At 38.1% G+C, this 144,179-nt stretch overlaps 1 long non-coding RNA gene and 1 other non-coding gene across 2 annotated transcripts; both read left to right on the forward strand.

Annotated features, from left to right (window-relative positions):
- The first annotated feature begins 6,249 nt into the window (after positions 1 to 6,249).
- Positions 6,250 to 107,666, forward strand: LOC120889863 (uncharacterized). The gene is made up of 3 exons (XR_013437262.1): positions 6,250 to 6,369; positions 8,588 to 8,660; positions 106,340 to 107,666. It is a non-coding gene; the product is annotated as an uncharacterized LOC120889863 (long non-coding RNA).
- Positions 107,667 to 142,422: 34,756 nt separating this feature from the next.
- On the forward strand, positions 142,423 to 142,526 carry LOC120890117 (U6 spliceosomal RNA). Its single transcript, XR_005734368.1, has one exon. It is a non-coding gene; the product is annotated as a U6 spliceosomal RNA (small nuclear RNA).
- Positions 142,527 to 144,179: the final 1,653 nt, after the last annotated feature.

Below are 144,179 nucleotides of genomic sequence, written 5' to 3' on the forward strand. Positions count from 1 at the left end.
GGGAAAAGAGTTATGTGATTTTGTCATATGCTAACATTATAGTGTGTACTTACACAGACATAGATGGGACCACTATCATATACGTACTCTATAATTGACCGACATTTCATCATGTATCACAGGATTGTGTGTGTGTGTGTGTGTGTGTGTGTGTGTGTGTGTATTTTCTTATTATCTTCATAAGTAATAGTGGCCTGTGATTTTCTGGTAGTGTCAGTCTGGCTTTGGTATGAAGGTAATGCTGGCCTTGTGAAATGAATTTTGAAGCATTCCTACATCTTCAACTTTTTGGAAGAGTTTTAAGACTAATCAATAATAGTTCTTTTGGGGCTGGGGATGTGGCTAAAGTGGTAGCGCGCTCACCTAGCATGCATAAGGCACTGGGTTAGATTCTCAGCACCACATAAAAATAAAAAATAAACATATTGTGTTCACCTAAAACTAAAATATAAATGTTAAAAAAATAATAATAGTTCTTTAAATGTTGAGCAGAATTCAGTCTTGAAATCATCTGGTCCTAGGAACCAGATCATCTTTTCCTTGATGGGGAACTTTAATTATGGTTCAACCCCCTTGCAAATTATTGGCTTATTCAAATTTTTTATTTTTGTCATGGTCCAGTCTTGGTAGGTATGTTTCAAAAATTTTATCCATTTGTTCTAGGCTGCACAACTTATTTGCATACAGTTGTTCATAATATGTTAATTTGATCCTTTGTATTTCTGTGGTCTCAGTTTTAATTTCTTCTCTTTCATTTCTGTTTTTGTTTGAGTCTTTCTTTTTTACTTAGGTAGTCTACTAAGAATTTCTCAGTTTTATTTATGTTAAAAAAAACGACTCTAAATTCCAATTTTCTTATCATTTCTATAGTCTCTATATCATTTAATTCTGCTCTGATTTTTGATATTCAGTTTTTATTTCTAAATTGTAAATTGGCAAACTATATTTGGATATATTTATGGGGTACAAAGTGATGGTATGATCATACTTATATTTTTCCCAGATATTTTGATTAGAAACTTGAGGGCAAATATTGACTCTTCCTTTATCAAGATTTATTATGTAAAATCAAGAACCAAGGCCAGTCCAGTCCTCTTTTGAAATGTTTTAACAACTTCTTTTGTTTTTCCTCTCAATGGAAAGATTTTAGGTGTTGAAAGTAGAACTTCAAACCTCAGTTCTAACCCTTTCTACCTGGATGGACTTACATGTTATTTAATCTCTATGACTTTCTGGACTTACTCATAAGTCATTGCAAGAATTAAACAAAAGAGTTATGTAATGCATCTCACATAGGGTTAATGTATAATATTTTCTCAATAAATCTTAGTTGGCTTTCTTCTTTTTTTTATCTGAGAGTTTCTTTCATTACATTAGTTCAGAAGGATAACATCCTTTATTAGGCAATCAATTACAGATTGTCCAAAAATATATCATGGGAGAAATTTTATTTTAGCTTGTAATGACTTTATATCTTTTCTTCCAACTAAACTGTAAGCTCTATTTATTCATTTACTTATTATCCACTGATTTAAGATACTACATTTAAATCACTGATTGTCACTTTAAGTGGATATATGAATTTCTTTCTTAAAGGATGTGTATCCTGATACCAGGTCATGTGCTCATGACATGTCAAATGAAACGCTGAATAAATGAAGACCTCAAGCTTTACAAATTAATTTGTCAAAAGAGAATTTTGGAAAGAAAGAAAGAATATCAATTAGATGAATGTCATAATAAGCCACATGGGACAAAACAGATTTCTGAAGTAGAGAAGTGACAATGGAGCAAGAAATCTGGGAGACGATTAAGTGTGAAGATTTTGAACAGGGGAGAATACTTCTGGACATTAACTCATCAGGAATCATTCAGGGCTGGCTCTTGAGGACTTAAAAGGGAAGGAATAGTCAAACAAAAAAAAAATCAATATTTTGAAAGTTATTGGACTTGTTCTTCAGGTGCCATTAAGAGATGTGGTGGATCACAAACTGGAGGAAGTTTGGGAGGGAAGATGAATTAAATTCTAAATGTTTTTGGTTTGAAGTTCTGGTGGGACCTTCAAGAGCAGATACAGAAGTATTATTGAGTTATTGGGGACAAGATCTCAGGACAGAAGTGAACAATGTACCCAAAATGAATCCTAGAGAGATCATGTAGAGAATGAAATTTCAGTCAGAGGGAACAAATATGTAAAAGCCTAAAGATTGAAAGGCTGTAGGCATACTTCTGTAAGCAGCATGGTACAAGTAGTGTAGGGCACATGGAGGGAATGAGAGGGTCTGAGACTGAAACCATAAGCAAAGACTAGGATTTAAAGTGCCCTGTATACAATGTGAAGGACTCCAGAATGGGTCTTGTGGATGATGGAAAGCCACTCAGTGTGTATGTGGGCTGATCCTCAGATTAGGTGATAGAGCATAGAAGAAACTTACAAGTTGAACTCGGAAGCAGATCACGAAAGCGTCAAGATTTGATTTGAAACCTTCATCATCCAGTGTGTTTTTCTGGATTTTGATGTTTGCAATTCCACATCCAGGCAAGTTCTTCCCAATCATTAGGCTCCATGAAATTTTCTGCTCTGGATTAAAAACACTTTTACTTATTCTTCCTTTCCCCTTCTTCTTCACCTTCTTCTCCTAAGAAAGAAAAAGAAGATAACTTTTCTTATGCTTAACATCTCGGCAAACATTCACCCTGGATTCTGAGGGAGGAGCAGTGGTTTTCAAATGTGATGTTGCCAACTTCCTGTTTCTGAGTATCTGAGGCTGGGCAGGTGGGAGTGGAAGATTGCTACAAGAAGAAACAGTTATGGATGTCTCTTCAGATAAGAAGTCTCTGGCACAAATCCTGGAGTTCCTGTTTCTAAGGACACCGCCTCATGGATTGTGGTCACACCTGATCTCATGATTCTATAATGAGAAGCAGCATGACATTGCCATCTTATATCTCTGACCCGAATGCGAATGTGTTACCAACAGCAAGGAAACTGGGGAAAGGAAAATAGGAAGGATTCTATTATCAGGCCAACATGCCCTCTATTGCAGCACGCCGAATGCCTTATTGACATTCCTATTCACGTCCAACCCCAGCGTAATTAATCACTGGTGCATTTGCTATCCCAGGCTACAAAGATATGTCTTGAAGCCTTTTCAAGTTTCTTCCAAGCTTCTTGCCTTGGCATTTTCCCAAGCTGCTTCTTGAAGAACAGCAAGCTGGTATTTGGAGCATATGGCGATGGTCTGTTTGTGTGTTCATTAAATCAAGATACCAATGAAAAGAAAGCAGAAAGCTTTCTGTCCTTTAAATGAAATTGTCAACCCAGATATCTGCTGCCTTTCCCAAGTCCTGGTCTGAAATGCCTGGCAAGTGGGGCTGTGTTATAATGACAAATTAATTCATATCAGACTTTGATCACAGCCTGAAAAGTTTTCTGACATCAATTTTCAGTGGTTGCATTTAGAAAATCAGAATTCACTCTGATGCCTCCAATTCCTAACAACAAAAGCAGAGACCTCTTGCTCTATCTGGAGCGTCAACGTCTAACATGAGGCTGGGAGGGGAAATTTTAGGACAGGTCCAGGTAGGAGTAAAAGGAAGGCCATACTGGTGCATGGCCAAAACCCAACAGAAGGGGGCTCTCTTGCAGACGTGAGGCCCGTGCAGGAATAGTGCTGTGGCTGCCTCTCTCTCCCTCATTTTCCCTTGCTCTTTCCTCCTGCCATGTAACGTGTCAAAAGCAAATGAAAATTGAGAGGATTCGGCTGAAAATAGAATTGAATTCTATTAGTCAGCCTAATAGTGAAGGTGCATTTGGAAATACAGTGCAGTATAGCTAATGTTTACCACTTGACTACTCATGCCCCAGGCTCAAAATGCATAATGATGCAAATTAAAACCCAGCAAATGGAGGAGCTGGAATCTCAAAGATAACCATACCTAACGCAGGGTATGACAGAACATCTGCTCTTTAATTAATCTTACGTAAAGACTGAAGCACTGCATTGAGATGCACAGTGTTTATGACAACTGTTTTTTTTTGTGTGTGTGGTTAACATGCTCCTGGACTCCCTCATGTAATTGTTGCTGCTTTGTAGCTCACACAAAGCCCAGCTGAGCAACCCCCCTCAGCCAGAAAGGAAAATATGGGCAGGAAGGGTACTGAGATGAGAATATGATGATTTTGGAATATAAATCAGGCCAATCCCCAGTTGTAGCCTTCATTCCTTCCTTGTGGGGTTGGATTGGGAGGTAGAAACTTAATCAGAAGATTTTATTTTTTAATATGGAAAATCTACTATGTGCGTGTTTGCATACACACATGTACATTATATATTCATGTATGTCATATTTTATACTTTATACAGAGCTTAAAGAGCTGTAGACATACTATGATGGTTGAAGTTATAGGCTTTGGGGCCAGATTATCTGTTGAATCTTGTCTCCTCTATTTCCTTTATGAGTAATATGTGCCTCAGTTTCCTCATCTGTTTAATAAACCCAATGGCAATTCCAGTCGGAGAAGGTAATTGTGAGGATATTATTAGAATTACCATGAATAATACATCGATCATGCGCTAGGCCTCAGTGCATCACTTCATTTACATGAACTAATTCAATTGTCCCAATAGCCATACCTAATAGGTAATAGACTAAAATACACCAAACTCTTATAACTGTAGCCAATGAATTTTTAAGTATGCAATCATGTTAGCTATAAGGATTACCATTACTTTATAAGTCACCTATAATATGTATTATTATTTAACCCTTACCACTACTCTGTGGGAATGGAATTGTTGGTTCCTTTACCTCCTTTTTTTTTTTTTTTTTTGCTCTCAACTAAGGCTCAGAAAGATTAATTCAGATGCCCCAAACTGTAAGATTGGAAAGTGATAAAACCAGGATTTTCATTCCATATCATCTGATTTAAAATTTGGTGCTGTAAGCCCTTTCTTATCCTGAGACTGGAGTGTTGGGTAATTGTAAAAATGGAAGGGGTAAAAAAGAGGAGAGCAGTTGGAGATTCGTTGTAATAATGTGTTTGTTCAAATCAATCCAACCAAATCAAGCATGCTCGGCTCTGAAGAAAATGGAGGTTATCTCAGATGTCAAAACACTTCCCTGTGAATATTACTATTTTGGACAGTGGCCATTTTATAAATTTCAATATTCATTTTTTTCTCCCCTCAACCACCATTTGGTATTCCTGAGGTATTTATTCACCAAACACGATGGCGAGATCCTGGAAACCACGAGACGTCAAGGTCTTAATTTTCATTCTGACATGGAATCCATTCCTAAGGCATATTCAAGTTGGCTGTTATTTTCCAGCAGCTGCTTTAAGGTTGATACATACGGAATTCACACACTGTTTAGAATTAAGTAGAGGGGAAAAGGAGAATAGGAAAAAAAAAAAAAAAGATGAAGAGAGAAGTGAGATGCTAATGTTTTCTTGACACCCAAATTGAATTCTTCAGCAATAAGGATTTTGAAGCACGACAACCATTTTCCTGTTTGCTAGGTGAGCTTCGTTTAGTGGTATATTTCCCATGGATATTAAGAGTCTTCCTGAGATGAGCACCAGAAGCTAATCACAAACAAACAAAGAGGAGACTGGCGAAGCTAATTCTCAGCCACCTTGTTCCTTCCACTGGAGGGGGCTCTCTCAACCCCTTCTCTTAGGATGTGAAATCAAACCAGATGGGTGTGCTATCTCCATCTTTTGGCCTTTAGCAGAGTCTCTGGAACAAAGCAGGGCGGCTGGGCTTCTTGAAGACTTGCATGGAAAGAGAGAGAGAGAGAGAAATAGAGAGAGAGACAGAGAGAGAGGGGCTGGATGGAATCTTGAATAAAAATGATAGGTTATGCTTTAAGCTGAATAAAAATAAGCCATCTGAAGAATATAGAGAAGTGGCATACATGCTGCCTCTGGAAAGATTCGTTTTTATTTGTCTATCTATGTATAAAGGAGGAAGATGGATAAATTGAAAGGGAAAGTGCCATTTCTGAAATGTTCACTCTGGCGAAGGGTTTGCAAACAATATAAAAATAGCGGCTCTTCCAAAATGACGGCTTTACTACAAGTTTATCCACCTCTCTATCCCCATTTCTAGCACCCCACCTCCCCCCCACCCCCCACCCCCCCCCCCAAAAAAAAATTCAAAGCCAGTATAGTCACTGTGGGGGAAAGACAGCGATCTTTTGTATGTTGTTATAATTAACCGGGCCCGTTTCATCATCAGATGATAGAATGGGATGCAGTGTTAAAAAAAGAACTAAAGGAAGAAACCAGGAGAAATGGCCATTTTAATTGCATGTTTATTCTCTCTTCGCTTTCCCAAATTGGTTTCGTTTCCTCTGAGTGGGGTAAGTGCCAGGGTATTCACAGGAGCAGGGGGCCAGGGTGGATTCCAACATTTACCAGCATTTGAATTACCTCCGGACGGTTTTGGCGGCCTCTAAATTTATACCCTTGAAGGCACAGCAACAAGCCTTCATCTCCTATGGAAGAAACTTGAAAGCATGCCAGAACAGGACCTCCGTCCTCCCTTCTTAGAGTCCTGGCACGTAGAATCACACAGGAAAACAAAAGGCATTTGTGAGGAGCCGTCCAGGAAGAAAGATTAACAATATAAACCGAAGGGGGAAAGAGAAAGAAAAGAAAAAAAAAGCCCTTTAAAATGGTTTTGTGCTTATTTTAATAGAACTTGCACAGTCCCTGAATATCCTCTAATCAAAACCAAATGCTTGTTGCTGTACAGCGCTCTGCCTTTGTTCCCCGGTAATGCCCACTCGGCTTGGATGGGGGGGTGGGGCCCGGCTGGCGGGCTTATCTCTCCACCACGAATAAACAATGTTGTCCTCAAGGTTAGGCCATGCCACTGCCTTGAAAACCCCAGGGAAAACCCTCCTTGGCATCAGGGACCTTGTTCTTCAATAGCCCCCAAATGCCAGATGAAAAACTCCAAGATTTTTTTCTTCTTCTTCTTCTTTTCTTTCTTGCTTTTGATCCTGAAATTTGTCAGGGAATCCGAATGGGAGAAAGGAGCTCCTTCTTCTCCCTCTCCATCTCTGGCTCTCATTCTCTCCATCTGTTCATCCCTACCTGGTGGTGGCTTTGCTTCTCCTTTCTCCAGCTCTTTCCCCCTCGCATCCTTTCTCTTGTCTACCTCGGGTCCCTCTCTTGGTTTCTGATTCAATTCAGAAAATCTCCGTCAGCTTCCAACTTGATTGGCAAATGATGTCTGACCTTGACTTGGTGTGGGCTGGAAGGATTTCAGCCTTGAATTTTATCAGGATTAGCTTTTTTTTTTTTTTTTTTTTTTTTTTTTTTTTTATCTGCACAGAAATACCCAAGCAAGTAACTCATCTCCTCATCTTTCACCTTAGACTTGCTGCTTTCTCCTCTAATTTCTCAAAACAACAGGGAGAAAATAAACAGAATGATAGTGATGGTTCTGGCCGATATGACTTTTACTACAGGGCAGAAGGGATGAAGCCATAATCTAGTCCCCGGCTCAGGATCAATGTCTTTGGGTTGCACTGGGCGATGTTATTAAAGGGAATCTCTCGGCAGCTTGTTCTGTTTTAAAAGCCAGACAATTCTTTTCAAATGCTTATGGGGTGTCCAAGGCATCCTGCATGGGGGAGTGGGAAGGAAGAAATCCCGATCCACAAGATCTGCACCTTTCCATGTCGCCCCAGCTCCTTGCAGCACAAATTGACTTTGTAAGATTGGCTCTGAAAATGAATACCCAGGACATCACTCTGTGTTACTTTCCTGTGAAATTACTTTTCTGAATGAAAATATTGAATTCCTTTGAAAGCAAGTAGTATAATATCTCTGGAAATGAAAATCCTGTGGAAATCACAAAGGAAAGAAGACTGAAGGATATGAAAGCTTTATATCTCTAAATGTTAGTCAGGCCTTGGACTTTTTTTTTTTTTCTTCTTTTTTCTTTTTTCCTTGAGAACAATCATAACTGCTCTTTCTGATGTAGATACTCATACGAGTGCTGGAATCTCCTAGATGCTTCTATTATAGATTTACGTTTTATCTACAATAAACAGCCAGTATCATTATCTTAATTTACTACAGCATTTGTATGAACTTGGTGCTTTTTGAGTCCACTTGTTTAGCAAGTCTGACCTGTGGAATTTTCCTTGTCTCAAGGGGAACGTATTGACTTACCGCCAGGCGTCTGGGTGTCACAGACAGAGCCTCTGCTGAACTGACAGATGAACAGGGCAGAGCCTTCGGGGGAGCAGTGGTGTGGAAGACTGTCTTCCACGATGCATCAGTTGCCTGGTTGCTCACCATTATCCCTCAGATCATCTAGAGAGGGATGGCTTCCACCCTTCTTGTAACATTGACAGACTCACCAACTGGGGAGGGGAATTTCCTGCAAATAAAAGTATTCTCTGTAAAACTTCTTACTCACGTAAGTTCCTCGAGGCTTCCTTAGTTGAAGCACCTTTCATTGCATTTGGTGTCATTTATTCTTCTTGTTCCTTTTTTCTTTTTTAAAAAAAAGACCAGGTGTCAACTGTCAACTGAATAAATTATAAAATGCCTCTCTTTCAGCTTCTCCCCAGATCAGTACAAGAACAGGAAAGAGAGGAACTCAAAGGAGAGAGGATAAGGAAGTCCAATCAAGGTAAAGTGATATTGCCTTTCTGTAAAGGAGATGGAGCCCTCTGCCCAGATGGAATGTCAGGCTAGCCTGACGGCTGAGAGAGATTGCAGATTAGATGGCTGAGTTGCTGTCAGCCATGTTTGAAGAATGTGCAGAGCAAAGAGGTGCTAGGTGGCCGAGCCAAGAGCTTGATTTCCAAAAGCTTTAGAAAGATTGAAGATGTCTCTGATGTTTAAATAGATTAAAATAAAAAGAAAAAATTTAACAATTGAAAAATGTACACTAATCCCTGGAAGTTAGCACATCATCCTTAAAAACAAATTATGCCATAGGCATTTCAATTCATTTTGTGGATAAAATCTTGGGCATTTATGAAATGCTATAATCACAATAAGTGTGCTTTGTAAAATCTTCAAGATGAAAGCATGGCTTGATGTTTTTCAGTTTGGAGGATATGTAGCTGTTGGTGCCAATGGAATATTTCAATGGCAATGGTGCATGGGCGTGTTCTAAAGACATAAAACCAAGATCAAGCTTGGTCCTTCCCAGGGCAACACTTTCTTCAAGACCCAGGTGAAGACTTATTGTTAAAGGTGCAGATGACATGAAGTTGAAGGAATCATAAAGATTGTCTTTTTACTGAACAAATGACATGTTTATGTAAATAGAAATATGCCATAATAAAACCCACCATTCAGTATGATAGACAACAATGAAATGTATTTTATGTCAAAATCAGGTATCAATTCTTAGGTCAGTGAAAATACACTGCATGATGCCAAATGTTGAACATTTGTCCAAAATGTTCCAAAGAGTTAACCCAAGGGCAAACTGTGAATTTTAGGTGAGAGTAATTGTCCATATAGGCTCATCAATTGTAGCAAATGTCCCACTCGGGTGGGATAATAATGCAGGATGCTGTTCATGTGTGGAGGCAGAGGGTATGTGGAAAATTCTGAAACTTCCTCCTAGTTTTCCTGTAAAAATAAAACTTCTTTAAACAAAATTATTAAAAATTAAAAAAAAGAGGGAAAAATACTAAGATGGTTGCCTGGTACCAGAGACAGGGAGGACTAGGGAGTACAGAATTTTAGTTTGGGGAATATGCAAAAGTTCTGGAGATGCATGTTGGTGATCATGGCCAAACAATGTGAATGTGCTTAGTGCCACTGAACTGTATATTTTAAAATCTTGTTATGTATATTTTAACATAACAAAAAATAAGAAGCAAGGTTTGGATAACAATAACAACAACAACAATAAAAAACTCAAGTATACAAAAAATCTTTAAAAAACAAGACAGTTAAAATTTAACATGAATAATAGGAAACGTAATACCTGAATATCAGTGTGGTTTAATGTGAAATTTGAAACTTGGAATGTGAAAACTATAGAAGACTTGGGTAAATGCAGTCAATGTGAAAAGTTTCTGATTATTCTGCTCCCATGTAAAAGTTTTAGAAGATGCTGGTCAGCCTACTCCATCTCTACAAAGATGTTGTGTTCCTTTTCTTTAGATCTCCCATACCTATTTTGAGATTCCTTTTAAAGAGCTCATGATTTTATCCTAATTTATATATATGAATATATATTACCATATGATTGTATATACACGTAGGTTCCAGAAGATAAAACATTAGTGGGATTAATATCCTAAGTTAAATTTCTGATATGGATTTTTTAAAAAATATTTTTAGTTTTTAGATAACCTTTAATTAATTAATTATTATTTATAATATTTATTTATTGTTTATTATTATTATTTATAGTATTTATTTATTGTTATGTGGTCCTGAGATTCAAACCCAGTGCCTCACATGTGTTAGGCAAGTGCTCTACTACTGAGCCACAACCCCAGTCCCCTGATAATTGATTTTTTTAATAACAAGTATCCTTAAAGCTATTTGGCCAAGTGAAGCTTGTCAGTGATTAATCTTTTTAAATGTACAAATACCATTCTGATGACTGATGTGTGAAAATTTATCAACTCAGGTATGTATACATTCCTTCACATACAGTGACTGAATTCTTTAGAAAGGATGTCAGATGAAATAAATAATAATAAATAAATATGCCCTAAGCAATTTTGTAATTAGGAATCCCTTAGAAGGGAGTTAGGGTACTTTAGGGGATAGCATCTCTATTTAATCTGTAGTTATGCAAAGCTAGATTCATTTAATAAGGATGTAGGGTGAGAAATGGAGTGAACAGATAGTTGGAAATGAAAATATCAGCTTCCACATTCCTGCAATAAGGTTGATGGCTGAGTCATGTCCACTCTTAGGATGTTCTTTGTATGTTTAAATAAATTGAAAATTGTTAACAGTAAAGTATGTACCACCATTCCTCTGTATAGTTGTATAACCACAAGCAGTTAATTAATATAAGGAAAGGAAATTTTAATTTAGAAAGACACAAGTACAACATGGAAGCTACTTGTTTGACAGGCAGTGGAAAAATTATGGGGGTGAAAGATACATACTGGCACATTGTCGCTCATTGTCAGAGCCCCCACATATGGTGATACCTACATACCATGGGACTTGCCCAAAGATACATTATAATTAATGCATTATTTTGCCAAAAGTTCTAAATTGAATGGTGTGATATTTCAAATAAATAAAACACAATGTATAAAGTCAAGAATAACCTGTATAAATGCATATAAAAGTAATTATAGATCCATGGAATGCTTATTTTCATTTTTCCAGGTTTGAGATGAAATGTGATATCATAAATGGGCTTCTTTGATTTTAGAACCTATTTTTTTCATGTTCTTATAAAAACAAAACTGTATATGAAATCCTAATATTGACACCCAAGCTATTTCTCTTCAAATTACTCTTAATCAATTAGTAGCAAAGAAATTATTTACTACAGCATGTGCCTTGAGTTAGTTTGGGCAACATGCACCAAACATTTATGCCCTCCTTACTCTGAAAGATATTGAGAACCACATGAAAAAGAAGAGACACATAAAGTAATTATCACAACACACTGTGGGCACTGGTATCTTAAACTACGCATGGAATTTCAATGGGACCTTGACTTGAGGGGTGGGTGACCGTAGTTACAGAGGATTTCCTGAAAGAGGTAACAACAAGGTTAAGGTTGAGTCTTAAGAGTTAGTGTGTTATTTTTCACCATTTGAATGAACTGTCAAACAACAAAAGGATTTTTCTAAACTTTTTAGTCTTGCTTTAAAGTAGAGAAGTAAAGACCTAAAACTTACCTTAAATGGCAAAGTTAGATGCTCATACCTTGCTCTTTGTCAATTTTGCTTTTCATTAGAAATAGTTTTGAAAGAGCCAAAGGTGCATTGAGCTGGTTACAATGTTCAATTAGTAAAAGAAAAAAACCAGGATTTTCTCATTGTGAACTATTGAGCAAAATAAATGAAGGGAACAATTCTTTCTAACAGTGTAGTGGGGGTAAAATATCTCTTGGTAAAGGGAACTACGTGTGTGTGTGTGTGTGTGTGTGTGTGTGTGTATTGTTGTTGTTGTTCTGTGGAGAAGTAGGTGTGGGGTGAAGGACTTCATGTAGAATTTCAGGTACTTGGAAGATGTTGCCTATAATCATATAGCTAAGCCCCATTCAGTTTGAGAAGGATTCTGGATAAGTAGATTACTTTCCATACACAGGAGGAGTATCAGTTGAATAAGTCATGTTATCTGTACATTGCAATTGAGATAGCCAAAGATCTGAATTTGAAGAACTAATTGTAGGTCATCTCCACTTTACTTTGGTAGAGTATTGGGAAGATGTGGTTGAGGTGAGAAGAAGGATGTGGTAGAAAGAAGATGGGACGTAGCCTGATTCACCATATATTAAGAGCATGATGTTGCTGTCAATATTAAACCCCTAGGACTAACTTTCCTTATCATACAATTTTGCAGGAAAAGGGGACAAGCTTTTGATTAGAAATAGTTTTTATCTATTAATCTATAGATTATCTATTTAATCTATACATTATCTCAAAGAGTCTATCCAGTTAAAAAATGTTAACTGAGTAGCCAAAAGACAATTCAATTTTGTTCCTACTTACCTATGGCATACTTTTCTTTAATGAAACATTTCACGAATATTCAACAAACGTACATATCTACAAATAATGTAGATGGCATATTATATCTTATAGCTAATAAAGGTTCCCCAATTCAAAGTCTTGCATCCAAAGACCTTAACCATCTCATTTCAATCTCTTTGTCTAAAAGTATCTTCAATTACTTCAAGCATCTTCCAACTCAAGTCAATTCCCACAGTTCTCTCAAATGTTAAGCAACTCCCATCCCATCCCTTGACTTGTGCTCTTATTAGAGAGTTTGATAGCCTGGAAATCCCATTTTCAGATCCGGCCCCTCCTTCTAGGGCTGTCAGTGGAGAAAGTGTCGTCATGCGTCATGCTGGATTGCCTCCTCCTGCAAGCTGAGAGGAATCTCAGCTCCCCAGGAGTGTAACTTGGTGATACTTGCTCACTTGTACCTTGCTGTAGGTTCATTTGTGTAAATATCTGTTTCCTTTTTGAAGAAGGCCTGTCTCTTATTAATATCTGTGTTCCTGGAGCTCACCAGAAACCTTCAAACATGGAGACCATCGGTTTGGTTTATGCTGGTGGAAGAGAATCAGGAAAAAATTGATATTTGCAAATGGACACTCATTCAGAGTGAAAGTTGAAGCCCTTTCCTTCGCACTGGTCTTCTGATCTTCCGCATCCTCTATTCCAACCATGCCATCCCATTTCTGTCTCTGTAACTGTTTCAGCCTTTTCCCTGACTGAAGGCCTCTGTACCAGTTGCTTTGCTGCCTAGACTGTACTCCCTCTGACACCAGCATGCCCCAGTCTTTTATTTCTACCATTTCTCTGCTCAGCCAGGCTTTCCCTGACTGCCCTGTTTAAAATGACAATTTATAGCACTCCTTTGCTCCCTTTGTTTTTCTCCACAGCACACATGACATTCTGACATAACATGTACTTATGCACTTATTTGTTTGCTAACCACTTTTTGCCCCCACCAGAATGGGGCCAGAGAAGGGCATGGCCCTTGTTCGCAGCTTTCTCAGAAGTGCTTAAGTCTATGCCTGTTGCTTAGTAAACGATGTGTCTTCCTTCCGTCTCTGCTTATTCTTGCTAGTGTATGGAGGTGCCCGCAGGAGACAAGTGCTGCCTTGCTTCTGGGCCTGACCCCAACCTGTGGACAGTCCACAGTCTCCTTTCTATTGTAGATCTTCAAAACTCTCATCTAGTGCAAGTGGAAGGGCTGCACTACAATGGGAGACAAAGAATGAGTGATATGTGAAAGAGAAAGGGGAGCGATAAATAAATGAATAAGAAGATAAAGTATGTGTATTTTTACAGGGGACTTCAAAACCAGAAAAAGATTTGAATGAAATACTGTTAATCTGTTAATGATAACATATGGAAGAGAAGGCCAATGGTTGAAGTTTGGCTTGAACGCTGACTCAAGTGAGATCCGAGTACCTATGGAGGCTTCAGTAAGTGGCTTCCATGTGTTAAAGATTTGAAAGGAACTTTAAGGACCCACTCTCGAAATAGTCATGTGAATGACACCGTTCATAGTCATTCATTGATAAGAAACTTTTTTCTATGGCCCATCAAATTTTATCTTGACAGTGTAAAAGAATTTAATATGTACAGATTAATATTTTATCTAGAGTCAATGATAATCAGACCTGGTCTATTAGTGTTAAAATGGTCCTCCTCATCTTCACTTGGACACACCATGACTGGAAACCTCTCGCTTCCTAGTTTGAGGCTCTATCCTGATTCTGTGTGGGTACTTTTCTATTCATTTTGTTTTCTGATGAAAATCTTAAACAGGCTGGACCCTGATCCAATGGGTCATATTTGTTATTAGGGTTGGTCTTTTGCAAAATAAAAATGGACAAGACTTTGAAGAGATACAACACAGGAGTAAAAGCGCAGGAAGAGGAGGGGATGGCTTTTAAATCTATTCACTGAACAAATGCTTATTGAGCATTTCTGACATGCCAGCACTGCCTAGGCATGAAGGATATAATGATGATTATGGAGAGCTCCCTGGCCCTCAGGGAGTCCATGTCTAGGTTTTCAGACAATGTGACTCGTGCTGTTGGTGGAAAAAGAAGAAAGGACGCCGGGTGGAGAAAAAAATGTTCGAGTTTGAGACTTGGGCTTGTTGAATTCTAGAGGAGAGCAATACATTTAAATGGTCTCACTGTGCTTTTGAAAAAAAAAAAAGAAAAAAAAACCTACATTCTGTGGGGGGAAAAGCAGTGAATAATAATGGTAGTCCAAGATAAGTTGGATATGAAGTCTGTTTTCTATTGGGGAGTATACATTTGATACTTCAGGATGGGAGACTTTTTTTTTTTTTTTTTTAAGTTGGAACTTCTTGCCAAGTTTCTGCTTAGGAATTCTGAACTGAACTTCAAATGTTTAGGGGCTTCTGTTTTAAACACATTTGGAATTGTGGCTTCTTATTCAAGGAAGAAAACCCCTTCAAGTACATCAAAGAGCTGTGAGAAAAGATACAGTGTGTTGACAATTTGTTTGGGGGCATTGAAACCAGAAACATTGTCTCTGTAGTACACATATTTCAAAGTTGGGGGGGGGCGGGGGGCTTCTGGCCAGAGACTTCTGGTGCTGTACAAAACTCCAAATACTTGGGAAGTAATTTAACAGATTCACTGTGCCTAAAACATAACCTGACTCACCCAGCGATTTCAAACTAAGGTCTAGAAGATGTTTTCTCTGGGGGAATGACCTTTAAATAAATTGTGAGGCTTCTCATTGCTGTACCCAGGTGAGAAGAGTCAGGGATAGAAGCAGAGGGAGGAATCTTCCCAGAACATCAGAAGCCATTTGACCCAGGACCTTCGTGAAAACTGCTTAAAAATTCAGTTTGAATTGCAATAGTCTGGGTCTTGAGAGGGAATTATGGAAGAAGATTGACTGTGTTGATTCGAGACCGGGTCACTCCTTAATCCTACCGAGGACCTGGTTAAAGAGGGGACTGTGTACAATCCATTCCTTCAAAGGGTGAACTTACTATTAAATGTTTGATTGAGGAGCATGGGAGTTATATGCACACAGCCCCTGTCTCCAGTCCCCGCTGTATCGCTCAGGACCTGTAACCTTCAGGTAACCGAAGGCAGGTTGATCTCACCTCCTGAAGCCTCTGTTTTCTCATTTTGGAATTGGAAGTGATTACACCAACCTCACCAGGTTATTGCTTGAGTAAAGGAATGTTCACTATAAATTGCCTAGCAGATTATCTGATGCTCATGAAAAGCTCCATAGATATTTTTTTGCTCCCCTCTTAATACCTTTTCTTTCCCCTCTGGGAGGATAAAGTAAGCTTAGGCATCATTTAAGTTAAAGTGAATATCTTGAGTTCAGAAATCAAGGAGGTATTATGTGCATGTACAAATATGTCACAATGAATCCCACTATTATATGTAATTATAATGTACCCAGAAATTATTTTTAAAGAAATTTCAAGGAGGCAATGATTCGTGTGCCACTTTGTCACCACTTGCTATGTCACTTAAACTCTCTCACCTCTGTTTTCTCACTTACAAATTGAAAGTGAGATTGAAGTTTACAAATACTTGTAAATTAGAATGAAAGGGCAATTTTAACTCCTAGGCAGGAAGAAGCAAGTAATCAGAATGATCAAGAGGGTCGACTTTGATGTTTGACTTTCCAAGTTCCAGTGTGGACACTAAAACTGACTTGATGTGTGATTTTGGTCTAGTCATCAAAGATCACTGTCTCTCAGTTTTCCCATCTGCTATGTAGGAATAATAATAATGGTTTGTGCCTTTCAGATGTGAAAAATAAGGGGGAATTCATGTGAAACACATAGTACATACTGACACATAGTAGATGCTCAATATACAATATATCCTTCTTATCTCAGAGAACTCTGTTGGAAACCTCACAACTTGTGATCACAGAAGATAAAAAAGGGCATATCGATAATGTAGAAGAAGAAGATTGAGAGGCAGAGTGGGGGGATGGGTGAGGGGAGGCAGTGCAGAATGAATTCTTAAAAAAAATAATGTCACGTGCATATATAAATATGTCACGGCAACTTCACCTGTAGGCATAAGTTAAAAGAGCCTATCAAATATGAATAAACGGATGAGTGATAAAAAAAAATCTAGTAGAGTAAAAGGAAAATGGGGGAGGGGAGGGATGTAGGGAGGTGAAAGTGGGAGGGAAAAGGGCGGAATCATAAACCGAAATTGAATTCTATGTATGTATGAGTTTCTCAGGAGGATGAACCCAACTAGTATGTATAACTATAAAGCCCTAATTAAAAAAAGCAAAATAAAGATTGATTTGGAAGAGGAATCTCAGGGCTTTTGGCATAGAGACCCTGAACAGATCTCTCAGATTTCTATAATGTGATGTCAACGACTGCATTGTTCCAGTGATCATTTGGGGGAATAGCGATGACTTATCTTCTTACCAGAATTGCTCACTCCTCTGAGCCTTTCTTTGTGGAGGTGACCTTCCTGGCATAGAGGGACTGCCAATCAGGAGATCCTGGAAGAGAGCCGGGATTGCTCTAGAATGGGGCAGTTTCTCTACAGCCTGAGGAGCCTCCTTTCATTAATTGTCCAAACATTCACAGGCTGAAGGCATAGGGGATCCTAATTTAATACTGCTGCTGGGTATCTAGGGCACAATACACAGTGGCTGCCGTCCTGTTGCTCAAACAGCCTTACACTTGGTTCAAACCCCAACTTGGCCTGTAAGTTGCTAAGCGTATCCCTTGGCCACAGCCTACTACTAAGGATGAAGGTGAAGTCCGGGGCATTGCCATGAATGATATATTCAGCTCACTGCACTTCTGCTGCTCCCTGGTGTCTACAAACTCCAAAAAGGGTTTCCAAGGAAGGAATGACTGTGGGAATCAGCCAGAGGAGAGAAGACATGGATAGGGCCACTTAAAGAATTAGGAGATGAAAGTACTCAGAAGATCACAGTGCCCCGTTCTCACCCGTCTTCCCTACATGAGATGCAGTGACATGAAAGTAAATTATAAATGTAGCCAAGCTCAACCAAGTTCTGATTTTTGCATGATGATTTACAAATGTGTCTACACCTACCTTTTTTTTGTTTTTGTTTTTAAATCTCTGCTTTTCTGGTTCTCATAGAATACGTCAGTCTTCCATGGGTAATCTAACCCTGTCAGAGGGAGGACTCACCGTCCAGAGATTGTCTGAGAAACCTGGGAAGTGACTCTTTCGCTAATACAATAATGTAATTAACTACAACAGATGAATCATTTCTTAAGGGTTTGCTTTTCCCAAAGGAAGGGCAGAGATGGTATGACACAGACACAATGTCCTCAGCCGAAGCGGTGTGCACATGACTCTGGAGTGAGCTCACATGACCTGAGAACTCTGGACTTTGGAATAACCCTTCACTAGTGTGCTTTACTCTAGTCTTGACTTACTTTCAATGGGTGCTTTATATTGTTGCCAGAGTGATTTCTTCCTTTCTTTCTTTTTTTAAAAGTGACCATAAGTCTCCTGTGTTTATAATACTTGATGTGAGATTCAAGTTCCTGACAGAGTAAAACCAAACTCCGTTGCCCCTGAAGATTCTTTGGAACCCGTTTTCTTTCTGTCTATTGAATTTGATCTCCTCTGGTTGCCCCATCGGACACAGGGCTCTAGCTGTACACAGATGCTCTTCCCAGCCTCAACCTTGTTTTCATGAGTCCCTTCTACCCCACTTTCTTCCACCTGATAAATCCCAGGCATCTCTTGGAACACTGCTCAAATGCCCCTTCCTGGGGACAGACTTCTGATTCTCTAGACAGCCTCCATGTCTTTCTTCTGTGTCTCCACGATTTTTTTTATTGGTTGTTAAAAACATTACAAAGCTCATGACATATCATCTTTCAAACATTTGATTCAAGTGGGTGCCTCCACAATTTTCAAACCTCTATGGTGGCAGTTCTGCTATGACCTTTGAGACAGGGTGGTTTCTATGTCTTTATCCTCTGGTAGTGGTGTGCTCCCTGAGGGATGAGAACAGGCTTTATTTGTTTTTTTTTTTTTTTTTTTTTTTTTTAATCTTCATTGACTTACCGTGTCCAGCATGAAATGGAAACAGAGTAATATTTGCAGAGTAAATGCAATCCCTGGTGAATAAATTGTCAGTCGTACACTAATACCCACCTTTACGAAGGCAGAGCCTCTGAAGCTGACACTCTGTTGGTTGAATAAGTGGGTGAATGAATGGCAACCTCGTATTGTAAAAATCAAAATGAACACCACGGAGGCTTTGTGCACGGTGAGTGGCTGGGCCCAGGTGAGGTTGTATTGCTGTGACTGCAATGAGCACAATGTCCTGACTCTCATGGTGGCATGGCTGTGGGCAAAGGGCCACAGGAGCCAGCTTTTAGCTGCTTGACTGTCACCCCAGGTAAGGAAAAAGCAGCGTTCCATTGACTGGGCGTGTAATGGGGTGATAGTGAACCTGCTGCTATTTCTTTCACAGCTTGTGAAGGCTGTAATAAAAAGGTCTGAGAGACTTTTTTTCCTCCCTGGTCCTAGAAGAGAGTGTCATAAATGTCCAATTTACCACTGATTGCCACCTAGGCCCGGGTGCTCCACAGCAACAAGCAATGGAAACATAGTTAACCAGAAATACACACGTTGAGAGAGCAACTCCCTCTCTTTTACCAGCCTCACCATTCTATTTGAGTAGCCAATTAGAAATCATACTAATAACCATTCATTGAACGACTTCTGTCTTGCATGGTGTGAAAAATCTCATTTGATCTCTACAAAATCATACAAGTGGGTATAGAGTCTCCAGTGAAGAAGACCAAGAGTCTGAGTCAGTTTGAGTGATTTCCAAGGTCACTCTCTGGGTGTCAGGCAGCTACCACTATATTGCACAGAGGTAACAACTCTGATGTATTAGTGTCTCGGAACAAGATTTTAATTCTTGTTCATATTATATGTCTACCACTGCATCTGAGGTATCTGTGACTCTGCTCCACATGTCTTTGTTTTAGATTCAGGCTGGTTTAGAATGCATCGCTCTCCTGATAGAAAGGGAAAGCAAATTTTTTGAGTTCTTTGTATACTCTGGATATTAGGACTCTGTCTGAAGTGTGAGGGTAAAAATTTGTTCCCATGATGTAGGCAAAAAATTAGACAATAAGATAACAAATCACCCAATCAACAAATGGGCCAAGGACCTGAACAGACACTTCTCAGAGGAGGATATACAATCAATCAACAAGAACATGAAAAAATGCTCACCATCTCTAGCAGTCAGAGAAATGCAAATCAAAACCACCCTAAGATACCATCTCACTCCAGTAAGATTGGCAGCCACTATGAAGTCAAACAACAACAAGTGCTGGCGAGGATGTGGAGAAAAGGGTACACTTGTACATTGCTGGTGGGACTGCAAATTGTTGCGGCCAATCTGGAAAGCAGTATGGAGATTCCTGAGAAAGCTGGGAATGGAACCACCATTTGACCTGGCTATTGCCCTTCTTGGACTATTCCCTGAAGACCTTAAAAGAGCATACTACAGGGATACTGCCACATCGATGTTCATAGCAGCACAATTCATAATAGCTAGACTGTGGAACCAACCCAGATGCCCTTCAATAGATGAATGGATAAAAAAATGTGGCATTTATACACCCTGGAGTATTACGCAGCATTAAAAAATGACAAAATCATGGAATTTGCAGGAGTTTGCAGGATGGCACTAGAGCAGATTATGCTTAGTGAAGCTAGCCAATCCCTAAAAAACAAATACCAAATGTCTTCTTTGATATAATGAGAGCAACTATGAACAGAGCAGGGAAGAAGAGCAGGAAGAAAAGATTAACATTAAACAGAGACATGAGGTGCGAGGGAAAGGGAGAGAAAAGGGAAATTGCATGGAAATGAAGGGAGACCCTCATTGTTATACAAAATTACACATAAGAGGTTGTGAGGGGAATGGGAAAATAAACAAGGAGAGAAATGAATTACAGTAGATGGGGTAGAGAGAGAATATGTGAGGGAAGGGGAGGGGGGATAGTAGGGGATAGGAAAGGTAGCAGAATACAACAGTTACTAATAGGGCAGTATGTAAAATGTGGATGTGTAACCGACGTGATTCTGCAATCTGCATTTGGGGTAAAAATTGGGAGTTCATAACCCACTTCAGTCTAATGTATGAAATATGATATGTCAAGAGCTTTGTAATGTTGTGAACAACCAATAAAAAAAAGAGAAAAAAATAATAAAATAAACCCAACAAATCAAAAAAAAAAAAAAAAAAAAAAAAAGAAAAAAGAAAGGGAAAGCAAAGCAATGAACGATTTCCCCAGGGCTCCCAAGTGCTTCTGGACTGCACCACGCATCGCCTCAACCCACACTCCATTGGCCAAAGCAATTCCTGTGGCCACATGTGGAGTCGAGCAGTTAGCCGTGTGGCCACAGTGAGGCACCGTAGGTCTCGTGGCAATAGACAGGGATTGGGGCCTTAGTAAATTCTCCTAGAAAGAGACAGAGCTGAGTTCTTTGTAACCCCAATCCCATGGTCCTTTCACCATGCCAGGTGGTCTCCTACGGGAACCTGACTGGAGCTTTATTAACTTTGGTGACTGAAGACCTGAGTCCAACTCCAGTGCTTTTTGATTCCTCAAGTGCTGGAGAAGGAAGAACTAAGGATCTCACCTTGTCACTTAACAGAACAGGATTGCAGGTGTGTGTCAGTAAAGTCTTGCTCTGTAGTCTGTCAGTGTAATTGGCATGAAAAACCTACTCTCTTTCTGCAGCCCTTATTGCTCCAGTAAATCTCCCACTGTACCTCCCATTACCCCTCGCTTAAAGCACCGATTATTCCTTTATTAGAGCTCAGCCACAAGTAGGCCATGAATTTTTATGGCTTTTCCGGATCTCATAAGGCAATGGGAAGCATCCATTTAAACACAGTCACTAAACTGTACCACAGGTTTATGGCCTGATGCAGCATTTCCCTGTTTCAGAGAAGCCTCACCACTCACCCCTCCTTGAATATTTAGTCTACTCCTTGAAAAAAAAAAAAAAAGAGAATTTCAAGTTTTCACTTTTAACCTCCCTGGTGGTTACCTTGAGATGTGACCGAGTTGACATGCCACCATTGACAAAAATCTGATTGTTCCATCTTTGGAAATCATTTGTACATTGAAAAAATATTCTTGTGGTCTCCTGCAGCCTTCTTGGGATGTAGAGTCTATTTAATTTGTGTGTGTCTTCCCTGAGCAGTTTATTCACCAAATATTAATTGCATAGTTATTATATGTCAGACAATGTGCTAGTTATGGTTATTGGCCCCTAAACTTCTGATTCTATTTCTGTGGTTCCCTTCTATAAGGAGAGAAAGAAAGAGAGAAGAAACTGATGTTCCTACCAGAAGAGTAGAGGAAAGAGACCGGAGAAGGGAGGAAGGAAGGGAAAGGGGAAATACTAGGGAGAAATATTGACCACATTATATTATTATGTTATTTGCATGGATAAATATGTTACAATGAATCCTCACTATTATGTATAATTACTTTATGCATAATAAAAATTTTAAAAAAGAAAAGCAATGCTCCTTAGTAGCTTCAAAGCAATTTCAAGACATTGTTTTATTTGACCAATGCCATGTATTTCACCGTGGTGTAGACTCATCTCATTTGGACCTCACATAGTGGAAATGCTCCTGAGCACAACTGGGTATATGGCCCTAAACACAGTTTGCTTAATGAGGAAAGAAACATGGTCGTAAAAGCAGTTCAGTTTCAGAAAATAACCACTGTATTTGCTGTTAAGACACTTCTTCCAAGGACATTCTGACATCAAGTAGCTACCCTTAGATGCTTTTCCCCCCTGAGTTTTTACCCTATAAAGTAGGGACATATATCTGTAGTTACTGAAATGTTTCATCTGCATTTTACAGGTTTTTTTATTTTTAATTGACATATACCAATTGCACAGATTTATGAAATACAAGATGATCATCTGATACATATATACCATGTGGACTGATGACAGTGAGCTAGTATTTCCACCTTCTTAAACATTTATCATGTCTTTGTACTGGAAATTTTCAAATTCCTTTCTTCTAGTTCTTTATAAAATGTCAATTCTTGTAAACTGTAGTCACCCTGTGCTATAGAAGAACATCTGAACGTATTCCTCCTATTTAACTTTATTAACATGAGTGCTGTCATATTCATTCAAACCAAATTCACTATTTCCCATGTCTACCCACCCTCACCCTTGCTCATCTTCTTCTCTCTTTCTTGGTCAGTGTGGAGCTCACCCTTTCACTGGCATTTGTAATCTGGGAGACAGTCTTACTCTTCATTTTCGTTACCACTCAATCAGTCACGAAATCCTGCCTTTTTTGTCAGTGTTCCCTCCACCCCTATCCTCTCGGTCTTTCCTTACCAGAATCTCCACAACATCTTCTCCCTGCCCCCAGTTGTGGTCTTCTTGCCTCCAGTCTCACCCTGCTTCAGCCCAACTTAATATCTCCAGAGGGAACTTCTACATCTAGAGATGATCATGACACTCTCCTTTATAAACAGGCCTCCGCTGTTCCTTCCGTGTGTTTATTTAGATAGATCTTTCCTTTTAGTGCAGAATTACAAAAAAATCCCATATAGTAGGATTTTTCATCTTGATATTTTATTCCTCTTCCAATTTTTATAATTATATATCTCAGCCCTCAAAAATTCACTTATGAACCAATCATGTCAATGGATAGACCAGTGTCCTAAAACCAATGTCTTTTTTAAAAAAAAAATTATATCTGCTATACTATTGTCTCCTTTTGACCTCTTAGAAAATTTCTATCCAGTCCTAAAGACTCATTTCAAATCTACTTTCCTAAGGAAAGTGTCTTGAAATATCTCTAGGTAGAATTAAGCTCTGCGACCTTTGTGCTTCACGTTATTTCCTACTTTTTCTTCTGCTCTACTGGACTCTCAGTTCAGTAGAACAAAGCATTACATCTTATGATCCATACTTGTTTTTCCTCTTTTGGGTCCTTGGTCTCATAGATCCTCTAACTTATCAGATATGTTACCATTACTCCATTTCACAGATGATAATTGTATTTATTTAATGTTCCAAGACTGTGCTGTTAATAACTGGAAGGATTAGAGGTGTCCCCTCTGTCACACACTATACTACACTATCCTACAAACTGGGTTTTTTTTTTTCCCAAAAAGACTTTTTATTAATGCTTTTTAGATATACATAAAGGTGAAATTCACTGTGGTGTATTCATAAACATACACAGACTAATTTGGTCAATGTCATTCCACTGTTCCTCCCTTTTCCCATCCCTCCTCTCCTCCTTCATCCCTCCTCCCTTAACTTCAATCACCTTCTTCCAATCCACTGATGTCCCTTCTGTGTTCATAGGATCTCTCCGCCCCCACCACCATCTTTTCCCCTTATTTTGCTCTAGCTTCCATATAGGAGAGAAAACATTTGGCCCTTGACTTTTTGAGCTGGCTTATTTCACTTAGCATCATGTTCTTCCTTTTCACCCATTTACCAGCAAATGGCACAATTTCATTCTTCTCTATGGCTGAATAAAACCCCATTGTGTATATATACCACAGTAGCATCTGCCAGGAAGACAGGGGAGGCTTATCAGAGAACATCTGGTTGGGAAAAGTCTAGCAAGAGTGCATTAAAGTTGCACTTTAAAAATAAGAACAGAGGTTGTGTTCAGATTGTGCTATATCATTAAAAATTATGAAGTTTTATTGATATGTGTAATGACATCATTAATACTTATTACTTTTGATGAACAAATCCTTGTCATAAACATTTATGGGGTACAATGTGATGTTTTCATGTAGATGTACAATGTAATGATTAAATCAAGCTAATTAACATTATCACTTCATTGTCATTATCTATAGTGAGACATTGGAAATTTATTGTCTTGGTTGTTTTGAAATATATGATACATTATTATTGATGAGTCACACTGCACTTCACACTTCCACCTAGTCTCTGGTAACCATGGTTTTATTCTCTACTCTTATGAATTCAACTTTATTTGATTCTATTCATGATTGAGATCATACGGTGTTTGTCTTTCTGTTCCTGGCTCATTTCACTTGGCATGCGGTCCTCAGGTTCATGTTTTTGCAAATAACAGGATTTCTGCTTTTTTTTTATGGCTGAATAGTATTTTGTTGTGTATATATACCACATTTTCTGTATGCAATCATCTGTTGTTGCACACTTAAGATTATTTTCTTATCTTGGATATTGTGAATGATGTTGCAGTGAACACGAGAGTGCAGCTATCTCTTTGATATATTGATTTTAGTTCCTTTGGATGTGTACCCCAAAGTGGTATTATTGGGTCCTATAGTAGTTTTAGTCTCACTTTTGTGAGGAACCTCTACACCAATTTCCATAGTGGCTATACTAATTTATGTCAGCAACAATATATGAGATCCCTTTTTTCTGCTTTCTCTTCAACATTTATGTTTCATCTTTTTAGTAAAAGCCATTCTAGCAGGTGTGAGGTGCTATCTCATGATGATTTTCATTTAGGTTTCCCTGATAATTAGTGAAGTTGAACATTTTTTTTCATGTATGTATTATCCATTTTTATGTCTTATTTGAGAAATCTCTATACAGGTTGTTTTCCTGTTTTTAAAGGGAACTATTTATATTCCTGTTGCCTGAGTTTCTTATATATTTTTGGATATTAACCCTTCATCACATGGCAATATTTTCTCCCACTCTGTATGTTGTCTCTTTACCTTGTTAAGGGGTTTCGGTTTGATGCAATGCTACTTGTCTCTTTTTGTTTTTGTTGCTTGTGCTTTCAAAAAAAAATATCATTAGCCAAACCAATGTCATGGAGCTTTTCCTTTGTTTTCTTCTAGTAGTTACTATAATTTCAGGTCTTGTATTTAAGTTTTAAATCCATTTTGAGTTGATTATTGTATATGATATAAAATAAGGGTCTAATTTTATTCTTATGCATATGGCTATCCATTTTCCCCCAGTAACATTTATTAAAGAAACTATCCTTTTCCCATTGTGTGTTCTTGGCAACTTTGTCTAAAACCAGTTGACAGTAGATTGGAAGAGGGGTTATTTCTGGATTTCCTATCCTGTTCCATTGGTGGATGTGTCTGTTTTTATGACAGTACCATGCTATTTTGATTATAGTTAGTTTATTAATATGTCTTGAAATAGGGAATGTGATGTCTCTAACTTGGTTCTTTTTGCTCAAAATTGTTTTGGCTATTTGGGGTCTTTTGTGGTTCTATAAAAGTTATAGGACTGTTTTTCCAATTTCTGTAAAAAATGACATTAAATTTTTGATAGGGATTGCGTTGAATCAATAGATCACTTCAGGTAGTATGGATTTTTCCACAATTTTAATTCTTCCCATCTGTGAACATGGGATATCTCTATTTATTACTCTTTTTTTTTCATTTCATCAGTGGTTTATAGTTTTAAGTATTAAGAAACTTTACCTCCTTGGTTAAATTTACACATATTTAATTTTTTGTTGCTATTTTCAATGGAATTGTTCACTTTAATTTTCTTTTCAGATAGTTTGTTATTAGTATATAGCAACTTTTGTATATCAGTTTTGTGCCTTACAACTTTATTGAATTTATCAGTTCTAAGAGTTTTTTGGTGGAATCTTTTGGATTCCACCAAATAGAGAAAATTTCATTTTTTCATCTTTCCTATTATGATGTCTTTCAATTTTTCTTTTTGCCTAATTGCTCTGTCTGTGGTTTCCAGTACTAATTGGGGGGGGGAGAAGTGGGTAGAATGAGTATCTTTGTTTTATTCCTGATTTTAGAGGAAAATCTTCTAATTTTTTAACATTTAGAATGGTATTAATTGTGGGCTTGTTACATATGGCCTCTTTGTGTTGAGGTAAAATCCTTCTATATCCAATTTGTTGAGAATTTTATCATGAAAGGGTCATTTGAAGCTTTTTCAAATGCTTTTCTTTCATCCATTGAGATGATCCTAGGATTTTTATCCTCAATTTTGTTAATTTGATATATCCCATTTATGTATTTCTATTTGTTGAACCATCCTTCCATCCCAAGTGTAAAGACCTCTTCAATGTAACTACTTACAGGGGGCCACCCTTGAGATATTTGGAAAGTCTCTACTTGGCCTTGGAGCCAAGGAGATTTTAGTCTGTCATTGCAAGTCATTTTGCAATGGCAAGTCACATTCCACTTAATGGATGGCGAAAACCATGTGACCTCAGTTTTTGCTGGGCTAGAGAGGCGCTCTGTAGCTCTGGACTTGGGAGTTACCCATTGGGTTTGGACAGCCCCCCTCCTACCTTACTTGGCAAAAGAACATTCCATGAAAATCCTTTGCAGCCCCTTGTATAAATAAAGCAAATGTGGGCTCTCTTGCACTTGGTCTCTCCTTCCAATGTGAAAGCAGGACCCCTAAGGTCATAGAACCATCCAGCCCCCACTTTTCAAAAATTACTTTCTGTATTGTGTGATTTTTTGCCATATTTCTCAGCCAGTACACTTCACTCAAGGGAAACCCAAAATTCATAGGGCGTGAGTGAGAGCTGGTGATTCTTTTACTGTATTCTTGAATATGGTTTGCTAATATTTTCTGAAGCTTTATACTCATGCATCATATAGGATTGAGAAAATCTGAGTTGTCTGTATGAAAACATACATTATCATTAGAGTACTATCTCTCTCTCTCTCTCTCTCTCTCTCTCTCTCTCTCTCTCTCTCTCTCAGGGAGTTTAAGTTTGGTAATTGTGGGGAAGGGCTTTAGTTTTCCTTTAGTGGGGCTGCTACCTGCCTTAGTGCATTTCCAGACATAGATTAGAAGTTCAGCCTGGATCACATAAGTTTAACCTCAACAGAAATGCATTCTCCAGGTTAATGCTGAGGGTTCTGGTCTCAGGTTGATTGCTGTGTGTCCACACGAACACTTTCGCACTTAAGGACTAAAATCACTTCTTGCTTTGTGTATTCTGCTCTTGAGTGACCTCTGAATAAAGGCACCCCATGACAAATTCCTCTGCAACTTAGAACTGAAGAATTTTTTCTACTAAGGATGTGTTAACCTTCCTTTTATGATAATGAGAGTTATGGAAAGCAGTAGTTCCTAAATGTGGGCCAGGAATCAGCATATCTCTGGGGAATGTAGTAAAAGTACTGATTCCTGGACCCTATTCCCAGATATTTTGATTGAGATATCTGGAGAAGGGATGAGAACCTGTTCATTGCTGGCTGGCTCCATACCTGGGCTCTTTGTGGTGTGCTAATTAATTAAGCCACAGTTCTCACCATTAGCCTCTAACGATTTTAACTTGAGATGCAGCTGCTCCCAGGACTCTCAATGTTGGACCGAGGAGGCTCCCTCCTGGTCTCTTGCTGTGAAAGATCTGAGTGTGGTGCAGAAGACAAAATCTGCCTCTGATCCTTTGCACATTTTCACCTCTGGCCAGAGGGTACTTGATCCTGGTAAAAGGTGAGGCTGGGGCTGAAGGAGCTCAGGTGCCCTAAACATCTGTCTTTAGTGTGTGGAGTACTGCATTAGTGTCTAGGGACATGGAAATGGGGATCTCAGATCCTCAGAGAAGAACATCATCTCAGGTGTTTATGGGTCAGTAGTGTACTGACAGGGAAACTCGAGTTCTGAGTGGATTTGCCCAGGGTCACTGAAAGTGACAGAACCTGACAATGAGTCCAAGCCACTTGACTCCGACCAGTGCTGACTCCACCACGGCCTGCCGCTGAGGACTAGGAATGCTGTCCCTGCCTCTGTTCCTGGAGGAAAGGATGCAAAACATGGGATTAGATGACTGCTGCATATTAAAAATCAGCCCTTTGTCTGTCTTTGAACAGATCCACTGCTTGTGCTCCCATTATGAGAACAGAAACTTCCCAGGAGAGGGACAGGAGGAAAATGAGAAGGATTCAAGGAAGCTCTATATTGGGGACATTTTTTTTTCTTTTTAAATTTCAGGTTAATATGAACCTGCTTATTTCCTCTGCATCCTTAGTGAATACTAAACGCAACTGATTTATGTCACTTCTCCTAACTGGTGTTCTAATGGGTCCACAAGAGGAAAATAAAATATTTAATAAAATAAAATGTGACAAATGAACTCTTGGAGTGAAACAAGCCACATTGGTGAGAGCCGCAGAATGTGGCAGAAGGAGGGAGGGGGTTCTGAGAGCTGGAAAGAGGCCGAGGTGAAAATTGTGATGGGTTCTGGAGATTTTTTTGAAAAAATTTTAAATTGGAGGGATTTGACCATATTATACATGATCTGATGTATCCATGTACACATTTCATCTCCACTCGCCTTTCTTTTGTCGCTCCTCATTTGCTGCAGTCAGAGCAGGGTTCCCTATTATGTAAATAAGGGAATGAGACAGATGGTGCCACAAAGCAATGAATTCATTTGGGGGGAGGGCTTTAATTATGGATGGGTGGGCCCGGCTGTGTTGTGGGTTCAGCAAACGTCCCAAACGTTATGGGATTGGCAAGACCCCAGATGCAGTTTTCCAGGCACATTTAAAAATCCTATCATATTTGCAGGGGAATTGAAGTTGGGAATTGAACTTGTTCTTTATTAAATTCCTCAAGTTGCTGGCCCTGATTTTTAGCCTTTGAAATTGTGGAGGAATTTAAACAGTGTTTCAAGGAGCTGGTTTATAATTCTTTCAAGGCTAAGGTACTCCGTAGGTGCTACTGATGTTTTGAGTCATCCTTCTTATGGATTATTTAAAAATTGGAGGTCAAAAATTCCTATGAAAGGAAAATGAAAATTATTTGTAATCCCAGAAGATAATTGCTATTAATTGGTTGGATATTTAATCTTGGGACTTTTAGAGTATTCTTTTTGTACAATTGACATCATGCTATGTTTGCAATTTTATATCTTGAATTTGGTCATTTAATACCATATCACAGGCATCTCCTTATATCACTTGATTCATAATATTCATGAACATATAATGGTTCATTGAATTTATGAGTATTCACTTGAAAACATTTAAAAATATATATATATATATATACTTTAGTGGGCATTTGTTTTGCCCACAGTCGTGTAAATTAGATCTTTAGATAGTATGAATTTGTTTTTATACTTGGTTGATAAAATTTGCTTTGCAGAAACAAATGAACAGAATAATTAGAAATGGCTATAAGGATTTGGGGGGTGTTTAAGGTCAGTGTGGATGATAAATTGGATAACGTCATGTGGCAAGTTCACAGCCAAAGGCAGAAACTCCAAGAGAAACCTGACAAGCTGAGCTGAGGACACAGTGTATACAAAAGACTTAGAGCTGTGGATATTGCATAGAAAGCCAAATGCAAGTTAGGTGAAAACTTAAGGGAAAACAGTCCACCATTAGCATTTGTGAATTTAGTATCCATGAATGCAACTACTCACAAGAGACCTTGCGAGGCCAGGATATGGGATGATTTATCATTTTGCTGCAACAACACTACGAATCACATGGGTTTGTAAAGCTTGCATTTTGACCAAAGCCACTTGGTCTGTGAACCTAGCCAACCACACAAGCTTTTGCATTTCAGTCAGCATTTGGATTCTGCATTCCTTGATGAAAACCTAGCAGTTCTCATAATTGTGATAAATTGTGTTCTTTATTAAGCAAACAAACAACAACAACAACAAAAACTTAGCCAAGAGAAGAACATCAACTGTAAGCGCTGATACTGAAAAGGAATCAGAAATAAGAAGCCCAAGATTGTCCCTTGCCAGAAAGCCGAACCCTTGGATTCATTAAGGAGTGGAATGTCACACTTGGCAGTCCTCTGGTCCTATGACATAAATGAGTACACCAGACGCTTTCTCTACAGCATTAAGAAAAAAGATATTTGCGATTCTACTTCAGGCAGCCCTCTCCTCTGTGCAAATACTGCTCATTAAGTAAATTATTAAAGTGCAATTAAATCTTGCAGGTTTTCATTATTTCTTTTTCGGGGAGAAATTAGAGTAATGTTTGTGAATGTGCTGATTCACTTAGACCTTGGATGTGTCAAGGATTTATCTAAAGTACATTTCTTTTAGTGAGAATTTGCAGTGAGTTGATTTCAACTTTGACAAAGTCTGTGTTCCTTATACCTTGTGAGGTAGAAAGAGAATAACCTGTTGAGGAGAGAGTAATGAACTTGCTATCTGTTCTGGTTTATGTGAGGTGTCCCCCAAAAGCTCACATGTGAGACAATGCAAGAAGGTTCAGAGGAGAAAGGATTGGGTTGTAAGAGTCTTAACCCAATCAGTGATTTAATCTCCTGATAGAGATTAACTAAGTGGTAATTAAAGTGGTAGGGTGTGGCTGGAGGAGGTGGGAATTGGGGCCTGACTTTGGGTATATATTTGTATCTGGAGAGTGAAGTCTCTCTCTCTTTGTTTCCTGGTCACCATGATGTGAGCTGCTTCCCTCTGCCACCCTATCCCACCATGTTGTTCAGCCTCACCCTGAGCCCTGAGGAATGGAGCTGGCCTTCTGTGGACTAAGACCTCTGAAACCATGAGCCCGGCGCGAATAAGCTTTTCCTCCTCTCCAGTTGTTCTGGTTGGGTCTTTTAGTCACAGCGGTGAAAAAGCAGACTAAAACGCTATCCAGAATGTGATTGGCCTGGACTAATGATTCAGATGGGCAAAAGGAAAGCTGTGTTCATTGGAGTACCAGATGTACCTGTGACTCTTGGTGTGGTAAAAAGAGACCCTTGTAAAGCCAACCATGAAAATTTGCTTTGGCCTAGGACTGGAGATCCACAAAGAGACTGGGACTAAATGAAATCATGCTGAGGTCAATTTTAAAAAGCAATAAAAATGGAAAGTGTTGCCCACAAAATCTATACGTTGCCCTCACTGGTAACAGGCAAAATTATGGAGGAGACCAGGTTGGGCTCTAATGACCCTCCACTGAGATGAGTCCAACAGACCAAAATGAAATCCAGTTCAGCTTGTTGCAACTCTCTATAAGTTCACTGCCACCCTCCTGAGCCTCAATTTCTTATCTTCAAATAAAGGGTAGTGTGATTGACCCTGCAACACGTACAATAAACTAATGTTTCACATTTTCTATTCACATACCCACTTTTCGGAGGAGAAGGTAGGTAGCTGTTCCTCTGGAAGGACTGGAAAGTTCATAGCAAAGGGACTTGCAACCAGTTCTGACTTTTGTTTGCTTCAAAGCCTAATATGTTCATAAAACTGTGCACGTGGACAGCCCAGCAGTCTCTCCAGCCTGGCCTATCCCCTGTTTTCTTACCCTCTCTGGCCTTCTTTCCATTTCTTGAATGTGTCCTAATCTGCAAGGCCTTGATCTTCCTGGTGTTCTACCTGCAAGGCCTTGTGTATAAATATAAGACAATTTAAACCCCTAGAAAATTAAACATATAATTATGACCAGGTGAACTTTCTTATTCCACCTATTCTGTGCCCTCCATCTAATCTTGAAAAAAAAAATGTGACATATTTTCAGTATAGTAGAAGGTGATGTTTGGCTCTCACCAAATTTCTTAAGACGGATTCTTCAGAGACCAGGGCTCAGATGGAAAGTGAACAAAATAATAGACATGTGTTGGCTGATGCTCTTCTACCTTTTAAATTGCTTTTCAAGCCCATTTTATAAGAGTCTTTCTTTCAGGGATGCAACTGTTCAAGCTATTAAAAATACTTTGTTGTAAGAGACATTATAGTGTGAGGATTGTGAATCAGACTGCTGGGGTTCCAATATGATATACTAGCTAGTTTTATTTAGCTTTTTTAATGCCCTCATTTCATCATGGATTATGGTAGCACCCACAGTATAGAATTGTATCAAGTCAGATTTGAACTAAAGCGATGGTGCTCTGCCTGGAGACCATTGTCTCTTAAAGAGTCTTCAGATGTGGCATGCTTGGGGCTCAAGTCCAGATCTAACTTTACTAGGATTTACAATGATAGTAGAGTTTTGTGTTGAAAGTTTTGGAACTTCTCCTTGGGAGGAAAAAAAATCAAAACCCTTTCTTTTCTACTCATCTAACTTAATTTAATCATTCATGCCTTACTTAGTTCAATCTCTTCCTAAGAGCCACTTCTGATAAAGGAAGGAATTCATTTTGTTTTTATATACTACTGTGAGAGATATCTATGTGTTTGACATTTTTCTTTCTTTGAATCTTTGTTTAAATAATTTATTAAAGGAAAACAGTACCTTGTCTTAATTTTTTAAAGTTGAGTATCTTCTTGACTGAATAATCCGCAGTTACTAAAATGATTGTTAACAAAGACATAGCAAAGTGAAATTTATATTATAATGGTTCATTAAAAAATAATTTGTTGGGAATCCCATGAAATGAGGACTCCTAACAGAAGCAGTTTACATAAAATGGAGGAGACAGTTAAATAAATAGGCAAATAATTATAACATGATATATGCCTTCATATTCGTGAAGACAGTGATGGTTGAATACTTTCTAAGAGCAGACTGCAGTTTGCCAGCTAATAGGTAGAGAAGGTTGGTTTTCCATCAGGCAGGAAGCATGAAAGATCAGTGCTGTGCTAGGAAACTGTAAATGGTTGGACCACAAATAGAAAGATACAGATGGGGAAGTCAGTGCAAACCAAGTCACAAAGATGAGCAGTTTTACATTGAACATCATGAGAGACTATTGAAAGGTTTTGATTAAGGAAACAGCTTGCAGTTTCTATAGACCAGTGTGACAATAATTTGGAGGAAGACAACGAAAGGAGAGATAGTGGGATTACAGCATCCATAAGGTAATGCAACCCTGGCAAGGAAGAGCACAGGTGTCAGGTGTCATATACTGCAAATGAACCTGTTTCCCACTCTTATACAATGGAAAAGTAGTAGCCCATGTTTGATAGGCTCATTGTTTAGCTATGCTATTACTCTTAAATCTACTTAAGTCTACCCCGCAAAGAAAAGAGGGGGACAAAGAGCATTCCTTAGAAGTTAAGCTCTGTGTCAATCACTTTCACATATTAATAAAATCGAGAGATTGATGTTCTTTCTAACTATTTTCAGCTGTAAAATCCTTGAACCACACTTGGTGTGAATATATTCCCTTCTGTGTGAAGATGCTGTGAAAATGGAAACTACATTGAGTTCAGAACTTTGGCATGATATTAGAACATCAATAATTCTTCCTGGTATTATTCTTCTTCTCCACCTCCACACCTTGAACTATTCATTTGACTTGTGCATCATACATGCAACTCTCCCCGGTTTGGGGTACATGGTAGAATTCACTCCCTAGATCCTTTTTGCTTAGATGGAGTCATGACTCCTTGTAGCCAGTGGATTTGAGTCACGTCAGACCTGGATCATTTAGTTGCATTGGGAGATATTCCAAATCTCTCTCTTTCCTCAGCCATTTTACTTTAGCCTGAATCCTGAGGAAGATGATGATACCAGAGCAGAGCTTAAGGCTGATCTACAATAGCCTTGTTTATGAGTGAGTAATAATCCTTTGTTATTTCAGGGCTGGATAATTCTTTCTTGGGGTTAGGGTAGGGGGCTCTCCTGTGTACCACAGGATGTTGAACAGTAACCATAGCATCTATTCACTTACTGCCAGGAGCAGTCCCTTCCCTAGTTGTGACAACCCAAATCACCTTCCAGACATTGTCAGATTTTCTCAACGGAGAAAATTCCCCCTGGTTGAGAACCATCGTTTTAAGCCACTGAGATTTGTGTTCATTATTACAGCATAAACTGTGTGGAGCAGTTATGTTCCCCAATCCATTGCTTTTATCTTTCACTCCTTCCTTGTAAGGTTTATTCACTGTATACACTTTTGATCTGTGAAATATTATTTACATTGAGCATCAAGAGAAACCATTTAAAAGGCCTAACATTTTTGGCCCTTTTTATGTGTTTAATGGTATCTTTCAGTTCAAATGCTGTTAAAACTTATTGTTTCATGCTCCACACTTAATCTAACCAAAATGGTTTGTGATAATAAAAGTGTCCTTGATAACAGTTGTCATTAAAACAAGTAGAACTTTTTAATCATATCCCAGTGTAGTTTAATAACATTTCTCAGTTTGCCACCGTACACTGGTTCATTTTAGTTTAATTGAGGATATATACAAAGGCAGCAAACACTGAGGAGGAAGAGACTCTTATTCTCAGTGGGTTTACAGGCAGCTAGTGTGCATTCCTAAGATAGACATCACGTACCTGTACTGTTATCATGTGGGTAGAGTACTGACAGGGAGCCTGGGACATGGTGGGGACTCAACAAGTCATCCATGGTTATTATTGGCACTACTGTTTTTGTAACAAATATATTTTACAAATCATGTTGATATTCACAATTTATTTCCCTGTTTCTTATGCCACAAAAGCTAGGACCATATCTTACTGAACTTCGAATTTCCAATGCTTAGCACTTTGGTGCAAGAAAGACACAGAAATATTGAATAAATGAACGTGAGTTGAAGTCAAAGGGGGAGCATACAACACATTTTACCAGGATTTAGAAGAAGAGGGAGAACTTTGGGCTAAATATGACCCAGGGATAGTCCATAATGTTGCTTTTTTCTAAATCCAAAGGTGAAGAATTTAGGAGAAGATTCTATAGTAGAGAGCCCTAATTTATGCAACTGGTTACTTTGCTTTCTTTTAGGAATGAGGTAACATGGTATGAGGTGAATAAAGAGACTTGGGGTCTGAAGATTGCATTGGAGGGGCTGGGGGCGTGGCTCAGTGGTACAGTGCTTGCCTAGCACGTGTAAGGCACTGGGTTTGATCCTTAGCACCACATTAAAAAATAGATAAATAAAATAAAGGTATTGTGTCACTCTAAACATTAAAAAAATAAAAGACTGCATTGGAGTTTCAGCTCCACCACTTTTAATCTGTAGGAAAACATAATCTTTCAGACCCTTCACTATCTCATCTGCAAAGTGATCATCATTAATAGTGCTCTGCATACATCATGGAAGTGTTATGAGGATTTCCTTGATAAATGTAAAAAAATGGAATAAAACATGAAGTGTGATGGTTACTAGCTTACAGATACTGATGAGGAATTCCAGGAGGCTAGACAAGTATCTCGCTGAGCATCTGGAAATAGGTCTACAGAGACCTATAGAAATGCCTGTTTCATACTAAGAGTGAGATGAAAAATAAGGGACTCGATGCACTGAGAGGAAGTGCAAGAAGGAGTAGCCTAGGGTTAGACAGCTGGACTTGGTTTACTGCAGGATCTAACCCCGGTCTTCTAGTCATCAAGAGGCATGGAAATTGAGAAGCTCTACTGTCCTGTTAAGGTCTTTCTTCTACCTGAGGCCATCCTGACTAGGTTCTTCTACACCAGTGTTGATTCAAAGTTAAGATGACTTGGGGGGGGGCGGACTTTTACAAAAGTGTTACTTAATATTGTTTAGAAAATGCGAAAGATTCACAAGTATGAGTGAGATAGAGAGAATTTCAAGAGATGGGGCAGATTTGTGTGGTCTGGTAACAGCTTGTGGCTTCCTTTAGACTTGATGTGGTCAGTCGAGATAGACTGTGGTTAAAAGTGTTTGCCAAACTGCCTGAGATGTATCTGTAAGCCTACTGACCACCTCCTAGGATGTCAAGTGGTTGTCCTGCATGATGAAGAGCTTGGTCTCTATCTTGAGATAGTTGACAGCCTCACATTGAAGATGCCAGAGCCTGATTTTGATGGCTCCAGGGAGGAGTATGTGGGCCAAAGAGTGATAGGTTTTAGCTCAATATAGACAAGATCTTTCTAAAAATGACGGTGCTCTAAAAACTGAGTGAGCTGCTCCATGCAATGGTGTTTCTTCTGTTACTGTGTATTTGAGCAGAAGGTAGATAAATATTCTCCCATGTGGATTGCTGTGGATGGGAACTGGACTACATATCCTTTCCAGTTCAACATTCCTATTGCTTTATTCCTATCTTCCTCCCACATAGGAATTTTCTCCATAGTTTCCCTGGAAAATGGAGTCCTTTCACCAATTTTTTTTTTGAGTTTGTTAAGTATGAATATTACTAGCTGCAGTTTGATCTTTCAGAGGTTTTAACTCGTTGATTTATAAAACACCTTTCCTGGAAATGGTAGTGGGGATGATTTCCAGAGTGCAAGTGGAAGAGATTCCTTTAACCAAAACATTAATAGAAAAGAATATGCTTCAGTTTGAGAATTTCTTGGGGAAGCTGCAAATTCTTGTACTTAATGTTTTGTTTTGCCATTTATCAAAGACATATGACTTATTGGCTACCAACAGGGTTACTCACTATTGAGTACTTTAAAAATTGCAAAGACCTTTTGACATAGGAAAAGTTTTATTTAGACTTCAGAAAAACGATAGCATTTCCCCATTTCTAAGAAGATGACGCTTAGAAAATAATAGATACTGTAAACTTAAATTTCCTTTTATGTGCCAGGACTGCTACACACTTTACATGCTCTACCTTAAGATCTGTACAAAGTGATCATGATTCTCATTATTCCCAGAAGGCCGACAGAGAGACCATTAATGTGGACCAAGGAATGAAGTAGCAGGCCTTAAACAGAGCCACCATCTACAGAACAAAAGGGCACGTCACCAGATCAAAGAGTGTGAGAAACAGGGTTCATTCCACATTCAACGGACCTGAATTTGACTCTATTTCTGGCCTCAAAGAGCTCATAGTATAAGGAGGATCCAGGGCCCATGTTTTCTTTCTGGCCTGGAGACCTCAGCACCTAGCGTGAAACATCATCAAACACGTCTCGTGTCATTCCCCACAGTAACTTTGCAAGAAAAGTATGTAGAGTTTGAAGACAGACCACACAGTTACTGTACAGCAAAGCTGAATTTGTGTAGTTCCCCTGGAATTGAAAGTTTCATGTTTTTCCCAAATCTATGAATTTAGCTGGAACTTTAGTTAAATAAGTATTATTATTCTCATACTTCCTTGACTTTCTTCTACAAAGACTGCTTTCAACTTTCTCATGCCCCTCAAAACCCCACATGTTCAACAGATAAGCTAACTCCCAGTAAGCTAAGCCCCACTTAAAACAAAACAAAATCCCCCAAGATTTCTGGCCATTGCCTTCATTTCATCTCAGATTTCTATTCTTTTTTGGGGGTAGGGGGTGGGTACCAGGGATTGAACTCAAGGCACTTGACCACTGAGCCATAGCCCCAGCCCTATTTTATATTTTATTTAGAGAGAAGGTCTCACTGAGTTGCTTGGTGCCTCCTGGTTGATGAGGTTGGCTTTGATCTTGCGATCCTCCTGCCTCAGCCTCCCAAGCCACTGGGATTAGAGGTGTGCACCACCACTCCCGGCCAGATTTTTATTCTTTTACTCACTCCTGCCTCCTGTCCTGCCCCCTCATTGTGGAGAAAAAAAGCCATGTGATGTGTTTTCGTTATAAGGTGAACTTCCCTTCTGAGTTTGGCACAAACTCGTATAAGACCTAGAACACCAGAATCAGGACCATGGATTTGGGGCCCACGCTCTGCTCTTGACTTCTGGCTGCTCCTGGTCACTTTCCTCAGCAGAGTGTTTCCATTGTGTTGTTCTTTTTCTTTTAAAAGCAAATTCATCATCTCTAAATTCACTACCACCACAACGCTTGAGTTAGGTGCTATTGTTATTTTCATCATACAAATGACAAAACTTTGAGAGATGAAGGCATTTTCTTAGTGGCACACAGAAAATAAGTGATGGAGTCCAGAGTTGTCACAAACTGTCAGAACCTAATGAATGCCGTAAACAGTGGCACCTATTGCCTCCCAGCATGGAATTCCTTCTCTGTAGAAGGAAGGTGTTGTATCAATCACCTTCAGTTCATTTCTATGGAAGTATATGAAGAACCCAAACATATAAGTCAAAAAAGCAATGTTTAGTATATTTTTAATTTTTTTTTTAAAAAATAGTTATACATGACAGTAGAATGCATTTATGCACTTTGATATATATAGATGGGATATAATTTCTCATCTTTCTGAATATACATGTTGTAGAATCACATTGTTCATACACTCACATATATGCATAAAGCAATAATGTCTGTTTTGTTCTACTGTTCTTCCTATCCCCATATCCCCTCCCCTCCCCTCTCTTAACTTCCCTCCACTTAATCTAAGGTAAATCTATTCTTCTCTAGTGTCCCCTCCTTATTGTGAATTAGCATCTGCATATTAGAGAAGTTTAAATGTGTATTTATGTATGTATATTTATATATATATGTGTATAATAGTCTTATTTTCTATTACAAAGTCAACTAATAAGTTTCAAAATTAGTGTTTATAAACATTATTTTGAAATCAGAGGTTACAGATAATAACTGGTGTCTGAATCCAATTATTCTAACTAATGTTTTGGTTTCATGGCAAAAAAAAAAATCTGGATTCCCATAGAGAAGTTTTTATTTGTTTGTTTTGTTTTACTAAATGTAACAGTTTTTCAATAGTTATAAGCTTACTCTTCTCCTAATTTAGAAAAGATAAATAAATAATGGAATGTTTTTATTTCAGGAAGGATGTAGCATCATCTAATAGCTCCTCATTTGCATTACTTGGTAAGTGTTTCATTTGGGCAGTGTTCATAAACTGGCTTCTGTTTAGCCCGCTGAAATGTCTTTAGCAGGAAATACTTCTCAAATATGTCTGATAACAATATAAGATTTCTCAGTGATTTCATTTAAAAAAATTCTCAGCTGCCTTTGCACCTCTGTCTGTCATTTTTCAAGGCTGTAAAAATCTACTTTGTTTTCCATTCAGTAGGAACTTCAAGTTTCGCTTCCCTTGCTGACACCTTATTTGCAATTATAAGCATGAAAATACCAGAATTCTGAAAAGCTGTTGTATTTTCTTTTAGCTACTTAATAAATGGAGTTCCTTCACTGACACACACAATTTTTTTTCTTCCTTAAAATGTTTGAAATATTTGTACTAGCACCTTGCCTTCAGTTCATCATAAAACCGTCTTATAAAAAAAGACTCTTCTGGAACCTATTGCCAGTGTAATTACCAACAACTCTGAATGATTGCAATTTTAAGGCTGCATCTTAATACAACTGATTATTTATATGCCTTGATCCAGTGTTTACAAAGATGTTTGTATGTTTGTAACAAGTTAACATCTAGTATTGGACTATGCAATACCATTAAATAGTCATCAGACTACTTGAACAACACACGGTGATGATTTTTTAAATTAGCCAATACTTCTGTGATTTTCCCAGACATTACTTTCACATGGTCTGATAGATGTTATTACGTTATTTTAAGGTAAACTATCTTCTTTGTTTTTATCTGCATGAACCTAATATAGAAAAAAATTACATGTTGGGAGCTAAAATATTACTAGTATAGTCCAATAGAGTCCACAAATGACTGCTTTTAGTAATCCATCATGTATTTTTGATGATAGAAATTTTACTCCTGTATAGATATATCATCAGAAAATGGTACTGTGTGTATGTGTTTGTGTGTGTGTCTGTGTGTGTGTGTGTGAGTGTGTGTGTTACATATAAAATTATCCTCTCACATATGGGTTGGGTTTTTAAAATACCATGTTTTAAATATTTTCCTCCATAGAATCTGATTCCCACTGTCATGGGAAGAACTGATTGTCCATAATCTTTCTAACATGAAATTTTCACTAAGCACACCTCTAATCCCAGAGGCTTGGGAGGCTGAGGTAGGAGGATTGCCAGTTCAAAGCCAGCTCCAGCAACTTAATGAGGCCCTAAGCAACTCAGCAAGACCCTGTCTCTAAATAAAATACAAAAAGGACTGGGGATGTGTCTCAGTGGTTAAGTGCCCCTGGGTTCAATCCTTGGTTTAAAAGAATGAATGAAAGAAAGAAAGAAAGGAAGAAAGAAAGAAAGAAAGAGAGAGAGAAAGAAAGAAATTTGCACTGTTTGTTTACACTAATACTGTACAATTAATACTGAAAAAGGCAAGCAGAAAGACTCATTTGATTTCTTACTATCTTTTGTTTAGTTGTGACTAACCTTTCAGGGACCATCATACGATTTTGAGTAGTTGGATGCATAAAACACACCACAGATTTGGATAATTTTAGGATCATAAACATGGATTCCTTGTTTTTTGATCCATCACTGTGGTTTTATAAAATTTTGAGTGTGTATGAGAGTTGCCAGCAATTGCTCCTTTTATTATTCTCCGTGGTTGATGTTGGTTGATATATCAAAGGATGATAATGTGCCATATCTAATTTACCTTTTTAATTTGCTCTCTCTCTCCCTCCTTCTGTTCCTGTCTCCTCCTCTCTTTCTCTTTTAAACAGAAACCTCTTTCTAGTTTAAAGGTATTTTTATATCTCCTGACAAAAAAAACCAGAGTAGTTATAAATACAAAGATGAGAGAAGAATAAGTCAACATATGCACAAATGTTTAATTATTAATAAATTATCAATAGAAAGTCAAAACAGAAACCTACTAGGATTAAAATCAACACTCTAATATGATATTATTTGACTACATATTTTTCATTCAGTTCCTTCTGCATTGTTCATTCCTAATCAAGGATGAGAGCATGCACCAAGCCATGTGGCAGAGACCGGTGTGAGTCTTGTGCTTGCGAGCTGAGGTCCTGTGCTTGCTTGTTCAAATTTATCAGTGTTGACATACTTAGTTATAAATTTAAAAAAAATTCAAAGCAGAGCTATAATCTTCCTAACCAGTAACAATGTATCACTGAATACAATTTAATCATTTGAATGCATTCAAATGTATGTATATAAATATATGCTATAAATATATAATATATAATACACATATATGTATATCAGAAAATTTTATTTTCATGTTTTTCCAAAACAAATTAAAATGGTGAAACAAATTGAAATTTTGATAACCCACAAGACATTGAAATTCAGATCTTTCTATTTTTGCTTATAGCATTCAAAATACCTTTAAAATATACTTATTATATACTGAAATATTTGAGCATCTGTATTGAATTCCAGAACATCACAAAATAGAATTTGAAAACCATGGGATCAGATCATTTCCACATTTCTGTCCTTTTTTGTTTGTGGCAATTTTACTGTATTCATATCACTTTTTCCTTTGTCTCTCTGATTTCTCATTGTCTCTTTATTCTCTTTCATCTTTTCTCTCTTGTCTGTTGCCTCTTTTCTAACAGAGGACATCTACCATCAAACTGTGGTGCGACTGAGGAAGTTAATATTTAACTTCAATTTTAATTAGTGAAGATTTAAGTAGCCATATGTGGATGGTATAGACCATATTAATGCAAATATGGAATACATTTGCCTTTATAAACTAATTATATAAAATGGTCCATAGAAGAAATTTGAAAAGCCAGCAAATATATGAAAGGGTTCTGGAGCTCACTGGCAACCACAGCTCAGATTTCCTTTTTCACTTTTCAGGTTAACAGGAAACACAAACTGGCAATATCCATTTTAGTGAGGGTGGAAGAAAGTGTGTTTTCTCATACACTTCTGGTGAGAGAACAATGATTGGGTCTTCTTGGAATCGCTCTGTAGGTGTCACCGTTTAAATCATTCATATCCTTTTCTCTGTAATTCCAGTTTGGGGTTCCCAGCTTAGAGAAATACTGGCATTGAGAAGAACAAGAAAGTCCACTGTAGTAGCATTTGTATTACTGAAAGAAAATGAAAACTACTTAAATACAAGGCCACACCTCTGCAGCATTCACCTTACTGTCTACATGAATGGTGCCTTCTAGGTGGTACCCTCTGGAACCTTGATATGTCTAACAATGCCAAAGTGGTTAAATTAGTTGTGGTACATGTCATCTGCACTACAAAAGATCAGGCAGCCACCAACAAAACAAAACAACAACAACAATAACAAAAAAATTAAATAAGTACCCCCCCCCAAAACCAAACAAAACAATGGAGCTATATATGTGCTGGCATGGACACCTGTAAGCTAGACTATCAGCAAAAATATCATTTGTAGAACTATATGTGCAATGAAATCCCTTTTATGTTTTGTAAAACAAAATATTAAAAGCAACAAACCAAACCAAAAATATATGTGAGGGATTTTATTATGAATTTTAGAAGTATGGGCTCCGGAACTAGACTAAGATTGAACTGTACCTGTAACACTTGCCAGCTCTCTGTCCTTGGAAAAGTAACTCAGCCAATATATACATCTTTCTTTTCCTCTGTACAATGGGCATAACAATAACGCCCCTTTTATAGGGTTGTTATGAGAAGTAAGTAGGTTATATGAGAAGCCATTAAAGTGGAGCATGGCACATAGTGAGATATGGAGTCAGTTATCAACATTACTGGTATTATTATTACTACATGTTTGTATATACCTGAATATACAAATAAATGCAAAGAGAAGTAACCAGATTGGTAGTATTTCCCTCACCACAGAAAGTTCTAGCAGATAGCCGTGTTTCAATATTAGTCTTGGATTTACCTTTTACATTATCTCAAAGACAGTTGCCTGCACTTTAGGACTTTTGGTATCTTTTGCAATGCACATATTTTTAATTTTACATGTTCCAGCATGTTAATCTTTTTTTTCAGGCAACTTTCCTTTTATTTTTAATTTGAAAAATATTGTGTATATTTATAGGATAAAATATGATGTATACATTATAGAAAGATTCAGTCAAGTTCATTAATGGATCTACCACCTCACCAGCTTATCATTTTTGTGGTGAGACTCTTAAAAATACATTCTCTTGGCAATTTTGAAATATAAAGTACATTATTATTAACTATAGTCACCATGCAGTACAATACATAACAAAAACTTATTCCTCCCACCTGAGACTTTGAATACTTTCATCATCTTTCCTTTCTCCATTCTTCTCCAACCTCCACACCCCCTGTGGGTGTGGTAACCACAGTTGTACTCAGTGTCTATTGGCTTCCTCATTGCCTTGATTGCTTGTCTTAGCAAAGCTGTGGAAGCAAAATGTTGAAAGAATGAGACGATCGGGTTACACTGGGAGTTTAATTTTCTGAGTTAGCATTTGGCTGCAACTCAGAGGCCAAGTGCCCCATTCAGTTGGGGCCTATGTCCTTTCATTACCATAGTCCCTTCTGCTCCTTATCCATACCACCAGTGTGCTGTTGATGATTTAACTACGACTACCCATTCATTTATATTCTAGGAGAGAGCTACTTCTCCATTTCTTAACACCAATTCTCCCTGTGTGTGTGTGTCAGCTTTTCATCACTGTGATTGAAATACCTGAAAAGAACAATTTAAAGAAAGAGAAGTTTACTTGGGCCCATGTTTCTGCAGTTCAGTTCATGTTTGGCTAACTCTGTTGCTGTGGTCCAGAGGTGAGGCAGAACATCATGGCGGAAGGGCATGGCAGGAGAAAGCTGCCATGGTTCTTGGCATGCCAGCAAGCGAGGCAGGCATAAGTGAGCACAAGGAGCCAGGAGCAAAATAAAATCCCCAGCCAGGCGGGGTAGTGCACGCCTATAATCCCAGTTGCTCAGAAGACTGAGGCAGGAGGGTCATAAGTTCAATATCAGCCTCAGCACCTTAGAGAGGCTCTGAGCAACTCAGTGAGACTGTATCTCTAAATAAAATATATATATTAAAAAAGGGTTAGGGATATGACTCAGTAGTTAAGTGCCTCTGGGCTCAATCCCTGGTACCAACCAACCAACAAATAAATAAATAAAATCCCCAAGGGCACACCTCTGAGGACCTACTTCTTCTAGCCACACACCCCTTGCTTACAGTTACCACCTAGTCAGTGCATTCAAACCAGGAAGAGTTAATCAGATCATAGCTCTCATAATCCATTCATTTCACCTCTGAACATTGCTACATCAGAAGACCCCTGAGCTTCTGGGGGATACTTGATATCCAAAACAATACTCCTTGGAAAAATGAGAAATGATACCCATTTGATTCAAATGTATAATATGTCAAGATCATTGTATTTTCATGAGCAATTAATAAAAAAGAAAAAACAAACAAAAAACCCCATAATACTCCTTCTTTATAGTAGCACCTGGCTCTATAGATATCTGGGTGTGTGATCTGTGAATCTCTGTTTCTTCTTCCTTAGGTACTATGTTATTACAGAACACATTATGTGCCTGGGAATAACATAATAATCCATATGTGCATGAATTATTTACTTTAGTATTTTTCAACTCACTTAAAGAGGATGGCTTGAACTCCTATTTAAAGAGTATTAGCAATTATCATTGATAGTTTAAAATTTGCTAGATTCTCACAATAATCTTATGAATAGCTATAGACTAGAAACTTCAATCACAGAGAAATTAAAGTTTGGCCAAAGAAGCCCAGCTATTAGTGGTAAAGTCGGAATTTGAGCTCTGACTCTGATACTGCAGAGCTCAGTCCATACTCTGGGGAACGTATTCAATTTTTAAGGAGGAAAAGTAATAAAAAGAAAAAAAATTTCAGTAAGGAAGAGAAGCTTCCTTAGGTTTAGTAAATGCTGTTTTCCAAAATCTTGTTTTCTAGATTTTCTAGATTTATTGATTGAAATTATTGAGCTCTTAGCTCCTCCACATCTGTTTCCCTGCCTCTCACATTGTAAGAACTGTTCCTAGGAATCTAGTTTTTCTTCTTTGTTGTGATCCTACTGGCCAAAAATCTGCCTATATTATTAGTTTTTACAAAGAATGCACTTTAAGTTCTTATTAATATGGTCTGCTTTTTCAAATATATTTTATTTAAACATTTAAAAAATCTTCAATAATTCCTAGATCACATTTCCTTTGCATTATTTTGTGTCTCTCTTAATTTTCTTGAATGAGGTCTGGCTCACTTGTGTTCAGTAACCCTTTCCTCTTATAAAGAGTTTTATGGCTTTGCATTTCCTCTGGGTACCACTTTGGTCTCTGCCCACGTGCTCTATAATGAAAGGCCCTCCTATAGATCATTTCTGAATCATTTACACATCTCATTTTGATTATTTCTTTAGCCTATCATTCTGTCCGGTGGTATTCGTCAACCTCTAAATAGATTATTATTATTATTATTTTTTTTTTTTTGCTTTTAGAGTATGTGACAGAGGATATGGCATGGAATTCCTCAAAATTATTTCAGATCTCCCCTCTTCTAAGCAGATGGAAAATTGTAACTCTCTAAATCTCACAGTTAGGCAAGTCCATACAACCAGATCTCACCCATAAAATGTGAGCAGAGATGGCATATGACACATCCAGACAGAGGTGGTAACAGGCCCTGTCTTAACTTTTCTACTGCTGTGACCAAAAGACCCGACAGGAACGATTAGAGGAGGAAAAGGTTATGTGGGAGCTCATGCTTTCAGAGGTGCCAGTCCATAGATGGCTGACTCCATTTTCAGGGTCCAAGGTGAGGCAGAACATCATGGCAGAAGAGAGTGACAGAGGAAAGCAGCCCAGGACACTCCACCATGAGGGAGGGATGGGGGGGGATAGGGGGAGGGAGAGGGAGGGAGAGAGAGACTGACACTCACCTCACTGTGGACAAACTCTAAACTCCAAAACACCCTCCATGACCCAGGCCTATCAGCCACACTTTACCTGCCTACAGTTACCACCTGGTTAATACCTGTCAGAGGATTCATGCACCCATTAGGTTAAGGCTCTCCTAACCCAATCACTTGACCTCTAAACTGTCTCTCATTGTCTCACACACGAGATTTGGGGGACACCTAACATTTAAACCATAACAGGCCCTATTTCATTTTACAATTCTTTAGTCTTCCTGTCCTCTTGAGTGGTGAAGGATGAGGCCTTTGAAAAGAGAGTGGAATCACAGAGTTGATGTGTCGTCTTTATTGGAGAGAAGGAGCAATAGCCTGAGGTGGCCTACTTGAATGGATTTTTGCAAGAAAAAGAATTGTTGTTTTGGGTCACTGAGATGATGGGATTTGTATCTTACCACAGTCCGCCCTGATGAATAAATATGTTATTACACCAGGAAGGAGGGGTGGGGAGGGAGAGGGAGGGAAAGAGAGATTGATACTCACCTCACTGTGAACAAAATATAAACTCCAAAACACCCTGAATGTCCTGATAATCATTGCTATTTCCTCTTACCACCAAATTAGAAAAATGTTTCCTAAATTACCTACTATGGTAGCAAAATAGTCAAGCTAAAAATGTCTGGTATTGGGAAAACCCAACAGAATCTTGCCAGTACTGTCAATTTAATGAAGTGGAAGTACCTGTGTTCTTAGTCTGCTATAATAAATGTCATCCACTCATTAATTAATTTACATTTCCCAAGTCCCTATTATATGCTGAGCTCTTTGGATACTATGTATGAATAGAACCTCCCATAGGAAATGGTGACAAGTTTTCCTGAAAGTTTTAAATAAGAACGAATAAAGATGACTCAAAGCGAATGTTCTTTCCAGCGTCCTTGGCCTTTGAGTTCTATGACAGTACCCATCTCTCTCATTTCCCCCGGGGTTGTAGCTTATTATTGAATTTTCCTGATTTTGGTTATTGTCCCAATTATCTCATGTTTTGTGGAATTTTCATCTTTCAATGGTAGCTTGACGATTGCTTCTGGTTTGTGAATTTTTCACACATCCTATTGTTTGCAGACACATTTTGGCTGAGGCCTCATCTGACGAGCCATTTGTTAGTTCTGATTGAGTAGGTCACTTGTGGGCTCAATTAACCACTTGCCCTTCATCTGACGGTGCAAGTGGCCAATTGCACCTGCAATTAGCTAATTAAGGGTTCGGTCATTTCCATGGGCAATTTTGCCTTTATCTAATTGTGGGCTGCACAAAGTTCCTTTCATCATTTGAGCATATACCACCTCGAGTAGGCTGAGGATGATGACTCCTAATGAAGGTAAAGTAGAAAAAAAAAAAGAAAAATTTAAATTTTATTCTCCAATACAGTTTTCCAAGGTAGGCATAAATCGCACATTAGTTGGCATAGAATTTTTTTTCTGTTTAGATTGAAAAGATTCTATGTAGATGTTTTGAGCATGTTTTGCTGACTGGCTATCTACCTAGCATCAAGACTTAGAAAAATTTCTGGATTGATTGATTTTGCATGTGTCTGTGTGTGCGCGCGCGCGGGTGCACGTGCTGGGGGTTTATGTAGATGAACTCATTCTATGAACCTGCAACCCTGGTCTGAAAGTGGTAAAGGTGCATTAGAACAGTCTCTCTATAGAGGAATCATAGGGCGAAAGAGAGCTCTGCGCTTGGGAGGGGAAGAGGAATTCATCACTCCTATCCTTTGGTAAACACTTTACAAATAGCTTGTAGGGGGCTGAATACTTCTTACAAGAACCAGGGAGCAGAACTGGAAAATACTTTTTTTTTCTCCCCTTTAATTTGAGGACAAAAGAACTGCAAACATCTCAGGACCCCTCTTCTGCCTGTTATACAAACTGAAACCCTCCAGTTCTTCCCTTCTAGAAAGTAACCAGCACATAGACAACAATCAGAGAAAGCACTTATTGTCCAGATTTTTCATTGTATGTAATCTTTTGGAATCACAGCCACACAGCCAATTTCTATGGCCCATCTGTCAGGACATTGAAATTGCTTTATTACACAGAGCCCGCTCACAGATTCCGTGGATTCAGTAAGGAATATTTACCGATGTCATCTGAGATCTCAGGGGTTCCATAAAACACTTAATTAACATACAAAATCCACTTCAGCTAAGCCTATCCCTACTTTCTGAATATCAGTTACTGATTTGATTACTCCTGAGGCTCGGGTCAGCATGGGGAAAAATTGCAGAAGCTGCTGGAGAACAAGCTAGAGGCGAAGCAAGGTGGGCAGCCTCTGACAGCTGCCATTCTCTCCCCCGGGGGCAAGAGCTGGTGACATGGCTCCACGAAGCAAGCACAGAAAAAGCAGGGCTGCTTTTGTTTGCTTCTTCATCTTTTTGCTTTTGTGTGTATAAGCCAGAGTGCTGTCTTGCATTGATAATTAATTGCTCATGTCACCCGAGTTGCCTTCCTTGACGCCATCCTTTTTATAAGCCGTGTTACTTTAAGTGAGGTACTTTGCCTCTCTGAGACTCAAGTTCCCATCCGACTATGGTCGGCTGGAAACTAGATCTTTAACATCAAAGAATATTGCTCACAAATATTGCTCAGCATGTAAGAGAACTTTGCATAGACCCGGTGGCAAATGCTGTCGTTGCTCATATAGATATTAATGAGGTCACATCAGCAATAGCAATGGTAATTCCATAGCTTTGGGCTTCTTGTGTGTACATGACCTTATTTCCATGTAACTACCTTTCAAGTGACTACCTTTAGGGATACCTCCTACCTAGCACCATGGCCAGCCAGCAAGGTTATTTGGTACATGCCAGTAACAATAGACAAGCAACTCTTGAAACTAAATAGGGCCTGGGGCCTTTAGGACATAAGGCGATGGGCAGGACAGAGAGAATCCCCCCCTGCTTTGTGTCAGATTCCTTTTCAAGGGTTCCATTGCAGAGCTGAGCTTGGTGATTCATTGGGTGCTCAGATACAGCAAACCTCTTGGGACCTATGTAGGGTGACAGATCCAACAGTCACCATGCCAGTCTCAGAAGGAGATTGCCCTAACTGGGCTGGCTCCTTCCCTGAGCTATGTCCCAGAAATGCCTCATGTCTTGTGCAAAAATGTATCTGGCAGACCAGCCCCAGACTTGTCAGATACATCTGGACATGTCTGGATCCCATCTAGGCTCATGCAAAGACCCCTGTTATGTACAAAGATCTTACAGTGTTGAAGGCGCAGTAGAAACTTGTGAATGTTAGATTCTTCCCTCATCCTGGAAGCCACATCTGAGAGTGGGATCTTCGATTGCTTTCCATTATCATTTTATATTTCGCTTTACATATAAAGCTATCCTCAAACTAATGTGTTTTGAATCATAAGAAAAGAGTCATGATTCTCACCAACTCTGGTTATTAGTTCTGTCGAGACATGGGACTGGCTTGAATTTGGAGGTATACTATTTACAATTTACTATTTACAATATTTACTATTACTTCCTCTGAAGACAAGACCGATCCTCCGTTGTTCCCCTATTGTCATGTTACATTTCAAACCGACTTCAGAGAAACCTCTCCATTTCAATCAGCTTAGGCTAAGTTTGGCTGAGGTAACAAATGATCCCCAATCTCAATGGTTTGTAACATAATAAAGATATGTTGTTTCTGCTGGCTTTCCATGTCCATCATGGGTGAATCTTGTTCCATTTCCTCTTCATACTGGGACTCAGGATGATAGAACTACCCTTTTCTGGATCCTTCCAAGGAATTAGTCTCATCCTAGGGTTGATGGACAGTCACTATGTGATTTTAGAGAGGAAAATAAAATGATTAAATCTGGGCTTGAAATGGTCCCTTAGTCCTAGAGTGGAAGAAAGGTAAGTTGAAAAGAAAAAAAAAAAACTATTAGCAGGGGAACCAATAACAAGGCCTGCGCCAGGTGTTATGAGCAGGATAAGTAATAATCGTAGCTACTGAGGGCTGTTTTCAGCATGATGGAGTCACCAGGCAGTGAGCAGGAAGAGGATACAGCTGGCATCCTTACATGCAGACCGTCTTTTAAAGAGAAATAAGGCAGGCCAGATTAGTGACCAGTTGCCGTAGAGACAAACTAACTCCTGGAATGCACAGTGAAGCAGGCCACATCACAAAAAGCCCAACAAAGACCTCTGACTTGTGTAAAATGACCCGCCGCTCCAGAAATACCTTCGGGTTCTTGGAGAGAGAGAATTGTTGCCAGCCTGGGGCCTGCAGCAGGAGCCCAGCATCTTAGCAAATGAATTTTTGTCCCCTCGCACCTGTCAGTGCCCCAGCGATGTCTTGCTAATCTCTCCGTCTCATTTGTCCCAGGGCTTGCTTTCCATCGGACCGAACAACTGGCAGCCCCCCCCCCCCGGGCAATTATGGTGCAGAGGCACCCCCTTCAGAATACACGCAGGGTTTTATTTTCAGGGAGCTGCCTGGGTCCCCTCCCGAGATGGTATTTTTGGCTTTGCTAGCCATCTCCCTGGGCTCACCATTTGCAGATACACCCGTGGAAATTTTGAGAGCAAGTCTATGACTTAGGAGGAGGGAGTTGAGGGGACGTAGGTATTTAAATGGGTTCTTTGTCATCTCTCGCTCTCTCTCTCTCTCTCTGGTTCACTGAGCAAGCCAGCCTTACAGCAATGCATTGATCATTCTCCTCGCAGCCTCCTAGAAGAATGAGCAAGCTGTGAGAGATTTATCTCCAGGCTGGACTTTCCTCCAGCTGTGAGTGACCCAATCAGAAGGAGGCGGTCAGTGATGTCCCCATGATGTGTCCTCCATCAGAACATGCTAGAGGTGAGAACCCTGTTGGTTGACAAACCTTCTTCTTAAAGAGGTCAAAGCAAGGAGCCTTGGGCAGACGGAGGCCCCAGAGAGGGCAGAGGAAAGAGGGATCCTGGAGGAAACGAGTCGGTCTTGGGGCTGGAGTCAGACTCCTGCCACATCTGTGAGCCTTCAGCTCAGCTCAGTGTGTCTCTCTCTGAGTGAGGAGACTTCTCAGATTTCAGGAGCCCTGCCAGGCTTCGGAATGCTTACCAGTGAGGAATTTGACATCAAAAGGTTCAAAGGTAGTTAGAAAAATCCGATCCTCAAATTGTCGGAAGCAAAACGACGACGCGTCTTGTCTGTCCTATTTTTATGACTTTCACAGTGAAGACTGGTGGTACCCAGGAACCGGGGGAATCTCAAGCTTTACCTAGCAAGCCCTTTCTTCTAAGGCAGCCTGCACTCTGCAGCACGATCTGAAGGTTTACAAGCTGGGGAAGGAGGAAAATGGTTATTTTATTTGCAGTCACAGAGACGTTTTAGTGATAGCCGTAATGGAACACTGTGAATCTGGGGAGTCAAAGTTCAAATATGGGTCTCTTAGCATTTTGACATATTTTTTATTTGGGGTCCAAATGAAGTACATTTTTAATAGGCAGGACAACCCTTGCTGCCTTCCATCAGAGATAATACCAGACTGAAATTATATTCTGAGACAGCAAGTTGCATTTCGACTTAAGATAAATATGCCCCCCCGTAAAATTTCACCCACACTGGCTTTAAAAGATGTCAATCGTCCAAGGTCAATTAATAGTACTTGCAACTGAAAGCCAATCAGGAGGACGAGTTAGCATCAAGACTGGTTTTTTTTTGTTTTTTCAAAATGAAAATTTATCTTCAATCAGTGTTTCCCCCCCACCACCCTGCATTGCTTTTCACTTGGAAAAAAAATGTATGCATTATTCAAAAATTAGAAAGAAAAGAATGGATTAACAGTGGGAGGTGACAGTGTACCAAGACACTTAAAATAAGTCATGCTTCCATGGAGTCATACCAGGTTAAGAAACTTTCAGTAGCATCTGAGACCTTGAATTTTAGTCAGAGATTGTCCTTCAGAAGAAATGATGACGCCTTCAGATGGAGCAGGACTGAGACTTGTGGTGCTTCGCTTGATGGACATTTTTCTGAGGACCTTGGGGGAAGGTACAGAAAAAGAATAAGGTGTCCATCAGGGCCTCCAAGAGATGCAGGACCAGGATGATCATGTGTGAATTTCTCGGCTTTCTCACAACTGCAGCTGGGTAATTTCTGAAATTGTGGAATGAAAATATTTCTCCTATCATTCTCACGGGCTCCTTTGAAAATTAGGAAGAGGAAGAAGAAGAAATGGAAAGAGAGAGAGGAAGGGACCCCGAGGATGGCAGGGCGGATTTGCAGGACGACGGGTTATTCAAAGGCCCTCTGTGTACATTGATAATTGTCTCCTACTTTCAAAACCTGACAGAGCCTTTCCGTGAAGTAGCCAGTGTAGCATCCTTATGAGAAATGCTCCTTATATTAATCCTGTTCTATGGTTGCCTAGAAACGATAATCTTATTTTCCTGGCCCTCACTCTTTTTCTCCCCCGTCGGTCGTGGGTCTGATTGGGAGCTGCTTCTGTGGAAGGTACGCCTGTGATCTGCCCACGTGGCCCTGTGGGCTGCGTGCGTCTCTAGACTTTGAGCTGGCCACTTTCATATTCATTATCTCATTAAGTCTTTGCGGAAACCCTGGGAGGTTTCCTGCTCTGATTGTAAGTACAAGGAAACCGCATCTCAGGGAAGTTCAGGAATCGTCCCAAGGTCACACACCTAGTAAGGAACAGACAGGTCTCCATGGTCGGCTTTAGTTTTCACTTTCTTGGGATGCAGTAGAGAGGAGAGTGAGGTCCCCCGTCTTGGATTCCTTCTTTGACTCTCTGGGCCCTTCACCTCTCCTTCCTGGACCCCTTCTGTGGGGGCAGGTCTGGCTTGGGAGCCTGAGCAGGCTCTGCACACACCTCTAGGATGCTGAGAGATGCTGGGGGTGTCCTGTGGCAGCATGAAATCCCACTTCCCTGAGTTTCTTCCATAAACAAGCCCTCTAGAAGAGGATGCTGCTTCAAATGCAATAATTCACTGAAAGACATAAAGTTCATCTAATTCAGTGATTTTCCAAAATGCTTTTTTTTTTTCAAAAAAAAATTTATGGTTGCCTATTTTTAAAACGAATCTGATAAAGAACCACATTATCCAAAACTAACCAAGGAGCCAAGGAAAGGCTCTGGCTGGAGAGCCTCTGGGAGCCCAGAGTCTGCCAACATAAACCCTTACCACAAAACTTTCCCTTCCCAAACCCTGAGGTAATTCATCTTCAAGAAAAAATGGCCACTTAATGTTTATCAAGAAACGAAAAGATTTTCATGCCCTTTGACCCCAGTATTTCCTTTTCTAGAAATTTATGGAAAGAAACTGATTTTCAATGCAAAAAGTGATTTATGCACAGATGTTTCTTGCCACATTAATCACATTAGAATAAAAACTGTCAACTATCTATAAAGAATGGGTAGAATGCTTGAATAACAACAGGGCTTTACCTCAGGGAATATTATACAGCAATTAAAACTGATTTTATGCAGGATCTACTTAGGGATAAAATTAGCAAAATATGTTCAAGAATTATACACTGAGACCTATAAAATATTTCTGGGATCAATTAAATAAGATCCAAATAAAATAAGAAATATATATCTTAGTATTGGGAGACTCAATGCTATTATGTTGAGTCCTTCAAGTTGATCAGTAGATTCAGTCAAATGCATTTGAAATCCTTGCAGACATTAAAAAAGAGATTAGTAAGACAATTCTAAAATTCACATGAACAGAAAACAGAATAGCAAAAGTAATCTGGAAAAATACATTGAAAGGCTCACACTACCTGACTTCCAGACACAGTATAAAGCTATAATAACCAAACCAGTGTGTTATTAACATGAGAGTGGACATACAGATCAACAGAATAGAACAAAATTTCTAGAATATGCCAAGGCAATTCAATGGGAAAAGAATAATCTTTTCAACATGCTAGACAGAAACAATTGGTTATAGATACAAAAGAAAACTAATCCTTCCCTTTATGTTAGCTCATATATAAAATAACTCAAAATGAATCCAAAACCTATATATAAAAATGAAAACTATACAATTTTCAGAAAACATCTTTATAATTTTGAAGCAAGCAAAGATTTCTTATGACATAAAATATACCATCTAAAAAGAAAAAAATTTGATAAATTGAACATTATAAAATGAAACTGATCTGCCCCCTTGAAAATCATTGCAAAATTAAAGGAGAGAAGGAATAGGTTTTTATTCATTAAAACTGGAGCTTGAAAAGAAGTAACCTTTTTAAAAAAATAAAAAATAAAAAGCATTAAGGAGAACAATGTCTCGGAGTCCTAAACACAAATCAGATTCCAAACAATGATCATTACAGGCTTGTGCTTGCACCTATTTGCCATCTTATGGTTTCCAGTTTTATCTTTATAAATATTTATTATAGTCATAGTTCATTAAAATTATAATATAAAGGCAGATCATGGTTCAGTAAAAATATAATACCTATACCACATATTATTTAAAAACTTGGGTCCAAAATATGTAAAGAACTCTTATAAACCAATAATAATAAGATAAATAACCCAATAAAAAAGTGAAAAATGTTTAAGTAGACACAAAAAAAGATATAAAAATGTCCGCTTGGCATGTAAAAATATGTTCAATATTACTAGACATTAAAGAATCTAAATAAAAGCACAATGACAGATCACTGCACAAACCTCAGAATGACTAAAATCCAGAGGACTGTCAGCACCAGATGTTGACCAGAATATGGAGTGACTAAACTCTCCTACATTGCTGAAGGGGATGCAAAATAGTACAGCCACTTTAGAAAACAATTTGACAGTTTCTTAAACAGTTAAACGTTCATTTACTTTACCACCCAGCAATTCCACTCCTAGGTATTTACCCAAGAAAAATGGAAACATATGTCCACAGAAGACTGGTTCAAGAATGTTCATAGCAACTTTATTAATGATAACTACAGGCAATAAACATCCCAAATGTATATCAAAAGGGGAATAAATAAACAAATGGGTGTATAATCATATGATAGAGTACTATGTGTAAATAAAATGTAGCAAACTTGATACACATAACAATAAGGATAAATGCTAAAACTGATAGGCTGAGCGAAGTAACCAGACATGAATATTGTATGAATCCATTCATATAAAATGGTAGAAAAGGGAAATATTAACAGGGACTTTTAGTAAGCATACCAGTGGTTAATTGGGGCTGGTAACAACAATGACCGACTGCAAAGAGAATAAGGTAATTTGGGGGTTTGATAGGAATGTTCTACATCTTGGTTCAGGTGCTGTTGACATGAGTGTATATATTTATCAAATATTAAACCATACACTTCAAGTATATGAATCTTGTGTATATATTCCACCTCAATGAAGATTTAGAAAAAAAATATTTCATTATGGTTATAATGTAAAAAAATGTTTAATCACTTTAAGCAATAAATGCAGGACACAAAGATTGTGGGCACAGCCTGATTCTTTTTAAAGTGGGCATTAATAATCAATGAAAATTCAACAAAAATCTTTTAAAGGTACTGATTCATTATAACCTTTTTCATACCCATTTGTGTGTGTGTGTGTGTGTGTGTGTGTGTGTGTGTGTGTGTGTGTTGCTGGGGATTGAACCCAGGGCCTTGTGCATGTGAGACAAGCACTCTGCCAACTGAGCTAGATCCCCAACCTCATTCCCAAATATTTTCTCTGAGCTTTCATTTGAAGTTTCAACCACTTCACTGATGTCCCCATAAGGGAAGAAGTGTCTGCCAATATACAAAGACATGAATCTGCAAATATTCAGAATCATCCCTTTGGTGATTAGTAGTTGCAAAACTAAAGGAGAGAAGGAATAGATTTTTAATCATCAAAACTGGAGCTTGTAAAGTAACCTTTTTTTTTTTTTTTTTGAGTATTAAGGAGGACAACGTCTCAGAGTCCTAAACACAAATCAGATTCCAAACAATGATCGTTACAGACTTGTGCTTGTGCCTCAGTTTGCCATCTTATGGATTCCAGTTTTATCTTTGGGAACCCAATTAGGCAGAGAAAATCCAAAAGTTAAGAAACAAGGTCTGTCTGTGTTGCAAAGATAGGATCAGACTTGTAAGTTGATTTTGCATAAACTTCACACTACATCTCATCTCAGGGTGATTTAGTCAAATCCTCCCAATCCAGGGACTCTTTCTTGTTTCCTGCCTTCTCCTAGGAACAAATACTTCAGTTTTACAAAAGAGAAATACAAAAACTTTATTATTAAGGAGGATATATATATATATATCCAGTAATTTTAAGTAGTCCATTTAAAGTTTTAAAGTTTTGGGTATGTAAAATCTCAGCAGCATAGCAAAGTGTAATCTTTGGGCTCTGTAACTTCATTCAATTCACTCTATTTATGTAACTACCCAGGGTTCACATCAAGCATATTTTTCAAAAACGTCTTCTAATTCCAGGTTTGCAATTCAACTGGAAAAAAAAAAAATCAAAGACACCTAAGAACATTTTATGACTTAAAAAGTTTTCTTTTCTTGAAATAAAAAAAAACGGCTGCTGGAAATCTCTCCTCCCCTATCTTATCAGCTCAACTACCTAGTGTGATTTGAATCACCCAAACCTCAGTTTAAGAAAAAAGAGAGGGAGAGAGAGAGAGAAAAGAAAAAAACCTTTGGTAAAGTAGGTTCCTTTGATCCTTTTCTGCTACTTATGAAAACTCACACTGTATGTTTAACACATTCCCAACAAGGCAGGATAATGAAGCACATGGGACACCGAGACTTAATTCCATGTCTGTTTCTTTATTTAAAAAAAAAAAAAAAAAAGCATAGACTCTATGGGCCAAGCGAAGAATAGACCAGACTAGCTAGGAGCGAACAGTAAGAAACAGTTGTGATTGCCGAGTTGGGAGATATCATTAAAAAGCAAACCGGGGAGCTCCAGTTTCGGATCTGAGGAGATTATTGATTCAAATCCTTTAAGGCATTCTTCAAAGGGCTTCTTAAAAAGTTGTATTGTCTGAGGAGTTTGGGGCAAGTGTGGAGAGAGAGAGAGAGAGTATGTGTGTGTGTGTGTGTGTGTGTGTGTGTGTGTGTGTTACCCAAGGAGGGAGATTAGTAGTTGGGAGGGCTGTATCTATGTGAAGCACAGGAGGATGAGTTGCGGGCAAGCACTGTGAATAACTTCACAGTCGGTCCCCATAAATACAGGTAATTACATGACAGGTTTTCTGGTGGCTGGCTTAGGTTTTTTGGTTCTCTGGTGATTGAGCCTCGGTAGCCACCTTCTGTGCCTTCTCCTACCACTCACTCTCCAGAGTGCTAGAGCTGGGAACAGGTGCTAGGAGGCCAGGTGACCTGAATTCAGACTCACATTCCTCTACCAGCTGTGGAACACTGGATTATTAATTAATCTCGCCAAGCCTCAGTTTCCTCCTAGGTAAATAGGAATAGCAGTACCTGCATCACAGGACTGCTGGGTTAAATTAGACAGCTGTATGAGACATGTCGTTATTAATGGCCCCGCATGGGACATCTGAGCAATTCACAGATTTTCATTAAGTATTTTTTGAAAACTTTCCTTGCACTGAGTGTAGATACTGTCTCCTTCCAATCTGAATGGGAACTGTGTAAGTTTTCTAAGACAACTGTCACAAAATACCACAGAGCAGGTGAACTTGGCATTATGATTTTCTACCAGTTCTGGGGGCTGGAAGTCCAAGATGGAGGTGCTGGCAGAGTGGGTCTCTAATCTAGGTCCTTGGCTTGCAGATGGCTACCTCTGCTCTGAGCATTCACAGGGCCTTCTCTCTGGGCCAGAGTATGCCTGTTGTCTCTTCCTCTTACAAGGACATCAACAATGTTGCAGTAGAAGCCCATCCTGAAAACACCTTTGAAATTAACCACCTCTTTAAAGATCTTATTTCAAATTACGGTAATGTTTTGAGGTACCAAGGGTTTTGAGGAGATGGAGGAAAGTGACAGAATTGGGTCAATCACAGTTACTAAGTCATAATACCTGCTTTTTCAAACAAAGATCGGGAGGGCTTGGGATGCCTTCCTTTTACTTTTCAATGTGGCGATCTCCCTCCTGTGTTTAGTACAGTTTAGATACCTGATCCGTGGTTGGGAGACTCATGGTTAAATACCCATCTCTATAGAGAGTCTATCGAACTCACATACACGGCTAGACACAAGTTCTCAGATGATGTAATCTGTTATAACATTTAGAATTCTACGTTCACCTCAATTTACACATGCTTATATAGAAATTATGAATGTACATGTGCACATATACACACATGCATATGTGTATTTACATGTGTACATACATGCATACATAAGGTTACATAGAGAGATGTGTATACAGTAGTCTTCTCCTATCCCGGTTCCTCTTTCTGTAGTTTCAGATACCCACGCTCGATCATGGTCTGAAAAATCATAGGTAAAAAGCTCCAGAGATGAACAATTCATAAGTGCTCATTGTGCACCATTGTGATGATGAAATCTGTCCTGCTCCATCCTGCCTGGAATGTGAGTCATTCCTTTGTCCATCATATCCACGCTCCATTTGCGACCCACCCATCAGTCACTGAGTCGCCCTTGAGGTGGTCAGACTGACTGCTGCAGTGCCACAGTGCCTGTGTGTAAGGACCTTTGTGTAGTGGCCTTAAATCATGGTGCCTACATTCATTCACTTCACGTCGACCCTTCAGTATTTCAATCAGCAGTGCATTCCCCAGTCAGTGCCTAGAACAGTGCTTTGGATGGTAAGGGCTGACTCTCATTCTTCTCAGCTAAAAGATCTAAAGCCTCTTCCTAGTATTCATTATCTCATAAGACAAAGGATTTCAAAATATGAATTTGGGGGGCGGGTTGGAGTGAGGTGACAAAATTCAGCTCCGAAATTCACTCTATCAATCTTTGTTTAACAAAATAAGGAAGATTTTTATAGGCTGGCATGCAGTCCTCTGAAACTACGTGTGTGGACCATGGTTGAAGACGTTAGCAGGCTTATTTTGATCCAGTCGGGGAACCAGAAACATATATCCTTTTGATTATGAAGCCATAGTTGATAGGAAGAAAGTCTTCTGAGTAAAAACACTGAGCAGAATTTGAGACCAATTGTTAGCAGTGTATTTCTCTCTTTGAGATTTCCTTTTCTGAACACAAACTTGGTTTGATAGGTTTGACTGATTTGACCATGCCTTGAGGCAAAGAAATATGATAACTATGTACCTAGGGGTGGATTAAGACAAAATAAGGGGCCATCGCTGGGCTCTATCCAGTTCTGTCTCTCCACAAGTCCCTCTGGGTAAATCCTATAGCTTACACCTGTCCAAGGCAGCAGAAACCTAGACCATCACATCTGTCAATGGCTGCCCAAATAATTAAAGCCATCTGTGCCCAGCGTCCCAATACTTCTCAGAATCAGTGCACAGATCCGCAATTTTTTCCAATAAGAAAAAGCTCTGGAACCATTATGGTTAAATAATTGTTTGTTTGTTTGTTTTTTAATGAAAGAAAAAGAACCTAGAAAGACAAGTTCTCTGTGATTCCTCTTGACCTCATCCACAAAAGTTCCCATTTAAATACAGCAGCTGAGATGTTAGGAAACTCTTCAAGAAGGGCTTGCTAAATCTCCAAATCAAGTTAGAGGTCAGTGCATGTATTTGCCTGCATTGTTTTGTTCAGCGCAAGGAATCCAACCTACCTGCTCTCTTTGTGCGTCTAGTGATGAATGTGTTGACTGATTGGAATGCAGCCAAATGCTATTTCATGTCGAGCCTTCTCCTCAGGGTATTATGAGGCCATGCAGGGCAGGATGAGAAAGAACAATGCATGGGTAAGAGCTCCGGCTCTGGAGTCAGACACAGTGGAATGGAAGCCCAAGCCTTGCCATTTGTCTGACCTTGGAAAATTACGTGGCCTCGCTACATCTGTTTCTTCATCTGTAAAATGGAAATGATAATAATACCTACTTCATTACTGATGGGAAAGATTGCATGAGAAAATGCACATTAAGTACTTACCCAACGACTTGGCCCACGGTTGGCATGCAATAAATGTTAAATTATTGAGGTTTTCGTTATCGTTGTAACTCCCAGACCGCACAGACTCTACTGAAAGTCCTGCTTTTCAGTAGACTGAAAGAGAACAGGATCACAATTATTTTCCACATTCAACAGGATTGCTATTTTGTTTAGCTGGACTTCCTGTTTGGTAAGTCTTTGGGAGGAGGTGCCATAGGTAGTCTGTACCACCCTACCTTTTATTGCTCAATTAGGAATCAAACTGTATAAGACACTTTCTATCTTACAGATGTCATGCTAGGCACAATTTCCCTGCAACTGTTGTTTAACACTCAGGAAAACGTTGTGAGGTAGCTGTTATGAATGTCTTTGCCCTTCCACAGTTTCGTCTACTGGCTTTCCGGTGGTTACACACCTAATACTGTCAAAGTTGTGATTCTGTTATGGACGTGTGATATTTTCTTCACAGAATCTCTTGGGTAAGGCTGTCCTCATCCATCTTCTAATAGTCCAGTTCAATCCCTTTGGTTTGCCTGAGATTGAATCCATCCCTGCCCTGGGTGGCAGGGGGGGGGGGAGCTAAAAGGACGGTAATACAGACCCAGGACTGCATGATCCCACTAGTGACAGAGATAGCTGTGACACAGCCAATATATTCCTGAAGAGCCCACACTGAAGGAAAGATATCTCTCTCTCTCTCTCTCTCTCTCTCTCTCTCTCTTTTTGTCCTTAAAATTGCAAAAAAAAAAAAAGTGCATCCATAAGAACGAGGAGAACATGAAAGTTATATAAACTGTCACTTACTTGCCTCTAGTACTTAAAAATAAAAAGCATTGAGGTGGAAGGGAGGAGATAGAGAAAGAAGAGGGAGAGAGATCTGAACAATCTGATAACATCTTTTGAACCCCTGGATGCAGATGTGCCTGAAACTAGTTAGGTAAGGTCATAAATTATAGTCTTAGGCTACTTCGAGTTGAGTATCCTGCTAATACAGTTCTAGTTAACACAATTGGATCTGTGAAGCTCCATGCTATTTCTTTACATTATTTAAGAATGTAGTGTTTGGACAAAAGATTTTTTTGTGTGTGCAAAAAAAAATTTTTTTCACACACTAGCCTTATTTGGACCATTAATATTCATCTCCACCTCAGGTTGATTTAATGACTGTATTTTGTTATTTCTGTGTCCATAGAATGTCTATATACCTTTTAAAACTTATTTAATTAAGCTTATCCTTACATTTTAAATTCGATCAGCAGTGAAGCAGCTTTACAGCTTGTTTTTGGAAAAAAAAAAAAAGCAGTCATACTTGTATTGAGATAGATCTAGTGAGGGACACATTAACTCTGATGCCCACAGACATGTGTTGGGCTGTCAGCTCTGTGACTTTGCAGCTGTGTGAACTTGGACAAATTGCCTATCTTTTTGGAAACCCAGTCTTCTTATCTATACACAGAGCTAATAATACTTATTTCACACTGTTAATTCAGGAGTTCAATGAGACTGTGCTTGCAAGAAAGCACCATCTTGTGAAGTGCAGTGTGCTGACCTTGAATATGACATACAATACAAAATAGGCATTCACAAAAACAGTTTTTAAAGATTAAGGTAAGTATATTTTTGAGAACCAGTTTAACTTGGTGTCTAGTGGCATAACCTTGGATTTTTATGAGTATCATTCGACGAATAATGGTGAATATTTTTCTCCTTGGGACAGCAATTTAAAATTATAGGCATGTAACAAAAGAGAAATAATCATCACCCACATCCTTCAAAAATCAATCACTGTCTACATTTTGACGTATTTTTCTTATCTTTTTTCAATATTTACCCATATTTATTTTCAAATTCATGCCAACAATACATGAACCAGTTACAACTAAAAATAATGAGACTATTATCAATTAAATCATGGTTTACTGAATGAACACTTTATTCTTTACATCGAGATTCTCCCACCAATAAAATAATCTATTTGATGAGTTTGATGAAGGAGTTCTCAAATTATGTATTTTATATATATATATATATGAAAAATACAAAATATGGTTGTGGGTGTTTATTTGTGATCAATTCATATTAATATGTGTAAATCTACTTTATTCCTTTGAATATAGTAACTCTTTGTGTTTATGGAATTGTATTCACCCATTCCTCCATGAGTAGATGTTTAAATCATTTCTAGTGGTTTATGTGACAAATGCAAAATATTTTGTGTCTATATGCATCAATGGTTTTGTGAATGTATGCAAGTCCTCCTTCATGACAGAGAGGCAGAGAGAAATTTCTAGGGTGTAGGATAAATAATTGGATACTAGTATCTTGTCTGCCAGGTAGGCTGTGCCATGGACAGCTGTGTTTAATTTACTTTTCCCGATTCCTCTGCTTGTTTAGACTTGATATCATCAAACTGTATCATCTTTGCTGAACAGGTAGTAGAATGGTAGATCATTGTTATTTTAATTTACATTTTCTGATTCCTAATGAGGCAGATCCATTTTCATAGAGCAAATCTGATTTCATCTCTGAAATATGGATATGATTACCTTTTCATATCCATATTCCCATTGGCTTTTGAGCTCATTCTTATAGCTACATAAGAAACAATCAAGTGTTGTATGCTTATCTTTTGTACCTTGTAATTTTGCAGCCGTAAGATTTTCCTCCCACATAATTTCTTATATTTCACCTTTGTTTATGATATGTTTGCTATAAAGAAGTTTTAAATATGTAATGTTTAAATTTCTATTATTTTCTTTGTTCCTTTGTTACATAACTGGATTTTCTTTTCTTTTCTTTCTTTCTTTTTTTTTTTTTTTTACAAAAACATTTCCAACTCCAGGATCACATTATTGTCTTTCAGAATCTTGGCATAAAAGTGGTTTTATTTTTCCAAATATGGGTTTATTTCTGCCTACGAATAAGACAATGTTTTAGATTCTCAATCTAATCCATCAATCTATTGGCCTGTTCTGAAGACAACACCATGCTGTTTTAAGAACTGTGGTTTTATCATATGCCTTGATTTCTGGAATGAGACATTGGTAAAAGTAACTGTTATTGTATTTGTAATGTTTATATACAAGGCAAAAAGTAAAGGACACAGCTCTGTGCTGAGTGTGGAGGGTAAAGAGCTTTTTCACGTTTTATTTTACATCAGCTGCAAAGGTGGAGGTATTGGCTACATCTGACACTTGAAGAGACAGATACTTAGCTGGAGATACCTGACGTTCCCAGGGCTGCACAGCTTGTAAAAAGTGCAGTGAATATTTGGATGTCGTGTCTGACTCCAAAAGTCAATGATTTTCTCCACATCTCCCACATCTCAGCTCCAGACTCTCCTTGAGGAAAACACAGCCGTGGTCTGATTCCTTTTATTTTTTGAAGCTGTGTGATTCTTCAGATATGATCCTTAATGTTGTTAGAAGCTCCAAGTTGAGGCTGCACTTGGATCAGCCATGTACAAGTTTTGTGGAGGATAAGAAAGTCAAGGAGAAACGGAATCTTTGGTAAAGCTAAACAATTAGTATTTATTTTAAGGAATAGTATAGCCTTCATCCCCCACCCCACCACTTAGCCTCAAGTTTCTTTTTTCCCCATAATTATTTCCAAATGTTCTTCAGTTTTCTGCTGTCTTCTCTCGAGACAGAAACCTAATCCCAGCAATGGGCACCAAGCCTTCCCTTTGGCCTTTGCTCTTTATGACCGGGTCGCTGCCTTCAGCAATTAGTAAATCATGGACAATTTCAGCTGTCACATACTCTTGGATTTGACTCTGACCTTTCTCTGGAATCTGAAGTCTCTTGAACAATCTGCCATTTTCCCACATGGACTTCCTTCCTGGTTTTGCAGTAAAGAGAAATGTCCAAAAAAAGACTTTGGTCGGGTGCTGCAAAGGTTCCTGGCTACAGATTGTCCACCGAAGCTTTGAAATAGTTCCAGTTTTTTTACCTAAGAGCATGATAGTTAAATTTATCAGGTTGTTAACTTTGCCATAAAATAGGAGAAGTCTAGACTTCCCCCTCCCTTCTCTTTCAAAGAAGAATGAAGACCTGTCTCTGTTGATTTATGATCTTGGAAAGAAGAGAAGGACACAAGATAAAAGGAGAGACCTGGAATGCTATGATAAACTGGGTAACACCTGAGAATCTTTCCTGCCTGGAGACAAGAGGTCGTAGCTATTGAAGACGGGCAGACTTAAGTTTTTATTTTTTTTTTTTCAACTCTTATAATGTGAAACTACATTTACCCTGACATGTCCATGCTAGGATTCTGAAGTTCTACCAGATCTTCCTGGGATAGTAGTCAGGTCTTAAGAAGAGATTTCTGACACAGAAAACTTTCTCTTCAAACTGAATGGATCAGTTCTGATTCCTCCAGTACAATGAAGAAAGGCTGATGAGTAAGAGCCTGCTCTTAGGTTTTTAGACAACCGTCGAATGGCTGAAATTGTTGCATAGGAAAAAACCCAACACTTCTTAGGGGCGAGTTTACAAGTGAGACTTTCTGTAACTTTGGCCAGTTCTTGTTTGCTGTTCGGCTCACATGGAGACTAGCCTTTGTGAATCTGAGCCCGAGGTACGCATGTGGAGTGAGAGTGCAGAGCCACAGAAATGGTAACAGGAGGGGCTGGGGAGCGAGGAGAGCAGAGTTCACATGTCCTTACTTGCCAGCTGAATTTTGGAGAACAGCCATCCATTAAATGCAATGATCACACTGTCTGTCATATTACTGAATTCAGGAGGCTGTGATCACATCACTGAGCAGACTGTTTTCTTCCACTCAGAACACTTTAGAGTCTAACCTTGAGAAAGGCTGAGGACGCTCTATATAGCACAGCAGATTGCAAGAATGAGAGTCAGCTGAACTGTATGCGAATGGCAGCTCAGTCCCTTCCTGTGTTCTCCTAGGAGTTCTTGATTTTGGAATTCGGGCTACAGATAATAAAATGATGGATTAAGTGAGATGAGTTCTAACTTCGTTTCAAAGTCAAAAACGAATATGGCGATCGTAACAAAAGAATACAGTGATCTTAGCTCCAAAGATCACGTTTCCTTGTGCCAAGGGCTGGGTAGATGAGGACTCATTCATGAGCTAAGCATTGAAGACGTGCAAACAGAAGAGCCTTACAGGTCTCCTAGTAGATGAGTCCTCCCAGCCATGGATCCTTATTTACACTTAAGAAGTGTGAGCCCAGCATCAAACTCACTGTGGTCTGTGCCTCTGTCAACGTCTCCAGCAGTCAGTTGGAGAAAATCCCGCCCTCCCCTCAGACTTAATTGGTTTCTGGGCAGTGTAGTCCCCTAGTGCCACAGTTATCTTATTCAGTGTGAGCTCAGGTGCAGTTTTCTGTTTTGCCTGAGGCTAACCAGACAGCTCTAGTTACCAGGAATACCTTTTGTAGGAAACATTCCCCAAGTATATTCAAAGAGATGGATTGGAATTCTGAGAAATGTGGCTTCCTTCAGATGTGCCTGAGAAGCATCATGTCGGAAGAAAAAAAAAAAAAAAGAAAAGAAAAGAAAGCTTTTGATGAGTGAAAATTAATTATCTATAGCCCTGGGGTTTTGCTGGCATCTGATAATGACCAATTCAGCTCATATCAACCTAACTCTTCGGCAGATAACAATAATCAACTCCAAAATAAAAGTTAAAGAATAACAACTTGAAGGCTGAAGAGTTAACAAAACACAGGTACATTTTTGTAAGAAAGTGTATACTTGGGAAAAGTGAATAACATTTGGTGTTTTTCTCCCGTGTGAGTGGGGGGTGGGGGTGGGGGTGTTTTGTCAGAAAGCAAGGCCTAGTCTGTACTACTCAGGATGGTTGAAGCTCAAATGTGAAACTGCAATTTACCTTCCCTGAGGACCAGTAGAACAAGTTCACGGTAGCCATAGGTATTGGAAATTGAGGGATAGGAAGGACACTAGGAAGGAGAAGAAAAGAGAGGGGAGTCATATGCATAACTTTTATTAAATTATGTGGTTGACTCTAGAAACATACATGGGGAATCCAGAATCTCTACACTATAACAATCAGCCTAATGAAGGCTAACTAACTAAACTGAGACTTGAGTTATTGCCCAAGAGACAGAGTTTACTGTTTGGTGCCAAGTTAATTGCCTGATCAATACTCTTCAGAGGAATATAGAAGAATCCAGAATCTCTACAATATAACATTGACAAAGTCCAGGGTATAATCCCGAATTCCTCATCATATGAAGAAAGAGGAAAATGTAACCCGTTATTAAAAACAATCAACAAAAACTGACCAGATGACTCAAAAATTGGAATTAACAAGCAATGATCATAAAGTACTCATTAAAACTCTGCTCATTAATATGAACATAATAGGTACTATAGGCACTATTAGAAGACAGGAAATCTCAGAAGACAAGCTAGAAATAGACAAATGGAAACTTTAGGACTGAACAAATAATATCTGAATTTATCTAAAGCCCCCTTCTTGCTTTGATAAATCCTCATAGTTAAAGGGTTTTGAATGGCCTAAAATGGAAGAGAATAAAGATCTATCTTATGTTAGGAGGATCAAAAATGTTCCAAGAACATCCATTATGTTCTAATTTAATCTTTCAAAATAATTTTTAAATTGGGCATTATTATCTCTTATAACAACAAGAAGACTAACATTCAGAGTTACTTTTGTGCACAAGGACATACAGATGAAGAATATGAAAACAAAATTTGAACCCATAGTGTAGTTTGATATAAGAACTCAACATTTTTTTTCTATAAAATTGCTTCTCAATAAAGTCCATAGCCCCCAAAATAGTCTTTTTAATTTAAGGGTCAATTCTTATTTTGTTTGACCCTTACCATATATAAATTTTCATTTCAAATTTTTATTTTATATCAGAATATGGAAAATTTATTCATTCTAGTCTTCATTCAATATTGACAGAAGATTATCTCCAGGTCCATTATTTGCCGGAAATGAATCAGAAAATAATTAACAAAGTGATTGACTGAGTCCTAAACTATCAATAGGTACCTTAGATTTAATTGATCTAATACATAAATTAAAAGAGATTGCTGGAGTAGACTAAAACTTATTATCTAACTGCATGTTAACAAAAATCAACTCACTTCAAATGCAATGACATGTAAGTCATGTAAACATGACTTGTTTTAAAAAGCAGGAATTGCTATTATTGACTTCAGAGCAAAGAAAATTATTGGATTCATTACAGAATGCTAGTTGTAGATGGCATGTTCGGAGGCACAACAATGCTAGATCGATATGTACATACCAAATAACAGAGCCTCAAAATACATAAAGCAATGGCTGACAGAGCTAAAATAGGCAAACCCATAATTATATTTGGGGATTGAGTATCCCACTCTCAGTGACTAACAGGACTAACAGACATAAATTCAGCATGATATAGTGAAAACTGACACACTCAACCATCCAGATCTATTTGGGATGTGTATAAGACACCACATGAGAAGAGCATGTATTTTACTCAAGCACTCATGAAATGTCCAACAAGATGGACCATATCCTAGGCCATAAAACAAACCTTTGAGAAATGTAAAAGGAGTAAAATCAAATCAATACAGAAAGGGAAAGAAAATTCTTAAAACACTTAGAAATTATTCCAAATGTTTCTAGATAACCTGGGAGTAGAAGAGGAAGTCTCAAAGGAAGTTAAAAAAAATACATAAAATGAATGAAACTGAAAACCCAATCTTTCAAAATATGTAGAATGCAGCTACAACAATACTATAAGGAAAATTTATAGCACCAATGGATTACATTTAATCAAAGAAAAAAAGTCTCAAATGAATAATGTGAATTCCTCCCAAACATAAAAACACGGAAAATAAAGAACAAAACAGAGCAAACTAAGTAGAGGAAAAGGAATACTAACAAGAAATTAACAAAATTAAAAACAAGAAGGAAAGAGAGAAAAAATCAATCCATAAAAAGCTGATTCTTAAAAATTACTAAAGTTTAAAAACATAGTAGAACTCATGAAGATTAAAAAAGATACAAATTATCAATATCAGGAATAAGACAAAGGATATTACTATAGATCCTTCAGCCATTAACAAAAATAAAGGGATAATACAAACAATGTTATATTGATATATTTTAATTTGGAAGACATGAATCAATTCCTTAAAAACCTCAACTGCCAAAAAATCATTCAAGATGAATACCCAATGTTTCTATAATCACCCCAAAATTAAAAAGCACCCAAAACAGAAGTCTCTAAGCCCAAATGATTGAACTAGATAATCCCACCAATTTTAAAAAAATTAATAACCAATCTTATACAGTCTCATTCATAAAATAGAAGAAGGGAACGTTTCCAAAGATATTTTATAAGGCTAGATCGGTATGTACCTGATACCCAAATCAGATAAAGACAGTACAACTAAAAAGAAAATCTACAATCTTTCTCATGACCTCAGATGCAAAATTGTCAACATAAAACTAGAGAATCAATCTCAAGAATGCATAAAATTATTATACACCACAGCCAAGTAAGATTCATTTCAGGCATGTGAAGCTACTTGAAAAGCAGCTGTATATTTTTGGAATGCACCCTATCAATTGGCTTAAGAAGAAAAAGCATGTGACCATATCATTTGATGTAGAGAAAGTATTTGGTAAAATCTAACATTCATTCATGATTAAAAAGTCTCTAAAAACTAATAATTGAGGGAAATCACTTGATCTTGATAAAAGGCATTGATTTTAAAAATGCAGCTAATATTAAACTTCATGGTGAAAGACTGAATGTCTTTCCTCTATGTTCTGTTTGAAAATAAAATAAGAACTTTCAGTCTCTCTAATCCTATTAAATAGAGCCCTGGATGTTCTAGCCATTGCAATAACACAAGAAAATAAATACAAACCATTCAAATTAGAAAGGAAGAAATAAAATCAACCCTATATGTAGTGCCTTAATTGTCTACCAAGAAGATTCAAAGAAGCTACCAAAAAATCATAGAATTAATAACTAAGTTCCACAGGGTTGCAGAATACAGCGTCAGTGCACAGTTATCAATCTTACTTGATTACACTAATAATAAATACAAGGAAACTGAAATTAAAAGCACAATACCACTTATAAGTTCTTCTCTCTGTTGGTATATATGTTTCTGAATATATATACATGTGTGTATATATTTCATGAGAAATATACACGTGCATATACATATATTACTCATGAAAATATATCATAAAATATATCATAAAATTAGATTGTTAGATCAAAAAGTCATGCTTTAAAGCTTAATATAAATTGCCTGTTTTCCCTTCCAAAGAAGTGAGCTAATTAATATACTTCTACCAGCATTTTGTAAAAGTGCTCTTTTTCTATATGTTCACTAATCCTCAATATTATATTATTATAAATTTTATAAATTATTGCTAGTATAATAAGTGAAAAAATTTCTTGTTTAAATTTCAATGCTTGATTATTTATTGAAGTTTTTCATCTTTTAAAGTGCTTATTAATACTTTAAATTTCTTTCCACTTTTTAGCTCATGTCTTTTGACTAAGATTTTTAGCAAGGTAATACATATGCATTTGCATGGCTTAAAGGTTCCACTAACACAAGTATTATTAGCACATAATAGCATTTCTTTGCTCATTTTTCTTTCCCTCTCAATCCTGCTTCCATAAGATAATCAAGTTCAATTTTTTAGAGTTTATTTTAGAGTGTTTAATCAATTTAACTTCATATCTCTAAATAATATATGAGCAACTTTATGTATTCTGTTTTACTACTTGATTTGAAGTAATATGCTATTTTACTACTTGATTTTTCAATTTCAGATATTAACTATCCATTTCCTACTAGTTCAGAGGAAAATCTGACTTTCTTTCAACATTCTCCTCATCCCACCTTGTCCCATGGACACATTCAATTCTCATCAACAATCGTTCCAATGTAGATTTATCTTAATTTGGGGCCAACTTCATATTCACTGATTACATCATTATTACATAAATATTATTTGCAGCTCAGTGAATATTGTATATGGTATAGGTTTTCTTTCTGGTTCAACTTTCTGTTTTCCCTGGAGTTAATAATGACCTCACTTTGGAATTTGCTTAATTTTTTTTATACATAAATCTCTTTTATTGCCAAATTCTTGGCTTATGTTACAACTCTCTTGTTAGGTTGTATATACTATGTGATCTATATTTTCCTTTAAAATTATACCTCCATCATATTGCTCCAATCTCAAGAAGATACACAAATTTAAACAAAAAAGAATGTTCTACAGAATGAATGGAATAAAAATGATGAGTGAAAGTTGAAAATAAATAATCATCTGTCAAATAAGAGTTGAACCTTGCACAATCTGATCTTTTTAGGTTAATTGCATTAGCAAAGCATAGGAGTCACTTACCTTTCTTCTCTTTTTAAAAATTTATTTATTTATTTACTTATGCATTTCAATTCTGAATACAATCATATCTCTGATTGTATATAAGGTATGTTGACACCAAATTCACATCTTCATACATGTATTTTGTATAATGATGAGGGTCTCCTTTCACCATCCATGCTATTCCCCTTCTCCCTCTCTTTCCCTCCTACCCCTATTCCCTATCTAGAGGTAATCTTCCTGCCTTGCTCTCCCTCTCAACCTCATTTTGAGTTACTCCCTTTATATCAGAGAAGACATTTGGCATTTGTTTTGGGGGGATTGGCTAACTTCACTTAGCATAATCTTCTCTAATACCATCCATTTCCCTGCAAATGCCATGATCTTATTTTTTTTATTGCTGAGTAACATTCCATTGTGTATAAATGCCACATTTTTTTTATCCATTCATCCTTAAGTGGATGGCTCATCTAGGTTGGCTCCACAGTTTAGCTATTGTGAATTGTGCTGCTATAAACATTGATGTGGCTGTGTCCCTATAGTATGCTGTTTTTAGGTCTTTTGGGTATAGTCTGTGAAGAGGAATAGCTGGGTCAAATGGTAGTTCCATTCACAGTTTTCCAAGGAATTTCCATCCTGCTTTCCATATTGGCTATACCACTTTGCAGTCCCATCAGCAGTGTATGAGTGAACCTTTTTCCCCCGCTTCCTCGCCAATACTTGTTTGACTTCATAATGGCTGCCACTCTTACTGTAGTGAGCTGGTATCTTAGAGTAGTTTTAATTTGCATTTCTCTGATTGCTAGAGATGATGAGCATCTTTTCACATATTTGTTGATTGATTGTATATCCTCTCCTGAGAAGTGTCTGTTTAGATCTTGCTCTTAACACTAAAATTTTCAAAAAGTTATTAGAATCTCCCATTTGTGTGCCTCATTTTCTTTATTCTTTTTGTTATTGGTCGGCACTTTTTCATTCCTCTACTGTCATTCTTCTGTAATCCCTGGAGGGAACAAGATAAATGCATATGTTCAAGTTACAATGCCTTACTAGAAGTGGTATCAATTTTTTTTCCATTGAGGTATTGAACTATGATCTATTATTTTAATAATTCTATTATTGCTAATAACATTTATTTAAATATGCTTTATCTGGTTTTGGAATCAGGGTGATATTGACCTCAGAGAATGTGTTTGGAACTGTTCCCTCTTTTTCTATTTTATGAAATAATTTGAGAAGTATTGGTGTTAGTACTTCTTTAAAGGTCTTATAGAACTCAGCCTGTGAATCCATCTGGTCCTGGGCTTTCCTTGGTTGGTAGGCTTCTGATGTCATCCTCTATTTTCTTGCTTGAAATTGATCTGTTTAAATTGTGTATATCATCTTGATTTAGTTTAGGTATATCATATGCACCTAGAAATTTGTTGATGCTTTTGATATTTTCTATTTTATTTGAGTATAAATTTTCAAAATAATTTCTAATTATCTTCTGTATTTCTGTAGCATCTGTCATAATATTTCCTTTTTCATCATGTTAGTAATTTGAGTTTTCTCTCTCCTTCTCTTCATTAGCATGGCTAATAGTTTACCAATTTTATTTATTTTTTCAAAGAACCAACTTTTTGTATTATCAATTTTTTTCAATTGTTTCTTTTGTTTCAATTTCATTGATTTCAGCTCTGATTTTAATTATTTCTTGTCTTCTACTGCTTTGGGGTTTGATTTGTTCTTCTTTTTCTAGGCCTTTGAGATGTAATGTTAAGTCATTTATTTGTTGACTTTTTCTTCTTTGAAGGAATGAACTTCATGCAATGAACTTTCCTCTTAGAATTGCCTTCATAGTGTCCCAGAGATTTTGATATGTTGTATCAGTGTTCTCATTTGCATCCAAGAATTTTTTAATCTCTTCCTTGATGTCTTTTGCAACCCATTTGTTCATTCAATAGCATGCTATTTAATCTCTGGGTGTTGGGGTGGCTTTTTTTTTTTATTTTATCATTGATTTCCAATTTCATTCCTTTGTGGTCTGATAGAATGCAAGTTAGTATCTCTACTTTTTTGTATTTACTAATATTTGCTTAAAAATTGAAAGTATTCCCTCTAAAAACTGGAACAAGACAGGGATGCCCTCTTTTATCACTTATATTTAACATAGTTCTTGAAACTCTAGCCACAGCAATCAGACAGATGAAATAAATTAAAGGGATGTGGATAGGAAAAGAAGAACTTAAATTATCATTATTTGCAGATGATATGATTCTATATATACCTAAAAGACCCAAAACATTCCACCAGAAATTTCCTAGAACTAATAAATGATTTCAGCAAAGTAGCTGGATATAAAACCAATACCCATAAATTAAAGACATTTCTGTATATCAGTGACAAATTCCCTGAAAGAGAAACTAGGAAAACCACCCCATTTACAATAGCCTAAAAACAAAACAAAACAAACAAAAAAACTTGGAAATGAACTTAACGAAAGAGGTGAAAGACCTCTACAATGAAAACTACAGAATGCTAAAGAAAGAAATTAAAGAAGACCTTAGAAGATGGAAAGATCTATCTTGTTTTTGGATAGGCAGAATTAATATTGTCAAAATGCCCACACTACCAAAAGCATTATACAGATTCAATGCAATCTCAATCAAAATCCCAATGACATTCCTTACAGAAATAGAAATAGCCCAGAATAGCCAAAGCAATCCTTAGTAAGAAGAATGAAGCTAGTGGCATTGCTATTCCAGACTTTAAACTACACTACAGAGCAATAGTAACAAAAACAGCAATGAATTGGCACCAAAATAGACTTGTAGACCAATGGTACAGAATAGATGACACAGAGACTAACCCACATAACTACAGTTTTCATATATTAGACAAAGGTGCCAAAAACATATATTGGAGAAAAGATAGCCTGTTCAACAAATGGTGCTGGGAAAACTGGAAATCCACATGGAACAAAATAAATTTAAACCTCTATCTCTCATCATGCACAAAACTCAAAGTGGATCAAGGACCTCAGAATTAAACTAGAGACCTTGCGCCTAATGGAAGAAAAAGTAGGCACAAATCTCCATCATGTTGGATTAGGCCCTGATTTCCTTAATAGGACTCCTATAATGCAAGAATTAAAACCAAGAATCAATAAATAGGATGTATTCAAACTAAAAAGCTTCTTCTCAGCAAAAGAAACAATCAGTGAGGTGAATAGAGAGCCTACAGAATGGGAGCAAATCTTTGCTTTAAGCACATCAGATAGAGCACTAATCTATAGAATATATAAAGCACTCAAAAACCAAAAAAATTCCCAAATAACCCAATCAATAGATGGGCCAAGGAACTGAACAGACACTTCTCAGAAGAGGATATACAATAATCAACATATGAAAAAAATGTTCAACATCTCTAGCAATTAGAGAAATGCAAATCAAAACTACTTTAAGATTTCATCGCATTTCAGTCAGAATGGCAGCTATCAAGAACACAAACAACAATAAATGTTGACAAGGATGTAGGGAAAAAGACACACTCATACATTGGTGGTGGGACTGAAAATTGGCGCAACCAATCTGGAAAGCAGTATGGAGATTTCTTAGAAAACTTGGAGTGGAACCACCATTTGACCCAGCTTTCCCACTCCTTAGCTTATATCCAAAGGACTTAAAAACAGCATACTTAAAAACAGCCACATCAATGTTTATAGAAGCACAACTCACAACCAACCAACCCAGATGCCTTTCAGTAGATGAATGGTAGGGAAACTTATGGTATAAATACACAATGGAACATTACTCAGCATTAAAAGAGAATAAAATCATGGTATTTGCAGGTAAATGGACGGAGTTAGAGAATAAGTGAAGTAAGCCAATCCCCAAAAAACAAAGATCAAACGTTTTCTTTGATATGAGAATGCTGACTCATAATGGTGATGCAGGGGAGAGTATGGGAGGAATGGAGGAACTTTAGATAGGGCAAAGGGGTAGGAATGAGTTAGACATCATTACCCTAAGTACATGTATGAAGACACAAATAGTGTGAAAATACTTTGCGAACAATCAGTAACTTGAAAAATTGTGATCTATGTGTGTAATATGAAATGAATTGCATTCTGTCATCGTGTATAACAAATTAGAATAAATAAATAATTTAATAAAAAATATGCTTCATCGTTTTTCTTTTTTATTTGCCCTCAATTATTTAAGTTTCTGTTCTATTTTAATCTTCATATAGTCAAATTTCTCAAGTATATTATATTTTCAAAAGATTTCTTTATTTCAAAATATTTCAGAAAGTTTTTCAATGTTTATCATTTTTTTCTGATATTTAAATTTAAGTGGGAATTTTTTTTCAGTAACTTTTTTAGTTGTAGATGGACACAATACCTTTATTTTTTTCACTTTTATTCGATGATGAGGATTGAACCCAGGGCCTCACATGTGCTAGGCAAACGCTATACCACTGAACTACAATCCCAGCCCTGGGGAGAACTTTTTAAAATATAATTTAAAACTATTTTATACCAGTACAATATGTTAATTTTACAAATATAAAATTTTATCAACTATTAAGGCATTTGCAAAATCTACACATTCTACTTCAGTTTTATTGCATAATATCTACAAGAAAATATTAATTTTTATGTTAGAAAACATAAAAATGCTTTCAATATAGAATACAATCAGATTTTAATGATATAATTTTGAAAGCCTTTGTGAATCCATTGTGATATAGCTATCAATTTATGTTTTTTCAAGTGTAAAGTATTTAAAGCATCATCCAAGAATTAGTCTCACCAATATTATTTTGCATTTTTATGATACTTAACCCTCTAATGTCTGTAAATGTATTTCTAGGTTCTCTATTTTATTACATCATTAATTATTTTCTTCATTAGACTTTTACCATAGAGATTACATTTGTATGTATCTGTGGTAGACTTTTCAATGAAAAATGTCCCCATTCTTTGTTCTCTATGATATGTTCTTTTTATAGCTCCCAATTTTATCTTATTTTATGAAATGAAATACATATCAATTTTTGACTTTGAAAAAATTAGATTAAAATTTTTATAGCCTATATAAAATTTTAGATTAATTTGGGGCAAAAGTTACATTCTTCTTTGAGTTCTCTTGTTTAGCAACATAAATGTCTCAGGGAATTCAATAGTTTTTCTTTGTCAAGATCTTCCATATTTCTTAATTAATTTATTCTTGGTATTATTGCTGATTGTGAATTTGATAGATTTTCATGTGTTTATCTGAAATGTGATTACCTTGAATTCTATCCTCTATTATCTTTGAAAACATTTAATTAATTCTTTTGCATGTTCATTGAACAGCTATTTATTGTTTTATTTTTATGATGTACAAAAAATGTTTCGAAATACATAAACATTGTGAAATGTTGACGCAATCAAACTAATTAATGTTTCCATCACTTCACATAGTCACCTTTGTTTCCTTGATGACAAGAGCATTTGAGATCTATTTTCAAGTTTATAATACAGGTTTATATACTGTAGTCACCATACTATACTTGGATCTTCAAAAACTAAATTATCCTGTATAATGGAAACTTTGTACACTTTGATCAACATCTCCTCATCTTGCCTACTCACCAGTCTGTGGTAACTACTATTCTGCTCTTTTCCTCTATTGATGCAGCTGTTTTAAACTCCACTTATAACTGAGATCATGCAGTTTTGTTTTTCTGTACCTGGCTTATTTTTCTTAGCATAACATCCTCCGGGTTTATCCCTGTTGTTACCAATAAAAGGATTTCTTTCTTCTTTAAGGCTGAATAATATTCCATGCATTATATATATATATATATATATATATATATATATATATATATATATATATATATGTATATATATATATGTACATGCATTCCATGTATATATATATATATATATATATATCACATTTTTCTTATTTATTACCTGTTGATGAGCACTTAGGTTCATTGTATATCTTGACTGTGGTGAATAATGCTGCAATGAATATTGGCATGCAGAGCATGCCTTTGAGGTAATGATTTCATTTCCTTTGGATATATACTCAAAAGTGGGACTGTCATGTTAATTCTATTCTTAATTTTTTGAGGAATTTCTATACCATTTTCCATAATGGCTGTGCCAGTTGGCATGCCCACAAATAGCATACCAAGTTCTTCTTTTCTTCACACTACTGTCAAGACTCATTTCTAGACTCTTAAATATTGGCCTAACATTTGGATCTATCATTGTGGTGTTGATTTGCATTTCTCTGATGATTAGTGATGTTGAGCATTTTTTCCCATAAATATATTGGCTATTTGTATTCTTTTTTTGGGGGAAATCTCTATTTGGGTCCTCTGTTTTCTTAATCAAGTTATTTATTTTCTTGCTATTGCATTCTTAATATTGACCTGCTTAATATTTTAGATATGAACATCTTGAAAATATTTTCTTGCATTTCCTAAATTGTCTCTTTAATCTTGTTTTGCATTTTAGTTTGCTATAGTTACATTTGCATGTTTTTGCTCTGGTAGCAAATTCCCTCAAATCATTGCCCACACTTTGTCAAAATATGTTTTTTTCCCCCTTTCTTTTCATGCTTTCAGGTGCTATATCTACATATTTAGTCCATTTTCTGTTGATTTTTTTTTTTCTGCATGTGGACTTCTGATTTTTCCAATGCCGTTGATTGAGAAGACCATCCTTTCCCCACTGTATAATCTTGGCAGTCTTTTAAGAGATCAATGGATGTGTATGTGTAGATTTATTCCCAGACTCTTTATTCTCTTCTGTTGATTTATTTGTCTACTTTACGCTAGTACCATACTGTTTTGGTTAACATACCTTTTTAATATATTTTTAAATACAGTAGTTTGATCCCTATAGTTTTGCTTTTATTGCTTAAAATTACTTTGGCTATTCATTTGTGGTTCTACATGAATCTTAAGGTTATTTTAGTAATTCTGTTTAAAAATCCATTGGAAAAAAAATCTACAGAATGATTTAGGTAACAAGGACATTTTAACAAGATTCATTCTTTTAGTCTGTAAACATAAAGAATCTGTATCCATTTGTATCCTCTTGCATATATTTCAGCAATTCCTTTAGTTTCCAGTGTTCAGCTCTTTCACCTCGTTTATTTCTTAGTATTTTTTGATGCTATTATAAATTGCATTGTTTTCTTAAATTATTAAAGGGGAGCCTTTTCAGGATTTTCTACATACAAGATCTTGTAATCTACAGAGACAATTTTAATTCCCTACTGACCTGGATGTCCTTTATATATTTTTCTTGACTGCTTACTCAGGCCAGCACAATCGCTGCAATGTTGAGTAAAAGTGGTCAGAATGAGCATCCTGGTCTTATTCCTAATCACAGAAGAAAAGCTTTTGGTTTTTCACCATTGATTGTGATATTCATTGTGGGTTTGTCATACTTGGTCTTTATTGTGTTGAGATACATTCCTTCCACACTTAATTAGCTGAGAGTTCTCATCATGAAATGATGTTGAGTTTTGCTGAATGCCTTTTCAGCAAGGGTAGAGATGCCCATATGTCTTCCATTCTATTCATACAGGGGATCACGTGTATTAATAATTTGCTTATGTTGAACCATCCTTGCATCCTGGGGTAATTCCTACTTAATTCTGATCAATGATCTTTTCAATATGTTGTTGAATTCAGTTTACTTGTATTTTATTAATGACTTTTAAATCTATTTTTTTTTTCACGACACTGGCCTACATTTTTTTTTTTCTTTCAGTGCCTTTGGCTTTGGTATCAGGTAATGCTGGCCTCGTCAAATGAGTTTGAAAGTATTCCTTCCTCCTCAATTTTTTTGGAAGAGTTTGATAAGGATTAGTCTTTAAAGACTTGGTACAATTTAATAGTTAAGCTAAGGGTCCTGGACTTTCTTTCCTTGGGAAGTTTTTGATTACTCTTTCAGTTTTCTTACTATTAGCCTATTAGGATTTTCTATTTCTTCATGATTCATCCGCAGTAAGCTGCATGTTTCTAGGAATTTATCGGTTTCTTCTAGACTACCCAATTTTTTGGTATGTAATGGTTCCTGGCAGTCTCTTACAATTTTTTCTATTTCTGTGATATCAGTTATAATGTCTCCTTTTCCATTTCTGATTTTATTGATTGGAGTCTTTTTTTTTTCTTGGTCAGGAAAAAAGTTTGTCAATTTTGTTTATCTTTAAAAAAAGAACTAACACTCCTTTATCTTTATTATTGTTTTTCTCATCTCTAATTCATTAATTTTATCCCTAATCTTTGTTATTTGTTTTTGTCTATTGACCTCTGGCTTGGCTTGTTGTTCTTTTTCCTGGCTTCTTGAGGTGTAGAGTTATATTGTGTACCAGAGATAGCTCTCTTTTTTAAATGTACACATTTATAATTTTCCTTCTTAGAAATAATTTGGTAGCATTCCATTTTAGTATGTTGTGTTTCCATTTTTGTTTGTTTCCAGATTTTTAAAATTTCTCTTTTGATTTTCTTCTTTGACCCAGGCACCAGGAGCAGGGTATCCGAGAACTTCTTTTGGTTTTGATGTAAAGGTCCAGAGGTTAGTTGATAGAAAGGAATGCAAGGAGTCATTTCCATGAAAGCTTTATTGTTTTGAGATGATCCTACGTACTACCTTCATTTCCTGGGTGAGGAAACAGACACCAGGGACTGAAGGAGAGAAAGTTAGGGTCCAAATTAAAAATAAAATCTCATTCAACTGATTGCCTCACCTGTCAGTAACACAGTAAACAACATTACAGATTTCAGAAAGAAAAAAAAAATCAATGAATGGAAATGCCATGAGAAAACAAATCAGGAGAAATCTTTATTCTTACAGGTCTACATACCAAAAAAAAAAAAAAAAATTAAATTGTTGCTACCTTTTCACTTATTCAGGTAGTGTAAAACACTAAAAAGAATGCTTAATGCTTACAAGGGTTCAGAAAAATAACAGCCCAAACATTATTGTAAAATAACAGTCCTTTGGAAGACAAGTTTGGAAACTAAGGGAAATACTGCACACATGAAGGTATTCATCCCATCCAGTATCAAATAATAACAATGATCACAAAAATTGAAGCAACCGAATTAACCAGAGGGAAAGATCTAAGGAAACTGGTACCTATGGAGACCTTATGTGGCTTGTGAGTTTGAGGTTACTGTTGGGAACACAAGCATGACTCAGCACTCCTGCCTGGGTCTTTACTTTTCTATACATGACTCAGCAGACTCTATGCACACCGGCCTTGTTTCTCAAGACTCTAAGCATGAAATTTTCATTTCTATCCTACTGTACCTTAGTTTTCTATTACAGCACAACAAATTAGTACAAACTTAACCATTTAAAACAACACCCCTTTCTTAGGCTGCACCAGGTTCTCTGCTTAGGATCTCACAAGGCTAAAATGTAGGTGAAGCCCAGCTTGATTCTAGTTTGGAGACTCAGGGAAGAATCTGCTTCCTGGCTCATTCAGGTTGTTATAGGAATTCAATTTCCTGTATTTGCAGGTCTGACGTTCCTGTCTTCTTCCTGGCTATCAGCAGGGTTCTCTCTCAATCCTAGAGATTCCTCCAAGGCCTTTCCATGTAGCTCCCTCCATCTCACCAATGGACAACTTACCTTACACTGCATTTCTTTCACGTTTTAAATCTGACTTTTTTTTCTTGTACAACTGCACAAAACTCTACTTTTATGGAATTCGTGATTAGGTTAGCACTACATGCATGATCTCCCTATCTTAAAGTCAACCCATAATTCCTCTTGCAATATAACTTAATCATGGAATTCAGATCAAGGATGAAGGTCTGGGATCACCTTAGAAATCTGCTAACCACATGACAGAAAGTTACTCCCTCAGTTCTTTACTCAGTTGTTGACAGTTCAGAAAGTGTTTTCTGAAAACCACCTAAGTTTCAGATGCACCACTATCTTCCCCCAAACTTCCACCTTTTTTTACTGGCTTTTAAAAACATTTATAATTAAGGTGTTTATTCTCCATTTCAAGGAACACAGAAGAAAAAAAATAGATGGGAAGAGGATTAACTGGGGTTGGGATAAGTGAAATACAACAAAAGAAATCAGCCTCATTTTCACACTGTCAGGTTATAAAGGTATATAAATGACCATTCCTGGGACAAACCCCTTTCTGTCTGTAGCTGATACTCATTATTCACTCAACCAAGGGTCAAATTCTGTTCTAAGCTGGTTGCTCTTTTTTATTTGTTTTCTCTTTAGCACTTATCACCTAACATTTAACATATTTTACTTACTTATATTGTTTATTCTGTCTCTTCCATTATAGGTAATCACAATAAGATCAGGGACTTTCTTTTTGGTTCTCAGGTATAGTTTCTGTTTCTAGTATGGTCTGGCACATAGCAGGCACTCAATAAGTACACATTTGATGAGTGAATTAATAATTGATAAAAAAATTTATATTGAGTATGTTGACAACTATTATAAAAATATAAAAGTATTTAAACAATTTAATTAAAATATGGTGAAATTTTAATAACTAAAAATCTATTTCTTAAACTTCTCAGTTTGGCTGTTTTGACTTAACAAATAAGAAGCCCATTAGGACTGTCCTCTGGAGTGCAGGAATTAGCCAGGTATGACGTAGTCAATAGGCAGATTATTTTGAAATAATGCTAAGGACCCTATGACTCATAATAGTCAAAAACACATGTCAGAGTCTGTGCAGTGGAGAAGAAAAAACACAGAAAATGAATCACAAAGACTTGGATTTGAGTCTCCTTTGTAACATTTGTTAGTTGTGTGACTTCAAAAGTCATTTAATCTCTTTGAATCCATTTTCTTACTGTGTTAGTCATCTTTAGTTTTCTGTGACAAAACACCTGAGAAGAACAACTTAAAGGAGGCTAGATTTATTTTGGCTCATCTTTCCAAAGGTTTCCATCCATTATGAATTTTCTCCACTGCTCCTGGGCCCATGGTGAGGCAGAACATCATGGCGGAGGAATGAAATGAGAGGGGGTGTGAAGGGCATGTATATAGACTCCAAGGGTACATCCCTAAGGATCCACTCTCTCAACTAGTTCCACCCCATATAGTTTTCACCACCTCCCAAAAGTCCATTCAGCTAGGAATCTCTCAATGGATTAATCCATTGATGAGATAAGAACTCTCACGATGCAGTCACTTCCCAAAGTCCCACCTCTGAACACTGTTGTACTGGGGACCAAGCCTTCAACATAAGAACTTTTAGGGGGACATTTCATACCCAATCCATAGAACTCACTAAAAAAAAATGAGGATACTAAATATTTTTCATCACAGAGTTGTCATGAGGATGATGTGAGATTCTGTATTACTCATCAAGTAGCACGTGATCAATCTTATTTTCTTTCACTTCATTCAGCACATGAGTTCCTTCGATTGCCAGGGGAAAGTTTGCTCATGACCTCCAACTTCTCTACATTTAACCTGTTCGTTATAGAAGACTTTCTAGATAGGTAGGGCATAGGAAAAAAATTATAAACCAGTGTTGAGTTCCAATAATAGTAGCTAACATAAGATGGCAGAAATATAGCAATTTCAATGTGGATATAAAAGAATTTCCCCTTGATTTGAGCTCCAAAAGACTCCCTGCGCTTTCAAGTTATTGTAACATGATATTGCTTAATAACTGTGTTCTTTATGTTAGGAGTTTGGAGCACCAAATATTGTTTGCTACAAGATAAAATATAAAATTTTAAATGAGAAGTAGGAAAAAAATGTGTTTAAATTCTGATTTCATAAATGAGCCATTATTTGATGTTGAACCTTCTCTGAACTTTACTACTCACTCTTGGCCTTCCAATACAGTCAAAAAGTTTTTGCATGCATATACAAACGGTCCTTTGTGGAAAAATAGTTCTCATAATAATAAAAGCTATCACCTCTTAAGTGTCTAGCATATTCCATGCACTGTGTATTATTATATATTTTGTCTTTAAAGCTGGTAACTCAATCAGTAGATAGCATTGTTTCCATTTTATTTTTTTTAAAAAAAATTTTTTAGTTTTCAATAGACTTTTATTTTATTTATTTATATGCAGTGCTGAGAATTGATCCCAGTGCCTCACACACGATAGACAATTGCTCTACCACTGAGCCACAACCCCAGCCCCATTGTTTCCATTTTATACACAAAGCAGCTGAGGCTTAGAGGCATGTTCTGTAGAGTAGCACAACCAAATGATAGCTTTTCTAGATCTGTAATATGTTGGCATCACTTTGAATCTGGGTTCTTTTCATTGCATTTACTCTCTGGCCCAATTTTATAACCAAGAGTATTTGGTTCAACATTCTCTGACTTCATTTAAGTCTTCAATTAAAAAAAAAATCAACAAAAGTTTTTTTGCTCCTTGCTCCACCCCCAGTTCTTTGCATAATACCTGACACAATGTATATGTTCAATAAAGACATTTAATGAATGAATGCATGAGCAATATAGGCCCATGCCTCCATTAGTGGATAGCAATATTGTGGTTTTTTCCCAGTCATAAATCTCCTGGCTATAATGACAAGATATCCTCATTTCTATACTTTCGTCTATAATTATTTAAAAGAGACATTAGAAAACCTTTCTGTGTGATCTGGTATACCATATCTGTAAATTTTCCTTAAACACCATTCTGATCATTTAACTTTACAAAAATATAAGTGTATATTATATTTCATGAAGACATTTCTTTTCTTTCTCCTAGAAGTCAAACATTTTTAGTTTTATCATTTGTTGAAGAAATCTGCTTGGGATAAACACCAAGTACATTAGCAGTATACTTACTCCTTTTAGTGAAGCAAAATCGCATTTTCTCTCTTAGATTTTGGCAGAGTTTTAATGATAAACATACTAAGTTCTTAATAGCAACAAAAAAACATTAACTAAAAATTGCAAGTGTACAAACACTGCCTGGATACCTTCCCTACATTATCTTAATTTCCCCCAAATCTGTGAAATCAACATCGATATCTGAAATTTGTAAATCAGAAAGCCAAGAGTAAGAGTGCTGTCTTCCCTATTCTCAAGTCCATGTTTTGTCTTGCCTTTTCAAAGTTGAGCATATTCTAATTTTTGAAGAACACAGAAACAAAATGTGGGTTGCCAAGGTCAGTTTTTTCACTTTCATCTTCATTAAAAATTGCTCCATTAGCTCCCGTACTTCCTTCTTGCATGTTACAAAAACAAGTAAGCCCTTTTGCTTGTTCTTCACACTTATTTGCAGAGTCATGTAAATCTAGTTTGTTATTCTCTTACGAGTTGGTCGCCTCCATTGTTTTGCCGTTTTATGTGTGTCTTTTAAGCCCTGAACTCATTAGAGAGCTCCCTGTGAAGTTATACTGACATCAGTAACCTGCCCCCTCCCTTCCCAGCATCACGAAGATTGATGACTATAGTCATCATTGTATTCTTGTGGACCTGATGTCCTCTGAGATGTTTTTTATTTGGGGTATTAGAGAAACTTTGAAGAGAAAGATCAAAAATGTGTATTCCTCTTCTATCCTTTACTAGCAAGACCTAGAGAGCCGACAGTTCAGACTGGAGCAGGGGATGGAGGATAGAGAACTCTGGGAGAGAAGGTTTCCCGGCAGTCTTGTGTCTGGTAATGCTTGAACGTTTGAGAAGTGAACGTATTATTGATCTGAAGGAAAATTAAGAGTAGCTACATAGAAGGCTACTCATCCCCAAACAAACAAAAGACATGGTAAAGTCGTCCTTTGGTAATCTTGGGGGTTGGTTACAGGACTCCAAGTCAATGCCAAAATTCAGGGTCGCTCAAGTTCCTTATATAATATGGCATAGTATTTGCATATAACCTATGCACAGCCTCCTACATATTTTAAATCATCTCTAGATTACTAATGATACCTAATATAATGTAAACACTGTGTAAATAGTTGTTGTACTGTATTTTTCAGGGAATAATAATGAGAAAAACATCTGTAATGCTTAGTTCAGATGCAATATATTTTTCCAAATATTTTTGATCCTTGCTTAGTTGAATCCCCAGATGCAGAAACCATGGATATAAAAGGGCGGTTGCAATTATGAGCTCTAGGAAGATTAAATACGATGCACAAAAATAGGAAAATAGCTATTGAACTTGACTCTGCTGTGTACATTATTTTAATAATAATAATAATGATAATAATGATAATAATAATAATAATAATAATATAGAGTAAGCAAACAGAACAGTGGTGAGTTATATCCCAAAATGACTGCTATAACATCTCCCATTCTGCCTGCCTTTTGCAATGAGACTTTGCCATATCATTCATCCAGAGGTGAATTTCCACTGCTCTAGAGTCAAGGCTTGGCTTGTCACTTGCATTGGCCAAATCATGTGCTAGAAGTCACATTGAAACCTTGGGAGGCTAGACTTTAAATGAGCTTATAGCTCCTGTTATCAAACCTTTGGAATGTTTCCTCTTGGGATGCTGCCTTGAGGTTGCCATGCTTGGAGGAAGCTCAAGTTATGAATGTGGAGGACTAAGTAACTGTGACTGAGATCCTCACTGATGACCAGCTCCCCACCAGTTCACTACCTGCAAGTGGTCACGTGAGTGAAGCTAAGTAAGAGCAGCAGAAAAATCACCCGGCAAATCTGGAGAACCACAAAAAATAATCAATCACTCTTTCTTTAAACCACTGACTTTGGGGTGATTCGTTACCCCAAAATAAAAATACTGAAACAATACCTATATTAGGAGAATGGAAGAAGAGGAGGAATGATAAAAGACAACAAAATTAGCTGCCCCAATACCAGGAAATTAATAAACAGTATTTTCAAAAGACAAGAAAAACACCACAGGAGTCTATATTATTAGAAATGTGGAGACAAGATACCAGAAGAAACAACTAAAGTGTTTAAAGTTGTTGCCTGGGGCCAGACTGGAGGGCGGGCCAGGGGAATGCAATTTTTCATTATAGACCTTTTAGTGTTGTTTGATTTTTAACATGTGAACATGAATCGCTTTGATAAAAAATAAAATTTATATATTTTTAAATTGTCCCTGGGATATGCAATCATGTGAAGTTAGGGCATTGGAAGGCCTCGGGGCTTGACAGATGAATGAAGAGGCAGCTCTAATTCAGTCCATGGCTTTCTGCTGTCCATTCTGCCCCTGAAGCCTTGTCCATCCTTCTAGGTCTTCCTTTGCCTTTTCAGTTCTTGGCAACCAGTTCAAACCAAGAACGATTTTTAAATTTGCAGGTGAAGACATTTAGAAGAGAAACAAAGAAACAAAACCAGGATATAGCAATGAATTTTCTTTTGGTTTCCAACTAGTTTCTGTCAGGGCCCCATGATTTTTTTTTTTTAAAGAACAGATGGAGGAAAAAAAATTTAAAAAGAGCCCTGAAATCCTTCAAGTACTATAATATCTTTAAATGACTAGTCCTGAATATTTCCAAATAGCCACAATTCTGTGCAATCTGATTTCTGGAAAAAAATACTTGTGATTCTTGTGAGCTCTTTGAGATCCCTCCTTGCTTCTGAATACAAATTTCATTTTACACGAATCTTAGAGAACTTGGGGTACGTCCAGTAATACGTAGGTAGGAGTAGCTTCAGAAAATCTGCTTCTTGTTATATTCACCTTCTTTCCCTTTAGGCTTCCTAATGCCATTCTTTGTCCCATTGGAAATGCTCGCTTTAAGCCATCATTATTTCTTAAAGCAAAATAATCCAAGACTTTGACTATACAATTCTGACAACTGGACAACTTGGTTGGTTCGGGTTTTTAAAAGAATCGATCAGAGCAGCTGTTTGGAAAAGTGTATTGAGTGATTTTTCTCATTTTTCAGCAAGCTTTTGTGGAATTATATCACATCAACTCAAGTATCTCTCATTCCCCCAAACATCTCTAGCTTTAAATGGCTTTCCATTTTCAATTTTTTCCCTTGTCCCAGCTCCACCCGCCCCCCAACTTAACCTACCTTCAAAGGAAGCACCACAGAGTTATGCTTTGTGTTTGGGAGATTCCAGTAATGAGGGAAGGGCTATTCCCAGGAAATGCATCAGAGAATATCTGTATGGTCAACTGTATGCAAAACTGTCAGGATGACAGGGCTGAGCTGAACTTCTCACTTGTGCTTTCTCCATTCTTGCCAGTGGTGATTGCTCAGTTCATGCACAGCCAGTCCCACCAGCATCCCAAGTTGTGCCAAGCCCACCATCCCTAGGACTCAGAACTGCATGTTCTGCTCAGAGGCCACGCTCTACTCTGCCAAGTATAATAACAACAAGAAGAAATCCCAGTTGTCAAGTGCCTGCTATAGGTCCAACGTGTAACTGACGACTTATTGGGAAGCCTACCAATCCTGAATGTTAGGTGAAATCTATCCCATTTTAGAGACAAGGCACATAACTGCTATATGTGGAGAGAGGATTTTCATCTACATCTTTTTTGATCACAAAACTCAGTATACTCTGTCACATTGCTGTGGATCTCATTGGCTCCTATCAACTTTTCCTGTACTATTATGTTGACCTTAAATAGACAGATCTAAAGAAACTTTTCTATCTAACATTAAGTCTCTCTTTTTAAGGGCTATTTCTCTTTCTAATAGCCTGTGCCCCAGTGATGATGACATTTGCCTGAATCTGGCCAATCCATTTGACTCTGTTAGTTGACCACCTGTTTACTTTGGCAGGGGTCAGTCTATAGAATGGCCAGTCCTCGGAGGCCCATGCTGCCTGGTCTTGCCTGCTTCATTTCCCTGCTGATTACTGCCCAAGACCTCTACCCTAAACCACAGACATTTTTTAAAAAATTAATGAATGCCATATTCATTATTTATTTGTGTCATTGTGTTCTAAGCACTGTGTGATGCTGTGTGTGAAACAAAAAGAAAAATCAAGCACAAATTCTGAGGTCAAGGAGCTACTTCTATTAGAGGTGATCGAGATGTATAGATGCATCCATTAGTAACCATAATTTTAATTGTAAGCACCTATATACTCTTACCAGACCCCGGGCACTTCACAAAGAATACTTCACTTTGTCCTCATAAAAACCTGGTGAAGTATGTAGTTCTATTTGTGTCCTATTTAATAAATACAGAAACTGCAACATAGAGATCAGATTATGAGCCCTTTTTTGATTTTAGGTTTCAGCTCTTAATCACTAAAGGGTTTAATGAAGATGCTGAACGGGTTGCAGAAGAAGCATAAATCAAAGGAGCTGAGAGGAGAGAAAAATAATATTCAGTTGTCTCAAACTAAGCAGGCTTCCTGCAGTGGTGATCCTTGAGCCAGGCCCCAAGAGATGATGGGTAGCATTGGGACATAAGGAGAGAGTAGGAAGAGGACAGAATAGCAATTTTCTGGTTGTTCGTGGGCTCCAGTTGCTGAAGCCCCGACTTGGCTCCTCTCTGAGTTGTGGCATAAGTCTCCAGTCTAGGATTAAATGTCTGTCAGTGTGCAAGACTGGGTGGCCATTTCCTCCATCAGTTCAAATAGGTTTTTGGAAAAATGCCTTAATCCCCCTGATTTCTCTCCTAGTGCATCACTGCCCCTCTAGTAGTAGATTTCTCTCTATAAGAATGTCTGTATGAAAGGACCTTGAGTAAGGACAATGACCCAGGCAGGAGAGCAGCCATCAGCCATGGCAAATGAGTGAAATCACTGCCCAGCCTAGGGAAATTCTTTCAGAGTTGCTCCACCCCAGCGATTGCTCCTAATCAGAGACAGATGGTGGTGGGCTATTTAACCTCTGTGCATTTCCTGAATGTGACATGTCTCTGCTCGACTCGCTCGATGACTAAAGTGAGGAAGACACCAAACTGAGATGGTTGGAGAGAAACCTGCAAATGGCATCTTTACCCTGTGCATCCTGCATCACACCCCATCTGCTCCAGCAAGTGGCCATGGTAATAAGTCTGTACCCTGCGTTTCCTACTGAAGGAATAACTGAGAGAAACCTGGGGACCAAGCTGATCTCCACTGTTCATATCCATACCAGGGACCAGAGCAGAAGCTGATATTCTTATGTTGTCTTGATCCTCCAAGTTGAATCCTTTTAACATACAACCTCACTGCTGTTTAGCCTGTTCTTTACTGGGCTTTTTAAAATTCACATATGATTTCTCTTTTCCAGATGTGCCATCCTGGGTAAACTCACTCTAATTATAGCCATCGTGGGTTTTGTTATTCCTTTTATTATTATTATTTTTTTTTTTTGCTAAATCACCACTTCCCTGCTCCCGACATTAACAATGTATCAACTCCTTTCTTTCCTAGGTTTATACTCTAGTTTCACTGCTTGTATTCATCATGCTCTGAAACAATTAGTCTTTACCTCTGCACATAAGGTATTGGGAATTTTCTTAAGAGATACTTCTAGAAGTCTAAAAACAAACAAACAAATAAACAAAACCCTCAAAATCCTTTGGTTTTAAAAATAACTTTTGACATCCCTCTCTGCATATGTGCATGTATATGTGTGCATATTTTTGTTTATAGACATGTGCATATGTATGTATATGTGTGTATGTTTATAATGTCTATATTTGTGGATATGTGTTTGTCTATAACTGTGTGGGTTTTACTTTCCCTACCCCATTTCTGTTGAACCTCCCAGTGGTCTTTTGCAAAGCTGGTACATCACTAGCCTCATCCTAAAACATATGGGAGTCCAGCTCAGGGACAAGAAAAAAGATGATGTGGGTTTCTGAGGAGAACATTTCCTTGGCTTCTGTGGAGTCATGATGAGTGGGGGTAGAGGATCCCAATAAAATTCTAATATAAGAGAAAGAGAAAACAAATTGAATGAAAAACAAAATGGTGACCAATATCCCATCACAGATATTCCTCTAGAATAAAAAAAAAAACATCAGGTGAAAAACTTCTCTGATAGTTTTGAAAAGACAAAGTATTCAAGGGTCCCACAAGGTGCTCTGAAACCAGTTAATCACACTGGACAGTTTATCCTTTTGTTGTTTGTGTTAGGTGGGTGCGTTACCCCACCATCACCACCACCACCACCACCATAACTTCTATATCACCTACTTGTGAAGACTTTTATACTCTTAGAGGGTTATTTAATTTTTGTTTTCATAAAATAGGGCTGCTATCTGTATCTTGTTCCTAAAGGACCCTGAAATATCCCCCAGTGCACTGACTACAAGGATCATCACAGAACTCCTGGTAATGTCACCCGATAATTGTTTGTGTGCTGGTTGAGTTTTTGGGAAGCTTTGCTTTCTCTTCTCAGTGAAGCCGGTTTATGGCTCTTGCAGATTCACTTAATCTTTTGCAACACATGAATGACCCCTTCATTCTAAAGGCCACATGGTTGATTTGGTACTTTCTATAGATCTGTCTCTCACTGGTTTGCTTTTGTCTGCTCATTCCTTTTCTGTTACTTAATGATTTCATGAGATTTTTGCTCTACCAATTTGCCATCTCCAATTCAGGCCATCCCTTATTCTTTTCCTCCATTTAAAGCTTTACAGCCTTGCCTCCAAGAGCCTGGGGTTGCATCTCTACAGAGCACACATCATCCCCACTCTCGGTAATTGAAGCGGAGACCAGGAGTTATGTAATTCCACACTCCATAAGCCATTTGCAGGGTTGACTTTATGATGAATTTTGACTCCGAAGACCTTGTCCCATGAGAAATGTGGTGCTCTGAAAGCTGGAGAGCAAAATTGCCAGTCACTGTGAGAACTTGTCTGATTAGTTCTCCGTGTTCATTAATTTGGTAAGATATATATGTTCAAATTCTATGCAGGGAAATTTTTTGGTGTGTTTTCATTTTTAAATTGCATGAACTCTCACTTTGGATGCTAATATCCTGAGGCTTTTAAAATATTTCAGTGTGGTTTTATCAATTTAATAATTTTATGATATATTCGTTTTTTAAATAATATTGAAGATGTAGTATTTTTGTTTTAACTTTGTTGACTCCTTTTTTTGTTAAAATAAACTGCAATTTTTAAATGCCTAGTTTTTATTCAAATTTGATTATCAGCAATTCGGCTAATTTTAGTACTTTTTGCAAACTCAGGGCTTATGAAGAATTAAGAGAAAAGCCATTGATGACATATGTAGATATCCTACTGTGTTCAAAATAATTCACTAATTCGGTTTTTGAAACTTTGATCAAAATATCAACTTTAGGAGACGAGTGTGAGAAGTTGCAGAAATCCCATATTTCCATAGTTTCAGTCGTTACATCTCCTAATTCACCTTTTTAAAGTAATCATTACTATAACCTTCGCTCTTCCTAAAACATAATGTACATTGAGTGGCTGAACTAAAACCTTCAATGGAGTCATGTCCTTTCACATATGAAGCCCCAATTCTAAGAATCAACAGCACAAAATCTCCAGGGTGATTTCAACTTCTCTCATCCTCATTTTTTCCTGTTTTCCTCCTTCCTCCTTCCCTTTCTTTCCTCCCTCCCTCCATCTTTTACCCTTTCCTTCCTTTTTTTCCTTCCAAAATATAAAACATCCAGGAACCAATGATGAACAAATAAGCCATCAAAGATCTCTAGTATTCAGCAGAGCTCTGCGACGAGGTGTGCACACTTTGATCCTTTCGTCTCTCCTCCGTGTTCCTACTCCTTCCCCTCCAATGCCATCCCCTATTTCTCCCACCTACCTCTCTCCAAGCTCACCTCTTGTGTGAACACTCCACTACCCTGCATGTCCACCTTCTCGGTGCCTCTTATTTTCCCTTCGTTACTTATTTATTTTTTTCCTTTTCATGAAAGTAATGCATACTCACTCGACAAGGCTTTGAGATGGAGAAAAGTGTGAAAAGAAAATTGAATGCATGGTCTAGTGTCATGAGGTAGTCACTGGATGTCTGGGTTCTAGTCTCATCCCTGCTACTTAGGTGCTCAGTGACTTTGGGCGTGGCCTTTGTCCATTTAAGGCCTCATATTCTCCTCTAAAAAGTAGAACTTAGTTTTCTGATTTCCAAGGACTATTGCAATTGTAGAATTCAATATTTAGTGTTCATGTCTCTATGTGTGTATTGTGTGTGTTGGTCTATCCACTGGGTAATGACAGGGCCCCTTATTACTCTATTTGATGCTTCACCGTAGAGTAGATCTTCCGGTCCTGTTAGCATGTGCCGAGACTCTCATAAATTTATCCCCAATAGACTCAACTTGTGGTAACTTTCACCCATGCAGATTTGTTATCTAGCTTATGTAATAGCGGAAACACAGTGGGCTTGAATTTCATTATTAAGTGTAAGGTTTATTATCCTGTATCTCTCAGTAGTCTTTTGATTTCTTTTTTGTTCTTCCAACTTAAAAAGATAGCACTAAACTAAACATTGAAAAACACTGTAAACATTATTTGCATTGATTTTGTTCACATTCATTGCAAACCCATATGACACATGAGTGTATTTAATGCCATCCTCTCTTCTGAAATTTGAAAAGTATTCTCTGTCTTTAACTTCAATTTGAAGAAATGAAAAAAAAAGAAAAAGAATTAAAAGAGTAGCAGCTTTATCATAAAATTCATGCCAGCAATATTGGGTGACTAGATTAGAGCACAGATTTATAAATCCCTCCAGTTCCTTAGAGTTTCTGCACATTTTTTATGAAGTTGTTTATTTTTCCATAACTGGTCTCCTCTTGCTTAAACATGATCTCTAGGAAACTCTTCACTTATGTTTGCTATATAATTGTCTTTCAGAGCAGTTTCTGAATCTTCCAAAAGCAACTAGTGCGTATTTTGTTTCCTGGGCTTCCAGGTGTGGGGGGTGGGGGAATGGAACCGGAATGCTACACCATCCCCTACCATCCCCCACTGACCTTGTTGGCTGAGTGAAGGTGGGAAAATGGCAGCTTCCTGGAGACTCAGTTTCCATTTCTTTACCTTGAATTAATCACCTTTCTTACTAATTTGTGGTGACAATCAAATGATATGAGCAAGACTTCTGAAAACTGCAAAGTCCCATGGTAGGAGTAATTATTCTTTAAAGCTATCCCCCGTGTTTGTGGGATAACTGTCCCATGTCCCATCTCATGTAAAAATCTCTGTTCTTACAGAGGAAGAAGGTAGTTGAGGGACAGATTCACTTTATATTTGTTTTAACACTACAGTCATAAACTGTAACTACTGCACTGATGTATGGATTGTTTTCATCTCCTATTTTTCCTGTTATTGGAGGCACTTCTCCATGCTCCTTAGAAATGTATTAAAAGTCATTTGATTAGAATTTTACACTCATGGCAACTAGCACTCTCAAGAGTATAAGCATGTAAACGCCTCCGCATCATGGGCCTATGTCTCACATGCCAGCATAACGCCCCGTTATGCCAGAGGGAAGGGGATAGCAAAAACAAAATATCTGTTACTGTCAACATGTGAGGGAGCCCGAAACCACAGGAAATCAATGGCAGAAATGGTGAAAATAATCTATTCCCTTATTTGCATGAAAATACACCATACACACCGCCTTCCCCCAATCAAAATAGAAAGGAAATGGATAAATTTTGAGTGCCATCTCTCAAACTGGCCTCTACTGTTGGACTTTGCCATCTGCTCCTTCCAACCATTTCTTCCTCAGAAGCTTCTGAGGCAAAACAACAGTTCTGCTAATGTAGCAAGTCCTTCACGTCAGCTTTGAGTTTGGAAATCACAGTTTACTTAGGTCAAATGGGTTGATAAGTTTGAGTAGCTGAATTTTGTATGTATATAAAATAACTCACATAAATGTTGTCCTGTAGGTATTGTCCTGCTCGTTTTTATAGCATGGGGTTCTGAAAACGAGATCCAGAGAGGTGGAGTAATTTACCCAAGGTCATATAACTTGGAGAATTGAGTTGTGACTTGCCTTCAAGCCCCACATTCCAAACTTGGCCATTATGACATTCCTGATCATCTTCCTCATGTCTGAGCAGCAGCAAGGTTTCTCTTGTCCATAATCCTGTGATTCTTGTTCCTGGGCCATGTTGCTTCTCACTTTGAAGGATGTAGTTCTTTTGATGATGTGGTGGAATCAGCTAATGGCATGCTACCTGATCACGGAGCTTTCTCACAGAAATAACAGGAAGAGACAACATTAAAATAAGGCACAGTGACTATCTTTTTAAATCCTCCCATTCAGGTCCTGTCCACCAACTAAGTTCTTGAGTTCCCAGGTGAATTCCTCACACAAGGAACTTGTCTTTGGGAATGATGTGCTCCTTCATGAGGTTTCACGGGAAACGGCGAGATATTTCCAATCCCATCATCTGACAGGTTTAGGCCTCCTGCGAGAAAGGAAACGGAGACAATTTATGTGAAAGGAACATGTGAACCAGTTTGTCCTCTGACTAAAAGACGTGAGAACATCAAACTATAAATCCCAGGTAGACTCGTTTCTTCTCAGTTCAGAGGCTGCCCATAGATCCACTCTGCTGTGGAACCCATGCTTTATGGAGGGCAATTGTAGCAACCATTTCACTAGAGGCCGCAGTTAGTTTTTGTTTTTTTTTTTCTGTGCTTCACCCCAGGGTGTGGTTCCAATGTGGGTGACAACACAAGATCCATGCAACTCTCTGGACCCTCTCATGACTGTACCACAGATATAAGCTTCCTATCTTCCCAGGCATCAAACAGTTATGATTTCATGGGCATCAGTACAAAGTCAAGAGGACACCTACCATGTCCAATAGGTCAAATATATGGGGTTCTGTGTGAAGGACTAGGTCTGAATCTCACAAAGATTAAATGGATATGCATGAGGTTCCCATGAGGAGCCAGGCACGGGGACGTGTACTTTTATCCATGTTCTTTCCATTGGCAGGACCGTTCTCCTACGAGGATGGCAGGAAAAAAAAAAACACAACTAACCGCGATCCTGTTAAACTCAAGCCATGGCTAAACTGTTTTATTGCTGTCTGTAATTTCACCTCCTAATCAGTCTGAACCAGTTCCTGTCTGAACCAGTTTCAAAGACAATTGATCCTTTTGGAGCATATTTCACTGGCAGGTCCACTAATCTCTCCTGGCTTGATGCTGGTGGTCAGCTAAGGGAAGAGGGTTTTTTGGCTCATTCCTTTCTCAGATGAAAATCTTTTCTGAATCTGAAATACAGCTATCCACCTGGCCCAACATCATGAGCTAGAGAAAGAAGAACAGAACTTTTGGAGTCAGACAGAGCAGGATTAGGACTCTCAGCTCTACCTCATTGTAGCTGTGCTGCATTAGGCAAGCACTTGATCTCCCTGGGGCTTAGTCTACCAATATGTAACACAAGGATGACACCGAGGTCACTGGATTGTTGTAAAAGTCAGATAATCCTTGCAATGTGCTTAGCTTCTGATAGACTTTCATTCATCCTGAAGTCTTCTTCCCTTCAGCTGGGTTTGCATGAAGTCTCTATGAGAGCAGGTATAATAGAGTTAAAATAGAAGATACATAATGAGCCAAGAGATTTGGAGATTTGGGATGGTCAGCAAGAAGGAGGGTGCGAAAGTTGAGAGGGAGGGAGAGTCATGAGACATGGCCCATTAGCCTAACATGTAACATCAGAGAGCAGAGAGGAGTAGGAAATGGTGAGTGGTCAATGGTTCCAGGCATCAGGACCTCTAAATAAAGACTTTGATGAAGGGAAAAACAGTAGCTGCAACCCAAGACAACAGCTTTTCCAAGATGGCCTCATTAGATGTTTAATTGGCTGAGAATATTCTGTGGGTTCCCACATGCTGCCAGGAACCTCATGCCGTGTTTCATTCTTTGTCTTAAGTGGCTTTAAAGACCCAAGACTTGCTGGAAAAATCTACCTGCTTGTTTGGTCAGAGAATACAAACTGATTATGGAGGGGAAAGCAGGGTTTTGCAAACTCTCCTGCCCTCCCGGGGAGGGTGATAGGAACAGTGAGTGAGATGATTTATCAGAGAGATAAGTGAAGGAGGCTTCCGGTGATCAATGGGCTCTGTGAAGTCAGGGGTCACTCCAGGGTCAGGCTGGAGGGCTGCATTCCACAGAGCTAATATGGAATGAATTGGGTTGTTCTTATTTTACCCAAGAGGTAATTGTCCCCCAAAATGCATTGGCGGCAATATTTCAGGTTGTCTTGGTTATATACGGACTCACATAGATCGTGCTCTCTCCCGCGAGTGGCCCTGGCCTAGTTAAGTCCTGTGGGGAATGTAGAGGGAATACAAGATGTGGTTTCTGCTCTCAAGAAGCTTATTTAGTCAAAGAGAGAAGACTAAAAATCCAAGAAAAAAATACGAGATGTATTTAGTATCCTCTCCATCCTGAATGTAAGTGGAATGGGAGACCAAACCCTTCTGTTATGGTCAATGTTTATTAGTGATGAAATATTTATCACACCAACTTAAAAGGAGAGGAAACATGAACAATATTTAAACATCAGCATATATGTGTGATACAGAGCATATAATCTGATTATTATACTATATTTAATTTTCATTTTGTATATGTTTATGATATACGCATATATCCAACTATCTTTCTTTCTGACTGTTCTTTATTTTGATCCTACTAGTGTTTCTTTAGAGTTTTCCTTTAATTTTTTTTTCTTTATGTTGTGCATTAATCACGAAGCTATGAAGTAGTTATTTTTCTTCAAGGTCCATAGTTGGTAAAATTAAAAATTGGGGGAGTTGCTAAATGGTCATATTTTAAAAATGCTATTCATCCCTGACAACCATTGGTTTGAAGTAGAGAAAGGTGAGTGTTTCAGAGGCTGCGAGAGAATTTCTTGGAAGAAGGAGGTGATTACTGATAAAGAGGAAGTTAGGGAAAAATAAGTAGTTCATTGAGGCAGTCAGATAAAAGGCCAGGTTAGGAAGTTAGACTTCATGTAGTAGTGAAAAGCCATCCATTGTCTTGAACAAGAGTGATATAATAAAATTTGTATTTAGGAGGGTGAGCTTGTCATTGTGATATAAGATGGATGATAAGATGGAGAATTAGGACATTTATTTTAAGAGAAAGCACCAGTGATAGGCCTTCTGCTCAGATTTGTTGAAGACCCAGGTGATATTCAAGAAATTTACCAATGGAAGTTTCTACTTAGATGACAAAAGTCAAAGAATACAGTACTAGAGACAAGTTCACAGGATTCTAGTCTTCTTCTGCCTGTGAAGTCAGAATGTGAGCTTTGGAATCTTTCTTCTGCCACTTACTGTGCCACACTGGGCAACACAACAAAATGGGCTGAGTGTGAATCTTGGCTTCATCTCTTAACCACAGGAAATTTGAGCCTACATCTTGCACATGACATATACGTAGCCCAATATTGCCTATAAGTTCATGTTTAGGATTAAAAAAGACAATGCAAGTGACGTGCTTAACCGAGTATATAGCCCAGATCAGTTGTCCAATGAGCAAAGTTACAGATTTTATCTGTGTATTCTTGGGGAAAGCATGTAACCTCTCTGAGTCCAAAGCACCCTTGAATGTGAAAGGAAGTGAATCAGAGACACCTTTAAACACTTACTGTGAGAATGAAGAGATGGATGTGAGAACACTGTGAAAGCTGAAATTTGTAATAAAAATGTTAGTTTTTATGGTTATTATTCATAATAACTGCTGTCATATATAAGCCATGTATTAAAGTATTCTTTTAGGTTTACAAGGGATGTGATGATCTATTCTTAGGTTAAGGACCTGGGCTTGGCAGTAAATGCTGAGATGGCCTACTGGGTGTGACAAAGGGTGACCCTTGGAGCATATCATGAAGGGCTTTCAGGTTGCCCGGGTTGCTTTGGTGTAACCTGAAGAGGCTTATTCTGAGTCCATTGCAAGGGCTCAGCAACCCTATCTTGTAATGAACAACTCAGGCCTTTCTTCTTTGCTTGATCAACAAACACTTCTCAAGCACTTTCCCTATGTCATGCCCATTGCTGCGTTAGGACAGGAAGGAATCATTCCAAGTTGCTACTTGCAGGTGCTTACAGTCTTCAGGGAAATTAACCATAAAATCAAGCTGGGCAGAGCAGCCACCTGAGGCTTCCAGGTGGTTCAGGTTCCTCACTGAGCACTGTGCTATATAATGGAGACAGGTCAGGTCACAGTGTCAGGACTCAAGCTTAACCAGTTGCTGTGTGATGTTGGCTGAAACACTTAATCACCCTGATCCTTCAATTCTTCATTTAGGGTGCGATAACTAGACACACCTCCTCCTGTTATCTATATCTATATATCTATATATCTATATATCTATATATCTATATATATATATATATATATATATATATATATATATCTCAAAAGAAAGAATTATCATCTGGTCAAGAGTAAGTTCTCCATATGTGACAGCTGCTTTTACTATAGAGGAAGACTATAACAGGCAAACACACAGGACATCCAAGTGACCACATTTCATTTTAGTTAGCAGCTCAATTACATTTTAGTTGTTGTTTATAGCTAAAAAGGATCAGGTTAAGACTTGCAGTTAATGGAAGCTAGCTTCAGTCATTGATTTTCATCAGCTTAACTCTGGGATAGGTCCTTTTACCTACATTTTCTTTTGTAATGCCTCAACAAGGGTAATGATATATCTCAATCTTATAGATGGAAAAGTTCAAGTTCAGAGAACATAAAATTATGGGCCCAAGGGAGACAGTTAATCAAGATAGACAAAGATTGGAGCCCAAGTACTTTGTGTATTAACATGTAAGAAAAATGTAACCATGATTTTCTCCTCCCATTCTCACCCAAGGGTAGAAACTTGAACTTTTAGCTTATCATTGCTACCATTTGGACAAGTCTAGATTATCTATAAAAAAATTGAACGTTTTTCTCTAGTAATTAGAGAAATGTAAATCAAAACTACTCTAAGATTTTATCTCACGCCAGTCAGAATGGTAGCTATCAAGAATACAGACAACAATAAATGTTGGCGAGGATATGGGGGAGTGCAAACTGGTGCAGCCAATCTGGAAAGCAGTATGGAGATTCCTTGGAAAACTTGCAATGGAACCTCCATTTGACCCAGCTATTCCGTTCCTCGGACTATATCCAAAGGACTTAACATCAGCATACTATAGGAATGCAGCCACATCAATGTTCTTAGCAGCTCAATTCACAATAGCTAAACTGTGGAAGCAACCTAGATGCCCTTCAGTAGAAGAATGGATAAGGAAACTGTGGTATATATACACAATGGAATATTACTCAGCAACAAAAGAGAATAAAATTATGGCATTTGCAGATAAATGGATGGAGTTGGAGAATATCATGCTAAGCAAAGTAAGCCAATCCAAAAAACCAAAGGCTGAATGTTCTCTCTGATAAGTGGATGCTGATCCATAACAGAAAAAGGGGAGGCATGGGAAAATGGAGGAACTTTGATTGGGCAAAGGGGAGGGAGGGGAGGGAGGATGCATGGAGGCAGGAAAGATGGTAGAATGAGACGGACATCATTACCCCAGGTACATGTATGACTGCACATATGGTGTGATGATGCTGCATTCTATACATCCATAGAAATGTAAAGTTGTGCTGCAGTTGTGTATAATGAATCAAAATGCATTCTGCTGTCATATAACCTAATTTAAATAAATAAATAAATTTTTAAAAATCGAATGTTTTATTGTTTTGGCCAACCAAAGGATATGTGCAGATATGTTTGGGGTGGCTTTTGATCCTTTAAATAATCCTGTAGCATCACCCATTTGCCAATTGAGACAAATCTCTTTTGAATCTGTTTGTATCTCCATAACAATGTGCCATTCCAAATAGTTATCACGGCAGACATCGTAATCTGTAATCCTGCATGTAAGGGAGTAAGGATAGAAATTAATATTTGTTGAACACCTACCATTTGCCATGTACGCTGGCCATAATATTCCATTCAATCCTCAGAGTATTCGTTCATTTACTAAGTGATTGATTGGTACTGTAAACCATTGCAAAATGTTGGCTCTTTCTGTAAATGAGATGGTAGACACTGGAGGGTTTAAAAACAAGTGAAATGACTTATGTTTGAAAAAGATCACTTTGGCTGCTAAGAGCAGACAGATTATTCAAAAAGCTTTTGCAATAATCCAGGAGGGTTGGGGATGGTGGGTTAGACTATTGGTTGTGGAAGTGAAGAAAAGTGGTTAAATCTGTGGCATATCTGAAAAGTAGAACTGACAGCATTCTCCAGATGGATGGATTAGAAGCAGGAAAGGGAGGAGCCAGGGGTGACTGTAAGGCTTTTGGAACTGGAGCAGAAAGAATGGAGTTACCTTTAATGGGGACAGAGAGGACCACTGAAGGAGCTGCTAATTAGCAGCTTCTGACATCTGCACAGCTACCATTGTACACCTCTGCCCCTCCCACTGGTGGGATCCAGAAAATGATTGATAGACTTCAGTCAAGTTCATAAACAGGCATGATATGGAAGACAGACTTGCCAAGGGCTCTGAAAACAACTCTCTTTCTCCCCTTTTAAGTTAATTAGGAAGCACATTCTTGTTTTGAAATTAGAGTTCTCTAGTAAACCTAAGCCAAACTCTTGGTCAACTCGATGATTATGGAAAATGGGGTTTTCCTGGCAACTTTTCCATCTGTTTCCACTGCTTTTCTCTACCCAAGAGATGGGTCTAGATGCCAAATTCCTTTTTTCTCCGAATTATCTCTCCTTGGATAGCCTCTCTGATGGGTGTGGAACCAGCCACAGTGGTTATTCATAGTTGACCTTCAGACTAAGGAACATCCACCAGCAGAAAACAAATAACAAAAAGCATGACAAGGTCATTGGATTCATGAAAGGATAACTTTAGTGAAACAGTAAGACAAGGCACCCCTAGAAGACATGGACCAACACAACCTTCTACAAGGAGACTGTTTATCTGGTCAGCCATCTTTGATCCTGAGAGTAACCAAATCTATACCTCATACCTCCCAGACCAGGTATCTCTGTAGCCCCAAGCCTGTAAAAATCTTCTAACTCAGGCTTTCATAGAAGACAGCAAAGGGATTATCTGTATATGATTGAGTCTCCACCTTGGAATGAGAACTACATAAAGCTGGTTCACTGTCGACTTGAGCATCTTTATGTATAACATGCCATAAAGAACATAGTGAGCACTAATATAAACCCCCAATTTTTTTCTCCAAGGGACAAATGAAAATGTCCATCCAATGAAGCTAGCATGAGTTGATTCACGTTAGTATGTTCCTTCATTCATTCATTTAATAAACATTTATTTAGCAATCCCCGTTTCATGCATTGTATAAAGAAGCACTGGCGAAGAAGATCACAGACTATTTTGAGAGAGGACAGAGGGAACAGCATATATGCCTATAGTATTCCAGGCACTATATTAGACTCCAGAGATGTGGCAGTGACCAGAAAGAAAAGGTCTTGGCTCACATGGATTTAACAGAAAATAAATAAACATACCAATGTGATTAAAATATGACTATTGTGGAAAGTGGTGTTATACAGACAAGAAAGGTGACAATTAGAGAGTTAGTGGAGTAGAGGGTTGAGGTATTCTGGAAAGAGTAGACAAGACAGGGGTGTCACAATCAAAAGGAAAATCATGCCTGAAAGAAGGATGCAAAGGTAGTTGAATTGGGAAGTGCAAAGGTAGTTGAATTGGGAAGATATGGAAAGAGAGTGAAAATGAATAGGTTAGAGGCTTAGCAAATAATGAAACTAATGTAGTGAAATAAGATCAAAAAGAGAGTCCGGGGCCAGATCACCAGGGCTTTAGTTATGACTAAGGAGTTTGATTTTTTAATTTCAAGTGCAATTGGAAGCTATTGGATGGTTTTATGCAACAGTTTTATATGATCTTATTTATGATTTAATTTAACTGTATGCAGTATAGAAAATGGACAAGAGGTGGCAAGGTGGATAAAGGGAGAGAGGAGGCTCTAGCAGATGATGTGTGATGACAAGCAGGACTGATTTTTAGCAGTAGAGATACTGAACAATGGTCCCATTTGAGATATATTTGGAGTGAAAGGCAGGAGAAATGAAGTACACAAAGATGGTCCCTGGATCTGGAGCTAAGCTATTAGTGAATTAGCTTAGCTAATGGTGTGGCCATTCCATTGTATCCACAAGACTGGGCAAAGAAAGAGATTATGAATCAAGAGTGCTTTTAGGAACTGTTAAGTTTGAGGTGGTAATTAAATATCCAGGTGTGGGGCTCAGGAGAGAGGCCAACACTGGAGAGTTGTCACATACAGTTGGTATTAAAACTTTGTAGATGATATTGTTCGAGAATAAATTTAGATACAGAAGAGAAGAAGGGTGAAGATTGAGTTCTGGAGGCTTCCAACATTCATACTGGAGGCAACTAAGAGACAAACCCCAAAGCAAACAGTAGAAATCAAGAGAGGAAGATATTTGGAAAAAAAAAAAAAGAAGAAGAAGAAGAGATTCTCGTTCCCAAAGGCTTCAGGCCGTTTAAGTAAAATTATCATACATAGTTGGTTACTGGATCTGTTAGGATAGAAAGCTCATGGGTAATCTCCACCATGAGCATTGCAGTAGAGATGCGGGTATGAAAATGTACAGATTAAATCATATATGACAATGTACAGATTAAAACATTCTGGAAAATGCATTTTGAGGGGGAAAATGGAGAATCTGGACTCAAAAATTTAAGAATAAGTTGGGTAAAGACAAGTGGAGAAAGGCATTGCCGAAGAGAGTTCAGCATCAAAGAATCGAACTTAGAGAAAGATCATCAAGTAAGCAATTCAGTTGCTTTCTTGCTGAAAGACAAGTCGAAAGCTGGAGGAGGGGTTTTGTCAGTGGGCTCCATTAGGAGGGATGTGGCGAACACTTCTGTAGGAAGCAAGGGCCCACTGGAAGTTCTAATCAGGAAGTGACATGTCTCATCTGCATTTTCAGAAGGGTCCTTCTGCAGCATGGACCCTGGCAGACCAGCCTGGAAACAAGGAAACCATAGATGAGTGGCTGAAATGCTATGGGTAAAAATCATGACGATACAAACTTGGGTAGCTATCTAAGATAGAAAAGAGAGCACAATCTTGCAACATCAAGGAGGTGAAGTTGATATCCATGTCTTTATGGATCATTTAAAGTACCTTCTAGGTTTTAGTAAATGGAAGCATCAGTATCTCTGATGGGAAAGACTGGAGATGGAATGGGCTCAAGTGTGTATTAGGAAGCTCAGTTTCGTACCTATTGACATGAAGGTGTTTGTGGAACATACTCAAGGAGTTTTTCAGTAGATAGCTGGATATTGGTTTGAATTTTTGTGAACAGGTGTAGAATATTAAAATTGGGGGAATTATTGAAAAATATCCAAGATATCTGACAAGTTAATGCTACTGATAACTTTAGCTTTTGTTAATTTTGATAGTATAGTGTTAGTATTTTGAAGAGTGAGTGGAAGGTGAGGAAACAAACAGTGAGTTAGAGACTGCCATTTCGGTGAGGGTTTTGAAAAGTTTAGATTAACAAAAGGAGACAGATTAGACAGGAATAGGTAGGGTTGAAGAGATATTCTTGTTTTTTTTGTTGTTGTTGTTGTTCTTTTTTTAGAAGTGAAAAGTTTCAAAATGTTTTTTTTTAAATTTTATTTCTTTTTTTCTTATAATTGATTTTATTTTTTAAAATATATGACAGCAGAATGCATTACAATTCTTATCACACATACAGAGCACAATTTTTCATATCTTTGTATATAAAATATGTTCATGCCAATTCAAGTCTTTATACACGTACTTTTTTGCATTAAAATTCTTATTACACTTATATACCACAATTTTTCACATCTTTGTTTGTATAGAAAGTATGTTGACACCCAATTTGTGTCTTCATACATGTACTTTGGATAATGATGTCCATCACATTCCACCATCCTTGATAATCCCCTGCCCCTCCCTTTCCCTCCCACCCGTCTTCCCTATTCATCTATTCCTCCCATGCTCCCTACCCCACTATGAGTCAGCCTCCTTATATTAGAGAAACATTCCGCATTTTTTTGCGGGGGATTGACTAACTTCACTTAGCATTATCTTCTCCAACACCATCCATTTACCTGCAAATGCCATGATTTTATTCTCTTTCATTCCTGAGTAAAATTCCATTGTGTATATATGCCACTTTTTTTTTTATCCATTCATGGCATCTAGGGTGGCTCCACAGTTTATCTATTGTGAAATATTGTGATGTGCCTGTGTCCCTATAGTATGCTGTTTTTAAGTCCTTTGGGTATAGTCCAAGAAGAGGGATAGCTAGGTCAAATGGTAGGTCCATTCCCAGATTTCCAAGGAATCTCAATACTGCTTTCCATATTGGCTGTACCAATTTGCAATCCCACCAGCAGTGTATCTTTTCCCCCACATCCTCGCCAACTCTTATTGTTGTTTGCTTTCATAATAGCTGCCATTCTGACTGGAGTGAAATGAAATTTTAGAGTGGTTTTGATTTGCATTTCTCTAATTGCTAGAGATGCTGAGCAGTTTTTCATATATTTGTTGACTAATTGTATATCCTCTTCTGAGAAGTGTCTGTTCAGGTCCTAGGCCCATTTGTTGATTGGGTTATTTTTGTGTGTGTGTGCTTAGTTTTTTGAGTTCTTTATATACCTAGAAATTAATGCTTTATCTGATGTTTGAGGGGTAAAGATTTGCTCCTAGAATGTGGGCTCTCTATTCACTCATAGATTGTTTCTTTTGCTGAGAAGAAAGTTTTTAGTTTGATTCCATCCCATTTATTGCTTCTTGGTTTTAATTCTTGTGCTATAATAGTCTTATTAAGGAAGTTGGTGCCTAATCCCACACGATGAAGATTAGGGCCTACTTTTTCTTCTATTATACTCAGAGTCTCTGGTTTAATTCCTAGGTCCTTGATCCATTTTGAGTTAAGTTTTGTGCATGGTGGCTCAGAAAAAGGAATGACAGCCTAATTCAGGAGGAAAGGGAGATTATGGAAAAATCAAGGGGAAATGGGGGAGGATGCCCTAATGACTCAGATGGGTGGCTGGCTGTGATTAAGAGGAAATATGGTGCCATCTTTGAGAACAGCAGGAGAGCATTTTGTATGGATGTAGATAAGGAAGGTAGAAGGATTGAGAGGATTCAGTTTTCTATAACACAAGAGGCATGAGATCATTGCTAAGAAGGAGGAGTGTTGGGCAAGTTATTTGACATCAGTGAAGGTTTAGAAGAGTCTAAGGGACATAAGGGAGATGAACCAAGGGCTGATGAAGAGACTGATGAACCACACTTGGTTCAACTGGAGAAATTGAGTTTGTAGAGTTGTCAATGCATGGCCGCTTGCTTTTGTGGAAAGAAACACTAAACAATTTAGTTGTAAAAGTGGAAAAATAAATGAAAATAACAAACCAAATTTACATTTCTATTAATAGATAAAGTGGAAAAATGGGGAGGAGACTGTGGGTCCTGAAGAGTCCTTGAACAACCTATTATGGGTCCCAGTTTGGATAAAAAGAGGAATAGTTGGAATACAGCTGAACATACTGGGAAAGACCCAAGGTATCAAAACTGTTGAAGGACAGTGAAAATGAGGGTAGGGTATTGAGGGGGTTGGAAGCTGATTTTTGTGATGAGAAATTGAAACAATATTTCAGAGAAGGAATCCTTCCACATGAAATGGAGATAGAGGGAATGGTCATAAAAGTGAATGCCTGGGTTTAAATGAGATGGATTGGAGGTGAAAGCCACAGGCTGGCAATGTTAGATGCAGGATGGCTCATGAACATGGAGGTTAAACTCACTCTTTTCATGGCTTAGGAGTTGAGGTGAGGCCAGAATCCACCACGTGTGAAGAGGAGAGACTGTGATGCCACCCGGGGACTGTGATGGGGGAGGAAAGAGGTTGAAGATCTGAGGATTTTTTAAAATTATTTTTAAAGGTGGATAAACAAAAATTGGAAATAGCATTGGAAAGCAAAGGAACCCTCCCGCTTACCTCCTGACACTAAAAAAAGTAAAATGTGGAAGAATGAGAAACTTTCAGCTATAGGGTTAAAAGCAAAATCCTGTTTTCAGAGGAGTGTACAGAAGGATTCTGTATCACGAGGTTAACAAGGGAAGACTTGTTTATAATGAAGGGTTCCAGATGTTTGAATGACAGAGAAGCAGTAGGATTGGGACCAGGACCAAGAAAATCAGAGCAGAAAGGGGATAGAAATAGTAGCAAGGAAAGATGACGATGGGGTTTTACGTTTTTGGACAGCAACCACTGAAGGGAAGCTGGTAGAATGTGCTGGCTACAAAGATTCACAGAGAACATTGGCATGAGGCATGGAGTCTGAGTCTGGTGATGCTTGCATCTTGGCAGCTTGTTCTATGGACTGGTACGGGAATAACCCTTCAAGGTTAGTGGCTGAGCTAAGAGCTCTAACACTAGTGTAGAGCAGGAGGATGTCAGGGCAGGATTAATCTGTGTGCAGAGACCTCCTTTCTATAGTCATGGTCAAATTTCCTCCACGTGCTCCTTGTTCTCCTTCTCCTTTGCCATTCAGCCATTAAACGTCTCTCTTTGTCAATCTTTGTTTACGCCCTCATTCAGAGTTCACTTAGGATATTTTATCAATTGATTCAAGTTTGTTATCTAAAACACATTATTCAAATGCCTGCTATTCACCCTCTAAGTCAGGCTTGAGTCTGTGAGGGACTCTACTACTTTCACTGGGGAGAACAATTTCCTCATGAAGCCTCCGGCTAAATGTTGCTACCTTCTTTATTTCTCTCATGGGGTAACAATATTTGAACCTGGCCACTTTCTGAGTGATGTCACTTAACTTCTTCCCATGGTTTCCTACTGCCAAAGTGTTCTTGCCTTAACACTTCACATTAACTCTCATTTGGGTTATGAAATAGTTGCCAAAATTTTACAAAAATAATGTGTGTTCTTCTCTGTGTCTTTATTTACAGGTGTGACCTCCACTGCCTTGGAGAAGGTTTTGTGTACACATGAATAATGCAAGAATGACCTGGAAGGCCTGGAAACTCTACATCTTTCTTAATAAAAGATGAAGTGCAATTTAGAAATTCTGACTGCAGCATGTATTCTCCATAACCTTGTTCTAACCACGCAGAGCTGGGAGTGTAACAGAAGGCAGACCGTGAACTGTCTTTACTTTAGGATCAGAGGTTGGTCTGGTATGATTTGCTCTCCAACATCATTATCCCTGATGCTTGACCTGTCCAAATGCTGGAATTTCCTTGCTCATATGCACCATTGTGATCTAACCATCTCTGATTGCTATTTGAACTTAACCTGAATAGCATTCATCCAGTCTTGTTAATTGTTCGGGGATCAATCTACTGCCCCCTACATTTCTAAAAGATGGAGAAGATAGACTTTGGTTGAAAACCAACTGGTCACAAGGGCTTGAAACTGAATCTAGAAAGAACAAATCCAGACAAAACTGCAAACCCATGCACTGTAATGAACAGCATGGCTTCTGTTGGATAACCTTACCTGTTGTCCTAACCATGCCACACTGTGACCTCTTTATACAAGTGAAAGGCCAACTTCTGTATAAATGCCCTCTTTACATATGTTTGATTATACCATGTGCTTATTCAAAATTCTAGGGTTTTCTAATGATTATGGGAGCAAAATACAAAAATACAAAGTCCTTATGGGGATCTTCATGGCAATTTATGACTAAACTTTATTCTAACCTTCCGTTCTCAGACCATGTCATTTTTAATCCTGCCCTCATGTTCCAGCCACATTGTAGTGCTTTCCCCTTCAACAGAGAGGGTTTTTCACACCCTTTGTCTTACATATGTTATTGTTTAGTTTATCACCTTTTTCCTAGCCTTCAAATCCCATCAAGTTTTAATATAACCTGACCTGGAATATTTCCCCAACCTCTGCTCTCCAAGGTAATGGATTGCTCCTATATGTTCCTCCTATGGATGTCTATTCATGTGTAGATAAATTTGTAAGGCGGGCTAACAAACTGAAAAATTGGGTTCAGGAGCTGAAGCTGCAATTTAGAGGTGGGAGTTCTTTTTTAGAGAAACCCCAGCTTTGCTCTTATGACTTTCAACTGATTGGAAGAGGCCCAACCAGGCTATTGATGATAATCTCTTTACTTAACATCATCTGACTACAGATGATGTCAACCACATCTACAAAACACCTTTAAAATGACACCTGGATAAGTTGTAATGGAATAACTAGGTACTATAGACTAACCAAGTGTTCAACAGCCACTGCAGAAAGATATAATTATTACTATTCATTAGAAGCAAGTTTTAAGATATCTGGAAGTAGCTCTAGCAGAGAGATATTACTGTGGAATCATACAGACCTTGTCACTTTAATTTTTTTTTCTTTATTGGTCTCATACATTAGCTATTAAATAGGTAGAAGATACTAGGATACTCAGTGTGTGTGTTTAATAACAAAGGTTCAAATAATATAAAATAAAATCAACATCATTAAATGGAAAAAACAAACAATTCTACATAGTTGGAGATTTTAACACTGTATTGTAGAAATTGATAAACAATTAGACAAACAAAAAACCAATAAAGATATAAATGATCTAAACAATACAATCAAATCACTTGAGCTACCTGATATTTATTTTTAAGAAAATACTAAACGCTGATGAATATATGGTGTATTCAATGGTTCATGGTATATTCACAAAAATAGAACAAATGTCAAACCATAAAATGTCTCAATAAATTAAGAAGGATGAATATCATAAAAGTGTGTTATCTGATAACATGGAATTAAAATAAAAATTCTTACTAGTATACCTAGATGTCATCAAAGTTCAAGTAGCATATTTATATAAAAATTCTATATAAATATACGTAAGCACATATTCCACATATAAATATATACGTATTAGCTTATGCAATTGTGGGAGTTGACTAAGTAGTTATTGTAAGGCTATTGTCTCTGTGATTTGTGTTGGAGCTTGAAATCCCCAAGGCAGATAGTTGGGAGGGGAGGACCACAAGCAGTCTGGAATACACAAGCACAAGCTGGAACACCACAAGGAGAAACTTGAACCTATATCCATGCTTATTGCCTCTGATTTAATGATGAGAGCACCTTACAGAAGCCAGAATTTTTTTTTTTAATTGTTCTGGAGATGGAACCAAAGGTCTCATGATGCTCTACCAGCACATGCTCTACCAGGAAGTAACTTATGTTCCCATTCCAGGAACTAGGATGTTTTCTTGCTGAGCTAAATATGCATAAACAACCTGACTCAGAGAAGCTGAAGGAGGATCCAGGAGATATCATAGGCCCAGCTACTGCTTCATGTCAATGACCAGTCAGTAGAGCAGTGCACCCTGCATGAGTTAAGACTAGCTGTAGCTTACCTTATAACCTCCTAATCATCATAACCAAAAACATACAAGAAAGGAAATTCTGCAAAGTATAGTTAAGACTAGTGAAGTTGATGTATTATAAAGCATTTGTTCCAGGAAAAAAAAAACCCAAATACTTAAAAATTCACATGCACTATTAAATAGTCCATGAGAAACCACAAAGGCAATTAGAAAATATTTTGAACTGAATGAAAATGAAAATATAATGAAATTTGTGAAATTCAGCTAAAGCAGAATTTAGGTTAAGAATTTATAGCTTTATATGCTAACACTGGAAAAGAAGAAAAGTTTAAATCTAACCTCTTAACAGAATTAATTATAATGTTCAAAGAAATTAGGATATAAAAGGAATGGAAATTAGTGAAACAGGAAATAGACAATAGATTAAATTAATAGAGTGAAAAATCGATTCTTTGAAAGAGCATCAAAATTGATAATCCCCTGCTAGATTAATCAAGAAAATAAGAGAAATGACACAAATTACTAACAACAGTAATAAAAGAGGGAACACAAATACATATCTGAAAGACATTAAAAGACTAATAAGAGAATATATTAACAAAACAATGCCTATATTTGATAATTTAGATAAAAATGGACCATTTCTTTGAAAAAGGCAAATACTAGAATGAATAGTAAATAAAACAGAACATTCTAGAAAATGTGAATTTATTATCAATATCCTTTCTATAAAATTCCAGACCCAGATTATTGAATTAGTGAATTCTATCAATCATTAGAAAATAAGCCTATATTCTACACAAATTCTTTCTAAAATAGAAGGAAATATTTCCTATTAGTTTTATGTGGCCACTATAACCCTAAGACTAAAACCTAAGAAATATATATCTCAGAAAAACTAAATTCTTATCATTTATTCCTTGTGAATATTAAACCAAAAATACTTAACAAAATATTAGTAAATTTAATCATGTAAAATTTTAAAGTATAATATACAATAACCAAGTAGGATTTATTGCAAGAATGCAAGGTTGGTTTTAACATTTTAAACTCAAGCAGTAAATTAACCATATTCATGAAATAAAAGATAACATGATCTTTTCAATGATTATAAAAAGCATTGAAAATCCATTAACCATTAATGATTAAAGAAAAAAAATGTTGTCCCAAATTCGAATAAAAGGAAATTCCTAAGTGTGATAAGGGTCACCTAAAAAAGCCTACAGTTACCATTATATTTAATATGAGATATCTTTCCTTAAATTAGGAATAATTCAAGGATATTCAGTCTTATAATAACATTCTACATTTAAAAAATATGTTAAGGAAGGGAATTAGTTAGGAGAAAATATTTGCAGAACAAATATTGGGCAAAGGAGAGGAATTTAGAACACATGATAAGTACTTCACTAAAAATAGGCAAAAAATATCTTATTATACATTTCACAAAAGAAGATATGTGAAAGACCAAGAAACACATGAATAATTGATCAAAACCATCATTCAACAGAGAAACAGAAATTAAACCTTAATGAGATACCATATGCACAGACAAGAAAGGTTTCAATTACAATGATTGGTCATAAAAATCAATGGAGAAGATGTGGAGAAAGTGGAACCCATACGTAAGGTTGATGGAAGTATAAACAGGTGTGTGGTCCTGTTAGAAAATGGGCTCATAGTTTCTTGTAAACATAAGCATTCACCTACCACAAGACCCAGCAATTTCAACTTTAGTTATTTACCTAAGACAAATGAAAAGAATTTAGACAAAAATGTTTGTAGCAACTTTATCATAGTAGCACATATTGAAGACTCCAGATGCTAATCAATATGGAAATGAATAATCTAGGTGGCATATTCATACAATGGTATATGATTCAAGAATAACATGGGAAGAATTGTGGATACGTACATGCATCAATTTGCAGAAAATTATGCTAAATGAGGAAAGTCCTAGGCCAAGGATGTAGAATGCATAATTTTGTGTATATGTGATAATCTAGAACAGGGAAATCTAATAAATGTTGCAGAAAAAAATCAGACCAGAAGTTACCTGCAGAGTAGTAGGGGTAATGATTTGACTACAAAGAGAAAGAGAGATTTCTGGTGGTGAGATAGTGTTATCTATCTTAACAGGCATTTGGGTTATAACAGATATTTGCATTATCAAAACTCAACAAAAGTACAGTTTTGATTTGCACATTTTATTGTAAGAAAGCTTTAGATGAAAATAATGACCAAGCAAATATTAAATTCTAGTTAATGATAATGCATGATGAAGTTCTTAGAAATAAATGCCTACAATGGTGTTTTGAAATGTCTCAAACGTGAGTTAGGATTATGTATAGAAGGATGAACAGAAAAGTATGTGATAAAAAAACAAGTCTAGTTAAGGTTAATGATAGAATCTAGGTGATTGGTATTCAGGTATTGATGGTAGGATTCTTTCAATTTTGTGGTTTGTGAAATTTTTTATAAGACATGTTGAAGAAAACTAAACAGAAGGACAAGTAATCAGAAATGTTCCAGGATTTTGTGATTTAATGTAGTTTTAGAAATGTAAGAGTTTTCTTCATTTGTTTTTAAATATGGCACTAGTACCATGTTTCTCTACCAATATTCTTTAAACCATTCTATGATGAAGTGATGAAAGAATCTAGAAGAGTTTTCAGACATTCCTGAGAATTGGCTTCTGCTTGGACAAAAGAATTCCTAAAGTCTGGCTTTTAGAACCAAATGTTTCTTTTAGCATGGAAATAGATTAGGTTAGCTTCTCATTTTTCTCAAAACCCTAGGGTTTGGAGCAGGTGGAGTGTGACTTTCAGTCTGAAACCAAAAAGTGCCTTCTTTATTCACCAGCCATATCTGGAGGAATCAGTCACTTGATTGACAGAGCCCCTAATGACCTGGTGCTTTTTGTAGCATAATGGTACCGCAGGTGTCTTTCAAAAGGATGTTTCAGATAGGACAGTGAGCCCCTTCCTTGGTAAGTCATACTTGACCATGCACAAATAAGATCTTTGTTTCGCCTAGGGACTGGGTATAAAAACCTACCATCTCCTTTGGAAGGTTCAGCTGTCTGAGACAGCTCACTTACGCTTTTTCTTTACTTTAAAATTTTATCTTGCCTTCAATAAGTAATAGTTCTATACTTCAAGAAATTTACTTTGTTCTAACAGTTAAGGTTTATTTTCTAGCTTCAGTCTATCTTGTTTTTTAGCTAGTTGTTTCAAAAACTAGGGGGTGAAGTTTAACAGACCTGGATGTAGCTTGGAGAAAGACTGTGGTCTTTGAAAGTAGTAGCGATTGGCCCAGAGGAATTGAATTGAGCTGCTCTCTCTGTAGAAATAACAAGAGAATATTTAGGAACCAAGTCACATGTTGGATAGGAACTAAGAAGAGATCACTGATGGTCAGAAATGAATGTGAAGAAGGCAACCATCTTCACTCTGCCCTGGGAAGGAACAGGGAGAAAATGTTGAAATGGCACTTTGACTCCAAGGAAAGATGATAATTCCCCCTTCACATATACCTTTTCCTGGTCTTTTCCCTCCTACTCTCCTCCTCTTCCTCCTCCTCCTTCTTTTCTTACCCTTTCTTCTTATGCTAATAAACTGCAGAAAGTATATCTGAATCTACATTAAGATTTACATAGATACAACATGCATAGCTTTATATAACATCTGTTAAAAAATAAATAGATGTCAATCTTGCTGATTTCCAAATAATGCACTTGTGAACTTAGAGGTTGGAACTGACACTTTGAAGAATGTTTGGTGTAGAATTAAACAAATACTTAATGAGTCTTAACTGGGAGGTAGTACAATCGTGAATACATTATTGTTTTCTTAGAATATGTTGTCTTGTTTGTTTAGATCCCATTTTCTTCAAAAATAATTCTATATGCTTTAAAATAAAGAAAATGATGTACCATAATATCATGAAATGGGAATGAATTAAATTATGTAGAAGAAAGTAAAAATGTATAAATACTAGTAATATAGTAAAAAAAAAACTTGCCTAGTAGTGGAACATTATAGTTAATTTTGTACTTCTCATAAATTAAAGCAATATGTGTGTATATGTGTATAAAATCACAATGAGTCATATACTCCTTTTCAACAGTATAAAGAAAGCACAACAGTTCTTTAGTAAAGAAAACCTTTTACCTGTGCTAAATTTTTAAAGGAATTTAATATACTCATACTATGCATGAATATTTACAGAGCTCTTTAGTTTAAAAACTCTCATTTTTTTCATTACTATTCAAAAATCTATAAGTATGTTTGTCTTATTGTACAGAAGAATAGATTGAAGTTAAGAAAGAGGTGACTTGAGACCAGTAAATTACAGAAGAGGAGCTCCAGTCTGTTTCTTTTAACTCCAAGTCTTATGCTCCTTCTATGTCACCATGTCAGGGACATTGGGTATGATAATGGATGCTTTTTTCAACAGTGCATTTATTGAAGATGCAGAAATGAAGATAGCATATGATATTTCCTGTATTGACCCTTGGTTAAAAGCTGAGGGCACAGAGGTTAAAGCAAAATTCATTGAGTGACTTGTGTTGTGGATAATTTACTGAAGTCTAGGTATTTTGCGTTCCAATATCTAAATTTGTGAGTTTAAAGACTTTAGAGTAACTAAAGGAATTACGTTGAAATGTGCCCCTTCAACTAGCAATCTCATTAATATTTTCTTGATTGGAAATTGTATCAGTCAGGGTCCCAGCTGGAAACAGATGGTACCACTCAAACTGGATAATCAGAAAGAGTTTTAGTAAAGGAGTTTTTTTTTTTTTTTTTTTTTTTAAACAAAGGAGTTTGGGGAGATCAACAAGGGTGGTGCAGGATGTTCAGAGAGGAGTCAGTCAAGGAATAGCACCCCTGAAGAAAGGGGGCCAGAGGAATAAATTCCAAGATAATCTCTCCAATCTCCTGCTGAGGCTCCTACTGACGAAACTCAACAAAGTAGAGGGCATTGGAACCCTTTAACACATTCCAGATGGTCAGTGTCCAAGGATAGAAAGCAGAGTGGAGAAAAGTGGAGAACAGATCACAAAGGTGGATGCAAGTTGGTACAGGAATAAACTCTCCAGGAAAAGCAAATAGGGCAGAGACATGATAAATACAGATCAAAGAAACGCTGATCTGTTCTTAATGATATCGGGGATGGTTCTAATATAGATTAAGCTAAGAATGGGGTGGGGAGTAAAGAAGCATTTTTTTTTTTTATTTTTGGTACTGAAATTGAACCTAGGGGTGCTTTTAAACTAAGCTACATCCCCAGCCCTTTTTGTTTTTTTGGAGATAGGGCCTCGCTAAGTGGCTGAGGCTGATCTACAACTTGCTATCCTCCTGCCTCAGGCTCCCAAGTTGCTGGGACTATAGGCATGCACTACTACATTCCGCTGAGGCAAACATTTCTTAAATACCAATTGTGTTCTAGCTACTAGGTAGGTTGCTTTCCCCCACGTCAGCTCATTTAATTCTTACAATAATAATATTGGATATCATCATCATTGTTAGGCATATGATGGGAATTAAGGCTCAATGAGGTTAAGTAATTTACCCTACAAAAGAACTAATCAATAGCAAATTTGAGATTTGAATCCCAGATTTTGTGACATTAAGACCTGGACTTTTTTACCTTTGCAGTTTTTCTGTCTACTTCATTCCTATGTGACCACAGGAATGCCATAACATATCATTCTTAGTACTTTAAGGCAGCAGAGGGTAGAGGGAAAGGGACTACAAAAAGAAAATCTTAAATTATTTTGTGTAATATTATGACCAATAATGTTGACATTGTTATTCTGAAATTATTATGCATATGATGTGATTCATAGGTTTAATTTGATATGCTCCAATAAGTAATATTACTTTAACATAATTATGATCATTAAGTACCAAAATTTCATATAAGAGAAAAAGAGGTAGAAACCTAAAATTTAAAAATGTTAAATGAAACCACGGTCATTTTCAACATGAACTGGAAATAACAGTATATGTTCATGACATATAGCTGTGCACATTGGAAAAACAGACATAATAATGAACCCAGAAGCAAAAAGCACTACCAGCACCGAGTTATGTTCTCTAATTATCTTTTTCCTGGAGGAGCCAGGGCTGCTTGGAAAAATGGCTGATTCCAGATCTGTGACAGGAAATGCACAAAATGAGCTGGAAATACTTCATCGGACCAGAAGGTGAGGAAACTCTCAGAAGCTGTGGGGGCTCTGCAAAAGGACTTAGGAGCCAAAGTGGTGAGAGTCTTACTGAACCAAGATGAGGCAATTTGAATATCTACAGAAATAATACATGTACGTATTAAAACACATCAAAAGTATAAGAAAATCAATGCTCCTATGAGGACATTTTAAGAAGAAAAAAGTCATCAGTAACCTTTGGAGTGTGCTAAAAAATTCATTTCTCGGAAAACTGATGAATAGGGAAAAGAATCAAGTATTCCACATGGTTTTCTGTACAACCTCAGGGAAACCAAATATTTGATGAAGAAACTTTCTTTTTATAAACATAAACCAGCAAACAGATGAAAGAAGAAAAATTTGGAAGATGATTTAAAAAGGTGGATATTGCGTGCTTCCTATTGCAACTATGAAGTACCACCTCTGAATTATTTCTTTACCAAATACCTACCTACATATGACCCTGCTTGTGGATCTATGTAACCATTATGTCAAGAGAGATGCAGGGGGCAGAAGAACATGGTAAGTGTTATCACAGAGTCATAATCAACAAAATCCACAATGTGAATAATTCTGCAGGACAGCACCAATGAATTCATTCTTTCCAACTAAGTTATAATGGAAACAAAAGAGGGAAAACTATAGATTAAACGAGATCCATGAGAATCATAAAAATGCAATGTGTGGAAATTATTTGGATGCTGATTCAAATAAACAAACTATAAAAGCATATTATGAGATACCCAAGAATATTTGGTACTGTCTGTATATTTTATATTAAGGAATGACTGAAAATGTTTGGGGGATTAATAGTGTTACAGATATGTTCTTTAAAAGAATCCTGAATTTTTGGGATATAGACTGAACTAAAGAAATAATGTGATGTCTAGGATTCGAGTCAAAATAATCTAGGGGCTTGGGGATTGGAGTTATGCAGAAGGGTTGATGACACAGGAATGGGCCTCTACTGATTATTGTTGAAGATAAGAAATGGATATGTGGGGGTTCATTATATTTTTCTTTACATATATATTTGGACCACTACATAATAAGGTTTTAAAATTTCGTTTTAATAGATGGTGTTACTAAATTCTGTATCTGGGTGGTTCTGAGATCCATATAACATAAAGAAATTTATACTAAATTTAAAACAAATGGTTCATCCCGTTTTGCCAGTTTAAAACCATTTTTTCCCAAATCCTTTCACATGTAATGGGTATGAGTCTTGATCTCCAGTATATAACTCCAGTGGGTAATAAAACTTTTTTTTCCCAGAACTTTTCTGAAACTCAATTATGTTCTTTTTTTTTTTTTTTTAAAGAAGACCTATTTTCCAAAATGTGGAGATATGTGGAGACCTAATCTCAGTCAATGCAGAACACTGCCCCTCTTTCCACGGGGTGCATCCAAGTTCAAGGGAGTTCGCATATTGCTATGGTCTGGGATTAGGGGCATCTGGTCTTCATGGTCATCTGTGCAGCTGACATCTGGACACACCCATCATGCCATTTAATTCTTGATTCCTAGTCCACCAGAAGTCATTGTCCCTTTTTCCAGTCTTCAAGGCTCCTATAGGTCTGGCTTTGTCCAGCTGATAATTAAATCTCCCTCTTAGGTACAGATGAGCCCTTCTTTCTGCGCCATACTGGTATAAATAAGGAGGTCTTGGAGGCTTTCCCAGCCCTGCCCGCCTGATATTCAGTATAATAACCTCTTGGGGCTTTGGGCTCCCAGGGTCTCCACTTTGAAAAAAAAGCACAAGTCTCTTTTGCTCTTGCGTTGCACAAACCAGAGTGGAGTCCAAATCGTTCCTTCCTGGCCCTCAGTCCTTACAGGATCAGTGACATCAGGAGATGACACTTTTTCCAGGTACTTGGCAGAGTCAATGACACTAGCTTTCCCTTTAACTGTCTCCTCATTGCAGCCCAGAAACTGTTCTTATCTCACAAGGAAGGAGGGACGCCTTGGGCAGATTCATATGGATACTCAGTCGAAGTCATTTTTATTTCCCCAAGAGGTAGGCATTCGAAACTCAAAAGCCAGGAAGAGCTTCTTCTTTTATTCCTTGCTGCTAACAACCCAATGGAAATGAAAGAGCTGCCCAAATGGGGAAGGTAGGTAAGGGGAGTGAAGGTGAGGATAATAACACCAGAATATTCAAATAAACAGCTAAACAAACACTATATGGCAAGTACTATTCTAGATGCTTTAGATACATAAACTTGCCTCGTCCTCAGATCAACTGTATGAAGTGAGTACAATCATCCCCATATATCCGAGGCACTGAGAATTTCAATTACTTGTCCAAGATTAGACAGCCAATAAATGCTATAACTGGAATTCCAATCCAGGCAGTCTGCCTCCAGACCTGTGCTCTTTGAACTGTTAAGAAAGACGTGGATAAAAGATTAAATCCATTTGAAGATTCTAGTCCAAGTCTTGTCTGCATTCTTGCTTCCTTTGCTTAGGCATCAGAAGTATAAAACCTGCGGCCTCGTTTTTATTTTCTTGTCTTCATCCATATGCAATGTAGATAACACGGGGAAAAGAAGAAACTTAATACCTTATTTACTGTGGTCTCATCTACGCCTCGTGATAGCCCTGGAATGTAATATTACTAAATTTCCATTTCTTCACATGAAGATGCGAACCTCTTCAGTGTGACGAATGCTCGGATAGACCCACGGTGAGGAAAGCGGAAGAAGTGTGACACAAGCCCAAGGCCATCTGAGCCACCAAGGTTATGCTTTCTCCTCTGCCACACAAGAGAGTTGGAGCTCTGATCTGAAATTGAAGGTGGACAGTTGCAAGGCCCCTCTGAACATCCAGCCCTGCCAGAGGAGAGGAGAAGCAGGCTTTGGACCTGTCAAACAGATACCTTTTCACCAGCTGTGACTCTGCTTGCCTTTACGAAGCATTAATGAAAAGGCTAGAGCGGTAACAGATGGAACACACTCGAACCTTCCAATCAGGGTTCTTCCATCCCCTTCGGCTCCTATCTGCAAGGCACATCATCTGCATTAGAAAGCCCAGTGGAACTTTTTTCAGCTGCTTCCAGTCAGTCCACATAACGTCCTTTCTGACACTCCTCTGGGGGCAGCCCTGTGTCGTGCAGTAACAGAATGGGGAGGGCGCAAATAATTAGAACTTACAATGTCAACCCACACTCTCCAAAATCAGTCATACAGAAAATGTAACAGCTTGATGTATAATGCACAGCACCATTTTATGGAAATAAATGGTCTAAACTGCTTATTTTTTGGTAAAAGCTGATGGCATATTTTTTGTGTCCCAGTCATTCATTTTTACAGAAGCAGGAGCAATAACGTTGATGAAGATGAATTCTTCAGAGCCAATGTCAGTTAACTTTGATTGTTCGTGGAGTATCATTCAAATAACTTTTCCTTTTCTGCTCTGCCCCCTTGTAAGTGATACATTTAATTTAAACACTCATGTGTAGATATTTAGAAATAAAGATGTTCAGGGATATGAACACAATGCTCTCTACGAGTAAGAAATTGTTATTTAGACGTGATATTACCTTGCAAGTTTTTTTTTAAATAGGAGTCCTAAATTAATGCATAGAAATGCCCCCCCACCCCTGCCAGACATAAACACCTTGACTGAGGTTAATCTGATCTCCTCCCCTTCCTGTCATAATAGCTTAACATAATGATAGTGCTGTCATTATAAATATTTGGAAGCTCCTGCATCTTGTTAATTGATGGATTCTGAATGCTGAAGATCTCAGAAAATAATTTTTAAATCATCACAAGCATCATGTTCAAAGTGTTTCCTTGGATTTTTTCAGAATGAAAACCAGAACCAGCTTCTCTTTCTTAAGAACTGATGGGGAAGACAGAGGCAAATACACTGGCCCTCTGTTATTTCTTAGGTCTTCCTCTGATAAATTGAAAATGGTACCACCCCTCTGTGAATCTGCCGCCCTCCAGATGCTTGGCCCGGATGCCATACACCTGCTCAGCGTCAGCCAGAACCCACCGAGCATATGGCAGCTCACATATTGCTTTGTCCCAGGATGGATTGGGAGCACTGGTCACCTGGGCTCTGTTTTCAAGTGGTGTGACAGCAGCTGTGGGAAGCCCAGAGAATGACAGGCTCTTGCTGCTCTTCTTACTAGTAGGAAGGAAGAGAGAGGGGAATAGAAGGGAGATGTATTCATATACCCAGAAGCTACCACTTGACTCTCCTATAAAAGAACACACTGCTTACTGGCCTTGCCCATAGTGTGCAGGTGCAATAGAAAGGAAATTCTCATTTGTTTTGGGTTCATTTAAAATTGCAGTTGTAGTAGACAGAATTATGGTCCCTAAAGATGTCCCTTGTCTAATCCCCATAGTCTGTGAACATGTAACCTTATGTGGCAAAAGGGAATTAGGAAGTAGATGGAATTACGGTTGCTCATCACCTGACTTTAACATAGGGAGATTATCCTGGATAAGCTGGGGGTGGGCAGTACAATCAGAGGGATCCTTAAATGTGGAAGGGGGGAGCAAGAGGGGAGGTCAGAGTGAGGCTATTTGAGAAAGACTTCACCTCGTGGTGTTGGCTTTGAAGATGGAGGATAGGGGCCACAAGCCAAGCAATGTGGACAGTCTCTAGAGACTGCATAGGGAAGAAATTATTCTCCTCTAGAATCTCCAGGAAAGAATCCAGCCCTAGTTACACCTCATTTTTAGCCCAGTGAAACCCATTTGGAACTTTTGAGTTATAGAACTAAGATAACAAATATGTATTAATGTCACAGAAGGAAATAGAAACTAATACATGGAGTGATGGCTTGGATCTATGGCTCTCAACCTTAGGGTACATTAGAAACAGCTGGGAAATTTCTAGAAGTCTTCATGCTGGAGCTCACCCCAGACTAATCTTATCTGAATCATTAGGCATGGGATCCAGGAATCGGAATTTTATAAGGTCACAGGTATTTCTAGGTGATTTCAATGTGCAACTAAAGTCTAGAAACAATGATTTAGTGGATGGACCCCTCCTCCATACATACTGTGTTTACAGTTGAGAAAGTTAGATTTAAATACCATTCGTATCCTTTCAAGATTGAAGCTACATTTAGTTCTGCATATTAAAAATAAATGTATACATAACAGATATATTTAAATCTATCAAATACAAATATATATGTGTATACACAAACATAAAGAGCTCCTCTTAAAACGAATAGTCACATGTAAGTGAGGTTTCACAGTCTAGCAGACAGTAAGTGCTTGTAATGGAAGTTGTTTTGGTATCAGTGAGCGGTTGAAAGCTAATGCAGAGATTTTAAAAATCTTTCTCTGGTAATATCAAAACATATGTTTATTGTCTTACTGTAGGCTTTTCTGGGCCCAAGAGTCTGAAAGCATGTACTAAGGTGGGAAGCCCTCCTTAACTTTTTCAGGTCACTTTCTTGAAAAAAACAAGATTATTTAACAGAAGTTCTTGTTGGTTTGTTTTTAATATATACACACTTAACCAGTCCTTTCTCTTTAGTTTCCCTTACTTCCCTCTGAACTTTCAGGCTCAGATTGTAGGCTGAGACTTCAGGCAATTTCCTTAACCTTGCCTTGCACCTCTATTTCTGTTAGTAAAGAAGAACCAAACTTCTCCTTCCCATCCATAGTTGTGATGGGAATTGCAGCAAATAGAATGCACCTAGCACAATACCCAGCCTACGATCATGACTCAATTAATACTATTTTTGCAGTAATACAAATCAAGTCCCAAATCTAACAAAGGGAAAGGACGAATAAAGTGGAAAGTGAGTGATAGTGAACACTAGTTTGACCAGATGTCCATATTTTACAGGTGCCCAACAGGTGTGGCCGTGACGAGCACAGCTGTGTGCGGTAGCTCTGGCTAAGACTCTGGAAAGGCAGAGACATAAGACAACTGGTCAGCTTTACAGACATTTAAGAGTGCAACAGGCCACCTTGTGCACAAATAATGCAGGTTTCATCATTTCTGTCCCTCAGGCTCACAGTTAATTCCTGGAGGGCAGGGGCTGTGGTTCATGGTTCCTTATCACCTGATTTCCAGGCTCAGTTTCCACATAAGGTAAATGCACAGTAGAAACTTGCTGTTTTCATTAGCCCATGAGAGTAACATGAAAATTATTCAGAGAAATGTAACACATTTTGTCCTTTCAATTTCAGTATGCGAAAGGAACTGGTAGTTTTCGAAAGCAGGGGTATTGGGCTGGAATTCAGGACACAGCACCCACACATAGGCAAGTCCAGACTTACTGTTAGATCTTGGCTATCACTGGCCTTGCTTCATACCAGTTCATGCATCTTATGGCAATGAAGTAATAGCAATATCTTACTTGCAATACCTCTCTCATGAGTCAATGGCTGAAATAAGAGAGAGGAGGATGAACATTTGTATAAATTTGAAATGAATGTTAGGGGTTCAGGAGAGGTAAAGTTCACATTTGTTTGGAAAGATAATAATAACAGCAAACATTCTTGAAGAAGCATCCAAAGGTAGCAACTAAAGACATTTTCTTTTTAAAGTTGCTGAAGATTCAGATGCTCCTGATTCCTAGCTCCCCTGGTAGAAATGCATGGTGAGGATGGGCAAGACCATGGGCTGTGACACCACTCGTACCTGGGCTCATATTCCCACCATGTTCACATACAATATGTAAAACTTCAGTCGAGGCACAGCTTCTCTGACAAGAGTGTCACAAGGAGTGACACTCTTGATGTGGCAGAACTGGCTGCTTTCACCAAATGCCTTGACAGAACCTGCAATATGATATGTGAGAAGCCTCAGTTTCCCTTCTTTCCTGGCACCTCTCAAGAAGCCAAGTGGTTTACAGAACAGATTCTAGTTGAAAGTCTTCTTCTGCTAAAAGTTAATTATTTATTTAGGTTAAAATTTTAAAGACTTATTCATAATGATACATACACACATTATATAATTGTATTCATTACTCTATGTCATATATTATATATGTATAATAGTATACTTTACATATATTATGTATGCATACATGTATAGAAACACATTGTACATTTATGTGTATATCACAAGCACACATGTTTATATACATGTTCCTGCAGTAAAAAAAAATCAAATAATACCAATAAAGTTTCTATCAATTCATTTTAAAGATAAGTTTCCTTCTCCAAAAATCAGTCTCATGAGAAAACATATGAGTCCAAATTATGGTCCTATCTGACTTCAAGTATCAGACAGCTGGGATTTATTCCCTCGAGACAGTCAAATATAAAACTATCTTCAAGAGGCTATGAGAAAAGCACCTAGCAGTCCTAGTGATCTGTGGGTCACTGATCTCTTCCTGGATTCTGATTGGAGCCAGGTTGGCTATCTCCAGATAGTTCTGTAATGTCCGTTTTACACACTGTGTCTTTTATTCTTGCCAGGAACATAGCCCGTGACAGATAATCTGCAAGAACGTGGGATAGAGAAGCGGGAGACAGCAACGCTCAAAGTCTGGTGGGTGGCAAAAGGTGGATTGTGGAAACTAATTCTCAACTTTAGCATAGGTGAAATAGGAATGGTATTTGTTTTAATCACGTCACAATATTGCTATGAACCTTGAATAACATCATGCTTTAATATCTTGAAGTATTTCTAAAATACAAGACACTAAATAATACACATGATAAAGAATGGAAAAGCATTTGAAGATACAAGAGTGGACAGCTTTTAATAGACATAACTGCATATTATTCCTTTTTAATTTATTTATTCCAATTTGTTATACATGGCAGCAGAATGCATTTCAATTCATAGTACGCATAGGGAGCAAAATTTTTCATTTCTCTGGTTGTACATAAAGTAGAATCACACCATTTATATCTTCATACATGTACCTAGGGTAATGATGTCCATCTCCTTCCACTATCTTTCCTACCTCCATTTCCCGCTCCCTTCCCCTTCCTCCTTTTGCCCTATCCAAAGTTCCTCTATTCCTTCCATGCCCCATCCCAATAATGAATCAACATCCACTTACCAGAGAAAACATTTGGCCTTTGATTTGAGGGGATTGGCTTACTTCACTTATCAAGATATTTTCCAACTCCATCCAGTAACTTGCAAATGCCATGATTTTATTCTCTTTTAATGTTGAATACAAGCAAGCAACAATGTGTTGGCAAGGATGTGGGGGAAAAGGCAAATTCATACATTGCTGGTGGGACTGCAAATTGGTGCAACCAATCAGTAAAACAATATGGAGATTCCTTGGAAAACTTGGAATGGAACTACCATTTGACCCAGCTATCCTTCTCCTCCGTCTATACCCAGAGGCCTTAAAAACAGCATACTACAGGGGCACAGCCACATCAGTGTTTATAGCAGCACAATTCACTATAGCTAAATTTTTTTTTTTTTTTAAAGAGAGAGTGAGAGAGGAGAGAGAGAGAGAGAATTTTTAATATTCTTTTTTTTAGTTCTCGGCAGACACAACATCTTTGTTGGTATGTGGTGCTGAGGATCGAACCTGGGACCTCACGCATGGCAGGCGAGCGCGCTACCGCTTGAGCCACATCCCCAGCCCCACTATAGCTAAATTGTGGAACCAACCTAGATGCCGTTCCATAGATGAATGGATAAAGAAATTGTGGTGTGTGTGTGTGTGTGTGTGTATAAATTCCCTTTTAACAGCACTCCTAATTTCATAAAAACCTATTAATTTCATCTTTCACTATTGCACAGTATCTACTCAACAATTTATTGCATCTCTGGAATAATTTATAGTGAAGGAGTTTTATCCAATTAAATTTATCAAGTACCTACTAAGTACCAGCCTGAACCATACCAGTGAGTGAAACAGACCGAAAGATCTACCCTCATGCTGTTTAATTGACTTTGAGAAGTCCCAGGCATGGTGGCCCAGAAATGGAGATTCTCTGATATACAGTTGCTATAGTGAGATCCCAGGTCTTGTTTCCTTCACCTTCCACCTAATGTAATCCTGAGTCCCGATTCTCTCAAAAATCCTCTACCTGGCTTTAGTCCAGGACAGGCATTTGGAATTTTGAGCCAATGTTTGGTGCTCAGAAGTTGGACAGGAACCATGTGCTGAGTGCCAGCGATGCAGTTTGAAAACTGGTATCTGGATTTAATTTCCACTGTCTGTCAGAGGGAAGCTTTGATCAGATCCTGCGTTTTTTTTCACTTCTACTAAGTGACTAGAGGCTACTACTGACCCATTATCACTGCCTCCATGTGAACTCTGGATTAGAGGGAACATTGGGAATTTATTGACATGAGTTCCCCCAGAATTGTCTTCTCTGTACTCTCCAGTCTTTGCACAGTTAGTGCCAGTGGCTGATTGAGAGAGTGATTGTGTGTTGGGGAAGGTATGGAGGAGAAGTGGGGAGAGGGACCCACACCTATCGCAAAAGGAAGTGCCCCAGGAATAAGTGACTGCAGCTGGGTCTTAATGGCTTTTCTTCTCTGCCGTCATTTTCCTTTAAGTCCAAAAGAAACTCTTTGTAATACGTGTTAAAATTATGGTTCAGATTTCTGATGATCAAGTTACATAGATTAAAGTAATGGATACCAGACTCCGCATCAATTCAGGTATAAATATGGATGAAATGAATGTACATTATCCACTGTTATAAATCTGTGTGTTCAAGGAAAGACATAAATCTCCCAAACCTTTCCTACCTCAGGGTATGAAAGTGTGTGTGTGTTTTTTTTTTTCTAGTGTTTTCGATGAAATTATGATTCGGAGTAATTTGCTGGTTTTGCAGAAACCTCAGGCTTTTTTTTTTTTTTAAAGAAAGGGTAGAGTATATTATTTATAATGGTGAGTCATTAAAATACTCCAGGAAGTCATCGTTGCAGAGGGGGTTGCAGAGGGGGTTGGAGAGGCAAGGGGTTATGCGGCATTCCAGATGTGCATGTGTGGAGAGGGCCTGAGCCTTTGGAGAAATTTATAGCACCTGGCTGCATTGTAAAGGGCTCTTGGCCTGGGGCGGTTCTGTTCTCTGGCCCTCCCTCAGCCCTATCACCACTGTTCCTGTAGGGGCTCACAGGCAGTGGCGTGATGGGCACATGGCCACAGGATGTTGTGGTCTGGAAGGGAAGACTGAGTTCTCACCCCTGCTGAGCCACAGGGCTGATGAAAGCGAGTTTCTTACAGCTGGGGGCCCTCATCTGAGCAAGAAGAAGCTTCGTGGTGAAAGGGCAGAGCCTAGTGCTCTGAGCCATGTGCACCCAGCTCTGCTGCTCCACAGCTGGGTGCTTTACCCTTTAAGTTTCACCGTCCATAGGCTGGAGATACCAGAGTGCTTTCCATGAGGCTGCTCTGAGAAGTGAGCTCATGGGGGTGAAGCCCCCAAGTGCAATTCCTTTATCTTCCTACAATAACTCCCAACCAGTAGGACTAAAAGATTCATGGTCCCACCTCGCATCATGGACGCTCAATCATTTCCTTAGCTCCTGCTCTTCCTAGCTCCCCTCGGCTAAGCTCACTGCTGAACCCAGCAGGAAGTTCAACTGCTTAAGTCCTGAGTCAAGAACAAAGACCTTAATGAAGATATACAGGCCCTTTGGATGGGATTGCTCCGTTCCCCCTTCTCCTCCAGCATCCAAATGGGCTCCCAACTACCTTGTGCTCATTCCAGCCAGCAGGAGGGAAACTAGGAAGGGCTGTGAAGCCCCTTCCCTTCAGGGACTAACCTGGAAATGACCTACATCACCTGCCTTCCCATTTCACAGACTAGAATTCAGTCTTAGGGGCTGTACCTAATCTTGAAAAGGACTAGAGGGGATTCTTCACTTGAGATTGGCACAGATCTAGACAGATTCACTTACCATCCCAGAAAGGGAGAGGAACATTTGGGGAGCAGTTAGCATTCGCTTTCAGATGGGTCACAAGGGATGTGCTAGAAATTCGAGTTTAGCCACATTCTATAAGAAAAAGATCTGGGCTCTTAAGGAGTGAAGAGCTATGACTATGGGTCATAAAATGTGTCTGTATCCTGATAATCAGACTAATCAAGACATAGCTATTACCAAAGGCCAAATGTTCTCTCTGGTAAGTGGATGCTGATCTGTAGTGGGAAGGGAATGGGAAGAATGGAGAACTGTGATTGGGCAATAGGGGAGGGAGAAGAGGGGAGGAAGTATGGGGGCAGGAAAGATTGTGGAATGAGATGGACATCATTAACCTAGGTACCTGTATGACTGCACATATAGTGTGACACTACATCATGTACAACCAGAGAAAAGTTGTGCTCCATTGGTGTACAGTGAATCAAAATGTATTCTGCTGTCATATATACCTAATTAGAATAAATAAGTAAATAATTTTTTAAAAAAAGTTAAAAAAAAATAAATACATAGCTTTATGGCTCACTTTATTAAAGTGCTGGTTTCAGATACAAAGCTGCTACATTTAGCCTATGGTGGGTCAAGTACAATTTACCTTTCTCTGTAGCCTCAGTCATCCTTTGCTTATCCAATGTGCTTTTGCCTCTGTGTCACCAGTGCATTCTCCATGACCTGATGCACAGATGATGATTATTAAATGAATGAATGAATGAATGAATGAATGAGTGAATGAATAAGTTCCTGTGAATGTGAAATGAATGGCAAGAAGCAACTGGGCATTCGGCACAGTGATGTCAATGGGCACTTTCATAAGAAAAAACAAATCATCTCTGCACTGCTGAGCCACCAATGTCCTTAACTCTTAAGGATTTCCTTGCTTCTCATTTATACAGAGAGAAAAGAACAGCAATTCCTCGGTGACTGTCACTTACCAGCACCCACATCCATTCTCCCTCAGTTCCTCATATTCCTCTCTTCTGCTCCTCAGGACTTTGTGCCACCCACACACGCTCCCTCAAACCTCTTCCAATTGCTTTTTCTTTCCTGGATCCTTCAGGCTTTAACTAGGTTCACTTTCCCCCCATCTTTAAAATAGGATAAACATTCTCTCAACCTCAACCTAGAGGTGCATCTTTTCCCTGACTTTATTGCCAAACTTCTTTAAAGACTTGAAGGAACTCACTGTCCCTGGCTCTTCACCACCCACTCCCTCTCTGTTCCATTTGACTTTTGGTCTGTATCTGTACCAAAACCCTTATACTGTGCTAGTCAGAACCAGGGATGATCTCCCTGTTACAAAGGCCAAGGGAATTTTCTAGTTCTTATCTCACTGTGTTCTCAGAAGCATTTGACCCTGTGGCTCACTCCCTTTTTTGAGAAGTTTTCTTCCCATCACAAAATAATACCCATCCTGGTTTTTTCCTCCTTCTTGGGATGCTTCTTCTATGTCTCCTTACAGACTCTCTTTCTCTGCTCATCCTTAAATGATGGTACTTCGCAGGCTTCTGTCCTAGGTAATCTTCTATTCCCACTCTACACGGATTCCAGGACGTCTCATTCACTGCTTTTGTTTTTGTATGTGTAATCTGTATGTATATGAGGTTCAAATGCTTATTTCTAGGCCACTCTTATCTCTAGAATGACGATCCAGTTGCCTCCTCCATCCGTGTAGATAGTATAAAGACACAGGATATTTCACGTGTAAAACTAATGCAGGTTCTGCCACTTACTATCCTTGTGCCTTGATTTTGCCTAATTTTTAAAGCAAATGTAATAATAGTTGAAGACCTTCATGGGGTCAAACTGATCGGCATAGACGAATGTGCTCTATCTACTGTGACGTGCTAGATGCATGTAAAGAATGACAATGACATCAATCAGCAAGGCTTCACTGAGTGCCTACAATGTGTCCAGCAAGGTTCTGACTGTTCTGGGGATTACAGAATAGGATGAACCATGTGTCCTATTTTGAGGACCTAGCATCCAGTGGGAAGCAGAGAAATTAAATAATGAAGCACTCAACTGTGATGTAGGCAACAGAGCTCACAAGATGGAAAGGCCAGTGGTGTTGCCAGTGGGGTTCTTGAGGACTCTCTATTTCCCCCAGCCCCACTCACCCTCTTCTTAAAGACATTGCCCTGCCCACAGCACAGAAGACACAGTCCTAGTTATCACATGACCTCTGACCCACAGCCACTGTCATTTGGATTGGTATCCACCTGACCTGGGCCGAGCCTGTCAAAATGTGTCTCCCAGGGATGTGTTCTTTCAACTGAGTTGAGGGATAGTAATGTACAGACGGCACCAGATTTAATGCTATTGGGACATAAACAAAGGCTATGGGAACCCAAACCTGCAGTGGAATCCTATTCACTAAAGGAGTAATAGAGCAGATAGGCAGGAGATAAATGGAGATGGGGGCATGGGGTCCCAGTGACAGCAATGGAGAACAGGAATTGTAAGACACCTTTCCCGTTGAATTGAGACCTGGCTAGTTGCTAAAGTTTGGATCTTGAATGTCCCCCAAAGGCTTATGTGTTAAAGGCTTGTACCAGGGTGGTGCTATTGGGGAGCAGTAGGTGCTTTAAGAAATGGGGCCTAGAGGGAGGTCTTTAGATCATTGGGAATGTGCCCTTGAAGAGGATTGTGCGACCCTAGATTTTCTGCTCCCCAGCTGGTAATAATATAAGCAGTTTTGCTTCACCACACACTCCTGCCATGATGTGCTGCCACTCCACAGGCCAAGAGAATAGGGCCATATGATCTGTCCTGGAACCTCCCAAACTGTTAGCCAAAATAAACTATTTCTCTTTAAGTTGATTATCTCAGGTATTTTGTGATAGTGACAGAAAACTAATACAGGACTTTCCTGCAATATGTTAACTTTCAACTATAAATCCTAAGCTCATTCTGTGTCTGATGGTATATTATCCCATTTATGCTTGTTTTTTAAAATACAGGAAGATATTGAAATATTATGAACCTTAGTCATGTACTAATGTACATTTAAGTTGTGATTTGATTCAAGTTGATCAGAATATATGGGAATTTGATTTTTTACTACCTCTAGCTTTTAAAGGAATTATTTCTGTTAATGCATCCATCATGCATTAATTACTTTAATAATAATAATAATAATAACTATGCTATTGTCTTGATTTTATAGTGGCTTATAGTTTACAAATGGATTTCACATATATTATCTCATTTGAACCTCACAAAGAGGTTCAGAAAGGATAACTTATACAGCAGGTTTGGGAGATCTATTGTGGTTTCTTGATTCTTATTCGAGTTATAAAACAGATTAAGAGTACAAAATTTCAATTAGCGCATTCTCCAACCTAGCCTTGAAATTGATTATGCGCAAAGATACATCTTGGAACATTGCAAAGACTCTGAAGCCACTTTTGCCTGTCTTTTATATGCAACATTCTAACAGGAAAGAAAGCCCCAATTCAGCTCAGTTCACTAATATTTTCTGATTTCTTATTATCTACCAGCTCTGAGCTAGGCCCTGAATTTTTGGCACATGGACATGCTGAGTCTGAAACATCTGTATTAGAAAAGGTAGAGTACCAAGTTCGATCAGTGAAAACATCAAGTTTAACATTCAAGTGATCTTCTCTGCAGTGACAGTGGCAGTGTTACCCGGGGACAGTGGTCAGCTGTTTCATGGCAACATCTCCGTCTATTTAGCTCTGACATCTGGCTCCCTGGACACCTGATACAGAGAATGCTGAAAGCAAAGAGCCTGGTAGTTCAAGGCTTTTGATACCGAGAGCAGGAGCTTTCACGTAATCTCATAAAACTTGCAAAAGCTGCTCGATCGTCCCTGAGACAGCCATTCTCTCTCTCCCATCTATTTTGGGAGGAGGAGGAAAGCCCAACTTGAATCACCCTGTTCAAGGGTGGACTGAGAAAATGTTTCCAACTATTTCCCAGCCTCAAGAGAGCAGAGAGCTTCCTGGTAGGAAGAAGAGGTGATTCCTTCTCAGTATACTCTAAGGACAGGCTCAGGCTAATGGACACCTGCCCATCTGCACCCCCGTCAATTGTTCTGCTTCTTGTGCCAGCTTTTCTGCCCCCACCCCCTTGAGAATGCAGGTTATAAGGAGAATGAATGCCAGGGGGTTTGGCTGAAGGTGAATGCACAAATAGACACACAGCTACCGATCCTACGCCATCAGCATCCCTACCTTCTCACAAAGTCCCCAGCATGAAAAGGGGTACATTTAGACACCAAGTCTCTGACCGAAGAAACAGAAAACAGAGCCATCAAAGCTGAGGGTTTGGCCCAATTCCCTGACATGTTTGGCCCGCTTTTCAAGAAATAAATTGGTCTTGAGTACAATAGGGAGACTCTTTGATTCCTCTGAAATGGAAAGAGGAGCTATCAGGCATGAGAATTGCCCTTCACACCTCCCTGGCTTGTGGGAATCAGAGTAGATTCTCAGAGCCTCCCTTGCTTATTGGCTGTTAGGAAACTCCATGCCTCCCTGCCCAGGCCCTCCAACCAAAGCTGAGTTTCTCAGAAATACCTGCTCATGCAGAATCCCAGCATTTGAGAGGAACAGTATTTTAGAGGGATAAGGTTCCTGCTACTGTGCCACATTATCAGTTAAAGCAGGGGTCAGGGAGCACCTCAAATCCCATCTCCTTTTCCCTAAGGAGTCAAGATTCTTAAGAGGTGACTCACATAGCTACAGGAATTTTGTAGTCCCCAGTGGGCTAATCTAACTTAACTGGCTCATAGAGGCTTCTCCATTCTGCTTATAGGTCCTCCGCCCAAAATATTGACAGAACTACCTCAGTCCAAAATAATTAGAAGCCAGTTGTCTCTCCATCGGCAGGAGCCCCCAGAACTCAGGGAAGGTGCTACCACCCTGAGGAGGGCAGGGTGAAGTAGAAAGTGTAGCCCAATCCCAGGAGGGACAGCCACAACCACAGAAGGCCACAGGCAAGGGTGCACCTCCAGAAGACACTGGGTGGACACGGGTGAATTCCATGTGGCCAAGGCCTGTTGCCAAGGAAGAAAGAAAAAATCTTTCTAAGCACCCCCATTTTGTGCTTAGAAAGAAAGGAAATGGCAATTTTGAAAATTCATCTTGCATCTAGTGTTATTCCAAAGGAATATCATTTTTCTCTGTGGCTCTCCTTGCTGTTTCTAACATGTATTAGTTTGATTTTCACTTGATGAGTTTGTAGAACCTGTATACCTATGGGCTACACATTAGCAAGGAAAGGGTAAAGAGAACTCAGTCTGATATCAAGTTGCCCATAATCTTCTAGGAGAAATGAATGAACTGACAGTTATAGCTTAAAGTGGCAGGGATGGGCTATACTCAGGGGACAACCTGGGAGTCCCAGTCGACCTGGGAGTTGGCATCTCTGAAGACAGCACAACCAAGAATAGCAGATCATTTAGATCATTAGAGGAATTAGTAAATAACTCTTATATATAATCATGTTCTAAGCATCCAGTATGTGCTATCATTTAATCCTCACACAGTAGCCCCATGAGGTATATAATTATTATCCTCATCTCATAGCTAAAGACCCCCAGGCTCAGAGAGGTTAAGTAACTTGTCCAAGACGAAGAATGCAGCATGCCTCAGATTCTCACCCAGGCAATCTGGCTTGACAGATCAGGCTCTTGGACCCTCGTGCCTTGGACTTCACTACAATGACAAAACCTCAGACAACTGGAGCCAGAAATCAAGGTGAGAAATACAGGATGAGCAATGAAAGGGGAGGTGAAAAGCAGAGCCAGGTCTTTGTAAGCCATGCTAAGTCTTTATTTTTCAGACTGGGTGGCAGATATTGTTAACAGTGTTTGATGAAGGATCAGGGGAGCTGCTTAGTTGATATCTATCATTTTGCAAATATAAATTTTACAGAAGTAAAAAACTTAAGTTTTTATTCCAAATAATTTGATGGCACACCTCACGAAAGTTAAAATCAAGCAACTATTTTATCTTACAAATTGCATTTGGTCACATGCTTTGTTTATTAGCATAGGATTTACAAAACATTACATGCTTAGTTTTATTTCCTATTGGCGAATTCCCTAACAATACAAAAATGTAGATGATTCTTGGGTGTGTGCTTGTGTTTGTTATCCTGGGACTTATTTTTTATTTAGGATATAATGATCTTAAATTTCAAAACACATATCAGTGGCTAAAAACAGAAAATCTTAGGCATAATCTTAAAAGAGGTGAACCTTTACAAAATGTGCAAAACTCAGAAATAACCCCAAATCACTAAACACCATGAAAGCCATGACCTTGCCTCAAGATTCCTCATTATACACTTCAGAGGGGAAAATGTAATACTAACCAACCACAACTAGTGGACCAATTTTTAATTTCAGAAGCTAGCTGAAAAGGTCTGGCCTTAAATGTTGCTTAAAATGTGAGATTTATTGTATGCTCCTTTGGTTCCAAGGTGCCTAAGCATACAGATTTCTTATGTACGAAGAATTTGAACCATCACTGCACAAATACCTAGCTTGGCATTAATTTTTTTATACCTGCAAATTTTGTTTGACAATTGCCTGAACTTTTTGAACTCAGAAACAGTGATTTGGATGGGACCAATAAGAACAAGATAGAGACAGACAGACAGACAGATAGGTGATAGATATCATATAATACGCTGAATACTTCTTGTGAGTTAAATATCAAGATCATCTTGCAAGATGAAATATGAGTAATAGGAAAGAACTTGAGATATGATCAAATGTAGTTGAGGTAAAAAAGAGGCAGCCATGCTGAAAAAACATGCATTATTAAATGTGCTCAGAAATACAGTTCCAGCACCCCTCGGTTCGATCCTTGTACAAAACAAAAGAAACAAATGAACAAAAACAGTTTAAAAAAACAAGATTAAAAAATTGAGATTAAAGATTAAAACAAGATTAATATATATATATATATATATATATATATATATATATATATATATATATTGTACTGGGGATTTAACTCAGGGGCACTCAACCACTGAGCCACATCTCCAACCCCATTTTGTATTTTATTTAGAGATAGGGTTTCACTGAGTTGATTTAGTGCCTCACTTTTGCTGAGGCTGGCTTTAAACTTGCCATCCTCCTGCCTCAGCCTCCTAAGTGGCTGGGATTACAGGTATGCGCCACCATGCCCAGCTCTCAATCTTTAAATTGAAAGAATTTGGGTTAAAACTTTTATTTACAAAGTGGTGAAATAAATAAACACTTAAAATGATGTGTAAATTTAAAAACAAGTTTGTATATGTGTAAAATAATATGCACATACATATACTCATTTAATTTGTGTGCTCAAATGTGAAAATAGCTCACACCAAGACCACAGTACACTCTTGAATATGTCAGTCACTCTAATATAATTCTCCTGAGATTGCATCACCCCAAAAACCTCTTGAATTTCAGTATGTTCAATGAGGTAGAAAATTGATAAATCGTATTTTATAAATAGTGGTGTGAATATCATCTTTCAAGATAAAACTGAAATGAAACGAGATGTGACCTTGAAAACTTACTCTACTATTCAGTTGTCCAGGTTGGTTGAACCAGAGAAATAACGGAATCACGATTTTTCTAAAAAAGGTCTACACAACTTCTTTGGTCATGTGGGGTGGGGGGGCAATAACAGAATAGGAGCCTGGATAAAGTAAAGAATTTCATTTTCTTAAAGAGTAGGCATGAAAGAAAAAACTAAATTCTTCACTACAACAAAATAAATGTTTGAAAATAGAATGGTGAGGGTTATCTGTGGCAATTCTGAGTTTTTTGAAACACTTTGTGTACTCACATGTCATCAAAATGTGACCATATACTTTATCATCCAAATCAGTAATGAAAGTGGATCTTATTAATTGAGAATAAAAGTTGATCCTATTTATAAATATGACAAGGCAATTTTATAAAACAAGACTATGATGGTATGCCAGTAAGTGTGCTAATCGTATATTTATTGTTGGAATGGGATGGACCTTATGTTCCCAGACATGTCCCCCACCAGAGACAGAGAGAGAGAGGGAGAGAGAAAGAAAGGGAAAAGCAAAAGAAAATTGAATGTGGCATCTCTACTGAGAGGCTGACAAACGGACCACGATTTTGACAATGAGAACAGTCTACACCGCCAGAGATGAGACTGAGATGGGTGCCTTCTATCTCTGCTGCCACACCTCATGGCTGTTTGTGTCTACCTGTTTCTATCCTTATATTTCTCTGGAAGAGCTTGAAATGAATTCTGTAGGTAAATGGGAATCATTGAAGGAGTATAGACCAGGGAGAAATCTTACAAGATTTGATTCTGGAAGGATCATCCATTCTTGCTGCCAAGAAGCTGATGGAGAGGGATGAGATAAAAATGAAGAAAGAGATTCGACTGATTGAGCCAGTTGTCCAGGTGAGAAGTTATGAGAGCTGGAGCTACACAGTCCTGACTGTGAGTGGAGAGCATATTAAAGAGATGAAATAGCTTGACCATGGTCAGGTCATATGTGGTGGCTTTGATCAACCATAGAACCTCCTTCTGTACGACCTGGCTCCTTATAACTTGATGTCTACTTATAATCCATGGACTCAGTGTTCCAGCACTCCAGCTCCGATTTTCTATTTGAAAGGACCTGAATTGGGAAAGAATTCCTACCCCGGACCAGCTAAGGGCCACAAGATATACACACATATACACATTTAATTTGTGTGTTCAGATGTGAAAATAGCTCACACCAAGACCACATATGAACATGGAAACTGAAGCATATTTATGTAGGTAATCAGGAATTCAGAAAATGCAAGACATGACATTATTTTCTTTAGTAAAATGTCTACATATGAAATATAAATTGTATTCTAAACAAGATGCAAGAGGCTGTTCAAGGCAGTCTACCTAGTATCTATCCTTTCTGGTATTCCCCAGTGGTAGAGGCTGCTGCTCCTGCTTAATAGAGAGGTGAATTTCCCAAGGCCACATAGCTGTTAACACAGGACTCAGAATTTCAAACAGATACATCTGCCTCTGTAGCATGAGCTTGTCCCAGCCTCTGCACAACACTGCTTGACCCCGCATGCAGGGAAGACAGGCCTTTGGGACCAACCTACTTGGAATAACAATTTGCTTCCTGGCAAGAAAACAGGAAGCCTCCATTATGGCCCCTTCCGAACCAACCTCTTTCTGAAACAAGTAGGTCTTCCTCAAGTTCTTTTTCATGATTAAATTTCATCCCCAAAGGCCAAAAAATTAGGTCACTTAATATCTGTGAGTTCCAGTTCCACTTCACTTACTTAATTAACAAATGTTAATCCAGTGCTGTCTGTATGCCAAGCCCTGGACCATGCTAGGAGAGATACAAAGGCTGACCCTGCCCTCAAGGAGCTCCCAGCCCAGCAGATAGCACGAGACATGAACATAGATGACCGTCACGCCAGGCAAACGTAGATGAGGATCATATTAAATTATGTTGGGAGTGGTGTGGAAATTTTCCAAGAGATCATCCAGGTGAATTTTCATACATGAGAAGGCATTTGAGCTGTCCAGGAAGAGCCTCTGAAGTTACATGGTATTGCTTATCTCAGGTGGGGGATAAGTATATATAGAGGCCCAGAGGTTGATAATTAGGGGCATGGGCAAGGAACAGCAAGCATGAGTGTGGTGAAGAAATGTCCAGAAGGCAGTGTGGGGTGGGTGAAGGAGGAGGGTTGTTTTTTTGTTTTTTTTTTGGTTTTTTTTTTTGCCACTCTGACACTGACATTTGAGAATTTGATTGGGTTCCTGGCTATTCTCAGGAGCGACTGTGGTAATCTTTGAGGCTGGCGCAAGGCTGAACACTTCTATCTTTGTGCAGTCTTTTTCCTTTTGATGAGTCCCTGGACGTATGAAATCCACCTCCTCTCCTGGTACTGTTATCAAACCTCATACTTGCATTCAAAATGGGGTCAAAAAAAAAAGAGAAGAAAAGGGCAATTGATTTGTATGTTTCAGTCATTTCCTTGGGAACACGCTGAGCTTTTACTCTGGGGTGACTGCGAAAGAGACCCTGCCTGTGATTAGATCTGTCAGGCAGTGGCTGTGTTACACTAGGTACCTGGGGAAATAAAACCACGGGCAATTGCCGATGTCTGCATGCCCAGAGAGCTGTCTGCCGTGCAGAACAGCGACGGTGAGTTTGTGTACCTGTGTATAGGAACCAGTTGGCTAGGGCCTGGCAGCGGGGTTCCAGATTCCAATCTGTTGGACAGATGATCTCTAAAAGCCCTACTCAGATCCCAGATTTTTTGACTCTGTATATATGGACCAAAGCACACAATGAAATGATGGCTAAGGGCAACAGCGAAATGGCACAGTTACGTGTCTCTGTGCAGAATAGCTCCCACATTTCTATCTTGTCCTTAAAATACTGACTACTGAGTTACACATCTACTTATATGATTCCTATACTGAAACGTAAACACCTCAGGATCGGTACTTGATTTTATGGATTTTTTTCAATCTCTCATTTTTAGCCCAATGTCTGGTTCAGTGGCAAATAGCAAATTGCAATTGCTTAAATTTTAGATGGACAGTAGATGGAAACATATCTAAAAAGTAGATAAAGTCTGAGATTTTACTTCCCATCACGGCAAGGTGTTATTTTCCACTATAACACAGAAAGGCAAATGTCATATAGCTAACTTCACTCATAATCCAAGACCCTTATTCCTAGAACACAGCTCATTCCTCTGTCCTTTGACACTCCTCAGCAATTAACTACCTATTGCTTTTTGACTCCTCAATGATCTAGACTAAGTTCAACAGAACCTAAAAGAGGATCCTTCTGACCCTGACCCCTGTTTTCTATTTTTAGTAAATAACTGAGAGGTAGAAATGGCCAGGTGACTGGACATCTTATTCAACCCTCAAACTCCTGCTTAGTCATAAGGACTATGCTCATCATGAGTAAATGTGGAATGACAACTCTGATGGATGCTAAAGAAATGAGTGGTACAAGAGTCTACGGTACAATTAAAAAAAAAACAGAACTAATCAAACCAGCAGTCTGAGGATTAGCTAATTAATCATTAAACACATATCCTTGACTTAATACTATGTGCCGGAGACTCTTCTAAATGCTGAGTACATAACAATGAGTAAACAGTGAAGTCCCTGCTGCATGGATCTTACATTTTAGTACAAAGGGAGAGGCAATAAATAAACAAGAAAATAGACGCTCTCTTGGAGAGGGATGGAATAGACATGAAATGGCAAACATTAGGGATTTGCACATGAAGTAGAAAGACCAAGGACAAGGTCCCCACGGAGTGGCGGGTCATAGCATATTTAAGGAACTGAAATATTCTACATGGACAATGTGGGTGTCTCATAAAGACACCAGAGCTGGCTTGTATCTGTTTATACTAGGTCTTGAAAATCAGGCTAAATTTGCATTATATCTAAAACAAGGAATCGCATGATTGTGTGGGGGGGTTACATTAAAAATATGATCATCGTGTTGAAAATCATTGGAGAGAAAACAGGAGTAACTCTGAAGACCGATTTTTGAAAGATGGAAGATATCTCAGCAGCTGAGGTAAGAGGTGATAGTGCTTAGACTGAGGTGGGGCCAGGAGAAATGAGGAGAAGTGAAGAGGTAAAGAGAGGAATCAGAGCTTGTGGAGGAGAAGTAAATGTCAGGGATAACCCTGAGGTTTGTCTTGAGCAAGTGAGTAGATTATTCCATGTAATGAGACAGAGAACACTGGAAAAGAGGCACATTTGGGGAAAGGAAGAATTGGGACCCCAATAATTGGGTCTTGGACATGTCATAGCTAAGATGCTCATGAGGCATCACAGCAGATGTATTAAGTAATTGATTGAGTCATGTGAATCTGTAGCTTACAAGAAATTGGGGCTGAAAATTTGAGTCTGGAAGATTCAAATTCAGAGGACATGCAAAGCCTATGAATGAATGAGCTCACTTAGGAAAATAGAACATAAGATAAAGATTCAAAGGACCTCAACATGAAGGAAACTAAGAAGCAGAAGCAAAAGAGTGAAAGGGAGATGGTGCTATCATAGAAGCTAAGGAAAAGAAAATTCCAGAAGACAAAAGTATTGAATGCTACTGAGATTTCAAGTAAGTTACTAACAGAAGACTGTCCACTGGACTTTTAAAAAGGTGGTTATCAAGCAACATAATGTTCATACAACATGTAAAATTTTTTTTTAAGAAATAAGTGTCAAAAAGGTAGTTTCTATTAAAGCCACAAATGGTGGCACATGCCTGTAATCCCAGAGACTGGGGAGGCTGAGGCAAGAGGGTTGCAAATTCAAAGCCAGCCACAGCAAAAGCAAGGCACTAAGCAACTTCATAAGACCCTGTGTCTAAATAAAATACAAAATAGGGATGGGGATGTGGCTCAGTGGTTGAGTGCCCCTGAGTTCAATCCCCAGAACTGTCCCCCACCCCGCCAAGCCAAAATATGCTTAAAATGATGAGTTTTGTTTTTGTTTTTATTTTCCAACATGTATTCACTTTGGTGAGCTGTAAACTTCTTAAGACCGGGGAATATTTCTCTTATTCCCTGGATATCCAAGATTTTAACACATTTTGCAGTTCATGGTAAAGTTTAGTGATATCTGTTAAGTAAATGAATAAAAATGAATAAATTAGGATTTAGAGAATATCTTGGTCAACTAATTTTGGGGAATTTATAAAGTCGGGTGTAGAAAACATTTGTGACATTGGAATTTAATTTATTCAGGACAATTAGGCTGTCATGCACTGTCACTGTCAGGGAGACACTTTGGGCTGAAAAAAAAAACAGTCTCTTTGCTGCCCTTTTTAAAAAAAAAAAAAGAATTCAACTGTGAATGTAATCTCCTTGAATCTTGCCACTTCTCTTTATCTTCAGTGCTGTTGCCTTAATTCTGGTCCTTTTTATTTCTCATTTGTTCTAACAATTTTTTTTTTCCTTCAACTCGCAGCTGGATTAAGCCCTTTAAGTGCTCTGGGTGCTGCAGCCTTCTTGTTGCTGTCTATAAATCAAAACCAAAATAATACCAAACTATAAAACACAAAGCTTATGAATATACTAATAATGAAATGAAAGGACTTTCTTCTCCGTTTCACTGCTTGTAAAATCCTGGATAAATCATGCAGTCAACACTTGCTCATTCACCCCTGCATTATTGGCAACCTAGGAGTGAGCCTAACCTGCCTGCTGAGAGATCCCTTGCTCCTCCAGGGCTGCCTCTCTCCAGTTCACCATCTTCCAGAGTGATCTGAAAATGCAGACGTGATTATTTCACATGAAATCTGTCCTTGGCTTCTCATGACCATAGGACAGAGTTCATCTCCTATCCTGGCTTACAAGATTCTCAGTTTTATGACCTCCGGAAACAACTCCATCTCCTCTGTTGCCACAGTCACCTGTGCTCCACTGCCTAGGTATTTTGTAGTTCTCTGAATCCTTGTGGGCTCCTACAGATCCACACGTTTGCATAGGCTGATATATCTTCCTGTAATATCTTCACTCACCAAATTCCTCCATCTTTTTAGATTTAGCTAAATGCCACTTGATCTTCCTGTCCTCCACCAGGTCTTGGTTAGATGGGCCCTTTGTGCTGCCAGAGCACATTCTCTTTGTTGCCCAATCTACCCACTGCCTTGAAACTGACCTCTCTCTTTCTCACAGGACCCTTCCCAAAAAATGATGGCCAGGATTTATCGACCTTTTAATGAACTCTACATGGATTGTCTAATTTAATTCTCACAATCTGGCCAACTGGTACTATTATTATTTAAATTTCACTTGATAAATTGAAGACCAGGTGACTACCAAGAATTAAAACTGAAGGCTCTAATGCTCGAATGCATACTGGTGTGTGTGTGTGTGTGTGTGTGTGTGTGTGTGTGTGTGTGTGTGTATATATATATTTAGATGGACATAGTAACTTTATTTTGTTTATTTGTTTTTTTATGTGGTGCTAAAGATTGAACCCAGTGCCTCACCTGTGTGAGGCAAGCACTCTACCACTGAGCTACAACCCCAGCCCTGGGATACATACTCTTAACCATAAGATTGCGAGCCTCCTGAATACAAAGAGTCAACCTCATTCACTGGCATCCCTAGATTTTTGCAAGAGGCCCAGAACAATGAGAATAGTTGGTAAATGTTTATTATACAAAATGAATGAATTTATCTACAAAAACTTATTTCTGCTATCTCCTAACAATGCTAAGAAAATTAGATTATGTGTATTTTTGTTTTATTTTGTTTCCACAGTGTTCTAATAAGAGAGTTTAAAAAATAAAACAAGGAATGAAGCACAAATTGGAAGAATGGAAACACTGGAAGGAATTCCATATGAATGAGGAATTAGATTTGTATGGTGTCATGTTGAAAGCTTGAATTGGGGCCAAGAAAGCATCAGGAGAAACAACTATTACTACTGGGAATAAAAACATTCTAACTTTTAAGCTATTGACCAATAAAGTGATGAGGTCCCCCTTTCAGGAAGTGCACAAACAAAAGTTGAAGGACAATTTGGTGGGATGTTGCAGAAGAATTTCAATGATATAATGAGGCACCTTATTGGCTTTGAAGCTCTTTCTCATCCAGAATCTTAGGAATCTATGAAGTTGGAGAGGGGGGAAAGGGGGAAGAAAAGAACGCAAATCAAAACAGATGAGGTTATATATTTTAATTTTCCTGTTGGTGTAAATGAGAGTCTCTGTTTATGGAGGAACCCATTTGTTGGGCTTTATGTTAAATTAAAAGGAGCAGGCAGATGGGAATAAGCTAATTGAAAAAAAAAATTACTATTTTCTCTCCAGGGGACATCCTGCCATGCTCCTCCTTTACTCTTGAGACTCCTCATTTCCATCACTTATGTTGGAGGTTTCCCGCCTCTATATGACGGGTTTCCCTGAAATGTGAACACAGAGAAATAGAAATAGGCATTCTCTCAAATGGGTGTCTTTTGAGAGCAGAAGAGAGAGGCAGAGAGAAATTGCTTCAATAGAGGAGAGATGGACGATGGGAAGAAGATCTCACTGCCTGGTGGGACAAAGCTTTGTGAATAAATTCTCCACTTCCATGGAGGACACAGACTTAGAGAGGATGATTCAAAGCCTGAAGGCAGACGGTGAGCAACTCCACAAATTTCTAGGGTTCTAGGTTTTCCTGGGTTTGTGGGATAAAATGAAAAAAAAAAAGAAAGAAAGAAAGAAAAGGAAACACAAGGAGAGACACAGAGTAAAGAAATAGCATCTAGTGCAAACATCACAGTTTTGGCTTGTTGCAGAAACCAAGCCTAGAAATGGAGTGCAAGGCTATGAACATGACAGAGAAGGCAGTGTTAGGGGATACTGGAGTATCCAACGGCAGCGCCCCAGCCTCAGCAGCAGGAGGGGTGATGCAGGCATGAATAAGATTATCAAGGGGTATTTGTGATAGTCTTCTAATACCAAGGGGTAGGGGATGGAACCTGACATTCTAGTAACTACAGCTGTGGCTGACTGAAGAAATGACTCTTTGCTATCATCTCCTTCCTGAAACTGATTAGTACTCCCTTTAGATTTTACTCAAACTCTCGAAGGGGAGAAATCCTACCTTGTTTATATTTGTTTCCCTGGATTACAGTGCCTGGGACACCATGTGTTAGTAAATAAGTGTTTCTGAATGATTGATTGAATGTATAAATAAATACATGAAAAGTAAACATTAATTTCTTTGTGAGCAACTTTAGTAGGCACTGGATTGAGTAGGAGATAGAAACTACAAATGAGGAAGAGAGCATCTGCGTTCCTAAAGAGGCTTTTTTGCCAAGTGGAGATGCTAGAGAAGCAACAGTTAACACAGTGGAATCAAGGTTGATGGAGGGCGAGGAAGTGCTAAGCTTAGACTGACTCTAATGCTGTTTGCTTCCAATTCCATAGAAGTATATTGGTATTTTGATACTTAAGGGTCTTTTCTCTCTCTCTCTTTTGTACTTTTTGATTGTTGATAAAAATTGATTGGCATTTTGAGTAATTTAGAAAATGTTAAAAGGCAGGATAAATATAAATCATAAGCTTACCACTCTGGCAACTTTTTATTACTATTTTGACATATTGCTTTCTAAATTTTCCTTTGAACATGTTCTACATATGGAGATCATATTACACCTAGAATGTTATCTTATTTTTCTCCCTCCCCCATTTACTATGTCATTAAAATATTCTTTCCAAGCATGACAAGGAACTTTCTTAGTTTTCTTTCTGTGTCAGTATCATGGCTCACTCAATAATACTCTTTCTGTTGGACACCTGGGTTTTTCAAATTTTTAATACTGTAAATAAATGCTGTACATTTCAGATGAGATTCACTGAAAATTAATTTCCAGACAAAGATGAGAAGATATTTTTAGAGTATTTTGTGTGCCTTGATAAATCGCTTTTCAGAATGCTTGAACCAATTTCCACCCATTACTGACTCTGTGTGCAAGTGTCTGCCTTACCATGGTACATAGGCATTTTGACCTTCCGTCTTGGCACAGGGTTGATGTCAGAGAATCCTTCCCAGCTCTCTAGTCAGGAGAGAAATCCGTTTAAATAGTTATATTTGAATGATGCTATACCACTTTTTCATATTAAATTAGTAAAACATTAATATAGAGTTCTCACTTTGGTAGCACATATACTAAGATTGGGATGTTACAGAGAAATTAGCATAGCCCCTGAGAGGATAACATGCAAATTCATGCAGCATTCAATATTTTCACAAACCTAATAACCAAATTATGCTATATGCATGTATGACTACACCATGATACCTTCAACTTTTACATACAACTATAATGCACCAATAAAAATAAATACATAAGTACAAGGAAGACCAGTAGAGTAGAGGAAAAGGATCAGGAGGAGATGGAAAGAGGAAGTATTGAAGACTGAAATGGCGCATTTATGACTATGTCAAAATGAATCCCACTATTACGTAAAACTATAATTCACTAATAAAAAATTAGAAGAAAAACAAACAAAACACAAACCCACATAAAGTGGCAGAGACAAGCCTTGAGATGGCGACTATTGACATTGTTGATGGCAGGATGAATTGATGTAACGCTTTCAGAAAGGTAATTTGGAAATACTCTTTTAAAAAGATCAATGGCCATATAATTTCAGGTCTGAAAATACTTCTCAAGGAGCCAATCCCAAGGAAAAACAGTTCTTTTCATCAATAAAAAATGTTAAGCTCCCTCAATGTATGTGGTATGTAGGGAAAATATTTGAGTCAATTGTGGCATATCTACATAACGAACTTGAGATGCATTTACCTCAAAAGACCATAAAATTTTTGTGGAAACATGAGAACACAATAAATTTTGACTGCATTTAATTAGGATTATACAATAACCATGGCATTATATGGATAAGATGGAAAAAGTTCAAAAATAGAGACATTGACTCTTTTGGTGAGTACAGAGGTAGACGTGGCATTATAAGGTAGTTTTTCTGAACTTATTTTGTCTTGATTTGTTCTCCCTTTCTTTCCAGCTCTCCGAGGCAGCTGTTTTCTTTTTTGTCCCATAGCAAAATGGTGTATAACGGGCTCCTTAACTAAAAGGCATAGAGTGGATGTGTTCAGGGTGAGACCAAGGTCACAAGTAACATGAGATCTTTACATATGACCTCAACCTGGGAGAGCCAAGGAAGTCATACAGCAGTTTGTTTTCCAAGTTTTAAAAACACTCACCAGTCCAGTCAGTGGAAGGAGGATTGCTACAGGCTCCGAAGAACTTCACAAAGATTGGAAAGAATGTGTTTGGCAAAGGAATCCCTGGCCTGAGCTGCTGATTTTTAGGCAGAGAAAAGGAAATCCCAGATAAAACTGCAAAAGCAGATGTCACAGAAGGACAATAGATTTGAGAGAAAGAAGGAACATGGTGTGAAGTATCACAGGAACTCTCAGATAAAAATATATTCAGGAACAAATCTCACAGCCATCCCTCCCTCCATGGGTACAGGACAACAGGTTCAGGATAGGGTTCAGTGAAGGGAAGAAAGTAAGTGTGAAATTATCAAATCAAATATCATAGGTATCAGTGCAATATGGCCGGGTGGGCTCAAGGGTGAAGAATGATAATTGAAAGTTCAATACATTTAACAGAACAATACATACAGAAAACATGGGAGGGGAAATGAAGTAGTAGGGTCCGTTTGGACAATAATGACTTGTAAGGTAATCTTGAGTCTGAAGTAGGGTGAAATGAAAGATAAAAGGACAGTGAGATCAATGTGATATTATCAAAGTATTATAGCACCAACCACCTGATCAGAGGGAGGAAATCCATGATGATCCTTCAGATATACACAAATGTACATCTGATGTACAGCTGACCCAGGACTCAAGAACTTAGATCATTGCCC

The sequence above is a fragment of the Ictidomys tridecemlineatus genome, chromosome 4, assembly GCF_052094955.1.
Source record: "Ictidomys tridecemlineatus isolate mIctTri1 chromosome 4, mIctTri1.hap1, whole genome shotgun sequence".
Lineage (NCBI taxonomy): Eukaryota > Metazoa > Chordata > Mammalia > Rodentia > Sciuridae > Ictidomys > Ictidomys tridecemlineatus.